The sequence below is a fragment of the Ranitomeya variabilis genome, chromosome 5, assembly GCF_051348905.1.
Source record: "Ranitomeya variabilis isolate aRanVar5 chromosome 5, aRanVar5.hap1, whole genome shotgun sequence".
Taxonomy (NCBI): domain Eukaryota; kingdom Metazoa; phylum Chordata; class Amphibia; order Anura; family Dendrobatidae; genus Ranitomeya; species Ranitomeya variabilis.
Window position 1 is genome coordinate 508,524,454 of NC_135236.1, and position 144,179 is coordinate 508,668,632.

Below are 144,179 nucleotides of genomic sequence, written 5' to 3' on the forward strand. Positions count from 1 at the left end.
AGTGACCAGCCACGGGAGGAGCCATACAGCCAACAGCCCCCCTGCCACTAGTGACCGGCCGCGGGAGGAGCCATACAGCACAACAACCCCCCTGCCACTAGTGACCGGCCACGGGAGGAGCCATACAGCACAACAACTCCCCTGCCACTAGTGACCGGCCACGGGAGGAGCCATACAGCACAACAACCCCCCTGCCACAAGTGACCGGCCACGGGAGGAGCCATACAGCCAACAGCCCCCCTGCCACTAGTGACCGGCCACGGGAGGAGCCATACAGCACAACAACCCCCCTGCCACTAGTGACCGGCCACGGGAGGAGCCATACAGCCAACAGCCCCCCTGCCACTAGTGACCGGCCACGGGAGGAGCCATACAGCCAACAGCCCCCCTGCCACTAGTGACCGGCCACGGGAGGAGCCATACAGCACAACAACCCCCCTGCCACTAGTGACCGGCTAGCGCGCTCCTCCAGCTGATAGTAACACCGTGACGTCACGCCGTGTGATCACGTGCTTACAGTCTACCAATGGAAGCTGTCTTCGACCCGCGTGCTTCCCCTGTACACAGTAACGTCTGTACTGCCACTGGCTATGCACATAGCGGACGCTGATTGGCTGTACATGGAGCAGTAGGCGGGGCTGAGTCAGGAAGTGTTTGCCTGGACTGTCTGTACCTGCTTCCGGTACCCACAGAAGCTCAGCAGCTGGACGGCCGGGGGCCGGCGCGCCCCGTGCACTGGCAGGGAGGTAACGTCAGTGGAGATGGTGGCTGCCTGTTGCTTGTATGCAGGGGAACACGCTGCTGCAGAAGCCCCCTGCTTCACTACACTTGTCACTGCTTTACGTCAGGTCTTCCTTCTCATTATTGTTTACAGTTCAAAGTTTCCCCTGCAGACTGACAAGCCGTCCTCCATGTGTGCTCAGCGCCTCACACACCGGGTGACCGCACAGGGCCACTTGTCTGCAGCTCTGTGTCACTACAAGTCCCAGCAGTGATCCTAATGCTGTGCCCTGTACACTCTCCTCTCCTGGAGATGCCGGTGCTGTGGGGATCAGTCATGTAGGGACGAGCTTTTAGAGCAGGACTGTCTTAAATTCTTAGACACACTTCCCCCAGAGGAGGTCTGGTCACTAGGCAGGTCCTGTGGTGATCCACTTGTTAGAGGGGTATTACATCTGATCACTGCCAGGACCCCTGCAGTTTACACCCCACTTGTGACCCCTAGTTGTAAAGATCACATCCTGGAAGAGATGGGTGGAATGGCCGATCCACTTTCTTCACAGTACATGACATGCGTTCATGTGTGACCTGCTCATTCCTTCAACTCCTCCTGGCTTTGGTCTTGTGACCAGGGAAGGACGGGGGACACTGTCCTCCAATAGGCCAATCAGTGATCACCTGTCTATGATGGAATACCCCTTTAAACGTCAGTGCTGCTAATAACCCCTCTTGTGAAGTGCTGATTACATCAGTGGGAGACTGCAGTCATCCAGTCATTTTCTGGCTGTGATGTTGTCTCAAGTCAACCATAGCTTAGAGTGAAGCAAAACTGCATATCTGCTATGTGCAATTGTTATTAGTTGGAGCCATATATGACATCGCTGTGTATCTGGCAATTATGACCGCTTTATTTTCCAGCAAGTGGATGGTCAGGTCGGCCTAGTGATTAAAAGTCTGCTTACCCTTTAAGGCACAAAGACAGGGTTTGTCAATAGGATCTGATAGTTAATAAATCCTCACTTCACTTTATAAAGCCATCCCTTTTTGGTCTCTGTACTGGTGTACAGAAACACTGGAAGGAAAATAAGGGCCACATTCCTACCTACAAAGCAGCCCAAAGTATTTTTTTTTGTTTTTCATCACAGAAGATATCATGTAAATTCCGTTTGGCTGAAGGATCATGCACCGCTATCTATGACACGCTCATTGTGAGTGACTTTAAAAGGATATTCACTAGATCTGACCTGTGACAGACATTAGCTGCACCCAAGTGCTTTCTGCCAGGTCCCACTGCTGTGTCCATCGGTATAGCGGAAAGAATAACCGCGTGCTGCACTATGCTTCCTATCAAACACTACATCTGCAAGTGTAATTTGATTTTTTTTTTCTTTTTTAAGCTGGAGATCTTGCAGTTTACAGTAGCCTTGTATTCATTGTACAGAGTTATAAAATTGTTTTGTTTTTGTTTTTTTCTTTAAGAAAGGTGTTTACAAATTTAAGTTTTGAAGATGGGGCCCCGCCGGAAATCAGTAAAGGGATGCAGAGCTAATGGTGATAATGAAGAGATGGACAAATCCGGTGATCCTAAGGATTACATGAATCAGCTCTCCCATGAAGTGCTTTGTCATATCTTTAAGTGAGTGTCTTTTTTTTTTCTTCCTATTACTTCCCCTGTGGATTGCTAGATATTCAATACCACTTTCTGTTGAATATGACTAAGGGTAAATTGCATAGGTGCAGATTTTCTGAGAGACCCAGGCCATTGTTAGCTAAAGCACACATAGAAAAATCGATAATCAGCAACTGAGCATCATGAGGTCACCCATTCCCAATTATTGTCCTGTGTAAACATGTAAGTGATCACAATGGAAATACGGTTCTGTTGCTTTAGGTGCCTGATGAGCAGGGCTGTGGAGTCGGTAAGCCGAACCTCCAACTCCTCAATATCCATGACTCCGACTCCACCAAAATGAACTCCGACTCAACAGCCCTGTTGATGAGCTGATTAACTTTTTTTTGCGACATTCTTCCTGGTAAAAGTGCAAAAAGAATGAAACAATTACATCAGTTATTTTTGTTTTTTTTTCATTTGTAGAATTTTAAACTGCATTTAATAAACTGCTTCCTAAACCAATGTGCCCCCAATGTAGGTGCAGAAACATCAGGTGTTGTGGCCACGCCATCTGCCTCAGGTGTCAGCCATAACCAGGCCTGTGACATCCATATGCCAAACTTCTGCCTCCTCGTTTCTACCTTCTGATTCCTTTATAAATGTCTTGTGTATGATGATATAACAATCTGACTCACACATTCACATCATGAGCTAGGCAAACCTGTAGTAAATAACTGTGTATAGAAAAGGGTCAGTCAGACTACATACGGAAAACACTTTTTTGGGTAATCAATGAACTGATTAAAAAAATCTTTTTATTATCCATCATTAAAAATAATAATAAAAAGTGTGCCACTTTGCCAAACAGGTATTTCTGAAAAGGATAACGCCCAGATAATCACAGAAGCAAATTCTGGACAGATGCTTCACACATGCCAATTGTGATTATATGGGTGGCACAGTATGTAACAACCTTCTTAACTGTCTTGGAAAGTATTAAAGAGGTTGTCCACTACTTTAGCATTACTCCTATATCAGCAGCTGTTAAATAGGGCCTTACACCAAATTTTTCATGTAGAACTGGACACACTAAAAGATGATGCAGAGAATGAAATATGTATGTTTTATTTTATTATTTTTACAATTTCACTCACCTCTCCATTGAAGAGATATTAGCAATTCAAAGTGTCATTTAAACAGTTGATTTTCTTTTTTTTAAGTCCAAGTAGAGATGTCACTGGGGGCAATCAGGAAGCCAGCAATACACTGAGGAAAGAAGAGAACATTCCCCCAATAGCATTGACAAACAGTCTGCTCTCCTCACTGCAGAGTGATGACGTGCTGGAGCACAGCAGACCTGAGTGTGATAACTGCCAGCGTTCAGCTCTCATCTACAGCAATCTCATTAGAAACCTTTCTAGTAATGCTCCTCTCAAAGATCTCCCATCCCTGCCAGTCATAAGCAGCTGAAATAGAAGACTATAGTTTATAGCCGGCTCTGTTGGAGATATAATGACAGTCTGCTCTCCTCACTGCAGAGCGATTACATGTGCTGGAGCACAGCAGACCTGGGTGTGATTGACTCATGGCGATGAAAGCTGTTAATGTGGGAAAAGGGCTGTACAGCAGAGTTTGAAGCGCTACACTTGCTTTGTCAATGTGTATTTGATCCTGCCAATAAAGCTTATTAGAATTTGAGGAGCTCTGCTAAGTGTTTGTAACTTGTCATAATTTCTGCAGTGCTGTCCCTTTCCGCACTGACTGTTGGAAATGAGAGCTGAAAACTGTTAATCACACTCGGGTCTGCTGTACTCCAGTACGTCATCACTAAGCAGTGAGGAAATCAGACTGTTTGCCAATACTATCGTAAGGACATGTTTTCCTTTACCCAGTGTGTTGCTGCCTGCATACGATTGGTCAAAGGAAACTTAAAGGATGAAGTACCTACCTTCAGTGAAATATTTTGGTTAATTTCCACTTGTACTAAAAAAAAACAAACAAAAAAAAAAACACCATTTTTTAATTTTTTTTTACTATTTAATCGTGAAATACAAAGAAGCGGAAAAAAAAAAAAATTCCTCAGCTGCAGTTTGTTTAAAGGAAGCCGATCAGCATAGATTGACTGTGTAAACCAACTACATGTGCTGTGTATGTGGCCAAAAATGTAAGTGCACACTCGCACCTACTTGTTTTCTCTCTTTCCACCCCAACCCTCTTCTTTAAATATTTGCTCTGGATTTATAAAGACAGAGAAGGGTGGAGATAGAACAGGTGGGAAGGTGCACGCAAATGTCTGGCCACGCCAAGAGTGCACCAAGCGCCTGTACTTGGTTTGAACAGTCCCTTTAAAACATAACAAACCGCACTGTACTCACCTTCCACGGGTCAGCCGATTAGTTTCTGCCACTGCTCCTGATGCCTGTCGTTGGCTGCTGCATGGATATCATGTTGACGGCTCGGCAGCCATTCATTGAGCCCCACATCTCTGAAGGGGGTCTTCTGTCTGCACGGGCAAATCCGCTAAGGCTACTTTCACACTTCCGTTTTTTGGGGTCCGTTGTGGTGCAGTAAAATGACGGAATGTAAATAGGTAAAAACGTGTGCGACGGATACAGTGTAATGACGGATCCGTCGTACAGAAATTCCGGGAATGAAATGTCCGGGGACGAGAGAGAGAGATTGATTCATTCATTCCCAGGCTTGAAAATCCTTCCGGGCATGCTCAGAAGGGAAAAACTGGATCCGTCGCTGAATTCCTGTGTGTGACGGTCAGCGACGGATCCTGCGACCATAGGCTTCCATTGTAGCCGACAACGGGCAGCGCAGGATGCGTCGCTGACCGATTTTCCGACGTGCACAAAAAACGTTACAATGAATGTTTTCTCTGCACGACGGACCGCTATTCCATGACTGATCCAGTGCACGACGGATGAAACGGATGGCTATCCGTCACAATCCATCGCTAATACAAGTCTATGGGAAAATGCAGGATCCTACATTCTCAAAAATCGACGGATTATGACGGATCTGAAAAGACGGAAGTGGGAAAGTAGCCTAAGCTCACTGGCTGTCGAGGTGATGTTAGTCAATGCCAGACTCCTAGAGCAGAGACTCAGGTAGGGTGGACTTCAGGTAGGTGAATACAGAGCAGTTTCTTATGTTTAAATAAGCTGCAGCCGAACATTATTTGAAATGGAACCACCCCTTTAAGTCAGGATCTTTTACTAAAACGCCACCAGGCATTACACAGAAGCATTGCAGTGTACTATGTGAGCACTCGTATAATAGCTGCCGTGTCTTTCAATGGAACTAAAAAAAAATATAGAAAAAAAGAAAAGAGAGGGAATTGAAAATTTAGTTTTTCCTCTTGCACAATGTGTTACTTTGCAAAAAAGAGAGAGTTTTGGAATCACTGTATTTGAAATGACTATAAGAATTAAGTTATTAAGAATTGTCATTTGTACTGTATAGTAAATGCTCTAAAAATGAAACCCCAAAATCAGTGGCTCTGTTGCTGCTTTATTCTGTTTGCTGCTTTATTCTGTTTCCTTTAAGAAAATGTAATAGTTTGTGAATAGTTGCATGCATCCTAAAAGTCTTTTTGTAAGAACTTACCCTCATATGACAAATAAGAGATTTTTTCCTAACCACACAACATTGTATTTGTCACACTTGCATTTTTTAAATTTAGAGGTAATCTTCATAACACAATTTCTGGGGTTTCTTGGTAGATATCTGCCACTGCAAGACATTATGTGCATGGAGTGCTTGTCCAGGAAGCTGAAGGAAGCGGTGACTCTGTATCTGCGTGTTGTCAAAATGGTTGACCTTTGCGCTGGACGCTGGTGGGAGTATATGCCAACCGGTGAGCAACGGTTGTGTTTATTATTTCTGTTTTATAGCCAAATAGTATTTGACTAATACTACGTATAGGGTAGCCGATTTCGGACTGAAAAATTGAGCGCCAATTGACGATATACACAGTGCCTTGCGAAGGTATTCGGCCCCCTGGAACTTTTCAACCGTTTCCCACATATCATGCTTCAAACATAAAGATACCAAATGTAAATTATTGGTGAAGAATCAACAACAAGTGGAACAAAATTGTGAAGTTGAACGAAATTTGTTATTTAAAATTTTTGTGGAAATTCAAAAACTAAAAAGTGGAGCGTGCAATATTATTTGGCCCCTTTATCTTAATACTTTGTTGCGTCACCTTTTGCTGCGATTTCAGCTGCAAGTCGCTTGGGGTATGTCTCTATCAGTTTTGTACATCGAGAGACTGAAATTCTTGCCCATTCTTCCTTGGCAAACAGCTCGAGCTCAGTGAGGTTTGATGGAGATCGTTTGTGAACAGCAGTTTTCAGCTCTTTCCACAGATTCTCGATTGGATTGAGGTCTGGACTTTGACTTGGCCATTCTAACACCTGGATACGTTTATTTGTGAACCATTCCATTGTAGATTTTGCTTTATGTTTGGGATCATTGTCTTGTTGGAAGACAAATCTCCGTCCCATTCTCAGGTCTTTTGCAGACTTCAACAGTTCTTTTTCAAGAATGGTCTTGTATTTGGCTCCATCCATCTTCCCATCAAATTTAGCCATCTTCCCTGTCCCTGCTGAAGTAAAGCAGGACCAAACCATGATGCTGCCACCACCATGTCTGACAGTGGGGATGGTGTGTTGAGGGTGATGAGCTGTGTTGCCTTTACGCCAAACATATCGTTTGGCATTGTTGCCAAAAAGTTCGATATTGGTTTCATCTGACCAGAACACCTTCTTCCACATGTTTGGTGTGTCTCCCACGTGGCTTGTTGCAAACTTTAAATGACACTTTTTATGGATATCTTTGAGAAATGGCTTTCTTCTTGCCACTCTTCCATAAAGGGCAGATTTGTGCAGTGTACCACTGATTGTTGTCCTATGGACAGACTGTCCCACCTTAGCTGTAGATCTCTGCAGTTCATCCAGAGTGATCATGGGCCTCTTGGCTGCATCTCTGATCAGTCTTCTTCTTGTTTGAGATGAAAGTTTAGAGGGATGGCCGGGTCTTGGTAGATTTGCAGTGGTATGATACTCCTTCCATTTTAATATGATTGCTTGCACAGTGCTCCTTGGGATGTTTAAAGTTTTGGAAATCATTTTGTATCCAAATCTGGCTTTAAACTTCTCCACAAAAGTATCACAGACCTTCCTGTTGTGTTCCTTGGTCTTCATGATGCTCTCTGTGCTTCAAACAGAACCCTGAGACTATCACAGAGCAGGTGCATTTATAGGGAGACTTGATTACACACAGGTGGATTATATTTATCATCATTAGGCATTTAGGACAACATTGGATCATTCAGAGATCCACAATGAACTTCTGGAGTGAGTTTTCTGCACTGAAAGTAAAGGGGCCGAATAATATTGCACGCCCCACTTTTCAGTTTTTGAATTTCCACAAAAATGTAAAATAACCAATAAATTTCGTTCAACTTCACAATAGTGTTGATTCTTCACCAAAAATTTACATTTTACATAGTTATTAAGGTTGAAGGAAGACTTCAAGTCCATCTAGTTCAACCCATAGCCTAACCTAACATGCCCTAACATGTTGATCCAGAGGAAGGCAAAAGAAACCCATGTGGCAAAGAGTAAGCTCCACATTGGGGAAAAAAATTCCTTCCCGACTCCACATACGGCAATCAGACTAGTTCCCTGGATCAACGCCCTATCAAGGAGTCTAGTGTATATACCCTGTAACATTATACTTTTCCAGAAAGGTATCCAGTCCCCTCTTAAATTTAATTAATGAATCACTCATTACAACATCATACGGCAGAGAGTTCCATAGTCTCACTGCTCTTACAGTAAAGAATCCGCTTCTGTTATTATGCTTAAACCTTCTTTCCTCCAGACGTAGAGGATACCCCCTTGTCCCTGTCTCAGGTCTATGATTAAAAAGATCATCAGAAAGGTCTTTGTACTGTCCCCTCATATATTTATACATTAAAATGAGATCACCCCTTAGTCTTCGTTTTTCCAAACTAAACAGCCCCAAGTGTAATAACCTATCTTGGTATTGCAGACCCCCCAGTCCTCTAATAACCTTGGCCACTCTTCTCTGCACCCGCTCTAGTTCAGCTATGTCTTTCTTATACACCGGAGACCAGAACTGTGCACAGTATTCTAAGTGTGGACGAACTAGTGACTTGTATAGAGGTAAAATTATGTTCTCCTCATGAGCATCTATGCATCATATCTCTTTTAATACATCCCATTATTTTATTTGCCTTTGTAGCAGCTGCCTGACACTGGCCACTGAATATGAGTTTGTCATCCACCCATACACCCAGGTCTTTTTCATTGACGGTTTTGCCCAGAGTTTTAGAATTAAGCACATAATTATAAGCACATAATTATACATCTTATTACTTCTACCCAAGTGCATGACCTTACATTTATCCCCATTAAAGCTCATTTGCCATTTATCAGCCCAAGCTTCTAGTTTACATAAATCATCCTGTAATATAAAATTGTCCTCCCCTGTATTGATTACCCTGCAGAGTTTAGTGTCCTCTGCAAATATTGAAATTCTACTCTGAATGCCCCCTACAAGGTCATTAATAAACATGTTAAAAAGAAGAGGGCCCAATACTGACCGATCTTTATGTTTGAAGCATGATATGTGGGAAAAGGTTGAAAAGTTCCAGGGGGCCGAATACTTTCACAAGGCACTGTACATCATTTGATGCTCATTGAGCAATAGTTGGGACTGAATGATCGCTAATATGATCGTTCTGTCCCCATAAAACATAATGTTATTGATAACACATCTTCGGTTTATACAAGTGATGTGCTGCCGATAACAATTTTTATTGCCAGCATTATCCTCATTTGACATAGATTGCTGGCATGTTTTACAGGGGCCTATAATCAGGAACGAGCACTCCTATGGATCTCTTAAGCCACATGTTGAGTATTTGGTCAGTTTTTTACATCAGTATTTGTAAGCCAAAACCAAAAGTGGAACAATCAGAGGAAAAGTATAATGGAAACTCGTCAGCACTCCTGGTTTTGGCTTACAAATACTGTGCTAAAAAACTCACCAAATACTTAACGTGTGCACGTTAAATAGGCTGTCTGGTTAAAACCGGATAGTTGATAACTTGTTTGGTGGGATTCTGACCACTGGGACCTTCACCGATTCTCAGAACAGAGAACCTTTATCCCCGTTAAAATGGTGACGCAGAGTATATGCTCTAAAACTGCTGTATGCATTTCCTTCAAGACTGCGCTCAGCTTTTCCACTTTTCACTTTGTGAATGAATGAATGAAGATGCATTTGGGCGTCTGACCTGACACGATATTTTGCAGTGGGGAAAAATTCCCCAATCTATCAATCTGATTGGTCCTCATCAGGGCACCTACCAATCAGAAGTCAGACATCCTCCTTTAAGTATATATAAAAAATAAACATAAAAGCTTTTGGGTGAAATATGTGCAAGTTATTAATAATAAAGTGTATTTAACTCATAAAAGGGTTTTTAGTTTTAAAATTAGTAACCCATCCATAGGTAATTAATATCAGATCGACTGATCACCAGCCTGCTCTTTTGAAGGGGCTGCATGGCCTCTTTATTTGTTACTTTGCTCTGCACATTAGCATTGCCATTCTACCATCCTGTTAGATTACTGGACTCATTATTTCCATGCATATTTAATTCTAAGGCTTCTCTTGTGTTTCCATACAGATGGTAGTGTCACTGACTGATGTTGCTTGTTTTCCGTTCCTGTAGGTTTCACTGATTCCAGTTTTCTGAAACTCCTTAAGAAGATGCCAGATATTGAACAGCTTTATGGCCTTCACCCGAGATATTTGGAGAGGCGCAGAGTTCGGGGCCACGAGGCCTTCAGCATTCCTGGTGTGCTAGAAGCTTTGCAATCATGCCCAAATCTTCTGGTGAGCCACTCTTAAGCATGTCCAAAAACCCAGTAAGAGACTTTGTCATCTGTCGATACACCTTAGATGTGTATTAATATTCAGATGGATACTCAAAGTTTTGCAAGTTGAGTCTTCGGAGTAATCTTATCATGTACCAATGCATACTATAACCCAATTTCTCTTTATTGCCGTTCTGTCACCAGGGTGTAGAGACCTCACATCTGGAACTTGTAGAAGCTATATGGACCTATATGCCTCAAGTTCACATTCTAGGCAAGTTTCGGAATCGAAATGGAGCTTTTCCCATTCCCCCAGAAAATAAACTCAAAATACCCATTGCTGCAAAAATCCAGACGTTACATTTAGTGGGTAGGTATCTGATGTACACAAAAATGCTTATCCGCTGACATGGTCTTAAATTACTAAGATGTTGCCACATTTTACACTATACAGGTGTGAATGTTCCTGAAATCCCGTGCATTCCTATGCTGCGTCATCTGTACTTAAAGTGGGTGCGTCTAACCAAACCTCAGCCTTTTAAAGACTTCTTGTGCATTAGCCTCCGAACCTTTGTGATGCGAAATTGTGCTGGTAAGGACGCAATAGTGGTGTAAGTTATGAGCTGACTGCTCTCCCTAATTGGAGAACATTTATTTAAAAGGGACCAAAAGTGACCCATATTTTACTTTATTACTGCTGCTCCCTTTACTATTCTGTTTTATCCAGTGGGTACGGAAAGTATTCAGACCCCTTTTACATTTTTCACTTTTTGTTTTAATTGCAGCCGTTTGATAAATTCAAAGAAGTTCATTTTTTTCTCATTAATGTAGACTCTTCACCCAATCTTGACTGAAACAAACAGAAATGTAGACACTTTTGCAAATGTATTAAAAAAGAAAAACGGAAATATCACATGGTCATAAGTATTCAGACCCTTTGTTCTGTATTGAGTTGAAGCACCCTTTTGAGCTAGTACAGCCATTAGTCTTCTTGTGAATGATGCAACAAGTTTTTCACACCTGGATTTGGGGATCCTCTGCCATTCTTCCTTGCAGATCCTCTCCAGTTCTGTGAGGTTGGATGGTGATTGTTGGTGGCAGCCATTTTCAGGCCTCTCCAGAGATGCTCAATTGGGTTTAGGTCACGGCTCTGGCTGGGCCAGTCAAGAATGGTCACAGAGTTGTTCTGAAGCCACTCCTTTTTATTTTAACTGTGTACTTTGGGTCATTGTCTTGTTGGAAGGTGAGCCTTCGGCCAAGGCTGAGGTCCAGAGCACTATGGAAAAGGTTTTCATCCAGGATATCTCTGTACCTGGCCGCATTCATGTTTCCTTCAATGACAACCAGTCTTCCTGTCCCTACAGCTGAAAATCACCCCCATAGCATGATGCTGCTACCACCATGTTTCACTGGTGGGATTGTATTGGGCAGGTGATGAGCAGTGCCTGGTTTTCTCCACACATACCGCATAGAATTATCACCAAAAGGGTCTATCTTCGTCTCATCAGACCAGTGAATCTTATTTCTCATAGTCTGTGAGTCCTTCATGTGTTTTGTTAGCAAACTCTGTGCAGGCTTTCATATGTCTTGCACTGAGGAGAGGCTTCCATCTGGCCACTCTGCCATAAAGGCCCGACTGGTGGAGGGCTGCAGTGATAGTTGACTTTGTGGAACTTTCTCCCATCTCCCTACTGCATCTCTGGAGCTCAGCCACAGTGATCTTGGGGTTCTTCTTTACCTCTCTCACCAAGGCTCTTCTCCCACGATTGCTCAGTTTGGCTGGAAAGACAGGTCTAGGAAGACTTCTGGTGGACCCAAACTTCTTCCATTTAATGATTATGGAGGCCACTGTGCTCTTAGGAACCTTGAGTACTGCAGAAATTCTTTTGGAACCTTGCCCAGATCTGTGCCTTCCCACAATTCTGTCTCTGAGCTCCTTGGCCAGTTCCTTTGACCTCATGATTCTCATTTGGTCTGACATGCACTGTGAGCTTTGACATCTTATATAGACAGGTGTGTGCCTTTCCAAATCAAGTCCTATCAGTTTAATTAAACACAGCTGGTCTCCAATGAAGGAGTAGAACCATCTCAAGGAGGATCACAAGGAAATGTACAGCATGGGACTTAAATATGAGTGTCTGAGCAAAGGATCTAAATACTTATGACCATGTGATATGTCAGTTTTTCTTTCAGTGTCTTCGGACTATAAAACTCCCCAAGCTTCACAAACTTGGTAGGAGGATAAACGAAAGACTACAAGGCTAAGTATATGTATGTATGAGTAGAGCTGAGCGAACATCGTCGGCTCCCTCCTTATTCAGCAAGCTGTAGCGCTTACCGAATAGCTTCATCGGGAACCCGGATAGCTGGAGCGCACCCGATATTCAGCTGTTCGGCTCCGCAGCTGTATGTGTCGCAGCTGTGTGACAGTCACAACAAAGATGCTCTCCATTCATGTGTTGTGACTGTCACACAGTCGCAACACATGCAGCTCCTGCGCCGAACAGCTGATCATCGGGAGCGCTCCAGGTATCCGGGTTCCCGATGCAGCTTTTTCGGTAAGCACTGTCGCTGGCAGAATAAGTAGAGAGCTGACGATGTTCGCTCATCTCTATATATGAGCACAACTAGGCAGCAGGGGATTCTCTGGCAGACTGCAGGTAAGCCAGTAAGAAAGCTGAACGACGTCCTTTCTCTCCTGCCCTGCACAGAGTAAACAGGTCAGTGTCTGGCAAGGAGCGCACTCTGCAGCTAAGTGTGCTTTGTGATGCTCGGGATGATTAGTACAGTAGGTATGCTTCATTTTTTTCCGCCCCCCAGATCAATGGAAAGTGATGGTGAACTACAGGCACAACACAGCGAATTGTGACCGTAGACTATAAAATGCAGGCACTTTAGTAAGGCTTTTTCATTTGAAAAGTTTGTCATATAGTCCATAAAATACTGTAATTTTTCCAGTATAGTCTAGAAAGTAAAATCTGAACTCTAAAGTCATGGGGACAAGTATAAAGAAAAAAAATGAACCTTGATACGCCCTAGACTTACAGCATGCTGCTACAATGCCCTGTCATTGTAACTGATCACTAGCTTCAATTTAAAGAGGGTTTTTTTTTTGTCAGTCTTTTGTCATATACAATTGTAGTCACTTTTATTTATTTTTCTTAATATACAGATACATCTTTTGGTATCCTTCATTTTGGCATTTTGTCATTTTGTTTTGTTAAAGGACCTACAAATTCCTTAAAATATGTGCCATTGGTCACTGGTTTGGCTTCTGCTCGCAACTTGGAGCATTTAGAGCTTGTTCGAGTTCCTTTTCTAGGTGGCCTTATACAACATGTCGTGGAGGACAGCTGGCGGTCTGGTAAGTGATACTCGGTACATACCATAGTTAATGCTCAGAATAACTGGGTATACTTGTTTTATCTGAGACTATTATGTGCAAAATTATATTTATATTCTGTTTGTCAACTGTAGCCAGTGTCAAGCGTTTAAGTGTTTTTCCCAAAATAGTTACCGTATATACTCGAGTATAAGCCGAGATTTTCAGCCCAAATTTTTGGGCTGAAAGTGCCCCTCTCGGCTTATACTCGAGTCACGGTCGGCGGGTGAGGGGGAGAGGGCGCTGAGGCATACTTGCCTGCTTCCGGGGCTCCTGGCGCTCCCCCTGCCCGTCCCACGGTCTCCGGGTGCCGCAGCTCTTCCACTGTTCAGCGGTCACGTGGGACCGCTCATTAGAGAAATGAATATGGACTCCACTCCCATAGGGGCGGAGCCGCCTATTCATTTCTCTAATCAGCGGTAACGGTGACCGCTGATAGAGGATGAGGCTGCGGCACCGAAGACCAGCTGTGCGGGGGAAGGAGCGGGACGCCGGGAGCAGGTAAGTATGTCATATTCACCTGTCCGCGTTCCACACGCCGGGCGCCGCTCCATCTTCCCGGCGTCTCTCCCCACTGACTGTGCAGGTCAGAGGGCGCGATGACGCATATAGTGTGCGCGCCGCCCTCTGCCTGATCAGTCAGTGCAGAGAGACGCCGAGACAGGACGCTGAGGAGCTGCAAGCAAGAGAGGTGAGTATGTCTTTTATTATTTTTATTGCAGCAGCAGCACAGCTTTCTATGGCACAGCTTTCTATGGCACATCTATGGGGCAATAATGAACGGTGCAGAGCACTATATGGCACAGCTATGGGGCAATTATGAACGGTGCAGAGCACTATATGGCACAGCTATGGGGCAATAATGAACGGTGCAGAGCACTATATGGCACAGCTATGGGGCAATAATGAACGGTGCAGAGCACTATATGGCACAGCTATGGGGCAATTATGAACGGTGCAGAGCACTATATGGCACAGCTATGGGGCAATTATGAACGGTGCAGAGCTCTATATGGCACAGCTATGGGGCAATTATGAACGGTGCAGAGCACTATATGGCACAGCTATGGGGCAATTATGAACGGTGCAGAGCACTATATGGCACAGCTTTCTATGGCACATCTATGGGGCAATAATGAACGGTGCAGAGCACTATATGGCACAGCTATGGGGCAATAATGAACGGTGCAGAGCACTATATGGCACAGCTTTCTATGGTACAGCTATGGGGCAATAATGAATGGTGCAGAGCACTATATGGCACAGCTATGGGGCCATAATGAACGGTATGGAGCATCTATTTTTATTTTTGAAATTCACCGGTAGCTGCTGCATTTTCCACCCTAGGCTTATACTCGAGTCAATAAGTTTTCCCAGTTTTTTGTGGCAAAATTAGGGGGGTCGGCTTATACTCGGGTCGGCTTATACTCGAGTATATACGGTAATCCTATACCCAGTGATTTCAAGGACAGGGTTCCAAAAGTCCCATAGAGATGAACCTCTGGCTGTTTCTGGCTCCTAGAGAATGAATGGAGCAAGATTGAGCTTCTACAAAGTTTGGTTCTGGAGGTGCCAGCATTTGGACCCTTAATAAATGTCACCTATCCACAGGTTAGGTAAAATGACTTACTATTTTGGGAATAACAGTAAACAGCGTTATGTTTCTTTTTTTTTTTTTCTTTTTTTATGAGTTCTGTACTTTTAGACAGTTCTATATTTATTAGCTCTATATATTGACAGATGTATAGATATAAAGTAGTAATGTCAAGGATTGTATTATCTATAGATTACTTACAAATGTCTAAATATGTAGTATTCCTTGTAGGTATTTCCTACATATATTTTGCCAGTTCTTGGCCAAGTACTAAAATTCTGCTATAGATGGTGGTATGCATATTCATTACCTTGTGTTAAGGCACTTTGAACCTTTCTCCCAGACATTTTCTTCATCATTATGTGTTGCATCATGATACAGTCTGATATAGGTGATCTCCTTTTTTGTCATATTTTCCTCAAGCAAATTAATTAAAAATGAAGGTTCTAAACAAATTTTGAGATGTTTTAAGCAATGGTAATTTCATTTCAGGTGGCTTCCGGAATTTGCACACAATAGTCTTAGGAGCATGTAAGAACGCTTTGGAAGTTGATCTTGGCTACCTCATAATTACAGCTGCTAGAAGGTAAGATACTGGAGTTAAATGGGTTATCTAAGATTAAAAGTTTTGAAAGAAAAAAAGTTTGCAATATTCTTCTTTTCACTCTTGTCCCCCACTGTCAGTCTTCAGCATTCCTGAACACTTATGTTGTCTGTCTGTGCTAAAGTGATGTTGCGTTGGACAGACCATTGCTGCTGTACTCTCCTAATGAGCTACATAAAGGCTCAAAGGAATGTACACCCTTTTTTTTTTTTTTTTTTCCATTCCCAGCTCTCATACCAGACTCGGATAGAGCAGCGAATGCGTACTAGGCTCATGATGACGTTAGGGGAGCTGGCATAATGATCTGATGAGTTTACTCCAGGTGGTGATTCTGCTCAGATGCTTAATCATCACCCAGTGTAGTTTCAATAGAGGGAGCAGCACATATACAGATCTTTAGGCTGGTTCCCATGACCTCATCGCGAGCCTACTGCACTTTCGCCGCATCATCTGAAATTACTCCGATCAATGATTTGGTGCCTGTGCAGAATCTCAAGCAGGGGAAGACAAAGAGTTAAGTCAGTCAAAGACTGACCAAGGGGCCTAGGAAGGCTAGCGCCAAAAAGACAACTAATTTTTCTGACCATAAGACGCACTTTTTTCCTCCAAATTTGGGAGGAAAGTGTGGGTGCGTCTTATGGTAGGGATGTAGCATGTGGGGAGGGGGGCAGCAGCAAGTGGGATCGCAATCGCACTGTTATCCCACTTCATGTCCCCGCTACCGGGAATCAGCGCTGGGGAAACCATGTGGTCCCGATGATTAAGTGCAGTGAATATTCATTAGCTACTCCCCGCCCACCTATCAGCTGAGCGGTGAGCCGGGAGCAGCAAATGAATACTGCACTTAAGCAGCAACACACATGGTTTCCCCAGCACTGAATTCCTGCAGCAGCTGGGGAGATCTGTGTGTCTGGAGGAGGAGGAGGCAGCAGCAGGGGCCAGGGGAGAGGAGATCGCTGCATACCTGCCTGGGCTGGACGCTGAGTGCTGTGCACAAGGAGGACCTGTGTGGTGTCAGAAGTGGGCAGGCTGGAGCATCACATGACAGCACAGAGCCCTCACTCTTCTTGACATCACAGGTCCTTCAGACTCCCCACTAGAATCTGCAGGCTTCCTCTTATAACCTGTGCTGTGGAAAGGCAACAAGAGGGAGGGCTCTGTGTGCAGTCATGGGATGCTTTTACCTCACCACAGTGTGGCTGGCTTCCACAATTAAGAGGTTAGTCTTTACAAAAACACAATAAAGCACTCTGCCACTTCTTTGGTGATCTATAACTCCCAGCATGTCATAGGATCTGCAGGACATGCTGGGAGATATAGTTCTCCCATGGGATTTTAAAGCAGCACTCCAGTGTTATTTTGCAGGGCTGGAGTGGTGCTTTCAATATAAGCCCTGTGCCCCCATTCTTATACTCACCCTCCAGCATCTTCATATAGTACTTCGCAGACACCACACTGGTCCCGCAGCTTCCAACATAATAACATACTATTATATATAATAACACCACATATAATAGTATGTTATTAAATATTTTACCACATTTTTTTGCTTCAAATATTTTTTTCCCTATTTTCCACCTCTAAAACCTGGGTGCGCCTTATAGTCCAGTGCGTCTTGTAGTCCGAAAAATACGGTACTCTTTGTAGGACCCTGCTGGCAGTTCATTAACAGAAAAATCTATGCTCTGACTGCATTAAAAAAAAAAAAACTACAGAATGAGACCACTGACTTCGCCACAAGCCTTAGGTCCATGATCAGGGCTGAGGTGCAAGGTTTCTTAAAGACCCTGTTAAAAAAGAACAAGAGAGCTCAGGAGGTCGTTACGGAATCGGATGCCTCTCCACAGTCTTTTGGAGAATACCATAATGAATTCCCGTCCTCTTCCTCCTTGGGACAGTGATATAGGTGGCCAATCTTGCTTTACGGTTGAGGATACGGATAGGTTGGTTAGGGCAGTCAGGTCAACAATGGGCCTGAAGGAGGAGAAAGCACCTAAATCTCTAGAGGATATAATGTTTGGGGGTCTAGAGGAAAGGAGGAAGCGCACCTTTTCTGTTAATTCCAGGATACGAGCGCTCATAGAGTGGAAGAAGCCGGAGAGATCTGGTAGCCTTCCCTCATCTTCTAAGAGGAGATATCCCTTTGAGGAGAGAGACTCGAAGAGTTGGGATAAGAGCCCTAAAATCGACGGGGTAGTAGCGAAATTCTGTAAAAGGTCGGCCCTGCGCAGTTAGAGACCCTTTGGATAAAAAAAGCTGATGGGTTCCTGAGGCACACCTGGGAGGCAGCCACAGGGGTCTGAAGCCGGCAATAGCTGGGATTTGTACTGCCTGCTCCCTTATGGTCTGGCTGCGGCAAATGGAGGAGCAGCTTAAGACAGGTCCCGAGAGATGAAATCTTGGCCAATATGACTCTGTTGCAGCCGAGCAGCAACCTTTCTTGCAGACACCTCAGCAGACTCTGTGAGGTTAGCGACTAGGTCGGCGAACCTATCCAATGCAGCTAGATGGGCCTTATGGCTGAAGGGGTGTCCGGGAGAACTGCTTTCAAACAATAGATTCTGCTCCATCCCTTTTGATGGCCAGTTTCTTTGGACAGAAACTAGAAGACATCTTGTAGAAGGAAGGCGACAAAAAGACTGGATTCCCTTGTTTCCAGGATGAAGCTAGGAAGTCTTCCTTTCAGAGGAGGAAGTTTAATGGGGGACGTCCTCCAGGAGAAGGGAAGAGCTTGGAGTTCAAGGATAGAAAGGGGTCCTGATGTATGTTCAGAGGACCCTCTACACCTTCTATAAAGCCCTCCCATGACGTTGGGTCAGCTGTAAGGGGAATGTTCTCCCTCTTTCTCCTTGCCTGGGTGAACATCTCCCCCAGTCACTGGATCTTGGGTATCATCAAAGACAGTCTGAAGATAAACTTTGTCCATCCATCTAGCCAGACCTTTGTATTAACACCCTGCAGGAAATCACCAGGAGAACAGCTGGCCCTGGAGGTAGAAATCTTGGGACTCTTACAGAAGCGTGTTCTGTGCGAAGTCCCTGTGGAAGAGATAGGAAGGGGATTTTATTCCCCCCCCCCCCTCTTTTTTATAAAGAAGCCAGATGGTTCTCTAAGAACTATTATCAACCTGAGGAAGCTCAACCGATGGATTGTGAATTATTCCTTCAAGATGGAGTCTGTGAACACAGCTATAAAGCTGTTATTCCAGAACTGTTTCATGGCGGTCATTGACTTAAAGGATGCCTATTATCACATCTCAATCCATTGGGACCATCAAAAATTCCTGAGGGTTGCTCTGTATGTCCAGGGACGGGTCGGGCATTACCAGTCTACAGCCCTTTCATTTGGATTGTCAATAACTCCAAGAGTATTTACTAAGGTAATATCAGAGATGATGGCCTACCTTCGTTCTCGAAACACTGTTATCCTGTACCTGGACGACTTCCTTATAGTCGAAAGGTCAGAAGATCACTGTGCAGAGCAGGTGAGGGAGGTAACTGTGGTGCTGGAAAAGCTGGGCTGGATGGTAAATATTCTCAAACCAAGGCTAAAACTGGAAAGGATACAATCCTTCCTGGGGTTGGTTTTGGGCTCTGAGCGCCAGATCTGTCTCCTACCAGAGGACAAAGTAGCCAAGATAATGGCCCTGGCACTGTCAGCGATACATCAGCCAAAAATGACACTAAGAAAAGCAATGTCCTTGCTAGGATCTCTAACATCTTGTATCCCAGCAGTAAGATGGGCCCAATTTCACCTAAGGCAGCTACAGTGGGAGGTCCTGTCTGCGCAGAGGTTATTAAAAGGGCATTTAGAGGAAAAGTTACGTGTTTTTTTTCTCCAATAAGGGATTTCCTGTCTTGGTGGGCAGTAAGAAATCATTTGTCATCAGGAGTCCAGTGGATAAGACCATTAGAGGACGTTATCACGACAGATGCTAGGAATACTGAATGGGGGGCACATCTATTGTCACACTCAATTCAGGGGACTTGGTCTCCTCTAGAGAGAGGCCAGGGTTCGAACTTGAAAGAGCTGGGTGCTGTGGAGAGAGCCTTGAGACACTTTCTCCCCTTCTTCCCGGGTCGCTATGTCCGAGTCATGTCAGACAATCACTCAGTCGTGGCTTTTATCGACCACTAGTGAGAATCAAGGTCCCATACCCTAATGATGGCAGCAGACATCCTACTCCAGCTAGCGGAGCAGCACCTAATGTCCCTTACGGCACTTCACATAAGGGGAATAGACAACACAAAGGCAGACTTTCTGAGTCGCAAGAAATTGAGACCGGGAGAATGGTCTCTAAATTCCCAAATTTTCCAGCAGATAGTGTGGGCATGGGGGCAGCCGGAGATAGATCTGTTTGCCAGCTTACACAACAGAAAAGTGAAGAACTTCTGTTTGTTAAACCCAAGGGAGAAACCATTCGCAGTGGATGCTCTTCAGATTCCTTGAATGTTCAGGATGGCCTATGCATTTCTTCCAATAGCAATGATTCCAGCACAAGGAAGATCAGGGAGGATCAAGCGGGGGAAATTCTCATTGCTCCATTCTGGCCGAAAAGACCATGGTTTTCCCTTCTAAGACTAATGTCTATGTCCGATCCATGGATTCTGCCAGAGATCCCGGGCCTTTTACCCAGGGACCAGTATGCCACTCGCAAGTGAAGTGCTTCCCTCTGGCAACATGGAATTTGAGAGGGCATTACTGAGTCAACAGGGGTTCTCACCAGGGCTAGTCTCCACCCTGTTGAAAAGTAGGAAACTGATTACGTCAAGCATCTATGGTAGAAAATGGAAAAGATTCCTGGAGTTTTTAGGGCAGCCCTTAGGGGATGAGGCTGGGTTGGGTCCATTCTAGAGTTTCTGCAGTCAGAGTTGGAACTAGGGTTAGCAACTGATACTCTCAAGTTGCAAGTGTCTGCCCTGGGTGCCTTGTATAATTGCATCCTAGTATCAAATAAATGGGTGTCTCGGTGTTTAAGATCCTGCAGTAAAACACAACTGGTTGGGGGCGTGGCTATGTAGCAGAGAGAGGAAGACGTGCCTGTGTGAGCTCCTACCATCCTGACTATATTCTGCCATTAAAACCCGTCATCCACATAAAACTAGGGCTGGCGCTGATGTCCTGGGACCCCCAGGAATCTGAGGACCCCTTCGGTTTGACACAGTGAGGTCCTGGAGCGCCGAATACTGCGGTGGACCGGGCTGGTGAGGACTTCTTGTGTGGCGGCGGCCATATTACCTGTGCGCGCCCTGGCTGGACAGAGCGCAAGTGCCGGCTCCCTTTAGTGTCGGGTTTTCCCTGCGATTTGACAGACACCGGCAGAGATCGCTGAGAGACATCGGGGCGCAGAAGCCGGAGGATCTAGGCGGGCGGCGGTGCCTGTGGGAGCCGAGGGTGCTGGATGGACGCACGTGGAGCAGCGGCCATTTTATGCACGCGCGCCCTGGGACATAGGGCGTCATCATCTCCTACTGGCACCGGACTTTCTTCATAACGGAGCCGAGAGGGGCAGGATCGCAGCGGTGAGACTCACTTTATTATATGACAGCTGAGGGGCCTGGGGTGGACGGAGAGGCGGCCATTACTGAAGCACGCTGTCTAACAGCACAGGCAGTGTCGCTCTATACATTAACAGTGCTGCAGGTGAAACATTCTTGTGCTTGAGATCTGGTGAGGGGGTGCGGTGTATGTATGCCCTGAGACATTGGGCCCTGCACCTCCTCTGTTAATCAATCACTGCACTTGTGACATTATAATAGTGGGAATTAACCCCCCCTTTCTGCTGCTCTCCCTGCCAGCAAAAGCTGAGCGCCCGTCCAACATATAAGGTCTAACCACATAAATCAACACCTGGACTACTCCCCTGCGGTCCTCCCTACCATTACTGGCTAACACATAATATATGGAACTTTGGAGCATCATCTAATACTATATAGAACTTGCTTCATTTATATTCACAGAATTGGAGCACGGTCTGCCTATAACTACTTTCAGCACTAACCTGTGAGGTCCTTTTGTGTATACCCGCCATGCAGCATCCTAGAGGAGCAACGGCTGCTGAAAAACTTAAAAAATTTGCCAAGGATGACCCTCATGAAAATGTGCGCAATCTTAGGAATAACCCCACATCCTCTCAACGCAGAGGTCGCCCCTCTGACGGCACTGGGGAAGTAGAGGAGGAAGAACTGACTCTCAAACAGGCATCGGAGCAGTTAATGCAGGCCATATCCCTCACTAGGGCATCTCTTACAGAGAAAATAGAGGATGTGCATACTGAGGTGGGCCGCCTGCGACATGACATGCAAACTATGAGGGGGCGTATATCAGAGGTTGAAACGAGGGTATCTACTATAGAAGACACTATTACTCCTATGGAAGCCAAATTAACCAAAGCCACTGGATCTGTAAATGCTTGGAGGCAAAAGGCAGATGACCTGGAAAATAGACTGCGCCGGAACAATGTCCGAATCATAGGTCTCCCGGAGCGTTCAGAGGGTCAGCAACCTGAGCAATTTCTGGAGGGCTGGCTGAAATCCACACTGGGAGATGAATTCTCCTCAACATTCTCGGTGGAAAGAGCCCATAGAGTACCAACTAGGCCTCTGCCTCCTGGAGCTCCGCCGAGACCTTTCCTGGCACGTCTTCTTAATTGCAGAGACAGAGATACTATTCTTCGCCTGGCGCGACAGAAGGGCCTCATCAAACTTGGCAATGCCACCATATCAATCTTTCCAGATTTTTCTGCAGAACTTCAAAAACAACGTGCAAGATTTGTGGATGTTAAAAAGCAACTTAGAGACAAGAACATTGTTTATTCTATGCTCTACCCGGCTCGGCTCCGTATCGTCCACAATAGTTCCTCATTATTCTTCACGGACCCAGCGGAGGCGATTGAATGGCTGCGATCTCACGGAGGATCAAATATGGAAGTCCCCTAGCCTGGGTTCCTTGGAAGTTGGCAATAAGAATTGAGCTTTCCGTATAGGTGCGGGGAAATCAACAATACCGGACACTGAATTCAGTGAGGGTATCCCCTTTTCAATCTGACTGTGGGAGGATGGAAATACTCTCCCCTACCGTTCAAGTTTTCTTGTTCCATTTGGTTTTATGGTTTTGTTTTGGTTGTTTATTAGGTAAAGCTGCCGCTGATATTAAATCTATGCCTAATATGCTACTGCTGGAATACACCCAAATAATAATGATATGTATTGATTTTTCCCTCAAGAGTAAATATGGGAACTGAACTTATATGCATGACCTGGAATATCCGAGGTATAAAGACCCCTAAAAAGAAAATTAAAGTATTTTCACAGATAAAAAGATACCATCCCCACATTGTAGCACTGGTAGAAACACATTTGACAAGAGATAAAGTTCGATGTATGCAAAAGCTGTGGGTGCAGTGGTCCTTACATGCCTTCCACACCAGTTATTCAAGAGGGGTCTCTCTACTAGTGCACAAAGAGGTCAGATGGGAGGCAAGGGAGGCGAGACGTGATCCAGAGGGTCGTTTTGTTTTTGTACATGCATTAATTAACTCGCGAGAATACGTATTGTTATGTATCTATAACCCCCCCCCTGCTAATATATCAGTTCTCCGTCTGGCCCTAGGCTTCTCTTTAAAGTACCCGGAGGCGAATGTTATCTGCATGGGAGACTTCAATTTGACTATGAATCCATCCATAGATAAACTGAGATTAGATGATGCAACGACAGGAGACATTATACCTCAACCCCCCTCTCAACTAGCATTATTTATGGACGGTAGTGGTTGGTTGGATTTGTGGAGAATAAATCATCCGGGGATCAAGGGGTATACCTGCCACTCATCCACTAGACAATCATTATCTAGGATAGATTATATATTTGGGTCAAGTGGGTTGGCACTGTGGGTAGATGGTATTGAGCATGGTAACCGAGGGATCTCGGATCATTCCCCAATTATCCTTAAACTTAAATATGGACGATCCGATTCTCACAGCGGGTCCTGGAAATTGAGCCCCTTCTGGTTAAAATTAATAGACTCAAGTGACAGGACGGTTACTCAATTAGATACCTTCATTCTGATACACTCGGAACTTCAAAATCTTGGTTTACTCTGGGACACACTGAAGGCATATTTAAGGGGATGTCTGTCCTCCACTATCTCCTATATAAAGAGGGCAACAGCGAAAGAGGATGAGGAGATGGAACAGAGATTTAAGGCTTCAGAGGCTGCCTATATAGCTAATCAATCCAGCAATAACAGAATTGAATGGCTCACCTCCCAAAGACTTTATACCCAACATATAGAGGTTAAATCGAAACGTAAATTGTTTTTCACGCGCCAATCTTATTTTGAGCTAGGAAATCAGGCTAGTACACTGCTGGCCTTTTTGGTACGTCAACACAATACCTCCAATACAATTTTACAGATTCGGGTGTCTGATGGATCTTTAGTATCCTCTTCTGATGAGATACTTCGGTGCTTCTATGACTATTATACTATGTTATATAAATCTAGTAACAACTCTAATGTTGATGAGTGCTTAGATTATTTATCAGATATTACATTCCCCTCACTAAACTCATCGCAACAAGCCCTTATGGAAGCTGAATTTACTTTAGAAGAGGTGGAGCAGGCTATGGCTGACATGGCATCTGGAAAGGCCCCAGGACCTGATGGGTTTCCCATAGAATTCTATAGGAAATACCGGGACAAGCTAGCCCCCATATTGCTAAAGGTACTCAAGGGAATATGGGAAGGGGAATCTATTCCTGAAACGTTCTACGATGCTAATGTTATAGTACTTAAGAAGGAGGGGAAGGACCCCTTAGATTGTGGATCATATAGACCAATTTCTTTGGTAAATGTAGATTATAAAATCTTCACTAAGATATTAGCCACTAGACTGAACAAGATCATACTAGATCTTATACACCCGGATCAAACCGGTTTTATGCCAGGGAAAAACACTTCTATAAATATCAGGAGGGTACAGTCAGTCATACAATATAGTTCTCTGGAAACAGATAACAAATGGGCATTGGCTTCGCTGGACGCAGCCAAGGCTTTCGATTCCCTAGAATGGCCCTTCTTGGTTGCATGTTTGCGTAAATATGGGTTCGGGAGTAAATTTTTGAGAGGGATAGCCACGCTATATGCAAAACCCAAGGCGCGCGTAGTAGTGAACGGCTTAATGTCTGCATCGTTCTCCCTACATAGAGGTACTCGGCAGGGGTGCCCTCTTTCCCCAGCTCTATTTGCCCTGGCAATAGAGGCTCTGGCAATACGAATGAGGTCTTCTGTGGACATTAAAGGGATACATATTGCTGATAGGGTCGAGGTCATCGGTTTGTATGCTGATGACATGGTGGTGTTTATGGATCAAACGGAGGTCACTCTACCAAAAGTAATAACGATGATTGATAGATTCAGTAAATTTTCTGGCCTCTATATAAATTGGGGAAAGTCTGCTTTGATGCCTCTTTCCCACACTCCAATGTCCCGCCTTGAAACCCTCTCATTGCTACCCATTGTCTCCCAGTTCAAATATCTAGGAATATATATGTCCCAAAGTAGTCACCTAGATCTACATCTCAATATATTCCCGTTACTTGACGTGGTCAAATCCAAATTCGCTACCTGGGACAAACTACCATTATCTGTAGCTGGACGCATCAATCTTATAAAGATGATATTACTCCCCAAGTTGAGTTATTGTTTCCAACATAGTGCAGTTATTATACCTAAGTCCTTCTTCGCAACCCTAAATTCCCTTACTACATCCTTCGTATGGGGAAAGGCTAGACCTAGACTTAAACTATCTACTCTACAGAGACCTAAACAAGGGGGTGGGGCGGCTCTGCCAGATTTTTACTTATATTACCTAGCGGGCCAGGCCAGAATGTTGAATACGTGGATGCCCGGGAAGATTCTTCCCAACTCTGAACATCACATTTTGTACTCAGCTAAAGTTGATTGCCCACTGGGTTTTTTGGAAATGGAGAGAACTGCGGTTCCTCATTTACTCCCTATACTCCGGCTAGCACGTTCAATATGGAGGCAACTTAAAAAATTAATAGGATTTGCTGATATAGCAACTGAAATGCCTTTGTGGAATAATGGCTATTTCCCGATATTACTGGGTCACCCATCCACCAAATTCTGGACATCATATAGTGTCCTCACAGTGGGTAATTTACACCAGCGGGGGATTTTTGTCTCCTTCGAGCAATTACAAACTATATACAATATACCGAGGTCTCAGTTTTTCCGTTACCTGCAACTAAGGTCAGCCTTCCAATCGTATATGCGGAGTGCGGGTACAGGACGTGCTATTTCAGATTTACCGTTAATAGGTATCCTTAATTCACAGGGCCCCCAGGGACTTATTTCTTCTCTATATACCTATCTATTATCCATAAATGAGAGATCCACCTTAGACTCCATTAAAGGGAAGTGGGGACGGCTCCTTCCAGATACTCTGGAGGAGGAATGGGATGAAATTTTGGAATCCCCAACTAAAGTTTCCCCATCAGTTAATAATAGGATGACACAATTATATATCATACATCAGTCCTATTTGACCCCAATTCGTCTCTTCAAAATGGGTCGTCTACACTCATCAGACTGCCTGAGATGCCATTCCAGCAACGCAGATTTCATCCACATGATATGGCAATGTCCTATTATTTCCCAATTCTGGAAAGAGGTAACGACATTACTGACTTCACTGATATCTATCCCTGTCCCACTTGAACCTTTGGTTTGTTTATTTGGAGTATGGGAAGTTGAGACTTGGGATCGTTATATAGACATTTTTCTGAGGGAGACTTTGTTTCTGGCGCGTAAGGTGCTGGCCCTACGATGGATGGGGAGCTCTGGTCCAACTCTTAGAACATGGGTTGATCTGGTGAACTCTATTGTTCCATATGAACGGGCATTGTACCAAAATAGGGGCAATCCAGCCAAATTTGAGAAGATATGGGGGAGATGGAACTCCTCCTCTCATACCGTTTAGATTAACATATCTTAATAACTATGCAAGGAAAGGGTGTCGGAATACACGGAGCAGCGGTGGCTTACAGGGCGAAACTTACTTAGAATTTTCCTCTCAGTGGCAGCGCATTAGTTTTGAAAGTTTTATTAGAAGATAAGGTAGATAAAGTTTGTATAAGACATGACCAAATGATTGACATGCACTACTTGTAACCTTTGCAATATCCCAATTGTGGTTATATGTAAAAAATTTATGTACCTTCTAGATGTTGGGAATGTAAACAATGTATGTACAATTGATATTGTTATTAATAAACGAATTTAAAAAAAAAAAAAACACAACTGGTTGTAGTCCCAAAAATTCCTCCATGGAACCTGAACCTAGTTTTAGAGGAGCTAACTAGGGACCCATTTGAGCCCTTAAGAGATCTGTGAAGTTCCGAACGCTTAGGATGGTGTTGCTAGTGGCCCTAACATCAGCCCGCAGGGTGAGCGATATTCATGACCTGTCCATATGTCCCCCCCCCCTACACACAGGTGTATTACAACAGAACTGTTCTAAGTCTGGACCCAGCATATCTCTCCAAAGTGGTTCTTAAATTCCATAGGAGCTAAGAGATTACTTTGCCTTCCTTTTGTAATGATTCTAAAAATCCAGGGGAAGAAAAATTCCATACGTTAGACCTGAGGAGGTCCATGTTAGAATATATGGCCATGACCAGTCAATGGAGAAAGGATCAGTCCTTATTCGTAGCCTTTCAGGGTAGCAGAAAGAAGTAAGGGGTGTCTAAGAGTAACATTGCCAGATGGATCAGGGAGGCCATTAGTTTGTCTTACACTACTAGTGGTGCTCCGGTTCCTGAAGGTATCAAGACTCACTCCACCAGAGCCATGGCTACCTCCTGGGCAGAAAAAGCAGAGGTGTCTGACATGTCCCGGCTTTGAGGTGGGCTCAGCGCCGGAGCCCGTATCAAGCAGGGGACCCGACCTCAGCAGTAATAATACGGCGGAGGTCGGGAAGGGGTTAAGCACTACAAACAGAATCTGTCTTCCACTGCTGAAGTAACCTTTGGTAGAAGGGTGCTGCAAGCGGTGGTTTCAATTCTCCAAAAATCTCAGGTGTGCTGTTATGGGTGACGGGAAAACACCAAGGTTACTTACTGGTAGCTGTTTTTTCTGAACCCATGACAACACCCGTGTATTCCACACACCCCCTCCTCACCTTTTGGATGTGCACTATAGTTTGGGTGTTTTTTTTTTTTTTTTAATGTGGTGTTGGTTATGTGTGTAAATTAACTGGAGGTCCTCTCTTGCTCTGTAACCCATCTGAAGTGGGGGGAGGTACCGCCTTTTTATTTCAGCAGGTTTCCTGTCCTGGCTGGGTAAATCCCTTGTCAGGTATGCTGTCATGGGATCCGGAAAAAACTGCTACCGGTAAGTAACCTTGGTGTATCTGATTAGGGTTCTGCTTCGGGGTTCCCTACCTATAAATGCATATTTATGAACACTGGTTTTCAATACAATGTGGCAAGAAATATAAGTTGGGAGTGCTAACAGTTGTTGCTTGCCTGCTTCCTTTACACTGATTTTGATGGCCTAAATCTGCTTAGAAAATGTGTAACATTACGTATAAATGAAGTCTTCTTTTTCTTTTACCCAGTGGAGCACTGACTTGCACAGCCTCATCTTTACATTGGCTACAGGTGTTAGATTTTTGTAGCTGTTACTTTTGAGTGGCCTAATGGATATTGACACCTTTGGGAATATTATAGAGGACATTTCACGAGTTTAAGCATGATTAACTGGCCACTTAATGGTTTAGTGGCTGCAGAGCTGAGTAAAATGCAGTCCTTTTATTTTTTTTAAAGGGAACCTGTCACCAGTTTGGGCCAATAAGAGATACGGCTATCACCTTTCAGGGCTGATATACAGCAATCTATAATGCTGTATATCTGCCCCAACCCCACCTGTAAGAGAAAAAAATGAACTTTTATTATACTCACCTGACTAGGGCAGAGCAAAGTACTGCAGTACAGCCTCTTTGACCTTTCCCGGCTCCTGCGCACTGCAGTACTTTGCTCTGCGCTAGTCAGGGCAGATAAGTAAGCCTGCACAGGAGCGCAGTGCTGAGGAGTCTGTGGATGACGCAGGGACTCGTCATCCACACTAAGATAGGAGGCGCAGGACCAATATTTGCGACACCACTCGGACCGGACCACCCTGCAGGTGAGTATAATACACTGTGTTCCAAATTATTATGCACAAAGAGTTTAGGAGTGATAAGGTTAGAATTTTTTTGTTTGTTATTTTAACTCATTTATGGTGGTGTGTCAGGGCTCTTTATATCACTGAAAGCAATTGCAGATACCTGTGCAAATTATTTTGGCAGGTGTGTCCAAATAAAGGCAAGACTACTTGAGAAGGCTGTTCCACATTATTAAGCAGCCTACATTTTTTGCCAAAATGGGAAAGAAAAAGGATGTGTCGGCTGCTGAGAAGCATCAAATTGTGGAGTATTTAGGTCAAGGCATGACTACAATCAACATTGCCAAGACACTTCATCGTGATCATCGCACAATCAAGAAGTATGTAGCTGATTCCCAGCACACACGTGTGCGTGCTGATAAGGAAAAATTGAGGACTCTTTCCAACAGGCAATTGCGTAAGGTTAAAATAGCAGCTGCAAAAATGCCTTGTCATAGCAGCAGACAAGTTTTTGAAGCTACTGGTGCCTCCAACGTCCCCAGAACAACAAGATGCAGGGTCCTTCAGAGGTTTGCAGCTGTGCGTAAGCCATCCTGTCGACCACCTCTATCCACTGTACACAAGCAGAAGCTGCTACAGTGGGTCAAACGATACATGAAGACTGACTTCCAAACTGTTTTGTTCACCGATGAGTGCCGTGCAACGCTCGATGGTCCAGATGGATGGAGTGGAGGATTGCTGGTTGATGGACACCCCATGAAAACACGGCTAAGGCGCCAACAAGGAGGAGATGGAGTAATGTTTTGGGCTGGAATCATGGGGAGAGATTGTCGGTCCCTTTATGATCCCTGAAGGGGTAAAGATGAACTCCATAATCTATGTGGAGTTTCTAAAACAACACTTCCTGCCATGGTTCAAAAGGAAGAACCGTGCTTTCCGCAGCAAGATCATTTTCATGCATGATAATGCACCGTCTCATGCTGCAAAAAACACATCTGCATCTCTGGCTGCTATGGGCATAAAAGAGGACAAACTTATGGTGTGGCCACCATCTTCCCCTGACCTCAACCCCATTGAGAACCTCTGGAGCATCATCAAAAGGAGTATCTATGATGGCGGGAGGCAGTTCACATCTAGGCAACAGCTCTGGGAGGGTATTCTGTCCACATGCAAAACAATTGAAGCAGAAACCATCCAAAAACTGACAAATTCAATGGACGAGAGAGTTCAGAAGCTTCTTTCGAACAAGGGGTCCTATGTGCAAATGTAACATCACCTAGAATAAAGTTTTCACTTGAAAACTGTTTGATTTCATTTTGTAATAAGCTGATAATGCTTATAACTTCACAATTGACCATTTTTTTGTTAAAAAAAAAAAGGTTGAAAACTCTGCTGTGCATAATAATTTGGAACATGCATTTTGAGTGTTTATTTTTTTTAAAAAGATACTGTTTTCATAGGCAGTTTGTTCCAAAACATTGCAATTATACTAGAATAGTAGATGACTGGAAAATAACAATGTCTGCAATTCAGATAGGTAATTTAGAGAAAATGAGGAAATATTATTTGCATAATAATTTGGGACACAGTGTAAAAGTTAATTTTCCTCTCTTACAGGTCAGGTTGGGGGCAGATATACAGAATTATAGAATGCTGTATATGAACCCTGAAAGGTGATGGTCGTAACTTAGTCATATGAAAAAGTTTGGGCACCCCTATTAATCTTAAGCTTAATGTTTTATAACAATTATTTATTTTGCAACAGCTATTTCAGTTTCATATATCTAATAACTGTTGGACACAGTAATGTTTCTGCCTTGAAATGAGGTTTATTGTACTAACAGAAAATGTGCAATCTGCATTCAAACAAAATTTGACAGGTGCATAAGTATGGGCACCCTTATCATTTTCTTGTTTTAAATACTCCTACCTACTTTTTTCTGACTTACTAAAGCACTTTTTTAGGTTTTGTAACCTCATTGAGCTTTGAACTTCATAGCTAGGTGTATGCAATCATGAGAAAAGCTACTTAAAGTGGCCACTTGCAAGTTGTTCTCCTGTTTGAATCTCCTCCAAAGAGTGGCATCATGGGCTCCTCAAAACAACTGTCAAATTATCTGAAAACAAAGATTATTCAACATAGTTGTTCAGGGGAAGGATACAAAAAGCTGTCTCAGAGGTTTAACCTGTCAATTTCCACTGTGAGGAACATAGTAAGGAAATGGAAGAACACCGGTACAGTTCTTGTTAAGGCCAGAAGTGGCAGACCAAGAAAAACATCAGAAAGGCAGAGAAGAAGAATGGTGAGATCAGTCAAGGACAATCCTCAGGCCACCTCCAGAGATCTGCAGCATCAACTTGCTGCAGATGGTGTCACTGAGCATCGGTCAACTATACAACGCACTTTGCACAAGGAGAAGCTGTATGGGAGAGTGATGCGAAAGAAGCCGTTTCTGCAAGCACGCCACAAACAGAGTTGGCTGAGGTATGCAAAAGCACATTTGGATAAGCCAATTTCTTTTTGGAAGAAGGTCCTGTGGACTCATGAAACCAAGATTGAGTTGTTTGGTAATACAAAAAGGCGTTATGCATGGCGGCAAAAAAACACAGTGCGTTGTATAGTTGACCGATGCACAGTGACACCATCTGCAGCAAGTTGATGCTGCAGCTCTCTGGAGATGGTCTGAGGATTGTCCTTGACTGATCTCACCATTTTTCTTCTCTGCCTTTCTGATGTTTTTCTCGGCCTGCCACTTCTGGCCTTAACAAGAACTGTACCTGTGTTCTTCCATTTCCTTACTATGTTCCTCACAGTGGAAATTGACAGGTTAAATCTCTGAGACAGCTTTTTGTACCCTTCCCCTGAACAGCTATGTTGAATAATGTTTGTTTTCAGATCATTTGACAGTTGTTTTGAGGAGCCCATGATGCCACTCTTCAGAGGAGATTCAAACAGGAGAACAACTTGCAAGTGGCCACTTTAAGTAGCTTTTCTCATAATTGCATACACCTAGCTATGAAGTTCAAAGTTCAATGAGGTTACAAAACCAAAAAAAGTGCTTTAGTAAGTCAGTAAAAAGTAGGTAGGAGTATTTAAAACAAGAAAATGATAAGGGTGCCCATACTTATGCACCTGTCAAATTTAGTTTGAATGCAGATTGCACATTTTCTGTTAGTACAATAAACCTCATTTCAAGGCTGAAACATTACTGTGTCCAACAGTTATTAGATATATGAAACTGAAATAGCTGTTGCAAAAAATTTTTTTTTTATAAAACATTAAGCTTAAGATTAATAGGGGTGCCCAAACTTTTTCATATGACTGTATATTGGCCAAAACTGGTGACAGGTTCCCTTAAATCTCTCCTCTCGGCTACAGATATATTGGCTTGTAAATTTTAGCTTATAATTTTATATTCTAGTTCAACTCGAGTTACCACAGATTTGTCTCTGGGGGGAGTTTACTACTTCCCCTGCACGAGATTGACCAATCATAAGCAGTTAGTATCATGCAGGGGCGAAAAGAACACACCCTCTTCATTGAGCTTTCCTATTTCACAAGGAAAAGGCACCAGTCTAATCTTGCATTGATAATGTTGTCTTATTTGTTTTTCCATCAAGATTACATGAAGTACGCATCCAACCTTCATTGACCAAAGATGGAGTCTTCTCGGCACTGAAGATGGCTGAGCTTGAGTTTCCACAGTTTGAAACTTTACATTTGGGATATGTGGATGAATTTCTGTTGCAATGTAAGTAAAAACTTGAAGGGACAACTGGTTTACATATTAGACTTGTGAGCTTCCATCTAGTCAGAAATATGACTCTGTGTGCCATGTACTGCTGTTGCTGTCTCAAACCTGCAGCTTACAGACCTTATTTTCATCCTTTATAGTCTGTTTTATATGTTGGGTTTTGCAGGTAAGATGACCAATGCCGATTTAATGAAGTATGGCTTGGCTGATGTTGCTGAGAATCCTGGAATCATTACTGATATTGGAATGAAAGCTGTAAATGAAGTCTTCTCTTGCATCAAATATTTAGTTATCTACAACTGCCCCCATCTTCATAATCCCAAAAATTGGATCACAGGTACAGAATATTAACAATGAATGTTTTCGTAACTTTTTCTATTGGACTTCCTTGCAAATATTTTGCATCACTGCTTCTATGGAGCAGAATGTAATTTTACCACTGATATTCGGCAGATTTGTGTAACCCAAAAGAGATATGCACTCTGTTGGTACAGTCAGGATAGATGCCGAGGGACCCAATGTAAAAATCGTATACTGCATGGTATACATTTATTTGCGGTGGCCCTCTGTTTAAGAAAGCACAGTTTAAGACGGAGGCGGAAGGAATTCTGTTGTGGCCTTAGTCTGGTGAATGGGGGCTATGGTCACGTTACAGTATACATAGGGAAAAGCTACTGATGTTTACTGTAGACTAATTGCATAGACAGAATTTTCTTGGATTTTCAGCTGACTTATGGGAGTACAAAATACTTCCTTAGGCTGGGTTCACACTGCGTTGCTGGCGTCCGTTAGACTGACTACGTTACACAGCGGCATAACGCGGTGTAACGTAGTCTGTTTAACGCCGCCATTGACTCCAATGTCGGACGCATCACTAGCGCCCGCCCACAATGGGCGTGCGCTAGGGATGTGCCGTCATTGAGTGACGGACCCTGAGACGCGGGCTGCAGCGTTTCCGGGTCCGTCACTGCTAGCGCAGATAGAGCTAGCAGATGCTCTATCTGCGCTAGCGTGCTGCCATACCGGCACTTACCTTTACAGCAGCCTGCTAACCCAGCCTTAGGCATATATAGCCACTTATTGTACATTGATGTCACTTCCTTGTTTATCTAGTGTGATTGTGGCTGTACTTGGTTCTGTATCTCGCGTAACCAGCAATATCAGACACAGCAAGAAATGTTGGAACTTTGTTGTGGCAGGATATAGAATAAAATGGCTTACCTCTGTATGGGCTCAACCATAAATTTAAGATTACAGAATTTTTTTTATCTTTTTTGATACTTAAATACATGTATTTTAAAAAAAAAAACAACTAATAATAATTTTTGACAACCAGATTCATTAAGAATTTTGCACTGTTTGACTTTTACAGGCTTTGTTTTTTTATTGCTTTTTTTTTAAATTCTTTTAGCTTTGTCTTACTGAGCTCCTGTCAGCTGTGATGGACCGCACCACAGTCGAGCGGAGCTCTGCTGTAGTCATAAATAAGCTGAAAGGAGCTCAAATAAGAATACATTCTGACATAATAAGCTCACGGAATTCTTATTCTCATTCTGCAGTCAGCAAGTGACACCATAATTGGAATTGAAAAATGTATTGATATCATAGTGCAATAATTATTTGAAGCCTAAAGTACATGCATTTAAAGAGAGATTCCCATCTCCAAGATCCTATCCCAATATGTAGTAGGTGTAATAACAATATTAGCAAATACCTCCAATTAGAAATGCATATCAAATGTCCATTTAAGACAGGGTGGGGGACCTCAGGCCCCAGGGCCATTTACGGCCCTCGATGACCTTTTATCAGGCCCCTAAGCAGATTCTCAGGGACCGCATTCTTGGGCAAGGAGATGTATCTTGATTGTCAGCAGCTCATTAATTTCTTCTTGCTCTGTTAGCACACACATGCAGCGTTCACTACTGAACACTGAAGGGCATGCAATGAAAGATTACGTCCTGACACCAGTGCCAGAGTCAGGATGTATTTTGTGGGCTGGGTTTGCACGGCCCCTGAAGGATGGTATAAATATCCAAATGGCCCTTGGGAGAAAATAGATTCTCCACCCCGGATATAATGCGTAACGCCAACCTCAGATTAATCATAATAATAAACAAAATCCCTTATGTGCACTACAGGGATAATGAGGCGTAGGAAAACCTTATTTTACATGTATTTCTGTTTCTTGTGTGCAGCTTTTTCATTATTTTGGACAAACCCTTTAATTCGTTTGAGACCAAACCACAGTTTCTTACTGAAGCTACCTTTACCACATCCTAGTAATAGACAATATAAAAGCTTTAAATTAGTCCCAATCTCTGGTATAAGCATCATTTTCTGTTCCCTTACAGATCACTCCCGATGGAACCGATTGGTGGACCTTAGCTTGGTGCGCTGTCATGCCATTAAGCTGGAGTCCTTCAGTCAGTTTGTTGAGTTCCTTCCCAGTTTAGAATTTATCTCATTGGACCAGATGTTTCGGGAACCCCCGAAGGTTAGTTCTTGGGAGAAATTATGCATACATTTTGCCAAGCACGTGTTGTGGGGTTTTTTTTGTTTTTTTTTATAATTTTTTTTTCATCTATACAGCAAAAGTGGAGTGATTTGAACTTTTTGTGGGGTGTTTTTTTTGTTGTTGTTAATATTCCTGCATTCACAGGAGTATCATGACGGGCATCAGGGTCTTGAGATGGTTTAGTGAATCCTGCTCTGCATTGAGCAGGTGGTTGGACACGATGACCCTTGAGGTCCCTTCCAACTCTATCATTCTATGATTCTCCAGACCCAGGCTCTAATGACAAACCATTGTATCCCCACGATCATGTGACTGACGAAGATGAGCTCCTGGAATAACAAGCCTACAGCTGTTGGAGATTTGCAGTGGGATTTAACTAGTTGACAGCGGCGGGTGAAGCTCCGATCCACCTGTTGCTGTTAAAGGCACATGACCACTTATTAAATCAGCTGTTATGTGCGGGGAGAGATGTGGGCTCAGCGTCTGAACCATCATCAAACTCAGGGTCATGACATATGATGTAAATATATGTCATATGTTGTGAAGGGGTTAAGTTTAGATGTTCCATTCTTTCCCCTTTGAGTGCAGTTTATCAGCTCTCATTTACTGGCCTGCTTAGGCAAGCCAAAAATGACTATGGGAACAGAAGGGTCGTTCATTCTGTTCTCATACAGCATGGTTCTGTCAATAGCATACTCCTTGTTAACATGATGATTTTATTCTGCTAACAAATGCTCCAACAAACCAAGTGGTTAGATGGGCTGATATTTAGACACATCTTGCCAATACTTATTCTCCGACTCTAGACTTGCCTAAATGCACATTTAGACATGTATTGAGAGACCTTTGATCTGCTACTTAAAGGTTTTTGTTTTTTTTTGCTATATTCTCGAAACCCCCACTGATTGCTAAAATGTCTGTTACTTCTGCACGTGACAGAACGGAAGGCCATAGCTTGGCCTTTGATGGCCAGGGCAACATATCAGCACAGTGGTATTATAGATGGGGCTGATGGGATGACAGAGGGAGCTCTCTCCTTCTGTCAATTTCATTATATGCAGAAGTAAACCGTCATCCTGACTGTTGAAGATTGAAACCAACTGATGTTCCCACTACATCCGCGTGACATATATATGTTTGTCATAGTACAATGAAATTACCTTCACGCAACATACTTCTTCCTCTTGGTAGAAGCAGGAGAGAAAAGGTGAAATCTAAAGTGCTTCACATATGAAAAACATTTTATTAGTATATACAATTACAGGTAGAAAATGACATAAGAAAAGTATAAAAAAGATGATCACAGCAAGCAGGGCTGGCAAAAATAAATGTAGTGAAAAGGTACCGCTTCAACACGGGAGCGGTATACATGACCAAGTGAAACGCACGTCGGGGACACAGGTTTTTTTTTTTTTTCCTACGCTGGCGTCTTGTTTGATGCCTTTTATTGGTATGTTCTTTCTGACTAGTATATCCATACTTATTTACAGAGATTTGTCCACCACATGTTGGGGACTATGATGTTTAGGATATCTTAGACTTGCTGTACTTGTACGGACTTGTGCATTGTCTTTGGTTACTATGTTAAGACTTTCTAATGTTTTTTGTGTCTTTTTCACGAGATCTTTTAGCACCAGACATTGACAGCCCTGCTTGCTGTGATCATCTTTTATATACTGTTCTTATGTCGTTTTCTACCTGTAATTGTGTATACAAATAATGTGAAGCACTTTAGACTCAAGCTTTTCTCTTCTGCTTCTAATAACTTCCTTTATGAAGTTGCTTCCTGGCTCCGTTAGGGCAAACTTGCAGTTGTCCTCACATGACCATATTGCTATGATTACTTTGCACCTATTGGATTTCAGTAAAATAATTCTTCCTCTTGGTGCAGGGGTTAAAAAGCTGGTATTAGATCTGTTGTACCGATTTTAGAGGATGCATACCCTAAGGATGCTTTCTATTTCCAGGGCTGTGCACGTGTAGGTCTTAGTGCTGGAACGGGTATCGGAGTGTCATCAGCCCTCGTGAGCAATCAGAACTCGAACAATGAGAATGAAAATAACAACCACCAGAATAACAACCTGCAACAAAATAATCAACCGCCGCAAAATATTCCACCACCACAACATGAGGAGGGACATGAGGATCCTGATGTCCGAGCAGAGAACCATGTAGAGGAACAGCATATAGCTGCTGAAGGTGGGACATACCTTTTTTTATTAAAAAACAAGATCCTGTCTGATGTAATATTCCACAATAGAATTAGCATTTTGCTAAAATGTTTTAAGTGTTTAAAGTCGGAAGTCTCCACTTAGACGTCTTCCCTATTTATGGCATATCCTCCTCTGAGACTTCTACCTATGTTGACAGCTGGGGTTCCCTATCTAGCGTCCACGATCTGTGAAGAGCTGGCTCCACTTGGGTGACTCTTTCCATTGCCTGTTTTTTTTTGTAGTTTTCTCTGATTATCTTTAAAATGATCTTGAATTATTAAGTAAATTAGGATGTTTGGTGCACCCTTGGTATGACCAAGCTCTCTGCATAGTTCTGTCATTGTTGAATGACAGCGCTCTTGTGAATACCTCCTGAAATGACAACACATCTGTGCTTGCACAGTTTGGAGGATAACAGACTCATGTCAGCTCATAAAAGAATGATATGGACAGTTTGGCTTTTTCTTGTTGACTTCTTTTTAATCCTTCAGATTTGATCTCCCGTACGTTTTTCCTACATTTTGTTAAAGGAACCCTGTCGCGAGATTCATATAGACATGTGGTTCGGGCATCGTGAATCGGACTGTCTGCGCGACTGCAGCCTTTTAGGTCTGTCTCTGAAACACTGCTGCATTTTAGCAGAAACAATGTGAAAAGTCATCTGATCTGTGAGCTATAGGGATAAAAGTCAGTTGAGGGTATGTTGCTCACCAGAAAATCCTTTGACCTGACCAGTCCTTGTAGATGAGGAACACGGCCACCCGTTGGCTGGGTGTATGATTAACCCCAAAGAGAAAAAAAAAAGAAGTAATGCTGATCCTTGAGATAACAAATATCCTTGTTTTTATTTGAAAATCATTTAAAAAAATCCCTTCAGGGTAGTCAGTAACTGGGTGACGCGTTTCGGCAAGAGCCTTAGTCGTAACTTGTTAGGAAAACCCTTAACAGGCAACATTTCACATTACAACTGCTGGGCAGCTGCGCATAGAAACGTTTATCATGTATTTCATGAAATCATGATTGTATTTTATTTTTTACTAATACAAAAAGTTGGTTATGTCGTGCTATATATCTACATACATTTTTAGCCAAGAGAAAAGATGAGGACATGCACGTCTGTATGTGGAATGCATTCACTTCCATTTTGCAGTGTTCATTCACCGTGTGCTTACGTTTTGTAGCTCTAAATGACATGGAAGATATTCCACAAGAAGAAGTTAGACCCGCTGCTCAAGACCATGAAGTGGCAGGCCCAGATTTGGCTGTTTTACCAATGGATGCAGATGAGGAACGAGCAGGTTGTTCTATTAATAATGTCCTGATTATTTTCCATTTTGCTCCATGATGTTCACCTATGTTTTATGTTGAATTCATGTAAAACATGAAGTGGTTCTATTGAAACGAACAACCACATATATTTTTAAAAAAGTTTGCATGGGATATTTAGTGCATATATGTGTATCATATCCTTTAGTTGTATTTATATTCTTTGGGAGTGACCGCATTATTAAATTCCGTGTCCCACGAACAAAGTACATTGTAATCAACAGATGTTGGTGTAATAAGAATTTCCACATTTGGATTTGCTTAACTAATCTTTTATATGTGCCTCTCCTATGTACTGTGATTTGCTGTGTCCCACCATGCAGGGCTGCTCTAGTTCATGGTCCGCACTTAACACAGATCCTAGCCAGGGAGGATAGCATAAGTCATTTATTATAAGTAAATATACAGATGACAAAGCAGAGGGGTTCACAACTGCTTCATTCTGTGATGTAACATACTTCCCTTCCTGCTTTATCACAGGAGCCAGTATTTCTGCTGAGTCTCGAGCCCTCTGAGCTCACAATAATTTAGATCAGTGATGTCAAAGCTCCTGCGGCACTGTGCTCGTGTGGCACTAACTTGATTTATTGATGAGCTCACAGGCCTAGTGATGCAGGAGAAACACCCACTCCTGTGATTTCCTCAGGGAGAGAAATGTGTTACCTCACAGAAAGCAGCAGCTGTGAGAGATGTAGTATACACCAACTATGAACTGGAGCAGCTTTTCATGGCTAACCGTACACAGCAGGGGCACATTTATAAGGATATATCTGCACAGGAATAGTTTTTATTAACACATCCAATTGTGGAAATTATTTTTATTACAAGATCTATTGATTATGTTGTACTTTACCTGCTGGGGAAACTCCTTCAGAGTTGTTTCCCTATATGAAATGTGATCGTATATGGCTATAAATTAAAGCGGGTCGCTCTGCAGCTCTTGTCCCAGTAAAGCAGTAAATGGGGCACAGAACTACACTGTCAATGAATAGGTATTCATTCTTAACATTTCTAACACTATCGATCCGATCTTTTAACCCCTTCACAACCTTTGACGTCATGGTCATATAGGGGTTCCCGACCTTTGACATATGGGTACATCATGGCAATTATGCGGGGCATAGGAACTGTGCCAGCTTGATCGCTGTTGGGAGCTCGGCTTAAGTTATCAGATTTATTGGATCCTCAGTCGCATAGCTACCCTTCCCTTATTGGATACATCATCCTAAGTGCAATATAAGGATGCATCAGGGACGGACAACTTGGAAATGGGGGCGCCAATTGCGTATTCTTAAAGAGTGCCAACCACTGTGGCCAGGGCCATTGTAGGGGGGATACAGGGGAAGTAATCATCTGACTTTACCTTTGCTTACGTCCTTGAGTAAGTGCAACTTTACATTGTATCTCATAGGCTATATTATCATTATTTATTGCACCTAGGTCAGGTCCAAATTGAATAAGGACACAAGAAAGCCCTATATCTGGGGCATTGATCTCCACCACGAGACAAGAGTGAATTGATGTATTGAATATAATCCAGTACCTCTGTGATAATCCTTACATGAATTACTACATTTTATTAGTGCACATTCACACAATTTTGTCAGGATTTTTTTTAACTAATATAAAAAAAAGTTAAGTTTTAAGAGGATTTTTATGTTAGTCACTCAGTCCAAGAGGAGAAAGAAGCGGATTTCTCTGATAACATATATTACAAATTTTCTTATTTTCATGTGTATTATTGATTTGTAAAATAAAAATTGTTAGTTGTTAATATTGTTCTCTATGATTTAATTGGATTTTTTTTTTTATTATTTATTACTGTGAATATTTTTTTTCAAAACCTAGGTATTTGTCTTGCCAAAATAGGTGCAAACCGTATTCACTGCTGCTCTTACCCATCTGTGCTTGTTCTGCAGGTCCCAGTGGTTTACAGCCTGCTGTAAAAGCTGCACCAATAACCGTGCACGATTCTGATAGTGAGGATGAGGATGACTTAGGCAATGGCTCTAATGTCAGTACCGCCTCTGTCAGCAACTTTCCTCCTGAAGAAGATAAAAGCTTTCAGTTGACAGACCCTCAGGACAGCACAAATGACGGTGGTGAGTATATAGTGTGGATATGAAACTTTACATGTTTTATTCATATGCTGGTTACTGTTTTTGACTTGGCCATTGTTCTGCCAGTAGACATCGGTAGCAAGCTACCAATCAGTTGTAGGGGTGTGGTTACAAAGATTAGCTGGACTGTCCTGCATGTGAGACCTAGTCCTCTAGTGATCCACTGCTAATGAAACACTGATTGTATTGAAACTACAGCAAGCTGCTTAGCAAGTGACACATCCCTGAGACCAGGCTTTTTGCCTCTACATTATGCTGCTCTCAGTGTAAATAGCAAAAATCTGCTGACAGATTCCCTTTAACAACCACCAATACGCCTTTTAACGGCGGTGGTTAAGGGGCCTTATTCCTCAGCGCCACTTTTTAAAGTTAAAAAAAGCGTCATTGAGAAATAGGAGTATAGCGCCGCTATTCCAACTAACACCCTGCAGTATCGGCCCCGGAAGGTTTTGCTGCTGAATGGGGGACAAGTAACCCCTTAAATACCAGTCATTTGCAACAGCCGTATTTAAGTTGTTAGAAGGGGGGGTCACAAGACCCCCCCCCCCCCCAACTAACCATCGGACTCCCTTTCAGGTCCCGATGGTTACCATGGTACCCTGAGGTCATGTGATGAATCCAGGGTACGGTAACTGGTGAGACCCAGCAATGAGTTGGGTGTCGCAGTCTGTCAGTGAGACATTGACTGTTCTCATGCACTACTGTACACAAGTACTGCAGTGTATGAGACCAGCAATAAAAAAATTATGCATGCCCCACATTGAAAAAGTGTAAAAAAATAAATAAATAAAATATGTAAAAAAAAAATGAAAAAAAACATACACAAATCACAAAAATCCACTTTGCCACTCAAAACGCAGCATTTGTGATAAAACAAAAACTAGCAAAGAAATGTACACCTAATTGGTATCGCCGCACCGGGAACGACCTGCTGTATAAAACTGGCATATTATTTATTCAGTATGGAGTACGGCGTAAAAAAATGTAATTAAAATTATTTTTTTTTAATCGTAAAGTGAATAAAAAGGGATAGTCATATGTTAAAAAAGTATAACTGAAAACACCAAATCGTCCCGCAAAAAAAACAAACCCTCATATGGCTTATTCGGCAAAGTAATAAAGTTACAGCTTTCAGGATATGACGAAGCAAGAACAAATTCATTTTGCTAACATATTATTTTTAGTCTGTAAAAATAGCAAAGCATAAACAAACAATATTAATCGTGTATCGCTGTAATTGAACCAACAAAATTGGTCTTTTCACTCTTACCGCACGGTGAACGGTGCAAAAAATAAAAATATAGAAACTACTGAATTGCTGTTTTTTTGTTAATTCTGTGTTTTGAAAATCTAAATAAAAAGCGATCAAAAAATATTATGTACCCGTAAATGGTACTAAAAAATCTGCAACTCGTCCCACAAAAAGTAAGCCCCCATACAGCTCTGTTCGTCAAAAAATATAAGTTACAGCTCTCAGAATATGGAGGCCGCAAAATCTAAAAAAATAAACCATATATCTGGTATCGCTGGAATCGCACCAACCCAAAGAATAAATCCGCCTTATGACTTATACTGCGCGGTTAACTGTGCAAAAATAAAAAAAAGAACTATTCTTATACTGCTGTCTATTTGTTCATTCTACCTCCCAAAAATCAGTGTAAGGCTCGGTTCACAATTATACTGTGCTCTCCGCTGAGCACTTGCATCCGGTTTCCGTGTAATTTTCCCAAAACCTCGATTCACACACAACCCCGGACAGAAACACTCAATTATGAGGCAGATGGAGTCACTTTAGATTGGTCTGTGTTCATGCGGTATTCCATCATTTTTAGACGTCTTTTTAATGCACAAGGGTGGACGACCACAGATCTGTGCATGCCTAAAAAGATGGATACCACCGGAGCAGACACCAAGCGGAGTAAGAAGTCTGCCCCATGAATGGAGGTTTCGTTTGAATTGCATTTTTGTGGGATTTACACGGAAACCTCATCATAACTGGTCAGGGTAGAACACAAGAATGTGATCCCATCCTTAAACTGGAAGCGATCGAAAAATATTATGTACCCCAAAATGTTACCAATAAAATCCTTAATTTATTCCCCACAAAACAAGCCACCACTCAGGTCACTGGAACTATAGATGGTTCCCACATTACTGGTAAAACAAAGTCTCTGGAAAAGCGACATGGCTCCCATCCCCTCAAATAAAATCCAGTGAATTCTGCGCTCCAAATTGCCCCCCTCCTTCTGAGCCCCACTGTGCCTAAACCATAGTAAGCGGCCACTTTGGGCTGTATTGTAGTGGGGAGAGAGCACTTAACAATTTACAGTGTGTGTGTGTGTCACCAAAAGCACAAGCTGGGTACGATGTATGGGGGAGCTACAATATACGGGGACACAATGTACGGGTACTAGACTGGAAGATTTGCAATTCTCCAGAAAAAAAGCCTGGCGTGGATGTTACAAAATAGTCACTGCAGTCGTAGATGAATTAATTGACAGGTGCAGTTTCTACAATGGGGTCACTTTTGGAGTTTTTCTTCTGTTCTGGTAACTTTGGAGCTCATCAAATGTCACCCATAAACTAATCTAGCAAAATCTGTGCTCCAAAAGCCAAATAGTGCTCCTTCTTTCTCAGCCCAGACGTGGCCAAACAGTAATTTGTGACAACATATGGGGCAACACGGCGTTCGGGAGAGATTGTGCAAAAATATGTCTGGTCTAGTTTCACCTATTAACCCTTGGGTACCTGACAAATTTGAAGCAAATACAAAAATTTACATTTTTACCACTAAAATGTCATATTTCACATCTCAATGTTATAACATTATGTGAGGCACCTACAGGTTCAAAACACTCACTACACCCCTATATGAATTCCCTGAGGGGACAAGTTTCCAAATTGAGGTCGGTTGTGTGGGGTTTCTGCTGTTTTCGCATGTCAGGGGCGACATGGAATTCATAATCTATCCCAGGCAAATGGCACCCTTTCCTTTCCTAGCCCTACCAGGTGTCCAAGAGGAAGTTTTTGCCCACATATGGGGTATAGTCAAATTTAGCTAAAAATTATGGGGTCCGTTTTCTCCTATTATATGTTGTGAAAATTACAAATTTGGGGCTAAAACAGCATTTTTGTGAAAAAAATGATAATTATCATTATGACGACCTAATATCAAAATCTCTGTAGTACCTGTAGGTTTAAAATGCTCACTATACCCCTAGATAAAATACTTGAGGGGTGTGGTTTCCAAAATGGATTAACTTGTGTTTTTTCTTCTTCACTGTTTAATGACATCAGGGGCTCTCCAAACGAGTCATGGCGTCCACAGACCATTCCATTAAAGTCTGTGTTCCAAAAGGTCACTCCTTCCTTTCTGAGCCCTGCCGTGTGGCCAAACAGTAGTTTTCCTCCACATATGAGGTATCTGCAGGAGAAATTGCACAACAAATTTTGGGGTTCATCTTCTCCTGTTACCCTTGTAAAAATAAAAAATTGGGGCTAAAATACATTTTTATGGGTAATTTTTTTTTTTCACAGCTCTACGTTATAAACTTTTCTGAAGCACCGGGGGGGGGTTCAGGGTGCTCACGACATATCTAGATACATTACTTGAGGGTTCTAGTTTCCAAAATGTGGTCACTTGTGAGGGATTTCCAATGTTTAGGCACATCAGGGGCTCTACAAACGCGACATGGCGTCCATTCTCGATCCCAGCCATTTTTGCTTTGAAAAAGTCATTACGTGTTCCTTCCCTTCCAAGCTCTGCTGTGCGCCCAAAGAGCGGATTTCCCCCACATATGGGGTATCTGCATACTCTGGAGAAATTGCAGAACAAATATTGAGGTCCATTTTCTCCTGTTACCCTTGTGAAAATAATAAGTTTGAGGCTAAAGTAAAGTTTTTGTGAAGGAAGTTGAATGTTAATTTTTTCCTTCCACATTGGTTTAGTTCCCGTGAAGCACCTGAAGGGTTAATGAACTTCCTGAATGTGGTTTTGAGTACTGTAGAGGGGTATGGTTTTTAGAATGGTGTCACTTTTGGGTATTTAAGGTTTTGTAAAATTTGTTGAAAAGATTTTGAAATGGCTGATCAACTTTTAACCCGTCTAACTTTCTTTCAAACAAAAATGTTTAAAAAATGGTATAAAGTAGACATGTGGGAAATGTTATTTCGTAACTATTTTGTGTGAATTAACTCTGATTTAAGGGCATACGAATTTAAAGTTTGAAAATTACGAAATTTTTGCCAAATTTCCGATATTTTCACAGATTATCACAAGTCTTATCGAACAAATTTTACAACTATCATGAAATACAATATGTCACGAAAAACAATCTCCGAACCCGTGGGATCTGTTGAAGCGTTCCAGAGCTATTACCACATAAAGTGACACTGGTCAGATTTTCAAAATTGTACCTGGTCATTAAGGTCAAAATTGGCTCGGTCACTAAGGGGTTAAGGGTATGTGTACACAGCACATCTTTATTGTGAAAAATGCAGCATTTTACGGTCACGCTGTTCAAAGACCACCCGATTAGCCCTATTAACAGTGACCATAAATCACATATTTATACATTTTTTAACACGATTTCTTTTCATTCCTTCCAGTTGTAAGTGGGAAAGGTAAAACGCCATTGCGGAAAAAGTGCAGTGTTGCATTCAAGAGTCCGCCACAGCAGACTGCACCAAGTGAAGAAAGATGCTGTGAAAAGGGATGCCAAGTGACAAGCGAGCAGATAAAAGCTGACATGAAGGCCACCAGTGACCCCTCCGACAGGACCAAAGTAAAAACTTGCTCGTGCGAAGTGAATGCAGCAGGTGGGGTCATAAATGCCAGTGACCCTGAACCCCAGAATATGGATACTGCTCAATCTTTGAATGAGAGTCCTCAGTCTGCCGAGGAGGTAGATGCATGTACGTGTGGTAGTAGAGAAGAGGATTTTGAGGTCAATGCTGCTCAGGGACAAGAGATGGGTCCATTATGTCCTCATTGCTCCAAAAATGTGGCCCAGGAACAAAAATGGCAAAGGAGTAACAGTGAGAGTGATGACAGACCGCAGCCTTCAACTAGTCGCTCGTCTCCAGGAGAAGGCTCCGAATCAACACTCAGGACTCCACACAATGGGGCAAACAGGACTAATTCAGGTATTGTGATGGATCCAAATGCGTCTCCTGAAAACAACAGGACACAGCATAGGTGCTGTTACACACACGGGCCACTTACAAGAGCAAGGACAAGGCTGTCTCAGGTGTCTCTGATTTCCGATGGGGGTGAGTTTCCTTTGTATTCCATTATTTGCTACAATACTTGTATTAGTCTGCGTCTCGTTGTGACTACTAAAGGAGTAGGCCATTTCATGGTTTTATCGCAATGTCATGCACAGAATCAACGCCAAAATGCAGAAAACCCGTAAAGCGGAAACGCACGGCAGATAAATCTACAAGCACGAGTGATCCAGTTATTGAAGATGACCACGTTCAGGTAGGCTTTGCAGAATGTATAGAAACTGAAACTGAATCTGAATTTGTTTTATACACTAAATTTTATTAAAATGCAAAGCTTACCCAAGACACAGGACAAAAACCCTCTCGTGGAATATACAAATAGTGGTGTCAGGCTCTTCTAAGTAACAACATTACCTAGTGATTAATATCAGGGCTACGTATTACAGACAGGTACATTTAAGCAGTATGTCTGACATATTTTTTGGTTAACTTACTGGAAAGTGCTTGCATTAGTCAGGAGAAAACTTGCAGACACAAAGTCCATGTGTGTTTCTGCAGCAGTGGAGTGTGTGGGTGCACATGTAGCCGAACTGTATATGCAAATGCACACAGAGCTGAGTGTGCGTATACTGAGCAGGAAGCAGAGTTGTATACTCTGCATGAGTGTACATAATGTGCGTGCTGTAAAGCTGTATGTTTAGAATGCACATGTTTCAAAGAAGCACCAACAATAGTTCTATTACCTCCTGATCTACCCTAGTGTATTACAATTATTGAAATTGACCCCTCCACTTCTTTACATCACCTGGGAAGTTTTCATTAAAAGGAAATATGTTTTTCTTATCTACTATATAATTGTCTAAGGCCTCTTTCACACTTCAGTTGTTTGGCGTCAGTCTAAAACCGCCAGTTTCCTCAAATAACGGATCCGTCATTTTTTTTTGGCGGATCCGTTATTTTCCCATAGACTTGCATTGGCGACGGATTGTGACGGATGGTCGTCCGTTCCATCCGTTAATGCGACGGATCCGTCGAAATTTGGCGGACGTCATCTAGGCATAGACGGACATTGAAACGTTTTTTGTCAACGCCGAAATGACGGTTCGCGGCGGATCCCTCGCGTCCGTCATTCCATAGAATGGCCGCCTATGGGCGACGGATCCGTCGTTACCGTCATTTCGGCGGATCCGTCGCCCCAATCCGCTTTTTCAATTGCGCATGCTCCAAAAAGTAGATACTTTTCCCAGATAACCCCCAAGTAACGGATCCGTCAAAAAAACGGATCCGTTGGAACCGTTTTCTCAACAATTGTAACGGATCCGTCGATCCGTCACTATGTCGGAAGTGACTGACGCCAAACAACTGAAGTGTGAAAGAAGCCTAAGGGGTACCTCCGTCTGTCTTTCTGTCTGTCCCGGAAATCCAGCTTCGCTGATTGGTCGCGGCAGCCAGGACAGGCAGCTGGCGAGACCAGTCAGCGACGGGCACAGTCCGGCCAAGAATTAGTCCCTCCCTACTCCCATCCAGTCAGTACCCGGCGCCTGCTCCATACTCCCCTCTACTCAGCACTCGCACAGGGTTAATGACAGCGTTAACAGACCGCGTTATGCCGCGGGTAACGCACTCCGTTAACGCTGCTATTAACCCTGTGTGACCAACTTTTTACTATTGACGCTGCCTATGCAGCATCAATAGTAAAAATATCTAATGTTAAAAATAATAATTAAAAAAAAAAAAAAACCTGCTATTCTCACCTTCCGCGTCCGCCGAGGCGCACGCGGCTGCCGCCAGCTTCCGTTCCCAGAGATGCATTGCGAAATTACTCAGAAGACTTAGCGGTCTTCGAAGAGAAAATTTACAGCACATACTACAGTCATGGCCAAAAGTTTTGAGAATGACACCAAAATTATATTTTCACATGATCTGCTGCCCTCTGGTTTTTATTAGTGTTTCTCTGATGTTTATATCACATACAGAAATATAATTGCAATCATATTATGAGTACCAATAGGTTATATTGACAGTTAGAATGAGTTAATGCAGCAAGTCAATATTTGCAGTGTTGACACTTCTTCTTCACGACCTCTGCAATTCTCCCTGGCATGCTCTCAATCAACTTCTGGACCAAATCCTGACTGATAGCAGTCCATTCTTGCATAATCAATGCCTGCATTTTGCCAGAATTTGTTGTTTTTTGTTTGTCCACCTGTCTCTTGATGATTGACCACAAGTTCTCAATGGGATTAAGATCTGGGGAGTTTCCAGGCCATGGACCCAAAATCTCTATGTTTTGTTCCATGAGCCATTTCGTTATCACCTTTGCTTTATGGCAAGGTGCTCCATCATGCTGGAAAAGGCATTGTTGGGCGCCAAACTGCTCTTGGACGGTTGGGAGAAGTTGCTCTTTGAGGACATTCTGGTACCATTCTTTATTCATGGCTGTGTTTTTAGGCAAGACTGTGAGTGAGCCGATTCCCTTGGCTGAGAAGCAACCCCACATATGAATGGTTTCAGGATGCTTTACAGTTGGCATGAGACAAGACTGGTGGTAGCACTCACCTCTTCTCGGAATAAGCTGTTTTCCAGATGTCCCAAACAATCGAAAAGGGGATTCATCAGAGAAAATGACTTTGCCCCAGTCCTCAGCAGTCCACTCCCTGTACCTTTTGCAGAATATCAGTCGGTCCCTGATGTTTTTTCTGGAGAGAAGTGGCTTCTTTGCTGCCCTCCTTGAAACCAGGCCTTGCTCAAAGAGTCTCCGCCTCACAGTGCGTGCAGAAGCACTCACACCAGCCTGCTGCCATTCCTGAGCAAGCTCGGCACTGCTGGTAGTCCGATCCCACAGCTGAAACAGTTTTAAGATACGGTCCTGGCGCTTGCTGGTCTTTCTTGGGCGCCCTGGAGCCTTTTTGACAACAATGGAAGCTCTCTCCTTGAAGTTCTTGATGATGCGATAGATTGTTGACTGAGGTGCAATCTTTGTAGCTGCGATACTCTTCCCTGTTAGGCCATTTTTGTGCAGTGCAATGATGGCTGCATGTGTTTCTTTAGAGATAACCATGGTTAACTGAAGAGAAACAATGATACCAAGCACCAGCCTCCTTTTAAAGTGTCCAGTGATGTAATTCTTACTTAATCATGACTGATCGCCAGCCCTGTCCTCATCAACACCCACACCTGTGTTAATGGATCAATCACTAAAACGATGTTAGCTGCTCCTTTTAAGGCAGGACTGCAATGATGTTGATATGTGTTTTGGGGGTTAAAGTTCATTTTCTGGGCAAATATTGACTTTGCAAGTACAGTAATTGCTGTTAAGCTGATCACTCTGACATTCAGGAGTATATGCAAATTGCCATTAGAAAAAATGAAGCAGTAGACTTTGGAAAAATTAATATTTGTCTCATTCTCAAACTATTTGTCCATGACTGTACATTGAACTACTCTACCCAATTTATTATATATTTAAAGGGAACCTGTCACCCTCAAAATCGAAGGTGAGCTAAACACATCGGTATCAGGGGCTTATTCTGTAATGCTGTAGATAAGCCCCCGATGTATCCTGAAAGATGAGAAAAAGAGGTTATATTATACTCAGGTGGTCCGCTCCGATGGGCGTCGCGGTCCAGGGCCGCCTCCCATCTTCATAGGATGACGTCCTCTTCTTGTCTTCACGCTGCGGCTCTGGCGCAGGCGTACTTTGTCTGCCTGGTGAGGGCAGAGTAAAGTACTGCACTGCAGTACTTTGCTCTGCCCTCAACAAGGCAGACAAAGTACGCCTGCACCGGAGCCTGAAGACAAGAAGAGGACGTCATCGTAAGAAGATGGGAGGCTCCGGACCGCAACGGGACCGCCCCTGGGTGAGTATAATCTAACCTATTTTTCTCATTTTTCAAGATACATCGGGGGCTTATCTATAGCATTACAGAATGCTGTAGATAAGCCCCTGATGCCGGTGGGCTTAGCCCACCTTCGATTTTGGGGGTGACGGGTTCCCTTTAACGAGTCGGGCAATTTTATATCGAATCTGACACCAGCAAAATGGACTCCGATTCCACAACCCTGATAACCAGGTCATTAAATGACTACTGATTAGCATTATTGCATTGTAGTGCTGGGGTCCTGGGTTCAAATCCCGCCAAGGACAACATTTCCAAGGAGTTTGTATGTTTTCCCCTTGTCTGCGTGAATTTCCTTCAACACTCATAAGACATACTGATATGGAGATTATATAGTGATTCCCAATTTGGACAGTGAAGATGACATCTGTAAAGTGCTGTGGAATTATTGGCGCTATATAAGTGAGTAAAATACAGTAGGGAAAATAAGTATTTGATACACTAGATTTTACAAGTTTTCCCACCTAAAAAGAATGACGAGATCTGTAATTCTTATTGCAAAGACATTTCAAATGTTAAAGATCGAATCTTAAAAAGGAAAAAAAAATCATCCACAAAATCACATCGAATGAGCTTTACATAATTAATTTGCATTTTATTGCATGAAATAAGTATTTGATACAAAAGAAAAACAGAACTTAATATTTGGTAGAGAAGCCTTTATTTGCAACTACAGAGGTCAGATGTTTCCTGTAGTTCTAGACCAAGTTTGCACACACTGGGCAGAGATTTTGACCCACTCCTCTGTACAGATCTTCTCCAGATCTTTCAGGTATAGGGGCTGTCGCTGGGCAACATTGATTTTCGGCTCCCTCCAAAGATTTTCTATTGGGTTCAGGTCTGGATACTGGCTAGGCCTCTCCAGGACCTTGAAATGCTCCTTATGGAGCAACTCCTTAGTTGCCCTGGCTGTGTGTTTCAGGTCATTGTCATGGTAGAAGACCCAGCCATGACCCATCTACGATACTTTTACTGAGGTAAAGAGGTTGTTGGCCAAAATCTCATGATACATGACCCCATCCATCCTCCCTCAATACAGTGCAGACATCCTGTCCTCTTTGCAGAAAAGCACCCAAAAGTTTGATGTTTCCCCCACTATGCTTCACAGTTGGGATTGTACTCATAATTCTTCTTGCTCCAAACAAGACGAGTAGAGTTAACAAAAAGTTCTATTTTGGTCTCCTCTGACCACATGATTTTCTGCTAGGCCTCCTTTGGAACATCCAGATGGTCATTGGTGAACTTGAAACAGGTCTGGACGTGTGCAGGCATGAGCAGGGGGACCTTGCCCTGCAGGATTTTAAATCTCGACGGCGTAATATGTTACTAACCGGTAATGTAAAGCGCTGCGGAATATGTTAGCGCTATATAAAAATAAAGATTATTATTATAATGTTTCAGAATATGGTCGTAGCTCACATCAGGTCATTGACCAAGTCCTCCCGTGTAGTTCTGGGTGATTCTTGACTTTTCTCAGAATCATCCTTACCCCACAAGGCAAGATCTTGCATGGAGCCCCAGAATTAGGAAGATTGACAGTCATCTTGTGTTTCTTCCATTTTCTAATAATTGTGCCAATAGTTGCCTTCTCACCAAGCTGCTTGCCTATTGTCCTGTAGCCAATCCTAACCTTGTGCAGGTCTACAATTTTGTCCCCGGTGTCCTTAGACAGCTCTTTGGTCTTGGCCATGGTGTAGAGGTTAGTGTCTTGGCCGTGGTGTAGAGGTTAGTGTGATTGAGTGTGTGGACAAGTGTCTTTTATATAGGTAACAAGTTCAAACAGATGCAATTAATACAGATAATGAATGCAGAGTAGGACGGCTTCTAAAAGAAAAACTAACAGGCCTATGAGAGCCAGAATTCTTGCTGGTTGGTAGGTGATCAAATTCTTATTTCATGCAATAAAATGCAATTTAATAATTTAAAAATCATACAATGTGTTTTCTTGTTTTTCTTTTTAGATTCTATCCCTCACAGCTGAAGTGTACCTATAATAAAAATTACAGACCTCTCCATTCTCTGTAGGTGGGAAAACTGTCAAAATCAGCAGTTGACGAAATAATTATTTCTCTTTCCCCCATGACGGCACCACGGAGAGAGGGATCCGCCCTCAGGGACAGGAAACCTACAGGTGAAAAAGGCGGTACCTCTCTACCACATCAGTTCGGTTTCCTGTCCCTGACGGGGAACCTGCAGCATACCTGAAAAAGTCGTCGTGGGATGCCGGGGGTCCATCGGGCCGATATAGGCAGCGGGGGGCCCTGCCTCGGACCTGGTGGTTTTTCTCCCCTCCGAAGGTCATGATTCCGGGGTTGGCGGGCTCCGTGCGTAGGCAGGGGGAGAGGCAGTGAAGCATGGTCCAGTCTGCCTCTCCCTTTCTATGTCCGGTAATAGGGGACAGCGGTCTCCTGGCGCTATGCTGCCGGACCACCTATGGTCAGGAGGAGATTGTGGCGGCTGCTCCAAACACGGAAGCGCCACGACTTACGGGGCATCAGCAGCTGCCCGGCGCTTCCGACGCTCCCTCCTGTGGGTCGGATGCCAGGAAAGTGAGGCGCGTGCGCGCCCCCTGGGCCGCAAAGCACCTCTGGGTAATCCAGAGTGCGCAGGCGCGAGGAAGTGTTTCTGGGGCAGCGCGCTGCATTACTGGGAAACTGATGCTGTGGCAGCGTGCTGCATTACTGGGAAACTGATGCTGTGGCGTACCGCCCACATGGAGGATTAAAGGAAGGGCATTTGCGGGATCCGGTGCTCAATATTCACCATGAGTGAGCAAGAGCAACCAGCTGAGCAGGCCCTGCAGTCCCCTCCAAAGAAGCACCACCAACAGCAGCGCCAACGACCACAGCAGCAAAGGGATGCCTCCTCCCAGCGTCACAGTTCAGGATCCCAGCGCAGCAGAGGCTCCGGTGGATCCGAAAGGCCAGCAGCGGTTCAAGTAGTGGAGACAACTCCTACGCCAGAACCGGTATTCCCCTTACAGCAGGAGGGTAAGTGATCTCCATGAAAGTACACCTTCTAAATGGGGTTTATTGTGTCTTCTTAGGGAAAGAAGTGTACCGCAAAAGTTAGGCACAGAGTATTTGCGATCTGTTCCGTGGAGATGCCCACTACATGGGTGAAAAAGCTCTGCACCACGTGCATAGTGTACACCATATGTGAAGAGTCCCCAAGATTTGCATCCGACTTAAAGGAGCTAATCAAAACTCAGGCGGAAGACGCGCTCAAAGGGGTTAACAGCTCAAACAGAAACCGTAAATCCAGGCATAGATCCCCAGAATTAAGTTCCAGTGAGGAAGATAGCAACCATTCCAGTTCAAGCAGTTCACTCTTTTCACCGTCATCCTCGGAGGGGGGCCGCAGTTGCTTCTCTATTGAAGAAACAGATGCCTTAGTAAAAGCATAACAGGAGCCCCGGGAGTGTATCCTGCTCCACAGCACAGCGTCCGTGGCATCGGTGATCTTCAGCGCCTCCCTCCTGCGAGTACCTCGCTTCCCTACAGCGCTTCATATTTCGCCATATGTTTTAAGGCGCCCTGCGCTCCCATTCCGTGGCTAGTGTCTAACCTAGTGTGTGGCTTGTACACACCATCTATGGTCTCCAGCATTCACATCTGTATCTGATGAAGGTCTTGTTTGTATAGCCCGAAAACGTTTATATGTGTTGAGCCGGATGCACCGAATAAAAAATATTTTTTCTACATTTTGCAACGAACATCTCCTGAGTGCCAAGTATTTCTTGTTATACTTTACGGGTTGGATTCCTAACTTGTGCACCTCCAAGAAGCCTTGAGTGCCGTGGTCACTTTTTTCCATTTTTGCCTTAGTAAAAGCAGTTAGGGCAACAATGGGGCTGGTAGAGCCTCGGGCCAAAAAAACGGCACAAGACTTGATGCTTGGTGGCCTAGACCAAAAAAAAACGGAGAGCATTTCCATTAAATGAGAAAATACAATCTGTAATAAAAAAGGAGTGGAAAAGGCCAGATAAAAAAGTCCTCTTAACCCCAAAGAGAAAATACCCCTACGATGATCCTGTCTGTTCTTTCCGGGGAAAAGCGCCAAAACTAGCCGTTGCTATTGCAAAGGCGTCTAAAAAATTTGCCTTGCCTTTTGAAGACATGGGAACCCTGAAGGACCCTATGGACAAAAAGGCAGACTTATTCTTAAAAGGCTGCTACATGCACTGCCAGAGCATTAATGGTGTGGCTAGAGCACAGTTAAAACATAAATCTCCCAGAGAATCAGTTTTTGACTCGATCTCAATAATGAAAGGAGCAGCTGCGTTCTTAGCGGACGCCTCTATAGACTCAGTTAGACTAGCAGCAAGATCTGCTTCTTTTTCAAATGCGGCAAGAAGGGCTTTATGGCTCAAGAGTTGGCCGGGAGACTTACAAACAAAATCCAAGCTATGCTCCATTCCCTGTGAAGGGGCATTCTTATTTGGGCCAACCCTAGACGACATTCTTGAAAAGGCAGGGGATAAGAAAAAGGCCTTCCCAGGGTTTCCCAACCAGTCCTATAGACTGCTCTTTCGGGGCAGATTTATGCGCAGGAAGCCCCCTAAAAATCAAGAAGAGGGGTGGGAAGACCAAAGATATAAGTGAAAAGGCTTAATGTTCAATAAACCTGAAAACAAAAAACAACCCCAATGAGGGTGTACCCCAGGTGGGAGGGAGGTTAACCCACTTTCTTCCAGCCTGGGAAAAAATTTCGGGGAGTGTATGGGTATTAAACATAATAAGAACAGGGCTGAAGCTAAATTTCCACACCGTCCCATCCCATCACTTTGTCATAACCCCGCAAAGGAAAATAGAGGCCGAACAGCTAGCCCTCCAGAAAGAAGTACAGACTCTTGACGAAGAACGTCCTGCAGGAAGTCCCACAAGAGGAGAGAGGCAGGGGGTTTTACTCCCCTCTATTTCTCCTGACAAAACCGGATGGAACTTACAGGACAATTATAAACTTGAAAAAACTAAACAAATTCTTGGTGACGGAAAGTTTTAAAATGGAAACAATAAAAACGTGTGAGAACACTTTATCCGTTTTGTTTCATGACTGTTAGCGATTTTAAAGGATGCATATTACCATGTACCAATCCATTTAGGTCACCAGAGATTCCTCAGGGTGGCGGTAATGATGCAAGGGGAGTTAAAACATTACCAATTCAAAGCCCTCCCCTTTGGTCTAGCCATAGCCCCGAGGGTTTTTATGAAACTGATGGCGGAGGTCATGGCTCACATGAGAGCAAGATATACTAATAGTGCCATATCTGGACGACATCCTGGTAATTGGCAAGTCCTCTCTCCATTGCAGTCAACAGTTGGACAAAGTGATGACATTCCTGACAAATCTAGGTTGGATGTTGAACCTAGCAAAGTCCAGAATTGCCCCCACCCAAGTACAACAGTACTTATGTATAATGATAGCATTCTTGTCTGATTGAGTCTATCTCCCCGAGGGGAAAATTTCGAACATGACACAGTTAGTAGCACAACTGAGGGGATCCCCGGTCATCACCTTGCGCAAAGCAATGTCCATACTAGGATCAATGACGGCCTGTATTCCAGTGGGCCCAAAGTCATACCAGGGACCTACAATGGGAGAAACTAGAAGCAGAGTCTCACTTAAAAGGGAATTTAGAAAAGCATTTAAAAATCTCCTCAAAAACAATACTACGTTCCCTATCTTGGTGGGTGGATCCGGGCAACCTAGCGAGGGGCGTCCCTTTGGTATATCCAATATCTCTAACTCTGACCACAGACGCAGGTCCCTGGGGCTGGGGGGCTCATTTAGACGGATTGCTCAGGGTCCTTGGTCGGAAGAGCAAAAACTCGTCTCCTCAAATATGAAAGAACTCCTGGCGGTGGAGTGTGCTATCAACCACTTTTTAGACTCCCTCCAATCCCATCACATAAGAGTGCTCTCAGACAACAAAGTAGCGGTAGCATATTTGAATCACCAAGGGGGCACCAGGTCTCGGGCATTGATGGGAGTAGCAAGATCCATCCTGCTATCAGCAGAGTCCAACCTTGCCTCTTTATCGGCCCTTCATATCAGGGGCACGGAGAATCGAGCCGCATATTTTCTAAGCCGAGCACAGTTGAGACAAGGGGAGTGGGAATTGAACCAGGGAGTTTTCAACCATATTGTACAACTTTGGGGCCCTCCGGGGATAGACTAATTCACAAACAGTCTAAACCTGAAAACTCGCGCTTTCTGTTCAATCGATCCATGGGGGAGCCCAGTGACCCTAGATGTCTTTTTTCAATTCCCTGGGATTTTCATCTGGCCTATGCCCCCAATAGCGTTCATTCCCTTAGTGTTGAGGAAAATTCGGGAGGACAGGGCAAGGGTAATTATGATAGCACCCTTTTTGCCGAAAAGAGCATGGTTTCTGTGGCTACGAATAATGTCCATAACAGACCCTTGGGTTCTTCCAGACATCCTGAACCTTATGTCTCAGGACCCGGTGAATCATCCACAAGTAAAAAACTTACATATGACGGCATGGAATTTGAAAGGGAACTTTTGATTAAGAAGGGATTCTCTGCAAACCTAGTTTCTACTCTTCTTTCAAGTAGGAAACCTGTGACTACTAGGGCATACGGGAAGATTTGGAGGAGATTTTTGTCAGTCTCGGGTGCCAGTTTATCCGGGGAGATTTCAATAAAAGAAGTGCTAGAATTCCTTCAGAAAGGGTTGGAAAAGGGGTTAGCAACAAGCACACTTAAAGTTCAAGTAGCAGCTTTAGGAGCCCTTTACAACTGCCACTTAGCGGGGAATCACTGGGTAATGAGGTTTATTAAAGCCTCAAGTAGATCTAGATCCTTTTTCCATGGCACTACACCTCCCTGGGATCTAAACTTGGTACTCTCTGCATTGACCAAAGCACCCTTCAAGCCATTGTCACAAGCCTCTCTAAAAATCATATCCCTCAAAACCTTTCTGCTCGTAGCACTAACATCAGCTTGCAGAATTAGTGATATACTGTCTTTATCGGCATACCCGCCTTTAACACAGATACTAGATGACAGAGTGGTCCTTTGGACCGACCCATCCTACCTTCCTAAAGTGGCATCACGTTTCCAAAGATCACAGGAAATCTCTTTATCCTCTTTCTGTCCCAACCCCAGGAATAGAAAGGAAGAACTCCTACACACACTAGATGTTAAAAGGTGCTTAACCCAATACCTGTCAGCCCCGAAGGAGTGTAGGAAGGATAGGTCTGTTTGTGTGCTTTCAGGGTCCAAAGAAGGGACAAAAAGCATCAAAAGCCACTCTGGCGAGATGGATAAGCGATGCTATCCTCCTTTCGTATTCCTCATGTAATGAAGCCAATCCAGAGGGGGTTAGAGCTCATTCGACCAGATCGGTGGCAACCTTGTGGTCTGAGACAGCTGGAGCCTCAATTGAACAGATATGTAGAGCAGCCACTTGGTGGTCTCCCTCTACGTTCTTTAATCATTACCGGCTAGACCTAACCTTTTCTTCAGACCTCACCTTTGGCAGAAGCGTTCTGGTGGCAGTGGTCCCCCCCTAATGTACATTCTATGAAATTTTCTTTGGTGCCGTCATGGGGGAAAGAGAAAATCATAGTTACTTACCGATAACGGTATTTCTCTGATCCCATGACGGCACCTGTACATTCCCTCCCTTCACGTGTGGGTGTGCACACTAGATTTAACTATTAATATTTAGTCACGCGGTGCCTCTTATAAACTTAAAATTAAAATATTTTTGTTAGTTTAACCGTTTAAATTACAGCTGAAGTTCTGTTAAGGCTCTGTAAACGAACTGATGTGGGAGAGAGGTACCGCCTTTTTCACCTGTAGGTTTCCTGTCCCTGAGGGCGGATCCCTCTCTCCGTGGTGGCGTCATGGGATCAGAGAAATACCGTTATCGGTAAGTAACTACGATTTTTCCCCACTGTAAGTAAATTCATGTCTGAAGGGGGCTTCTGCATAGAAAATAACTTTTCAGAACGTAGAGTAAAATTGGACTGCAGAGAACTGGGTAAAATTATTTTTTCTGAATCCCTCTTCAGACTGCTTGGGACATTTTGAAGAATAGTTGTCTAGAGAAGAAAAGGTGAGCGCTACCATGAGTGGTGTGTCATGCCAACAGTAAAGAATCCTGAAACAATTCATGTGTGGGATTGCTAATCATCCAAGGAAGTTGGCTCACTCACAATTTTGCATAAGTACACTGCCTTGAATAAAGAATGATCTCTAATAATTCTCTAAAAGCAACTTCTACCAATGATTCAGTCGCAATTAGGTGGTGAACAATGCTTTTTCCAGCATGATGGAGCACAATTTAACAAGGGAAAAGTAATTAAGTTGCTCTGTGAAAAAATCATTGAAATTTTGGGCCCGGGGGCCAGGATACTCCCCAGATTGTAATTCCAATGAGAACCTGTAGTCGTCAAAAAGTGGGTTGATAAACAAAAATACAGGAATTGTGATTAAACTCAAAGCACTGAGTAGACAGGAACGGGCTTTCATCAGTCAGGGTTTGGCCCAAAATGTAATATTCAGCAAGTCAGGGCGAATTGCAGAAGTCTGGACTAATAAGGGTCAGTAAATATTAAGTCTTCATATAAACTTTGTTTTGTTTTGTTTTTTTTTAATAAAAGTGTAACAGCTTATAAATGCATATAATAGTACCGTATTTTTAGGACCATAAGATGCACTGGACCATAAGACGCACCTAGGTTTTAGAGGAGGGAATTGGGGGGAAAAAAATTGAAGCAAAAATGGTCAATTCTGTACTGTAATATCCCCACACGTGGCCCCTCATCCCTATCCTGGTATGCATGGCTCCTTCATCCCTATCCTGGTATGCATGGCTCCTTCATCCCTATCCTGGTATGCATGGCCCCCTCATTCCTATCCTGGTGTGCATGGCCCCATCCTTATCCTGGTATGATTGGCACCATCCCGGTCCTGGTTTGATTGGTTCCAACCTTATTCTGGTATAATTTTCCCCATCCCGTTCCTGGTATGATTGGCCCAATCCTTTTTCTGGTATAATTGGCCCCATCCCATTCAGAATATTCATTTCTCTTAAGTATCGGCACACGTGACCGCCGGCAACAGCAGGAAGTCGCTGGCTGACACTGCGCGCTACTAGAGAAGAATGGATACTCACCGCTCTCTGCGATGAACAGTCCCGGTGAGTATTCTGGCAGCTGTGTTCTACTTGTGAGCAGCGCATGACGTCCCTGCCATGTGCTACTTACAAGCATTAAGCAGCTGCTGGCTCCAGAGCAGGAGAGCAGGACGCTGCGAGGGAGCGCTGTGTAGGTGAGTGTAATGTTTTGTTTTTGTTTTTTGTTTTTTTTTTATCTTTCCTGATGGGGCCATGCATACCAGGAATGGCATGAGGCCAATTATAAAAGAAAAAGGATGGGATCAATCATACCAGGAACAGGATGGGGCCATTTATACCAGGATGCCAGTAAAATGAATATGCATTGCCCTCCACACCCATGGATGTGGAATGCAGTGCATATTCATTTCTCTTTAGCAGCGGGCACAGGAGTTAGGGTACTGTCACACATTGGCACTTTGATCGCTACGACGGTACGATCCGTGACGTTCCAGCGATATCCATACGATATCGCAGTGTCTGACACGCAGCAGCGATCAGGGATCCTGCTGAGAATCGTACGTCGTAGCAGATCGTTTGGAACTTTCTTTCGTCGCTGGATCTCCCGCTGTCATCGCTGGATCGTTGTGTGTGACAGCGATCCAGCGATGCGTTCGCTTGTAACCAGGGTAAACATCGGGTAACTAAGCGCAGGGCCGCGCTTAGTAACCCGATGTTTACCGTGGTTACCAGCGTAAAAGTAAAAAAAAACAAACAGTACATACTCACATTCCGGTGTCTGTTCCCCGGCGTTCTGCTTCTCTGCACTGTGAGCGCCGGCCGGCCGGAAAGCGAGTCCGGCTGGCAGACACAGTGTGTCTGTGGCAGACAAAGTGTGTCCGGCTGGCAGACACAGTGCAGAGAAGCAGAACGCCGGGGGACAGACACCGGAATGTGAGTATGTACTGTTTGGTTTTTTTTACGTTTACGCAGGTAACCACGGTAAACATCGGGTTACTAAGCGCGGCCCTGCGCTTAGTAACCCGATGTTTACCCTGGTTACCCGGGGACTTCGGCATCGTTGGTCGCTGGAGAGCTGACTGTGTGACAGCTCCCCAGCGACCACACAACCACTTACCAACGATCACGGCCAGGTCGTATCGCTGGTCGTGATCGTTGGTAAATCGTTTAGTGTGACAGTACCCTTAGCCGGAGCCGACGGCTCCAGCCTCCTGTGACCTGATGCTCCTCCGAAACCACTCCCCCACCTCCCCACCACAGCCAGAGCCCATACATTTAGACTATAAGACGCACCACCCATTTTCCTCCACATTTTCGAGGGGAAAAGTGCTTGTTATAGTCTGAAAAATACGGTATTTCAGTGACCTTATAAACATCTGATTAGATCTAAAGGATCTAACACTGAAGAGCAAACTTTGTAAAAACCCAACTGTGTTAGTCTCCAAATTTTTGGCCGCAACTACATTTCATAGTGTGTAATATGTTCTGTTTATGATTTTTTTTTTTCTAGGTTTTGAACCTTAAATCTAAAAATCTTGTGGGTATTACCTTAACTAACTGCGGCATCACAGATTTGGTCCTTAAGGATTGCCCTAAAATGATGTTTATCCATGGTAAGTCTTTCTTATTACTGTTGGGTTGTTTCATTGTACAGTATACATGCTTTCAAAACACCTCATGGGAACAACAGACATCACAGTAATAATATCATTAGATCGAATATCCGTAAACTGTGATATTATAATTGTATGGACATTAATGGAAAACAGTCGCAATAGTCATTAGCAACGAAGAGAAACAACGAAAAAAATTCCAATTATAATTTAAATGGACAGAAATACATTTTATTAAATAACCAGGTACAGATGACAAGAGGAAAAGTAAACAGCCAGGGATATGTCTGCGAGCGTCCTCCCCATATCACAGACATATCCCTGGCTGTTTACGGGTAATGATATCCGCTATATGGCTGCATTTTTGATACACATTTTATGAGCTAGGTTATTAATGTACTAGGCTATATGGCAAATGTGCAATATTTGTGATTACACCTTATAAGACTATATATGAGCCTTATGCCTATGCTGCTAATATTGATTATGTCTTGTGAGCATCCTATATTTGGCATGTGTTAGTGGGTGTAACCCCTTCTTTTCCTCTTGTCATCTGTACCTGGTTATTTAATACAAATTTATTTCTGTCTATTTAAATTAGAATTGGAATTTTTGTTATCGTTGTTTCTTTTCGTTGCTAGTGTACATGCTTTGCATGATAACCAGTGTAATAATGTAAAAAAAAATTTTGCACCCACAGTAGATGAAAGGCTGACACTTTGTTGATCAGTTAAAATAAGTTGCATAAAAAGCCATAGTGTCATAATCTCTACTTATGTGCTCTGACTTACAATTTTTTAACAATAGCTGGACTTTCATCTATTAATGCTTCATAAAATATCTCTTCTGTCTCTATCTTCATGGAAAAATCTGCTGATGTTTTGAACTGATCACTTTCACAGTGGCTTGCGAAAGTATTCACCCACTTGGCTTTTTAACTATATGGTTACATTACAATCTGTGTTTAAATATTTTTGTAATCCGTTTTGTGTATGATGCATCAGCACTAAATACGGTAATCTAAGTTTGTGAATTGCGAAAAATATAGGCATACATTACATTTATGGGCTCAAATAAATAAAATTGGCATGTGCATATGCCTTTTGCTATGAAGCCCCCTCAAAATTTCTTGTGACATGCTTAGTGAAATGAAGTCCACTTGTGCAGCACGGTGGTTCAGTGGTTAGCACTGCAGCCTTGCAGCGCTGGAGTCCTGGGTTCAAATCCCACCAAGAACAACATCTGCAAGGAGTTTGCATGTTCTCCCTGTGTTTGCGTGGGTTTCCTCCCGGCACTCCGGTTTCATTCCACATTCCAAAGGCATACGACATACTGATGGGGCTCACAATCTAAATTCCCTATCGGGCACAGCGATGATGATGTGTGCAAACTGTAAAGCGCTGCGGAGTGGTTAGCGCTATATAAAAATAAATAATTATTATTATGCAATCTAAGTATCACATGGTCTGTCAGTATATACAGACCTTTTCTGAAAGGCCACAAATGCTGCAACACCATTAAGCAAGAGGCACCACTAACCATGAAGACCAAGGGGAGCACCATCATATGGTCCGAACATAGTACCACGACAAACCTGCCTATAGAGGGCTGCCTCTCCAAAGCTCTCAGCCCCGGGCTAGGAGGGCATTAATCAGAGAGGCAACACCGAGACCAAAGGTAATCCTGAAGGGGCTGCAGAGTTCCCAAGCAGAGACTGGAGTATCTACATAGGACCACAATAAGCTGTATACTCCATAAAGGTGGCCTTTATGGGACAGTGGGGACAGTAAAGCTTTTACTTACACATACAAACTGTAAGGCTTGTTTTGAGTTTTCCAAAAGACATGGAGGGCACTCCCCAAATGTATGGAGGAAGCTGCTGTACTCAGATGAAACCAAAATTGAATTTTTTGGCCACCAAGTTAAACACTGTCTGGCACCAAACCAAAACAGCTTGTCACCCCAAGAACACCATTCCACAGTGAAACACGGTGGAGGCAGCATCATGCTGGGGGGATGTTGTTCGGCAGCAGGGACAGTGAAAATGATCCAAGTCAAGGGGAAGATGGATGGTACAAAATACAGGGATATTCTTGAGCAAATCCTGTTTGTCTGTCAGTGATTTGAGACTGACAGAGGTTCACCTTCCAACAAGAAAATAACCCAAAGCATACCGCTAAAGGAACACTCGAGTGGCTTAAGGGGAATTGTGTAAAGCCAAGGTCTTAATTCAATTGAGAATCTGTGGTCAGACATGAAGATTGCTGTTCACCAGGGTGGATAAAAATCAATGTTTTTTTAAAAAAATCAAAAAAATCGGATTTTTTTGATTTAAATCGGATTTTTTTGATTTAAATCTGATTTTTTTCAATAAACTGCTTTCTGAGGAAAATATTTTACCATCCAAAGGTTCTTCCATCATGAGATAAAGCTGAGTTGTTTAACTCAGTAGAATAAAGGCTGTATATGTGTAACATTCACAATGCCATGCTCTTCCAGAGGTTTCTGTAGGATGCTGACTATCCAACAAGTTTGGGCATGTCAACTGAATGGAAAAAGAAACTAAACCAAAAGTGAAACCAAGCTAGAAGTGTGGAATTAAAGGGGCAGTATGAACAAAATGTGGAGGCTATTAATAGTTTATACAATTAAGACATGCTGCTTTTAAACACCTACCTATTGCCATATAGTAAAACAAAAAAGATTTTTACTTACTTTGGGGTCCCCCCCTCACCCTGGCGTTAGATCGTTGCCCCTAGTTTCGTCCGTGTAACTATGGGCGCACATGCGCACTGCTCTCACTTCTCATTTTAATCGTGATTTATATTAAAAAAAACCTTTTGATTTAAATCAGTGATTTAAATCATGATTAAAATCATGATTAAAATCATGATTTAAATCGATCCGATTTAAATAGAAATAAATCTTTTGATTTAAATCGTGATTTAAATCATGATTTAAATCGGCGTGATTTAAATCAATCCACCCTGCTGTTCACCAGATGAAACCATCTAACTTGAAGGAGCTGGAGCAGTTTTGTCTTGAGGAATGAGCAAAACTCCCAGTGGCCAGATGTGGAAACCTCATAGAGAGGTATACAAAGCAACTTGCAGCTGTAATTGCTGCAAAGGGAGGCTCTAGAAAGTACTGAGTTTAGGAGGGTGAATAGTTATGCACACTGAAGTTTTCAGTTATTTTGTCCTATTTGTTGTTTGCTCCCCAATAAAAATATAACCAAATATTCACAGTAGATTCAAACCTTCAAAAAATCGGTGAAATTCTAGGTTGTGAGGTTGCAAAACATGAAAAATTTTAAGGAAGGTGAATAAATTCGCAAGGCATTGTATGTCACACATGAATAGTTAATCCTGTTTTACATCGGCCCTACTCTTTCTTGTCTGTAACCTGAAAGATAAGAAAAACAAGTTAGATTATACTCACACGGGGGGCGGTCCGGTCCGATGGGTGTCGCGGGTCCGGCGCCTCCCATCTTCATGCGATGATGTCCTCTTCTATGCTTCTTATCGCGGCTCCGGCGCAGGCATACTTTGTCTGCCCTGTTGAGGGCAGCATAAAGTACTGCAGTGCGCTGGCACTGGGCCTCTCTGAGCTTTCACAGCACCTGCGCACTGCAGTACTTTGCTCTGCCCTCAGCAGGGAAAATCAGTACGCCTGCGCAGGAGTCGCAGCATGAAGCAAGGAAGATGGGAGGCGCTGGACCCGGACCGCGACGCCCATCGGACCTGAACTGCACTATACCGCCCCTGGGTGAGCATAATCTAACTTGTTTTTCTTATCTTTCAGGTTACATCGGGGGCTTATCTCCAGCATTACAGAATGCTGTAGATAAGCCCCTAGTGGCGGTGGCCACAGCTTATATCTGAAAGATGAGGTGACAGATTCCCTTTAATATTAGTTACCTCCTGGATGTAATGATGTGCAGATGTAATAAGATCGTAAGCATGGACATACATTTAGTAATGCATTAGTTCCCAGTTACTGACAAGATGTATGGCTTCTGTTTTGAAAAGTTACCTTTTTTTTTTTTCCCCAGCAACACGATGTCGTGTTTTGAAGCACTTAAAGGTAGAAAATGCCCCAATAGTCAATCGCTTTGATTATGCTCAATGTAAAAAGCTTAATATGGAGCAAGTACTTGACCAGATACTTAGGATGCCCCCTGAAAGAAATCGTATTATCTACCTGCGTCCAATGCAACAAGTAAGTTTATCTGTGAAAGAAAGATGGAAGCAAAATACAAATTGTAAAAATCAGTAAATGTCTTATTAACCCCTTTCTCACCTCGGACGTGATAGTACGTCAGATAGTACGTCAGTAGGTCAGAACCCTCGCTTTCATTCGGGCTCTGGCGGTGAGCCCGGATCCAAGCCGAGACATTTCAGCTGTTTTGTACAGCTGACATGTGCCCGCAATAGCGGCGTGTGGAATCGCGATCCACCCGCCGCTCTTAACTAGTTAAATGCCGCTTTCAAACACTGACAGCAGCATTTAACTAGCGCTTCGGGCCGGAAATGAGCGCATCGCTGACCCCTGTCACGTGATCGGGGGTCAGCAATGCGTCGGCATGGCAACCAGAGGTCTATTAAAGACTTCTATGGTTGTTGATGCTGGATTGCTGTGAGCGCCACCCTGTGGTCGCCGCTCATACCAATGTAGCAATTCTACTACATAGGAGCGATCTGAGCATCGCTCCTATGTAGCAGAGCCATGGAGGCATGCCAAAAGAAAAAAAAATTGTTTAAAAAAAAAAAAATACACACACACACACACACACACACACACACACACACACACACACACACACACACACACACACACACACACACACACACACACACAAGTTTTAAAATGAAACAAAAGAAAAATCAAATCTGCACATATTTGGTATCGCCGCTTTCAGAATCACCCAATCTATCAATTAAAAAGGATTATCCTGATCGCTAAACGGCATAGCGAGAAAATAATTAGTAACGCCATAATTACCTCTTTTTTGGTCGCCATGACAGTGCATTAAAATGCAATAACGGGCGATCAAAAGAACTTATCTGTACCAAAATGGTATCATTAAAACATCAGCTCGGCACGCAAAAAATAAGCCCTCACCTGACCCCAGATCACGAAAAATGGAGACACTACAGGTATTGGAAAATGGCGCAATTTATTTTTTTTAGCAAAGTTTGGATTTTTTTTTTCACTTAGATAAAATATAACCTAGACATGTTTGGTGTCTATGAACTCGTAATGACTTGGAGAATCATAATAGCAGGTCAGTTTTAGCATTTAGTGAACCTAGCAAAAAAGCCAAACAAAAAACAAGTGTGGGATTGCACTTTTTTTGCAATTTCACCGCACTTGGAATTTTTTTCCCGTTTTCTAGTACATGACATGCAAAAAAAACCAATGATGTCGTTCGAAAGTACAACTAGTCCCGCAAAAAATAAGCCATCATATGGCCATATTGATGGAAAAATAAAAAATTTATGGCTCTGGGAAGAAGGGGAGCAAAAAACGAACACAGAAAAACGGAAAATCCCAAGGTCATGAAGGGGTTAAAAAAAATTATATTACTCTTTGAGCTTTGGTAACTGGATGTTTGGAGAACATTCGCTTTTTGCTTCAGTCCTGAAATAGTTTAATCTGATAAGTATGTGCCAGGCGTTGTAATATGGTCAGGAATAAAGCCCTATTAAGACATTCTTCATGGGACCAATGTTGGTGCATTTTATGTACAGACTAGATATCATTAAAGCTTTGCCAGATTGTATGATCTTACATACTAAGGTCTTACAATCTCCAGACTTTGTAGGTTTTGCTGTTCAAAGTGGAAATCTTCATCATGAACAAAAAGGTTGGTGGGTACTTTGATGTTAGCAAATCTTTTGTAAAAGGTGTGACCTGTTAGTTTTTTTGGGTGGTAAATACATGACCTAAAATGCTGTTCTGATAGTAAAACTATTATTACATACACTATATAGATTGATGTGCTAATCTAAGGCTTCAGCTGTAGTGATGAGTGCAATTGCTCGTTGCTCCGGTATGCACCGAGTATCACCGGTGCTCAAGTAACATGTTCGAGTTCCCACGTCCCCATGTTTCACGGGCAATCACGGACAATCCCCGCATGTTTTGTGGCTGTCTAACAGCCGACTAAACATGTGGCCGTGGGGACTCAAATATGTCACTCGAGCACCCTGGCAAACTTGAGTAACGAGCACTTGTGCTCATCATCACCATTCAGCTGTTGTGAAACTGCTATTTTCATCATGTCCTGACAACCTGTTGAAGTCTGACAGCAGCTGGAGAGCCGCAGTTTGGAAACTGATTCTATGGCATGTACTTGTTTTAACTTTAACCTTTCTGAATTTTTACAATTAGACAACTAGTGTTACAGGTTACTGCTTGTCTGAAAGTCCTCATTAATGAAAAGAATTGATTGGATTTCTTTGTTTTAATTTTCTTTTACAGGTAGATACATTGACCTTAGAAAGAAAAATATTCTGTGGCCCATACCCTTATCACATCTGTATCATACATGAATTTAGCAATCCTCCTAATGTTAGAAATAAAGTACGTGTCCGAAGCTGGATGGACACTATAGCAAACGTCAATCAGTGAGTATACTATTTTTGTGATTTTTTGTTTTCTATTTCCTCATATTGTTACGGAAAATAATTTGACTTTTGATGTTTAACCCCTTAACAACCGCCGAAACACCTTTTAACGTATGCCTGTGCAGGCGTACATCTCGGCCTGTTGAGGGCAGAGCAAAGTACTGCAGTGCGCAGTTGCTGGAAACGATCAAAGAGCCTCTGTGCTTGGTGAAGGCCCGGAGCCCTCGCTTTTGCTGCAATGCGGTGGCCTCCGAAAATGGCTGCTGGAAGTGATGTGTGTGCAGATTGAGATCTCGGCAGTGCACCACCAAACCTGTCGCACTAGCCTGGGATGGGAGTCAGATCATTGCCCTGCAGCGCCGGACCACCGAACACCCCCTCTTCCCAGCCCAGGGACGGCAGAATCGCCCAACTCCCGCTGCCACCAAACTCCTGGTAAATGCATTCGGACTATAAGACGCACTCCCATTTTCCCAAAATATTTTTTGGGAAAATAGTGCATCTTACAGTGTGAAAAATACGGTAACTTGTACTGTTCATTTTCTCCAGTTATACTTGTTGAAAAGTAATAAGTTGGGACTAAACAAAATTTTAGTGGAAGTTTAAAAATGCTCACTACACCCCTAGATGAATTTCTCAAGAGGTATATTTTCTACTGTTTAGGCACATCAGGGCTTCTGCAAATGCAACATGACGCCCGCAGACCATTCCATCAAAGTCTGCATTCCAAAACGGCGCTCCTTCCCTTCCGAGCTCTGCCATGTGCCCAAACAGTGGTTTACCCCCACATATGGGGTAACAGAGTACTCAGGACAAATTGCACAACAACTTTTATGGTCCAATTTCTCCTGGTACCCTCTGCAAACGCAACATGACGCCTGCAGACCATTCCATCAAAGTCTGCATTTTAAAACGTCACTACTTCCCTTCCGAGCCCCGATGTGTGCCCAACCAGTGGTCCCCCCCACATAAGGGGTATCGGCGTACTCAGGACAAATTGCACAACAACTTTGGTGGTCTGATTTCTCCTGTTACCCTTGTGAAAATAAAAATTTGGGGGCGAAAAGATCATTTTTGTGGAAAAAATAAGATGTTTTATTTTCACGGCTCTACGTTATAAACTTCTGTGAAGCACTTGGGGGTTCATAGTGCTCCACACACATCTAGATAAGCTCCTTAAGGGGTCTAGTTTCCAAAATGATGTCACTTGTGGGGGGTTTCAATGTTTAGGCACATCAGGGGCTCTCCAAACGCGACATGGCGTCCGATCTCAATTCCAGCCAATTCTGCATTGAAAAAGTCAAACGGCGCTCCTTCCCTTCCAAGCTCTGCCATGTGCCCAAACAGTGGTTTACCCCCACATATGGGCTATCCTCATACTCAGGAGAAATAGCACAACAACTTTTGTGGTTCATTTTCTCTTTTTACACTTGTGAAAAAAAAAAAATTGGTTCTGAAGTAAAATGTTTGTATGTTTGTGTGAAGCACGGAAACGGTTAATAAACTTCTTGAATGTGGTTTTGAGCACCTTGAGGGGTGCACTTTTTAGAATGGTGTCACTTTTAGGTATTTTCTGTCATGTACATCCCTCAAAGTGACTTTTAATGTGAGGTGGTCCCTAAAAAAAATGATTTTGTAAATCTTGTTGTAAAAATGAGAAATTGCTGGTCAACTTTTAACCCTTATAACTTCCTAACAAAAAAAAATTGTTTCCAAAATTGTGCTGATGTAAAGTAGACATGTGGGAAATGTTATTTATTAACTATTTTGTATGACCTATCTCTGATTTAAGGGCATAAAAATTCGAAGTTTGAAAATTGCAAAATTTTAAAACTTTTTGCCATATTTCCGTTTTTTTTCTCACAAATAAACGCAAGTAGTATCGAAGAAATTTTACCACTAACATGAAGTACAATATGTCTTGAAAAAACAGTCTCAGAATCAGCGGTATCCGTTAAAGCGTTCCAGAGTTATAACCTCATAAAATGACAGTGGTCAGAATTGTAAAAATTGGCTCGGTCATTAAGCTGCAAATTGGCTCCGTCACTAAGGGGTTAATGAACCCCTCCGATAACTGTTTGCCAGCAACCACTAAAAGAAGTAGGGTTGACTCTAGACTCTTAGATTCAGTTTAATATGTATTTTATCTATTTAACACACAAACTTTGAAATCTATTAATGCTAAAATTTCTATTTCTCAATATTCCTTTTGTTTTCTTGAAATTAAGCTACAAAGCCTTTTTTTCCCACTAATGCATCCTAGACGTTTTCTCTCTTTTGATATTTCCTCTTCAGAGAGCTCATTAAATACGAATTCTTTCCTGAGGCCACGCGCACAGAAGAAGATGTAAAGAAATATACAAAATATCCCTGGGGTAGAGACATTTACACTCTGGAAGGTAATTAACATTTTCATCCTTCAAAGAATTAGTCATTGAAACCAACTATTTACTGAGCTGCGGTCAGTCAAATTTTAAGTGTTTATTCTGCCAAAAGGAATTCTAAAAGTGGACCACTTGTGTGAGACAGATACGTTCTTGACCTTCGTAACTGCGATACTGACATTCCCAGCTCCCTACACCTCAAGCAAACAGAGGATTTTGGGGAGAAGAAAGAAAAAAGTATGGCGGCCATTCGGATGTCCTTCCAAGATGCATCCAATACTTGACCCTATCTCGAACATTAGGACACCCCTCTATAATGTGGATGTGCCCAAATAGTTCTTGTGGATATGTATATGAATATGGATCACAGAATCTTGATCTTGACTAATTCTGGTAATGATTTTCCAGGTGTTGTAGACAGTGCGCCATACTCCATGATCACAGACTTTCCTTGGTTGCGCTCACTAAGAACTGCAGAACCAAACAGCTATGCAAGATATGACTTTGAGGATGATGAAAAAAGTAAGTTGAGGGAAAAATATCCATGACTGTTTACATGAAATTATTCACATACAAAAACAAGTAACATTGTACATTACATTGTGTTATTACATGATCTGTCTTGTATCATTTGTACCATGAACTGTAGACTTGGAAGCTCCAATCCTGCCTATTTGCGTACGAGAAAATCGACTCAATCATTCTGATCAGAGTTTGTTTAGAGTGTGATACGGGTGTTATCTGATTTTTTTTTTTTTTTTTTTCCCCTCATACGTGGAGAATTAATTTTATTTTTATTTTTTCTATATCCTCCATTCTTAGTCTGTGAAAATCTGACTCAGTTGGAATCAAAGTGCAGTCTGTTTTTTTTTTTTTTCTGCGAACCCTTTGACTTGCATTGACTATTTTTGAGCCAACTGTCGAGTCAAAATTGGACATGTGTACGATATTTTCCGCTGACCACTCAGTCCGAGGAAACAAATCTGACCTGTGAATCGCCCCATAGGCTGTCATAGGTGCTAGTGCTATTTGTGAAAATCACGGACAACACTCATATGCAACAGGCGTCTGAATGAGGCATAATACAACAGTTTCATATCTGATCAATCTGAGCATTCTGCGCATTCTGATGTATGAAAGAAATTCAGCTAAAAAAAATCTGTAAGGGTGTATCTGACAACATGGACCTACAGAATTGAGTGCAGTACTCTGTTGAATACGGGCCATAACGCTGGACCACTAGAAAATTAATGAAATTAGTATTGACACCCTAAAGGGTGGATGTCTCCTACCCCGAGACCCTTAATGATTACATAAAGGAAGGGGGAGTAGAAGTACTCAGCTGACTGCTGTTGCCCTTCGAATGTATTAATCATTGCTGGTCTGATCCTTGGAGATCCTGGATTAGCAGTGTTCAGACTTGTAGACTTTTTCTGGGTCTGTGCTTTGTTTTGCTCACACTCCCATAATCGGCTGAGTGCTTTTGCCCCTTTTTTACTTCGGCGATATTTTTGGATCTTGAGACCTGAAGACCCATTGCAAAAAAGTTCTGACATGTCATGGGATGCCTATATTTTTTTTTTCTTAAAAATTCTGTTTCTCTTTAACATTACTCTGTTAGTTAAGCACGTTGTGTTTTGTTTCTTTCATCAGCTACAATATACGCACCAAGGAGGAAAGGACAGCTTTCTGCGGACATTTGTATGGAAACCATTGGCGAGGAAATTTCTGAGCTGCGACAGATGAGAAAGGGGGTTTTCCAGCGAGTTGTTGCCATATTCATCCATTACTGCGATGTTAATGGAGAACCTGTGGAAGATGACTATATTTAGACAGAACCAGTTGCCATCATTACATCAGTTTTACTTTCTCCAACCGCGTAGGCTGGAGATCTGGCAGATATAAGGTCAATCTAATGGTAATTAATAACATTTTCCGTTGGAGCCTTTTGCAGCGAGCTACTCTTATACATGATGGTGGGACAGTCTCTGCACTAAAGACCAGCATTAAAAAAAAAAATGTAAACCAGGGCAGCTCAACTCATTTTTCTGTACCTTTTTCCACCTTCAGCAAGTCTTCCTGTGAGCTCGAATGCAAAGTTAGTGCTCTCTGTATAGGACTGTAGTGTAGTCACGTCAAAGTTTCTCTTAATTCAAGTATCCATTAAGGGCATCTGTTCAGCGTCTTGAGGCCTTTAACCATCAGGCTACTTAATTTCCATAAAGTCGTGAAACAAAGTTATAATATGTGATGTCTTTATGGTGGTAGCCCTCCAGTCTCATAAAAAACAGCTATACTTTTTAGTACTGGTTGGAATACTAGATATTTCCAGGAGATGACTTAACCCAGTGGTGCAGTGATACATCTACAGTAATGCAGGTTACAAGCATGTCTGCCGTGGTGGCCTGGCCAAATGGGAGACCGTTTTAGGAGATAATGTGAGTGAGTGATGCTAAGGCCTTAATATATAAGAAAGGTATAAAAAGAGTAAATGGTCTCTAGAAAGAAATAAACAAATGATCATTTCATTTCAGTCTTCTGCTACATTCTCGATACCATAAGACTTTAGGTTACAGGTTTGCAGCACTGGCAATTCTGTGTGCTGCAAAGCGTTATTTTGCTCTTTGCAGTGCAAATACTTCGGCTATTATTATTTGTTTTTGCGATTCTAAATCATTCTGATTCTTTGCACTGAGTTGAAGCTGCCATATTCTACAAGGTAAATGAAGCTTCAAAGGAGCAGCTTCTAGTTATTGTAAAAGTTTGTATTTTTTTGTATTTTTTTTTTTTTTTTCAAATTGCACAGACCAGATTGTAAAATGTGTTACAATGCTTTGTCTGGATTTTTAACCATCAACACACTTTCAGATATGGTTAAAACAATGTAAAGTAAAATGTAAATGAAACAACATGTGTCAGTGAGTATTCTGGTCTAAAAGTGCTACAGTGAAATGGAGTACCTAACTTATTATTCATGGGAATAAGACTTTAACATTATCACTTATCTGGAGGATCGGAGATAACTTGCTAATCTGTAATGGGCTAAATAATGCCGAGACACACACTGAAACACCGGAAACAATGGAATGAAACTGAAAGGGAGAAGATACAGATTAGAAAAAAAAAATTGACAGTGAGGGTGATCAATGAGTGGAACAGTCTGCCACGAGAGGTGGTGAGTTCTCCTTCAATGGAAGTCTTCAAACAGAGGCTGGACAGACATGTCTGAGATCGTTTAGTGAATCCAGCATTGATCAAGGGGGTTGGACACAATAACCCTAACATTCTATGATTCCAAAAAGGGTCTTTTTACTTTCTCTCGGAATGGAGTTGTGGCCGAATATTCATAACTCTCCTTAGGCTGCTTTCACACATCAGTGTTTTGCTTTCAGGCTAAATCCGGCTAATTTGTCAAAAAACGGAACCGACGTAAATTGTGAAAAACTGATGCGCCGGATCCGGTTTTTTGTTGGATCCGGCCTTCTTTAATGCGCAAGTATGTTTGACTTTGATTCTGAGAGAGAGAGAATTGTGATTACAGACATGAGTCTCATGTCTACTATGTCAGACCAGATTTGCCATAGACAGAATTGATTAAAGTAGATTGCGTTTGCAAGCATGTAATACACACATAACTAGGTGCTGACCCAGAAAAGAACAGTATTTGGGCTCCCTTCCAGCCCCTATTTTTACAAGTTTTTAGGTCTGTGTGTGTGGCCAGTTCTAAGTCCTGACCCTACCATTGGAATACTGCAATAAAAAATGGCATCTTTTCTTCAACAATCTAGTTTGGAGAAGAAACTACATCCCAGAATTAAAAATCATGTACCATAATAAAGATCATCTCAACCACAAAATCATGATTTGGATAAAATAAATTATATTGTGAAGTGTAAAAATATGCTGCTTATCAATGTGTAATATAAATAAACATGTGGCATCACATACAGAAATAAATCGAGAAAGGGATACAAGTAGACAAAAGATCCAGTACAATCTAAATCCAGATCCTTACAAAGTAATTTGGCAGAAAAAAAATTACAACAAAGAAGTAAAATATCACTTGAGGAAGCTAAAGAGAAACGTTCGTTAGCCATTCTATGTGGTGTTCTGGTATTTTATATATATATATATATATATATATATATATATATATATATATATATATATATATATATATATATATATATATATATATATATATATATATATATATATATATATATATATATATATATATTATATGTACTATATATATTATACAGTTGTGGCCAAAAGTATTAACACCCCTGCAGTTCTGTCAGATTATACTCAGTTTCTTCCTGAAAATGATTGCAAACACAAATTCTTTGGTATTATTATCTTCATTTAATTTGTCTTAAATGAAAAAAGCACAAAAAGAATTGTCCTAAAGCCAAATTGGATATAATTCCACACATAAAAAAGGGGGTGGACAAAAGTATTGGCACTGTTCGAAAAATCACGTGATGCTTCTCTAATTTGTGTAATTAACAGCACCTGTAACTTACCTGTGGCACCTAACAGGTGTTTGCAATAACTAAATCACACTTGCAGCCAGTTGACATGGATTAAAGTTGACTCAACCTCTGTCCTGTGTCCTTGTGTGTACCACATTGAGCATGGAGAATGTTTAAAGCCCATGGCACTGTGACTAACCACCCTAGATGTGGACGGAAAAGAAAAATTGACGAGATTTCAACGCAAGATTGTACGGATGTTGGATAAAGAACTTCGACTAACATCCAAACAAGTTCAAGCTGCCCTGCAGTCTGAGGGTACAACAGTGTCAACCCTTACTATCCATCGGCGTCTGAATGAAAAGGGACTGTATGGTAGGAGACCCAGGAAGACCCCACTTCTTACCCCGAGACCTAAAAAAGCCAGGCTGGAGTTTGCCAAAACTTGCCTGAAAAAACCTAAAACGTTTTGGAAGAATGTTCTCTGGTCAGATGAGACAAAAGTAGAGCTTTTTGGGCAAAGGCATCAACATAGAGTTTACAGGAGAAAAAAAGAGGCATTCAAAGAAAAGAACACGGTCCCTACAGTCAAACATGGCGGAGGTTCCCTGATGTTTTGGGGTTGCTTTGCTGCCTCTGGCACTGGACTGCTTGACCGTGTGCATGGCATTATGAAGTCTGAAGACTACCAACAAATTTTGCAGCATAATGTAGGGTCCAAGGGGAGAAAGCTGGGTCTCCCTCAGAGGTCATGGGTCTTCCAGCAGGACAATGACCCAAAACACACTTCAAAAAGCACTAGAAAATGGTTTGATGGTTTGAGAGATAGCACTGGAGACTTCTAAGGTGGCCAGCAATGAGTCCAGACCTGAATCCTATAGAACACCTGTGGAGAGATCTAAAAATGGCAGTTTGCTCCAGGTCCCTGATATTTGAAGGGTGCCTTCTCCAGTTTGCCAAAGAAGAATGGTCTAAAATTCCAGCAGAGCATTAAGAAACTCATTGATTTTTACCGGAAGCGGTTGATCGCAGTTGTTTTGGCTAAAGGTTGTGCAACCAAGTAATTAGGCTGAGGGTGTCAATACTTTTGTCTGGCCCATTTTTGGAGTTTTGTGTGAAATGATCAATGTTTTGCTTCATTCTCTTTTGTGTTTTTTCATTTAAGACAAATTAAATGAAGATAATACCAAAGAATTTGTGTTAGCAATCATTTTCAGGAAGAAACAGAGTATTATCTGACAGAATTGCAGGGGTGTCAATACTTTTGGCCACAACTGTATGTGTGTATGTATGTATGTATGTATATACACTCACTGGCCACTTTATTAGGTACACCTGTCCAACTTCTTGTTAACACTTAATTTCTAATCAGCCAATCACATGGCGGCAACTCAGTGCATTTAGGCATGTAGACATGGTCAAGACAATCTCCTGCAGTTCAAACCGAGCATCAGTATGGGAAAGAAAGGTGATTTGAGTGCCTTTGAACGTGGCATGGTTGTTGGTGCCAGAAGGGCTGGTCTGAGTATTTCAGAAACTGCTGATCTACTGGGATTTTCACGCACAACCATCTCTAGGGTTTACAGAGAATGGTCCGAAAAAGAAAAAAAATCCAGTGAGCGGCAGTTCTGTGGGCGGAAATGCCTTGTTGATGCCAGAGGTCAGAGGAGAATGGGCAGACTGGTTCGAGCTGATAGAAAGGCAACAGTGACTCAAATCGCCACCCGTTACAACCAAGGTAGGCCTAAGAGCATCTCTGAACGCACAGTGCGTCGAACTTTGAGGCAGATGGGCTACAGCAGCAGAAGACCACACCGGGTACCACTCCTTTCAGCTAAGAACAGGAAACTGAGGCTACAATTTGCACAAGCTCATCGAAATTGGACAGTAGAAGATTGGAAAAACGTTGCTTGGTCTGATGAGTCTCGATTTCTGCTGCGACATTTGGATGGTAGGGTCAGAATTTGGCGTAAACAACATGAAAGCATGGATCCATCCTGCCTTGTATGGAGCATCTTTGGGATGTGCAGCCGACAAATCTGCGGCAACTGTGTGATGCCATCATGTCAATATGGACCAAAATCTCTGAGGAATGCTTCCAGCACCTTGTTGAATCTATGCCACGAAGAATTGAGGCAGTTCTGAAGGCAAAAGGGGGTCCAACCCGTTACTAGCATGGTGTACCTAATAAAGTGGCCGGTGAGTGTATATATCTATATATATAATTGTCTAAGGGTTTTTCCATCTTTCTGTCTGTCTGTCTTTCTGTCTGTCTTTCTGTCTGTCTGTCTGTCCTGGAAATCCCGCCTCTCTGATTGGTCGAGGCCGCCAGGCTCAGTCCGCCAGGCACAGTCTGCCGCGAATTCTGGAATCATCATTGTCCATATACTACGGGGACATGCATATTCTAGAATACCCGATGCGTTTGAATCGGGCCACAGTCTAGTGTATATATATATATATATATATATATATATATATATATATATATATATATATATATATATATATATATATATATATTTCTCCTTCGCCACATCGGGGGGCACGGAACCATGGGTGTTATGCTGCTGTCGCTAGGAGGCTGACACTAAGTTGAGACAAAAAAGTTAGCTCCTCCCCTGCAGTATACACCCTCATGCTGGCTTCCAGAGACCCAGTTCAAGCTTAGTGTCTGTAGGAGGCACACCGGGTCTGCTATTCAGACCAGAATTTCTCTTATTTTTTGATTTTTTACTATTTAACTTTTTTACCCGGATGAAGGGACGATGGAACCTTTCAAGGCGCCGATCTCCCCGAACCAACAACAGGCGAGCACGGAGAGTGTCGCCTCTCCGTATCTTCTCCTGCGACATGGGATGCCACTGCCTGGGCTGATTCTAGGGGCGATGGGCCCCTTGAAGGGCACCGATCTCTCCTCCCTTAACAGACGAGCACATGGAGTGTCACCTCCACGTATCCTCTTCTGCAGCGAGGCCTATTGCCGGACATTTTGCCCTGCCCACCAGGTTATACCCTCGGATGCTCAGAGGCACTCTCATCGTGGCGTCCGTGTAGCCCCACTGCATCACCACTGAAAAAAGCTGATGGAAGGATGCTTACGGTTCCTCTCCACCCCCCTTTTAAGGGGATGGTGGATGGAGGCTCCCCCAAGTCCTAACTACCCTGGGCACAGCTCTGTCCTGCGGCATCTGCCATCCCCTTCATATCAGGGAAAGTGCCACCCGGGAGGGGTCGTTTTCCGGCTGTCATAAGAGAGCTCCGTAGCGGCAGGGACTCCACAGGGCATCTTTCCCAGTGGTCAGCAGGTGCGCGCCGGCCGAAGCCATGAATTTAGTCCCCGGCTTGGGCCTAGTGCGGGCCGCATCCCGATAGGCCCCGCCCACTGCTCGCATAACTCTTGCAGCTCCGCCCTCAGACCTGGCGCTTCTCGCTCCTTAGGAGACTACCTCCCTGCTCTCGGCAGCCTTTCCCCACTGCACAGCAGCTCCGGCCGCCTTCTGCATGTGTCTTTACTGGATGCCGGTCTTCCCCTACTCAGCTCCATCATCAGATTGCGGGACACAGGATCTGGGTAAGAAGACTGCACTAGGTGCTTCCCTGCAGCTTTACCCCACATCCTGTGATGCCCAGGAGCCCTCTGCTCCTACTGACTCCAGTGTATCTAGCCCCCCTGAGTGGGCCGCGTCACTGTCACAATCCATGGCTTCGTTGGCCAAAGCGATAGAAACCCTTCATGACCCCTGTGGGGAGCGGGGCACTCGTCTACCTGTGTTAAGAGACCTCTCCCTTACAGGGGAATCATCGGCCAGCAGGGGCCGCTCTCACCTGAAGGAGGTACAGACATCCAAAAAAACGGATCCGCACTACCTCTCCTGAGCATTTATGCCATTCAGCCTCTAGTAGCTCCACTTCTCGCTCACCCTCTCCAGGGGCTTGCAGCGAACAGGACTCTGAATATGAGTCTGAGGCATCCTTGGACCCTGATTCTCCGAGTTTCAATGAACTGTGGACTCCCTCTTTGAAGCCGTCAATCACGCGCTAAAGGTTGATGATGACCCTAATTCGGCTCCGGATCATGCGGTATCTTTTTTAAAAGAACCAAGCGATCCCATAGGGTGTTCGCCTCATCTGGATTTTTTAGATATAGTCCGGCGACACAGGGAGCGACCGGATAAGCGCTTTACGGGAAAAAAGGCCCTGGAAACAAAGTATCCTTTTTCCGCAGATCTTGTCAAAGATTGGACGGAACCTCCACTAGTAGATCCTTCGGTATCGCGTTTGGCTACCAAAGCACTTCTATCCATACCTGATGGGGCTTCGATTAAAAATCCCACAGAGCGCCAAATAGATTCCCTTGCTCGCTCAGTATATGAAGCCTCAGGTTCCTCTCTATCCCCTTCCTTTGCTGCGGCATGGGTCGCAAAAGCAATGGTTTTCTGGGCAGATGCCCTTGCAAAATCCATTCAGGACCAGACTCTTCCGTCTGAGGCGGCGGATCTCGCCAAACAAATTGCTATGGCTGTAGACTGTGTTTTTTACTTAGATTGGGGTACATCATGTCGCAGTCAAGGGCTAAAAAGGCTACAAAGGTACCTAACACCTTTTTCACTGCACGTACCACCTGCCAGGCTCCTCTCCCTCGGCCTCAAAGCTCCCCGCTGCTCAGCTTCACCGCGCCATCGAATCTCTCCGCCGAAATGGGGTCATTGTTCCGGTTCCAGAACACGAAAGATTGAGGTTTTTACTCAAACCTCTTCGTCGTTCCAAAAAAGGATGGGACGGTGCACCCTATTTTGGATCTAAAGCTCCTAAACAAGTATGTAAAGGTCCGGCACTTCAGGATGGAATCCCTCCGGTCAGTCATCTCAATGGAGAGAGGAGAGTTTCTAGCATCAATAGACATCAAAGATGCTTATCTCCATATCCCAGTCTTCCCGCCACATCAAAGGTTCCTGCATTTTGCCATCCAGGAGGACCATTTTCAATTCACAGCCTTACCCTTCGGCCTTGCCACCGCGCCCAGGGTATTCACAAAGGTCATGGCGGCGGTCATGGCCATTCTTCACTCCCGAGGAGTGGTCGTGTTGCCATACTTAGACAACCTCCTGATCAAAGGTCCGTCCTATCATGCCTGCGACGCATGCGTCCACATTACCTTGGATACTCTTTCACGCCTGGGCTGGCTGATCAACTTGGACAAGTCCTCCCCGTTCCAGCCCAACGGATCTCCTTCCTAGGCATGATCCTGGACACGTCCAAGTGGCTGGTTCTGCTTCCTAGGTCCAAGGCCCAAGTACTCAAACAGGGAACCCGGAAGCTTTGTCGTCCCTTTCCTCATTACATTTGGTTTGCCATGAGGATCCTGGGGAAAATGGTGGCCATAATGGAAGTGGTTCCCTTCGCCCAACTGCATCTCCGCCCCTTACAACAGGCTCTGCTGGACAATTGGGACAGGAGTACGTTATCCCACAATCGGTCATGTGCTCTGTCCCCGCGGATCAGGCAAGCGCTCAAATGGTGGACTTTGGAATCATCTCTCAGCCAGGTTAGGTCTTTTCTTCCAATACACTGGCTGGTGGTGACTACCGACGCCGGTCTACTTGGTTGGGGAGCGGTATGTCACAACCACACTGCCCAGGGGCGTTGGACAATTCGGGAGTCGAGACTTCCAATAAACATCTTAGAGATTCGAGCAATCAGATTTGTCCTGAGACATTTCCACTTCCTCCTCGTGGGTCACCCAATTCCAATTCAATCAGATAACGTCACAGCTGTGGCGTACATAAACCATCAGGAGGGTACCCGCAGCAGGGCGGCGATGCGGGAGGTCTCCCACATTCTCCGTTGGGCCGAGAACAACCGCTCTACCATTTCTGCAGTGCACATTCCAGGCGTCGAGAACTGGGTGGCGGATTTTCTCAGCCGTCAGGGTCTCGCCTCGGGGAAGTGGGAACTCCATCCGGAGGTCTTCCAGCAGCTTTGCCTTCGCTGGGGGCCTCCGGACATGGATCTGATGGCATCCAGACTGAACGCAAAAGTTCCCAATTTCATAGCACGTTCTTGGGATCCCCAGGCCATCGGGGTGGACGCACTGATATCCCCATGGCATCGGTTCCACTTCCCGTACGTGTTTCCTCCGCTTCCCTTACTACCAAATGTTATCTGAAAAATCAAGATGGAGAGGGTTCCTTTGATCCTAGTCACCCCTGATTGGCACATCGCGTGTGCTACGCGGAGCTTGTTCAACTTGTATCTGACGTTCCCTGGCGGCTACTAGATCGCCCAGATCTGCTTTGCCAAGGGCCAATCTACCACCAGAGCTCAGGGGCCCTACGTTTAAAGGCTTGGCTGTTGAAACCTGGATCCTAACTCAAGCTGGTTTCTCCCAGCAAGTCATTGCCACCATGAATAGTGCTCGCAAGACATCTTCCACTCGCATCTATCACCGCACTTGGAAAGCCGCCTTCTCATGGTGCAGGCTCCGTGGACATCATCCTCTCATTTTTTCAATTCCCTCCATTCTGGAATTTCTCCAGTCCGGCTTGGATTCCCGTCTGGCGCTCAGTTCCCTCAAGGGTCAGATCTTGGCATTATCCGTGTTGTTCCAACGTAAGATTGCTGCTAACTTGCAAGTCAGGACTTTTGTTCAGGGGTCTCCCACGTAGTACCCCCCTATAGAATGCCGTTAGAGACATGAGATCTCAATTTGGTCCTGAGTGTTCTTCAGGAGTCCCCTTTTGAACCTCTGCAAGATGTCTCGCTGATTGTTCTCTCCTGGAAGGTCGCCTTCCTTGTGGCAGTAACCTCTATCAGGCGAGTCTCAGAGTTGGCCGCCCTGTCCTGCCGGGCGCACTTTCTTTCCTTCCACCAGGGCAAAGTGGTGCTACGTCCATCTCCATCTTTTCTTGCCAAGGTGGTTTCATCCTTCCACCTTAATGAAGATATCGTTCTTCCCTCCTTCTGCCCACAGCCAAGACATAGGAATGAAAAGGCCCTTCACACCTTGGACGTGGTAAGGGCTCTCATGAGGTACATTTCTAGGACTGCCCCCTTCCGCAAATCGGACTCCCTCTTTGTGCTCCCTGAGGGTCACAGAAAGGGTTTAGCTGCTTCTAAAGCCACGATAGCCAGATAGATCCGATCAGCTATTCAAGAATCTTATCGGGTCAGGGGCAGACCTATCCCGGTGGGGATTAGGGCACACTCAACTCGGTCGGTGGGTGCTTCCTGGGCTATTCGGCACCAGGCGTCGGCAGAGCAGGTTTGCAAGGCCGCAACATGGTCCAGCCTGCATACTTTCACGAAGCTCTACAATGTCCACACTCAATCTTCTGCGGATGCGGCCCTTGGCAGACGTATTCTGCAAGTGGCCGTTGCGCATTTATAGTCAGTTGGTACACGGAGTTATTTGGTTATGTTGTTCCCAACCCAGGGACTGCTTTGGGATGTCCCATGGTTCTGTGTCCCCCAATGTGGTGAAAGAGAAATAAGGATTTTTGTGTACTCACCATAAAATCCTTTTCTCCGAGCCACTCATTGGGGGACACAGCACCCACCCTGTTGGCCTTATGGCTCGTTGCTTTTTTGGCTTACTCTGACATGTTATACTCTAATATTATGTTAATAAATCTCCCACTGCTTTTACACTGAACTGGGTCTCTGGAAGCCAGCATGAGGGTGTATACTGCAGGGGAGGAGCTAACTGTTTTGTCTCAACTTAGTGTCAGCCTCCTAGCGACAGCAGCATAACACCCATGGTTCTGTGTCCCCCAATGAGTGGCTCGGAGAAAATGATTTTACGGTGAGTACACAAAAATCCCTATTTTCTCACTATTTTGTAAAGATCAGGATACCATTTACTAAACTGCAAATATCTGCAGATAAGTAAATATTCTCGATACAGTAAGCTGCAGATATCTGCCTGCATGTCCTAGATACATCATCTGTAGTTCATTAAATGTTCTCGATACAGGCAGATATCTGTAGTTTAGTAAATATTCTAGACAAATAGATATTTGCTTGAATCTAAAACTTTTGATAGAGGCAGATGTGCCTGTATTTGGAATATTTGCTAAACTTCAGATTTGTAATTCCATAAAAACAAGAGCATATGCCACAGACACTTGTAGGAAGGGATTTACAGTTTTGGGGAAATTAATTGACCGTTCCCTAAATGTAGTGCGCAGGAATATGATGAGCTAAAGATGGAATAAGGAAAAGAGCATTGCCTCTCAATTCATTTGATGCATCCCTGCCTGTCTGTGCTCTAGAGAAGTGTCATTCTCAGGAGTAAATAATAGGAAATGTTTTAGGCCACTGGAGGATTCACCCTTCTGTTACTTTTGGAAATTGAGAATTACAAAAATTCACGATTACCGTGCTGAAAATTGCATAGTTTTCCATTAGAAAAGTGAAGTATAGACCTTGGTAAAGTTCGATATTGTATTATGCGCATTGGAACATTTTATGTAAGTTTTCATTTATACAAATAATACCGACACCTGATAATTAGAAGTAAAATGAAAATGGCAACAAGACATAATGGGTAAATAACTTCATCTGACAAACATGGCACTATGGGTGTAGGGTGTTTTTAAAAGCAATGATAAAAATAAAACAACTTATCTATTCAGGTGTCTGTTTTTTTTGCACAATGCTACAGTAAACTTGCCAGAAATCTTGCAGGCAGAGAAAAACCTCTAAGCCAGAGAAACCAAGGAAAGACCTGCCCACAGGCTGCCCCGAAGCACAAACATGTTCCTCATCATGGAGATGGAGAGAGACAGACTGCTTGTGCTTTGGGTGGCCTGTAGCATGTGTCCTTGGTTTCTCTGGCTTAGAGCAGGAAGGGAAGACTCTGCCTACAGTCCTGCCCCAGAGCCCGGGCATATCATTAGCTGAAAACTTCTAACACTGATTACACAAGAACCAAAAAAACTGATTTGTACACCCCAGGTATTTTAATCAGTGCAACAGCACCAACCTGACAATCAATGTAGTTTACGTAGGAAAATCTTGCTGACAGGTTTGGTTTAGATCATATTTAGTTCAATACACCCTTGAACGTGTACTTCTTAAGCAAGTCTAAGCCTTATTTCACACTAGCGTTAACTGCATTACGTCGCAAATCCGTTTTTTGGCCGAAAAAACGGATGCGTCAAAAAAGTGAAAAACGGTGACAAACGTATGCCACGCATCCAGCATTTCGACGGATCCGTCGCAAATCCGCTAAACGTTTCCGTCGAAAATACTGGATGCGTTGCATACGTTGTATCCGTTTTACCATCCGTTGTATCCGTTTTTCCGACGGATCCGTTTTTAAAAGGGGAGGCTCCCAAAATTTGATTGGCTACTGGAAAATTTGAAAAACTATATAGTACTGTATTTACAGCCCATCTTTGTGGGTTTTAGTTTTGTGGCAGCGATGGAAGGTGTTCTTGGGAGGATTGCTAGTTTGGTTACCGACGTTATCTTTGAGACAAATCGCCTGGATATCATAGTGCGGGAGAAGGAGGCGGCAGCGGAAAGGCGTAGGATGCTTCTGCAGCAACGGAGACGAAGACGAATGTGGATTCATCCGATTAATCAACTACGGATGACCCGGGGTGTCCAGTCCACTCTGTACCTGGAGTTGCGGCACAATCCACACAAATTCCACAACTACGTGCGGATGAGGATTGAACATTTTGATTTTTTGCTTGCAAAACTGGAGGATGTCATCCGAAGACAGGATACAAGGATGAGGCTTGCCATCACACCGGCGGAGCGGCTGATGGTGACCCTGCGGTAAGCCTCTTTTTTTTATTTCATTGCTGATATTGAATGTTATATTACATGCTGCAGAAAATACTGCGCTGGCATATTGCGCACTATTTTCTGCAGCATGTAGTTTTGGTTTTCTTGGCGGACATTCAACTGCTTTATTTAAATGTCATTGCTGATATTGAATGTTAACAGACTGCAGAAAATACTGTGCTGAAATATTGCGTTGCATTTTCTGCAGTTTTTTTTTTTTTTGGTTTTTTTGGGTTTGATGACATGCAACTGCTTTTTTCCTGTCATTGGTCATTTTGAATGTTATATTACATGCTGCAGACAATACTGCGCTGACATATTGCGCACTATTTTCTGCAGCATGTAGTTTGTGTTTTCTTGGCGGACATTCAACTGCTTTATTTAAATGTCATTGCTCATATTGAATGTTAGATAACAGACTGCAGAAAATACTGCGCTGAAATATTGCGTTGCATTTTCTGCAGTTTTTTTTTTTTTGGGTTTTTTGGGTTTGATGACATGCAACTGCTTTTTTCCTGTCATTGGTCATTTTGAATGTTATATTACATGCTGCAGACAATACTGCGCTGACATATTGCGCACTATTTTCTGCAGCATGTAATTTGGGTTTTCTTGGCGGACATTCCACTGTTTTTTTACACCGGATTCATGCTGGTTTTATTGGGTCTCCTGTCATTTTAAAAAAAATTAACAGTGCCATATTATAAAAAATTGCACAGACAAACAATTTTTAACATTTTTTTTTTTTTTTTTTTTTATAAAGTTTCCTAGCTACGGGTGAATCTATGACTTCGCTCCATTATCAGTTCAGGCTGGGCATTTCAACTATCTCTGGAATAGTGAAGGACACATGTCGGGCTGTTTGGACCACTTTGCAACCAGAGTATATCCCCCAACCATCCACGGAAATCTGGTTGCGAAGTGCTGAAGAGTTTCAGCAAATTTGCAATTTCCCTAATTGTGTGGGTGCAGTTGACGGGAAACACATAAGGATTGCGAAACCGGCAGGAACAGGATCGGAGTATTATAATTATAAGAAGTATTTCTCCATCGTCCTTATGGCTATTGCAGACGCCAACTGCAGGTTCCTTGCCGTGGACATTGGAGCGTATGGACGGTCCAATGATTCGCAAGTGTTTAAAAACTCTCCGATGGGTCGTTGCCTTTATGGAGAGAGCTACGATTTCCCGCCAGCCAGACCACTGCCAGGAACAAATGACCCAGCCCTGGAATATGTCTTTGTAGGTGATGAAGCCTTTCAACTGTCGCTGCACCTACTGAAACCGTACAGTAGCCGGAACTTAAACCATACCAAGCGGGTCTTTAATTACCGGCTTACTAGAGCACGAAGAGTAGTGGAGTGTTCCTTTGGCATATTGACGGCGAAGTGGCGAGTTCTGCTGACGGCTATCAAGCTGAAAACAACAACTATAGACGAGGTAGTTAAAGCCTGTGTGGTGCTCCACAACTTTGTCCTGTCAAAGGAGCCCGTTTCTTTGGATGATGAAGAGTTGGAGACCACCTTGTGGGACTACCGCAGCAGCTCGGTTCGCTCTACAAGTTCAGTTACAAGGATGAGGGACCAGTTTGCCGATTATTTTGTCTCACCTGTCGGGCGGATCCCGTGGCAAGACATGATTGTGTAACCTGTTTCCCATGTGTAACCTGTTTCCCATGTGTTTTGGTTATGTAAAAAAAGTGTTTCTGCCCCCCCCCCCAAAAAAAAGGCCCAAAAGCGTGGTTTTCTTGCTAGTAAAACCATTATGTTATACCCTTTACATGTCTGGTGTTTGTTTTTATTAAACCTTTTTTTATTATATTACCTTAATAAATCCACACACACACAAAGAGTAGAATTGTAATCAGAAATTTATTTTAACTCTTTTTTTTTTTTTTTTTTTTTGTTTTGCCAAAAAAATATATATATATTTTCCAACATTTTTATAGAAAAATTAGAACATTTTTTAGAATCTTATTTACACACTTTACAAATTTTCAAAGTGTTGGGTGGAGATATGAGAGGAGGATGTGCCGGAAGGTTGGACCACGTCGATAGGTGGGGAAACCCTACTTGTTTGGGGTGCAGTGGAAGTGGGGGTTAAACCAAGAGGCTGACCAGAGGGGGGTGGTGTTGGGGTAGGTGGAAGAGAAAAGTTCAGTAAGGAAAACATTGGGGAAGTAATTTGGTCTAGGGGCCGGGATTGTTGTGGGGACTGGGTCGGGTATTGTGACTGGGTAGGGTAGTGGGAGTGGCGTGGGGTTTGGTAATGGTGCTGGTGTGGGGATTGGAGCTGGGTTTGGTAATGCTGCTGGTGTGGGTATTGGGGCTGGGTTTGGTAATGGGGGGTATGGTGTGGAATTGGAGTGGAGGTGTGGTGAGGTGTGTGGGTCGATTCATTAATGGCCTGCAGTGCAGCATTATGGCAGGTATTCATTACCCGCATCTGTTGCTCAAAAGAAAGCTTCTCCATGCTCATGAGCATGGATTGGAAAAAAAGGTTGGCCGGATCGGGACTTACAGCTGAATGCAGCCTATCCAAGCGACTGCTGGTTTCCTGGCTTGTTTCACTGATGCGTGATTGCACCATGTTGAAACCAGCAGTCACTTGCTCTCCCAAAATTTTGAAAGAGCCTTGGAAGGATGCATTCAGGTGTAAGAACTCAGGAGCATAGCTCCTTTCCTGACCCCTCTGGCGCTGCCGCCACGAACCTAATGGTGGTGTCGAGGTGGCAGGATCAGAGGGGTGGAGTAAAGGGAACGCTAACTGTTCAGCATCAGATGCGAGCAATGAAGCCTGCAATAATGCTCCACTGCTTGGGGCGGATGAAGTGGAGGGGACAGAGGGGTCAGAGGAGAGGACAGAGGGGTCAGAGGAGGGGACAGAGGTGTGGGGCCTACCGACGTGGCCCTCAGTGGCGGACTCAGGAGGGATCGCTTCAGAGGGCGCAGAGGAAGATGCAGGCGCCCGGTGGCTGGAGAAGGTGCTGTGAAAGAAAAAACAAAAGAAATTAATACATTGGAATGAAAAAGCCCTGACTGAAAGCAAACTAAGTAGACAGGTTAACATGGTTATAATTGGGCTGTAGAATACTTACACTCTGCTCAGCATTGTTCGCCTCAGGAAGGAGAGGGCCTGGCCATATTTATATCTGCTCCTCTTCCTTCCTGCAGAGCCACTCGGGGCCTTCATCTCATCATTGAATTCCCTCTTAAAGCGATCCCTCAGTGACCGCCACCGCTTCCTAACCTTTCCAACTGTGAAGACAAGAATCAAAAGAAAAAACAAAAAATTGGTAAATGCAATACATTACAGTCAGCTCAAAACATCACTGGAAAGTGAATACTTACCTAGTTTGCTCTGCTGCTGAGGATGAAGGCTCTCCCGCCTTGGAAACAGGGTGCGACACACTTCGTCCCAGAGCCGACGGGTGACACCGGTATCTGCATGCCTGCGGTCAGCCATGTTCCACAGCGGCTCCCGCTCACGAACCTCCTCGATGAGACAGTCTACATCAATGTCATCATCATCATCATCCTCCTCTTCTGCGGGAGCACGCTGTGAAGCCTGTGTCAAAAAAAAAAAAAAGGAAAACAAACAAATTAGTACACTGAAATACTAAAGTACCAATAGAATCCCCCTCCCCCCAAAAAAAAAAAACTCACTGATGGCCGACCGTGGCGACGAGTCCGCCGACTCTGGGACTGTCTGGGAGAGCCTTCAGCGGCAGCAGCAGGAGCAGCAGCAGCAGCCTGAAATGAAGGAAACAAATTCTCAGTTAAGGTAGGCAGGTGTTTAGTAATCTGTTTTGTGTATGGTGCAGTGTGATGTGCGAAGCAACTGTTTCACCACTACTTACACTTGGTTCCTCCTCCACTTGCATCTCTCCACCCGTCTCGCCCCCTTCTGACAGCTCCTCATCTGATTCAGCTTCCTGTTGAAACATAATGTATGCATGTAGTTATCCATAAAAATTTAATTTAAAGAAATTTAAAAAAAAAAAAAAATTTTGTGTTAACTTACCGATACACGCTGTTGCTGTGGAGGAGGGCTGTCAGAAGAGGACATCGTTTTGTGGTCCTGGTGGGCAGCGGCTGTGTCCTGGTGGGCAGTGGCTGTGTCCTGGTGGGCAGTGGCTGTGTCCTGGTGGGCAGCGGCTGTGTCCTGGTGGGCAGCGGCTGTGTCCTGGTGGTTCTGTAAGTTAAAGACACACTTGCAATCTGCTCGACACATTGAAGTAGCAGATTGGGGTCTTCAAAACTTACTTCTAGCTCTTTAGCTGTGGTCCTGGTGGGCAGCGGCTGTGTCCTGGTGGGCAGTGGCTGTGTCCTGGTGGGCAGCGGCTGTGTCCTGGTGGGCAGCGGCTGTGTCCTGGTGGTTCTGTAAGTTAAAGACACACTTGCAATCTGCTCGACACATTGAAGTAGCAGATTGGGGTCTTCAAAACTTACTTCTAGCTCTTTAGCTGTGGTCCTGGTGGGCAGCGGCTGTGTCCTGGTGGGCAGTGGCTGTGTCCTGGTGGGCAGCGGCTGTGTCCTGGTGGGCAGCGGCTGTGTCCTGGTGGTTCTGTAAGTTAAAGACACACTTGCAATCTGCTCGACACATTGAAGTAGCAGATTGGGGTCTTCAAAACTTACTTCTAGCTCTTTAGCTGTGGTCCTGGTGGGCAGCGGCTGTGTCCTGGTGGGCAGTGGCTGTGTCCTGGTGGGCAGCGGCTGTGTCCTGGTGGGCAGCGGCTGTGTCCTGGTGGTTCTGTAAGTTAAAGACACACTTGCAATCTGCTCGACACATTGAAGTAGCAGATTGGGGTCTTCAAAACTTACTTCTAGCTCTTTAGCTGTGGTCCTGGTGGGCAGCGGCTGTGTCCTGGTGGGCAGTGGCTGTGTCCTGGTGGGCAGCGGCTGTGTCCTGGTGGGCAGCGGCTGTGTCCTGGTGGTTCTGTAAGTTAAAGACACACTTGCAATCTGCTCGACACATTGAAGTAGCAGATTGGGGTCTTCAAAACTTACTTCTAGCTCTTTAGCTGTGGTCCTGGTGGGCAGCGGCTGTGTCCTGGTGGGCAGTGGCTGTGTCCTGGTGGGCAGCGGCTGTGTCCTGGTGGGCAGCGGCTGTGTCCTGGTGGGCAGTGGCTGTGTCCTGGTGGGCAGCGGCTGTGTCCTGGTTTATCTGTTATATGTATAATGGATCTATAGTTAGACCACCCCCTGAACTAGGTAATGTTCAATGATAAACACCCTACTAAAATGATGTCAGAAATGTTCATACAGGTGAACACCAAAACCCCCCCAAAAAGTTGCACGTTATACCATTCATTTCCATGTCCCAAAAAACAAAATTTTTTAATGTTAACACCATGAAAAAATATATTTGACACATTTTATTTAAAATAAATAACCTCTCCCCCCCCAAAAAAAAAAAAAAAATACTTTACAGGTTAACCTTTATTAAAAAAAATGAGCCCTCAACCAACCCTGTATTGCATGTGTAACCATTGGTACATACACCAGTTTTAAATTTACCTTTATGAAATAATACTACGGACATTTTTTTAATAAACATTTTATTATAATTTTTTTTTTGCACTTTTTTTTTTAAAAATCACAAGGAGCTGACATGCTCTTTATTTTAAATACAAGTACTTCAACTGCAAATGGTTATAACTGTAATAAAAAAAAATTCAACACTTTTATTAAATAGAAAAACCCCACACTCACACATTCAAACCACAAGCTGCACACCGCTAGACTTTTTTAAAAAACACATCAGATTTAAAAAAAAAAAAAAAAAAATTAAACCACATGCTGCACAGACCACTATACAGTCAATACATCAGAAAAAGGCAAATAACCAATTATACAGCATGGACAAATGCACATGCCATCAACAAGACGTACCCAAAAAACATGCATGGTATGTGTCCACATTCAGGATCGCATCAGAATTTGGGCAGGATTTCCCATCAGTATTTGTAAGCCAAAACCAGGAGTGTAAAAATTAGGTAAAGTATAATACGAAAACAGGCACACTTTTGCTTTTATCACCCACTCCTGGTTTTGGCGTACAAATACTGATGGAAAATCCTGACCACATCCTGATGCAATCCTGCACATGGACACATACCCTCCCACATGAACAGGCATAAAATTGGCAAAGGCATAATATGGTGCAGGCACATGGTACAAAAGCACACAGCCGTCCAAAAATGCACACATACACATGCACGCACATAGCTTTATGCAAATACACATATGTACAACAAAGGCAGAAAGGTGAAACCAATCAGAAGACGCATACACACACACACACATACAAAAGGCTGACAATCCTTTGGCTGAAGCAGCAGGTCTTCACAGTGGCTGGCATCATGGTGGATCTGGACTCTAGCATGGCACTGGCTGGTGCAGGACGATGGCAGGCCTCAGGTTCTCTTCAGGTTTTAAGCTCTTGCTGTAGTCAGTAGTACCTCATACACACAGAAATGCACAGGCACACAGATGCACACTAAAATTGCAATACTCACACTGGCTATGGTGGCTGGAGTCTTGTAGCAGGATGTCTGGAGTCTTGTGGCAGGATGGCTGGAGTCTTGTGGCAGGATGGCTGGAGTCTTGTGGCAGGCTGGCTGCAGTCTTGTGACAGGCTGGCTGGGGTCTTGTGCTTGGCTGGGGTCTTGTGGCAGGCTGGCTCTTGCTGGCAGGCTTCTTTGCTTCTCTGTGTCTTGCTGGCATATGTGGGGTTCAAGGCCCAGGCCAGGTTTATATAGATTTGGGGGTGTCTGGCCAATTGGCAACAAAATACTTCTTCTGAGCATGCTCAGTGTAAAAAAAACGTATTGCAGCGCTGCATTGCGTCGTACGACGTGTCCCGACGCATCCGTCGCTCATAGGCTTCCATTGCAGCCAACGACGTATGCCGCAGGATGCGTCGCGACACGTTTTTTAGGCGGAGACAAAAAACGTTACAATCTACGTTTTTTTGAGACGACGTGTCGCCAAATTTCGACGCATCCGTCGTAAAACGTACACGACGTATGCCAATCCGTCGCCATACGTCGCCAATACAAGTCTATGGGAAAAAAACGCATCCAGCAAAAAGTTTTGCTGGATGCGTTTTTTCTGAAAAAAGACGTTTTGAAACGTAATGCAGTTAACGCTAGTGTGAAAGTAGCCTTAGGCAAATTTGGAATTCTGCAGTATGAGAATCCTAGGATAACGACTATTGCAGAAATGTAAAGCAGGCAATACCGAGTACCTTGTCTCTGTGTATACTTTATACAGTAGTTATTAGTGTTGAGCATTCCGATACTGCAAATATCGGGCATCACCGATATTTGCTGTATCGGAATTCCGATACCGAGTTCCGATATTTTTTGCGATACCGGAATTGGAAATTCCCATAGTGCAATAATGCACTATAATGGGGTGTGGGCGGTGCATGGGTGGAGACTGTGTGTCTCTGCAGGCAGGGTCTGTGCGTGCCTGCCGGGGGTCTGTGCTGGCTGTCAGGGATCTGTGCCGGCTGTCAGGGATCTGTGGCCTCTCGGGGGTCGGGGCGGCCTGCTGGGGGGTCGGTGCGGCCTGCTGGGGGGGGTCTGTGCGGGCCTCTCGGGGGTCCGTATGGGCCTCTCTGGGCTCTGTGTGAGCTGCCCAGGGGGTTTGTGTCTGTGCAGGCATTATCCGATGGGACTACAAGTCCCATCAGACGATGCCTGCTACGATGACAGTGATTGACGCATTAGCCAATGATGGGACAGTAGTAGTCCCATCATCCGGCTAATGTGTTGAATGTAAAAAAAAAATACTACATACATGCTACATACATGCATACTACATATAACATACATACTACATGCTATATACATGCATACTACATACATACTTTTTTACATGCTACATACATGCCACATACATACCACATACGTGCTACATACGTGCTACATACGTGCTACATACGTGCTACATACATGCTACATACTAAATGCTACATACTACATGCTACATGCTACATACTACATGCTACATACTACATGCTACATACTACATGCTACATACTACATGCTACATGCTACATGCTACATGCTACATACTACATACTACATGCTACATACATACATTACATACTACATACATTACATACATACTACATACATACCACATACATACTACATACATACTACATACAATACATTCATACATTACATACAATACATACATATAGACATACAGTACATTAAACAGATTACATATTCACCATCACTTGTCACTTTGTTCCCCAAAGCCAGTGTCATCTGTAAAAAAGATTAAAATAACAAACAACCAATATACTCCCTGTCCGCAGAAATCCACAAGTGTCCCACGACAATCTACCGTGGAGAACGGCAGCATTAGCTGATGCGACCGCTCTCCAGGGGCTCCAGGAACACAATGATGGGAGGAAGGTATCCTTCCACACTGTATTCCTCCGCTGCTGTACAAAAAAATAGTCCCTAGTCTCACTTTATGCCATTGCTGTGTGAGAAATTTTCCCACGCAGCAATTGCCATAAAGTGAGACTCAGAGGTTACTATAGTTCAGTGATGCACTGCAGGAGCCATTGTCTCCTGTCAGTGTGTCACTGAAGGTCCTATAGAGCAGTGACATCACCCGATGTCACTGTTCTATAGAGGAGATCGTTGTGGGACACTTGTTAATAATTGGACTACGGCGGACAGGTAGTATGCGGTTTATTATTTTACGTTTTTTGCAGGTTCTGAAGTATGGTGAAATGAAGAATATTAAAATACTTTTTTTCCATTTCATTTCCATTCAAATCATGCACGTTTTCTGTTTATTTATTTCTTTCCAAAAACTGCACCAAAAACTGCATAAAAACTGCACCAAAAACTGCATAAAAACTGCACCAAAAACTGCACAAAAAACTGCATAAAAAACCACATCAAATACCGCACCAAAAACCTGCACCAAAAACTGCATCAAAAACATCAGAAACTGCACCAAAAACCTGCATCAAAACTGCATCAAAAACCGCATCAAAAGCCACACCAAAAACCTGCATCAAAAACCTTCACCAAAAACTGCATCAAAACCTGCATCAAAAACTGGTGCAGTTTTTTTATGCAGTTTTTGGTGCAGGTTTTTAGTGCGGTTTTTGATGCAGTTTTTGGTGCAGGTTTTGATGCAGTTTTTGATGCAGTTTTGATGCAGTTTTTGATGCAGTTTTTTGGTGCGGTTTTTGATGCAGTTTTATGCAGTTTTTGGTGTAGTTATGATGCAGTTTTTGATGCAGTTTAGATGCAGTTTTTGGTGCGGTCTTGCGCGGTTTTCATGCAGTTTTTGGAAATAAACGGAAAATGTGCATGATTTGAATGGAAACATGCATGAAAAAACAGATTCGGAGGCTGAGTTCATCATTTCACATCTCAGTTTCATACGTTTTTTGCCGGATCCGTCGATGTGCGTTTTTTCACCGGACAGAAAAAATGCTCCTCTGTATGTATTTTCCGTCCAGCGGAAACAGCTTTTTTTGATGGATCCTGCAAAAAACGGATGAAACGTGTGGCCATCAGGCGCAATCTGGCACTAATGCAACTCTATGAGAAAAAAATGTATCCGGACGAAAAAAACAGATCCGGTGGAAAAACCGGATCCGGCGGAATAAAAAAAGGATCCGGCAGAATAAAAAAAAGGATTCGGCGGAAAAAAAGGATCCTGCAAATGTGCTCGCAGGATGCATTTTTTTACCCATAGACTTGTACTAGCGACGTATCGCGACGGATGGCCACACGTCGCGTCCGTCGTGCAACGGATCTGTCGTGTTTTGGCGGACCATCGGCACAAAAAAGCGTTAAAGTGGATGTTTTTTTGTCCGTCGCGTCCGCCATTTTCTACCGCGCATGCACAGATGAAACTCCGCCCCCTCCTCCCCGGACTTCAGAATGGGCAGCGGATGCGTTGAAAAACTGCATCCGCTGCCCACATCGTGTACAAATTTCACAACGTGCGTCAGTACGTCGGCCCGACACATAGCGACGGACCCGTACCGACGCAAGTATGAAAGAGGCCTTGATGAGCGCTGAATTTAAAAAAAAAAAAAAAAAAAAACGGCGTGGGCTCCCACGCAATTTTCTGCGCCAGAGGGGGAAAGCCGACGGCCAGGGGCCAATATTTGTAGCCTGCTAAGAATATCAGCTCGCAGCTGTCTGCGTAGCCTTTACTGGCTATTAAAATAGGGGGACCCCCCCAAAAAAATGACATGGGGTCCCCCTGTATTTTATAGCCAGAAAGGCTATGCAGACAGCTGCAGGCTGATATTCATAGCCTAGAGAGGGGCTCATGGATATTGCCCCCCCCCCCACCGGCTACAAATACCAGTCCGCAGCCGCCCCGGAACTGGCGCATCTGTAAGATGTGCCAATTCCGTCACTTAGCCCCTCTCTTCCCACTCCCGTGTAGCGGTGGGATATGGGGTAATAAGGGGTTAATGTCACCTTGCTATCATAAGGTGACATTAAGTCGGGTTAATAACGGAGAGGCGTCAATAAGACACCTATCCATTATTAATCCAATACTTTTTGGAAGTGCATTTGGACAGCAAGGTGGCTTGTTGTTGAAGGGAAATAGAGAAAAAAAAAATCTATAAATCTTCAGCATAGTGAGTGTGAGCGAGCTGAGTGTGACCTGAGCGTAAGTGTGGACGGCGGTAAGTGTGACTTGTGATTTAGTGACTTTGGAAACAGGGAGTTTCCAAGGGAGGAATTACTGTCTGTTTTTAATTAATACTTGTATTTATTTTTTATTTAACATTTCTGTGTGGTGCAATCCCCATTAGGAAATGTGCTCCACTATTGTTAATGCCATCCAGTGCACATCTTGCCACATGTATGCAGTCCTTGATCAGCCGGTCGAGGGTGCATACTGCTGTGCGAGATGTGAGCACGTTGTGCATTTGGAATCCCAGATTCTGGATCTAAATGTGCAGCTGGCAACACTGAGATCCATAGACAATATGGAGAGGAGTCTTCTGCTCACAGAGCAGACGCTCAATGGGATAGATGAGGAGGGGGATGGTAGGATGGAGCTGCAGGACAGTGAAGTAGGTAGCTGGGTGACATTCAGAAAGCGGGGTAGAGGGAAGAGTGCCAGGGAGGCTAGTCCTGATCTGGCTCACCCCAATAAGTTTGCTAAGTTGACAGATGAGGGGGGTACCAGTACAGGGGTAGCACTGCTGCAGCCAGGCATGTCCTCTGAAAGCCGGAGGAGTGACTGCTCCAGTAAGGAGGGAAATAGGAGAGCAGGGCAGGCCAGACAGGTGCTGGTAGTGGGGGACTCAATTATTAGGGGAACAGATAGGGCAATCTGTCACAAAGACAGGGATCGTCGAACGGTGTGCTGCCTACCTGGCGCTCGAGTCCGACACATCGCTGATTGGGTGGACAGATTAGTGGGAGGGGCTGGTGAGCACCCAGCGGTCATTGTGCACATTGGCACAAATGACAAAGTTAGAGGTAGGTGGAAGGTCCTTAAAGATGATTTCAGGGAATTAGGCTGCAAGCTAAAAGCAAGGACCTGGTATTTTCCGAAATACTGCCTGTACCACGTGCCACGCCAGAGAGGCAACGGGAGATTAGGGAGGTTAATAAGTGGCTCAAGAATTGGTGTAGGAAGGAGGGGTTTGGGTTACTGCAGAACTGGGCCGACTTCTCAGTTGGCTACAGGCTCTACGCTAGGGACGGGCTGCACCTCAATGGGGAAGGGGCAGCTGTGCTGGGGGAGAAAATGGCTAGAAGGTTGGAGGAGTGTTTAAACTAGGGATTGGGGGGGAGGGTATTCATTTTATAGGAGGGAAAGATAGTGCAGATAGAGACCTGGGCACAAATAAGGAAGTTGGGGGTGGCGGTGGCATGGGGGGTGGGGTTAGAACAGTTAGTAATTTAAGAAAGAATAGAGGTACAGAGAGGAACATCAAGTGCATGTATACTAATGCCAGAAGCCTCGCCAACAAAATGGACGAATTAGAACTAATGTTGTTGGAACATAATTATGACATGGTGGGGATATCTGAAACATGGCTGGATGAGAGCCATGACTGGGCTGTTAACTTGCAGGGCTATAGCCTTTTCAGAAATGACCGTACAGATAAGCGAGGGGGTGGGGTGTGTCTGTATGTAAAATCGACCTTAAAACCCATCCTGCGTGATAATATAAGTGAATCTAATGAAAATGTAGAGTCCCTGTGGGTGGAGATAAGGGGAGGGGGAAAAAATAATAAATTACTGATAGGGGTTTGTTATAAATCTCCAAAAATAATGGAAGCGATGGAGAATATCCTCGTAAAGCAAATAGATGAAGCTGCGACTCAAGGAGAAGTCATTATTATGGGGGACTTCAACTACCCTGAAATAGATTGGGGGACAGAAACCTGCAGTTCCAGTAATGGTAATCGGTTTTTGACAACTATGAGAGACAATTACCTTTCACAATTGGTTCGGGACCCAACAGGAAGGGGGGCACTGCTAGACCTAATATTAACCAACAGGCCAGACCGCACAGCAAATATAAGGGTTGGGGGTCACTTGGGGAATAGTGATCACAAAATAATAAGTTTTCATGTCTCATTTAATAAGATGTGTAGTAGAGGGGTGACAAGGACACTAAACTTCAGGAGGGCAAATTTCCAACGGATGAGAGAGGATCTTGGTGCAATTAACTGGGACGATATCCTGAGACCTAAAAGTACACAAAGAAAATGGGAGAAGTTTATTAGCATCCTGAATAGGACCTGTGCACAGTATATACCGTATGGGAATAAACATACTAGAAATAGGAGGAAACCAATATGGCTAAATAGAGCTGTAAGGGGCGCAATAAGTGACAAAAAGAAAGCATTTAGAGAATTAAAGGAAGTAGGTAGTGAGGAGGCATTAAATAAATACAAAAAATTAAATAAATTCTGTAAAAAGCAAATCAAGGCAGCAAAGATTGAGACAGAGAGACTCATTGCCAGAGAGAGCAAAAATAACCCCAAAATATTCTTTAACTACATAAATAGTAAGAAACTAAAAAATGATAGTGTTGGCCCCCTTAAAAATAGTCTGGGTGAAATGGTGGATGAGGATGAGGAAAAAGCCAATATGCTAAATGACTTTTTTTCATCAGTATTTACAAAAGAAAATCCCATGGCAGCCAATATGACTAGTGATAAAAATTGCCAATTAAATGTTACCTGCTTAACCCAGCAGGAAGTACGGCGGCATCTAAAAATCACAAAAATTGACAAATCTCCGGGCCCGGATGGGATACACCCCCGCGTACTGCAGGAATTAAGTACAGTCATTGATAGACCATTATTTTTAATCTTTAAAGAGTCCATAATAACAGGGTCTGTACCACAGGACTGGCGTATAGCAAATGTGCCAATATTCAAAAAGGGGACAAAAACTGAACTCGGAAATTATAGGCCAGTAAGCTTAACCTCTACTGTGGGTAAAATCCTGGAGGGCATTCTAAGGGATGCTATACTGGAGTATCTGAAGAGGAATAACCTCATGACCCAGTATCAGCACGGGTTTACTAGGGACCGTTCATGTCAGACTAATTTGATCAGCTTCTATGAGGAGGTAAGTTCCGGACTGGACCAAGGGAACCCAGTAGATGTAGTGTATATGGACTTTTCAAAAGCTTTTGATACGGTGCCACACAAAAGGTTGATACATAAAATGAGAATAATGGGGATAGGGGAAAATATGTGCAAGTGGGTTGAGAGCTGGCTCAGGGATAGGAAACAAAGGGTGGTTATTAATGGAGCACACTCGGACTGGGTCGCGGTTAGCAGTGGGGTACCACAGGGGTCAGTATTGGGCCCTCTTCTTTTTAACATATTTATTAATGACCTTGTAGGGGGCATTCAGAGTAGAATTTCAATATTTGCAGATGACACTAAACTCTGCAGGGTAATCAATACAGGGGAGGACAATTTTATATTACAGGATGATTTATGTAAACTAGAAGCTTGGGCTGATAAATGGCAAATGAGCTTTAATGGGGATAAATGTAAGGTCATGCACTTGGGTAGAAGTAATAAGATGTATAACTATGTGCTTAATTCTAAAACTCTGGGCAAAACCGTCAATGAAAAAGACCTGGGTGTATGGGTGGATGACAAACTCATATTCAGTGGCCAGTGTCAGGCAGCTGCTACAAAGGCAAATAAAATAATGGGATGTATTAAAAGAGGCATAGATGCTCGTGAGGAGAACATAATTTTACCTCTATACAAGTCACTAGTGTGACCACACTTAGAATACTGTGCACAGTTCTGGTCTCCGGTGTATAAGAAAGACATAGCTGAACTGGAGCGGGTGCAGAGAAGAGCGACCAAGGTTATTAGAGGACTGGGGGGTCTGCAATACCAAGATAGGTTATTACACTTGGGGCTATTTAGTTTGGAAAAACGAAGGCTAAGGGGTGATCTTATGTTAATGTATAAATATATGACGGGACAGTACAAAGACCTTTCTGATGATCTTTTTAATCATAGACCAGTGACAGGGACAAGGGGGCATCCTCTACGTCTGGAGGAAAGAAGGTTTAAGCATAATAACAGACGCAGATTCTTTACTGTAAGAGCAGTGAGACTATGGAACTCTCTGCCGTATGATGTGGTAATGAGTGATTCATTACTTAAATTTAAGAGGGGACTGGATAACTTTCTGGAAAAGTATAATGTTACAGGGTATATACACTAGATTCCTTGATAAGGCGTTGATCCAGGGAACTAGTCTGATTGCCGTATGTGGGGTCGGGAAGGAATTTTTTTCCCCATGGTGGAGCTTACTCTTACCACATGGGTTTTTTTTGCCTTCCCCTGGATCAACATGTTAGGGCATGTTAGGCTATGGGTTGAACTAGATGGACTTAAAGTCTTCCTTCAACCTTAATAACTATGTAACTATGTAATACTAGTAAAGGGTTAATAAAACACACACACATTAGGAAAAAAGTATTTTAATATTCTTCATTTCACCATACTTACCATACTTCAGCGTCTGCAAAAAACGTAAAATAATAAACTGCATACTACCTGTCCGCCGTAGTCCAATTAATAACAAGTGTCCCACGACGATCTCCCCTATAGAACAGTGACATCGGGTCATGTCACTGCTCTATAGGACCTTCAGTGACACACTGACAGGAGACAATGGCTCCTGCAGTGCATCACTGAACTATAGTAACCTCTGAGTCTCACTTTATGGCAATTGCTGCATGGGAAAATTTCCCACACAGCAATGGCATAAAGTGAGACTAGGGACTGACTATTTTTTTTTTACAGCGGCAGAGGAGTACAGTGTGGAAGGATACCTTCCTCCCGTCATTGTGTTCCTGGAGCCCCTGGAGAGCGGTCGCATCAGCTGATGCTGCCGTTCTCCACGGGAGATCGTCGTGGGACACTCGTGGATTTCTGCGGACAGGGAGTATATTGGTTGTTTGTTATTTTAATCTTTTTTACAGATGACACTGGCTTCGGGGATCAAAATGACAAGTAATGGTGAGTATGTAATCTATGTTTAATGTACTGTATGTCTGTATGTATGTATTGTATGAATATTGTATGAATGTATTGTATGTAGTATGTATGTAGCATATTGTATGTATGTATGTATGTAGTGTGTATGTAGTATGTATGTAGTATGTATGTAGTGTGTATGTAGTATGTATGTAGTATATATGTGGTATGTATGTATGTAGTATGTATAGTATTCTTATTTTTTTTTTACATTTAACACATTAGCCGGATGATGGGACTACTACTGTCCCATCATTGGCTAATGTGTCAATCACTGTCACTGTAGCAGGCATCGTCCGATGGGACTTGTAGTCCCATCGGACGATGCCTGCACACACGCACAGAGCCCCGGCAGCCCGCACAGAGCCCCGGCAGTCCGCACAGAGCCCCAGTGGGCCCGCACAGACCCCTGGCAACCCGCACATAGCCCCGGCAGTCCGCACAGAGCCCCAGTGGGCCCGCACAGACCCCTGGCAACCCGCACATAGCCCCGGCAGGCAGCACAGAGCCCCGGCAGGCAGCACAGAGCCCCGGCAGGCAGCACAGAGCCTCAGCAGACCCGCACAGAGCCCCAGCAGCCCGCACATAGCCCCGGCAGGCCCGCACAGAGCCCCGGCAGCCCGCACATAGCCCCGAGACGCCCGTACAGATCCCCGGCAGGCCCACACTGACCCCGCCCGCACACACAGACACGCACAGTGTCCGCCCACGCACCGCCCACACTCTTCCCCCCCCCTCCGGAACAGGATGTAGGAGCACAGAAAGGGCTTATTTACGTTCCTATATTTGTGTCCCATTGACTTGCATTGGTATCGGGTTTCGGTATCGGCGATATCCGATATTTTTTGGATATAGGACGATCCAATCCGATACCGATACTTCTGGATATCGGAAGGTATCGCTCAACACTAGTAGTGATCAAAAACATAAGATAATTTTTATACTAGTTTTTATTTCCATGCATAGGGAGCATTGCACACTGTTTTTTAACCCCTTCATGACCTTGGGATTTTCCGTTTTTACGTGTTCGTTTTTCGCCCCCCTCCTTCCCAGAACGGTAACTTTTTTATTTTTCCATCAATTTGGCCATGTGAGGGCTTATTTTTTGCGGGACGAGTTGTACTTTAGAACGACATCATTGGTATTACCATGTCGTGTACTAGCAAACGGGAAAAAAATTCCAAGTGCGGTGAAATTGCAAAAAAGTGCAATCCCACACATGTTTTTTGCTTGGCTTTTTTGCTAGGTTCACTAAATGCTAAAACTGACCTGCCATTATGATTCTCCAGGTCATTATGAGTTCATGGACACCTAACATGACTAGGTTATTTTTTATCTAAGTGTTGGAAAAAAATTCAAAACTTTGCTAAAAAAAAAAAAAAAATTGCGCCATTTTCCGATACTCGTAGTGTCTCCATTTTTCACAATCTGGGGTTGGTTGAGGGCTTATTTTTTGCGTGCCGAGCTTGCGTTTTTAATGATAGCATTTTGGTGCAGATACATTCTTTTGATCGCCCGTTATTGCATTTTAATGCAATGTCGCGGCAACCAAAAAAATTTAATTCTGGTGTTTTTAATTTTTTTCTCGCTACGCCGTTTAGCGATCAGGTTAATGTTTTTTTTAATTGATAGATCGGGCGGTTCTGAATGCGGTGATACCAAATATGTGTAGGTTTGATTTTTTTTTATTGATTTATTTTGATTGGGGCGAAAGGGGGGTGATTTAAACTTTTTTTTTTTTTTATTTATTTCACATTATTTTTTACTTTTTTTTTTTTTACTTTTGCCATGCTTCAATAGCCTCCATGGGAGGCTACAATCAGGCACAGCACGATCGCCTCTGCTACATAGCAGCGATCTGCTGTTCGCTGCTATGTAGCAGAAATGCAGGTGTGCTGTGAGCGCCGACCACAGGGTGGCGCTCACAGCTGCCAGGGATCAGTAACCTTAGAGGTCTCAAGGACCTCTATGGTTACTATTCAGAAGCATCGCCGACCTCCGATCATGTGACGGGGGTCGGCGATGCGATCATTTCCGGCCACCCGGCCGGAAGCGGTAGTTAAATTCCGCTGTCTGCGTTTGACAGTTAAAAGGCCTATTACGGGCACATGTCAGCTCTTCAAAACAGCTGACATGTCCTGGCTTTGATGCGGGCTCACTGCCGGAGCCCGCATCAAAGAGGGGCTTCTGACCTCAGACGTACTATCCCATCCGAGGTCAGAAAAGGGTTAATTCAAAACATGATGAAAAGTGTATATAATTTTTAACTACTTTACAGAAAATAGCAAAAATGAACATTGGGCTGTTCTAAAAAAAAAATAGCAGTGCCTGAATTTGTCTTTACAAACTCTCAATATGTATTTTTTTGTGGATTTATCATTCCTGTCAATCACTAACCCAATATTTAGTTGTATACCCACAGTTTTTTGGAACTGCTTCACATCTATGTTGCATAGTCAACCAACTTCTGGAACCTGTCAACTGCTATTCCAGTCTAGAATGCTTTTACGACATCCCACAATTTCTTGACATTTGTTGGCTTTGCCTTAGAAACGACATTTTTGATGTCACCCTAAAAGCGTCTTGTCGGATTAAGGTCCGGGGATTGGGCTGGCCACTCCATAACCTCAATTTTGTTGGACTGGAACCAATATTTTGCTTGTCTACTGGTGTGTTTAGGGTTGTTGTCTTTTTGAAACACCCATTTCAAGGGCATATCCTCTTCAGCATAAGGCAACATGACCTCTTCAAGTACTTTAAAATGTACAAAGTGGTCCATTATCACTGGTATGCAGTAAATAGGGTCGGCACCATAGTAAGAGAAACCTGCCCATATCATGATGATTGCACCACCATGCTTCACTGTACTGTGGCTTGAAGGCAGAATTTGGGAGTCGTCTGACGAACTGTCTTTGGCCCTTGGACCCAAAAACAACAAATTTACTTTCAACAGTCCATAAAATGTTTCTTCATTTCTCTTTAAGCCAGTTGATGTGTTCTTTGGCAAATTGTGTCACGGGGTTACCGCAGCAGTGTGGAGCCAGAATACTGCAGCGTCTGATTGCTCCTACTCTGGCGCTGAGATTAAGTACTACTTCATTTTAAATGTTATTTCTTCTGGCAGAGCAGAGGTTAATCGGCCATATTGGAAATCCCTGTGTTCACAGCTGTTCTCAGTTAGCCACTCCTTTTCCCTTTATAGTCTGTGCTCTGATACTAATCCTGGTCAGCTTTATTGCTGCATAGCTAATGGAGGGAGGGGAGTTTGTATGAGAAGAGTTGTAGGAGTTATTAGTGACTTTTTTGGTTTGTATGTGTGGTAATTCCTTATTCTTCTTCTGTTTTGGTTTATTCCCCTACCTTCACACCCCAGTGCATCCATCTGTTATATGCCAGTGAACATTTTGTATGCATGGAGTTTTCTGTTAACCCTTTTTTGTGTAGCCTTGTTTGTCGGGTTGGTGTACTACAGTGCACAGTAGCGCCCCCTCTTCCCTGGGTGGGGGAAGAGAACGGACAGAGGGCTAACTAAGGAGATAAGGCAAGGGTGGAGGCCCCAGCATTTTCGCCATCTGAAGAATCCCGGGGAGTAGGGCGCCCCCTAGTGTTAGGGACAGGGAATTTGTCATGACAAATTGTATCCACTTCAGTACATTTTATTTTATTTATTTTTTTAAATGGGATTTTGTGGGGAATTCTTGCTAAGAGACAAGTTTCACATGTGTCTTCTAACTGTCACAGGTAACTTGAGACTGTCTTTGCTCTTTCTGGAGCTGATCATTGGCTGAGCCTTTGCCATTCTGGCTATTGTTCCATCCATTCGAATGGTAGTCTTTAGTGATGAGCGAGTATACTCATTGCTCGGGTTTCCCAGAGCACGCTCGGGTGATCTCCAAGTATTTGTTAGTGCTCGGTGATTTAGTTTATCAACGCAGCTGCATGATTTACAGCTGCTGGACAGCTTGAATACATGTGGGGGTTGCCTGTTTGTTAGGGAATCCCCACATGTATTCAGTCTGGCTAGCAGCTGTAAATCATGCAGCTGTGTCAACAAAAACTAAATCTCCGAGCTCTAACAAATACCTGAAGATCACCCGAGCATGCTCTGGGAAACCTGAGCAACGAGTATACTCGCTCATCACTAGTAGTCTTCTGTTTTCTTCCACGTCTCTCTGGTTTGGCTTCCCAGTTTAAAGCATTGGAGATCATTTTAGCTGGACAGCCTATCATTGACTGCACTTCTTTAGAAGTTTTACCCTCTCCAATCAACTTTTTAATCAAAGTACGCTGTTCTTCTGAAAGCTGTCTCGAACGACCCATGTTTCTCAGGCTTTCAAGGAGATACAACATGTCCTGGCTTCACCCTTAAATAACGGCTAACTGATTCACACCTGTTTGTTCACAGAATGATAGACCTGACTAATTGAACTCCACACTGCTATTATTTTGAACACACCCCATTTCAATTAATTATTATAATACAGACTCAAAAACATGCAGATCATGAATGCTGAGTTTGTTGGTTTTCTTAGAATCTACTGCACCAACTGGTAAATTGTTTGACGTGGTAATATCATTTATTGCAAAAACAGTGATTAAGTTGGTTAGTCATATTGGACTGGTATTATTTTGAACACTACTGTATAGCATCATGGCAGCAGTGAGTATCTACTACATGCCTAGTGTGGTCTCCAGCATACATTACCATTCATTGCTTGTTACTGTGCCTCAAAAGCTGCTAAAATGCAAATTCCCCAATTATACAGCATTTACATACAGCTCTGGCAAAAAATAAGAGACCACCACATCAAAACCCTGTCATGGGCAGCCCAATCTCCAGGCCTGAACCCCCTTTGAAAACCTCTGGAATGTAATCAAGAGGATGATGGAGAGTCACAAGCCATCAAACAAAGAAGCATAAATTTTTGCGCCAGAAGCAGTGTGAAAGACTGGTGGAAAGCATGCCAAGAAGCATGAAACTGTGATTAAAAATCATGGTTATTCCACAAAATATTGATTTCTGAACTCTTCCCGATTTAAAACATTGGTATTGTTGTTTCTAAATGATTATGAACTTGTTTTCTTTGCATTATTTGAGGTCTGAAAGCACTGGTTTTTTTTTTAATTTTGACCATTTCTCCTTTTCAGAAAAAAATAAACTGTATTGCTTGGAAATTCGGAGACATGTTGTCAGAAGTTTGTAGAATAAATGGACAATTTACATTTTACTCAAAAATATACCTATGAAGAGAAAAATCAGAAAAACTGAACATTGTGCAGTGGTCTCTTATTTTTTGCCAGAGCTGTATGTGTCACGATCCAGGTACAGTCTACGATGCACGGACTGTCAGTGGGTCTCCTAGTCTGAACATGACAGCCTTATATGCGACTATCCATGTAACGTGGTCTATACTCAGACAGTGACATGGGGATGAATTAAAAGTTGTGAAACTTTCCCAGAAGAGCTGTAATAAATGCCTCATTTGGCTGCAAACAGCGCTGCCGTAATACTAGAGGTATCTTTTTATATTGGGATGATAGTGCAAGCTTTCTACCTTACTGTCCCTGTGTAACCAATACATTTCTTCCTCAGATGTTTGGACTGAATACACAATAGTATTCTATTCTGTTTGTGTTTTTGAAACTTTTTTTTTATGTGTTTTAGTGCAGCATTTATTCATTTTTAATGTGCATTTTTCCCCAAGCTTGCTGTTTAATGTGAACAAGAATGGAAGGATTGAGAAAATCTGACTGCCCCTTAAAGAAGTATGCTCAATGTGCCTTTGCTGTTAAGGTTCTGTCCACATGTGTGTTTACCTCTAATATACGGAATAGCCGCAAATTGATACAGTAATTGTTTCATGCACCCATCTGAGCACTAGATGGAGCTACTGTCCCGTTGGCGATCTGCTAGGTAGAATGTCATATTTTCCTGGCATCAGCTCATGACCTTTTTATAATACAGTGTAAAATAATTTGGGTAATTGTAATTGATGAGTTCTATCAACACGAACAACTCAGATGTGCAGGCAAGTTTTCTGGAAGTGCACAAGATTGGAATGAATGTTCTGGTATCTGGTTCGGTAGGTAAGGCAGGATTGTGTGGAGGGAAATCTATGAAATTGCTATATAATGTATAGAATCCATATCCTGGCAAGTTCTTTTTTGCACATACTGTTTGCTCTGCCAGTGTAGACTGCAGAATAACTCTACTGGATGTTCAGGAGAGCTAGATGTGGTTAGCGGTGTGCTACCAGGGTCATGTCATTTTTCATTTTAGTTTCACACATGCTTTCCAGTAACAGAAAGTGTGCTGTTTTCCTCTCCAGCATTAATCTAAGGGTGCAACTACAGTGTCAGATGTAAGTAACGCATGGTCTGTCTGCTGGCCCATGTGGGTGTCCTTCAAAACCATGTTGTCTTCTACAGCACTGTGTATAATAGAAATGAGAGAACCAGGAGTATATTGGTTTAAAAAGAATAATATATTAATAAATATGCAATAAATCTAAACTACAAACAATACAAATCAAAAAGTAAAGTGCACAAGGATGATATTGGAGGATCACCGGTGCCATTCACCCGCCAACAGTAAATGGCAATCAATTGTTGAATAAGGTTGTCCCCTTGAGAAAGCATTAAAATAAGCGAAACGTACGTTGGGTTTTTTTTCTCTATCCAGTGCAGTGCTGCCCACCCCTCCCTCGTCTATTGGTAAGCGCTACTTATATATCCATTTCATGAGACTATTTTATCGCTGCACTGTCAGCATTTACCTTATTCAACAAGTGCTTTCCATTTACTGTTGGCGGGCGTACGGCATCGGTGATCCTCCAATATCATCCTTGTGCACTTTACTTTTTACTTTGTATTGCTTGTAGTTTAGATTTATTGCATATTTATTAATAAATTATTCTTTTTAAACCAATATACTCCTGTTTCTCTCATTTCTACTGTCTTTATGGAGTTGGTTTCCTCCCTGGTGTGGGGTTTGCCCTGCAAAACTTAGTGCTTTTTTTCTAAAAAAAAAAAATATATATATCATGATGTCTGGTTTTGTTTTCAGAACTGTGTATAATGTATCATTTTGTTCTGCTCTAGGAAAAGTATGTTAGAAGTCGTGGTATTGTAAGAACTTGATCTGTTAAGTGTGCTGTATAGTGATGTGCGAACGTGCTTGTATAAGGTGTTATCCGAGCATGCTTGTGTGCTAACTGGGGCTCTCCAGTGTGCTCGAAAAATATGGTTGAGTCCCCGCGCCTGCATGTCTCACCACTAGGGTTGAGCGAAACGGGTCGATCATTTTCAAAAGTCGCCGACTTTTGGCTAAGTCGGCGTCTCATGAAACCCGATCCGACCCCTGTGCTTGTCGGCCATGCGGTACGCGACTTTCGCGCCAAAGTCGCGTTTCAATGACGCGAAAAGCGCCATTTCTCAGCCAATGAAGGTGAACGCAGAGTGTGGGCAGCGTGATGACATAGATCCTGGTCCCCACCATCTTAGAGAAGGGCATTGCAGTGATTGGCTTGCTGTCTGCGGCGTCACAGGGGCTATAAAGGGGCGTTCCCGCCGACCGCCATCTTACTGCTGCTGATCTGAGCTTAGGGACAGGTTGCTGCCGCTTCGTCAGAAGCAGGGAGAGCGTTAGGCAGGGTCCACTAACCACCAAACCGCTTGTGCTGCAGCGATTTCCACTGTCCAACACCACCTTCGGTGTGCAGGGACTGTGGAAGCTTTTTTTTTTTTTTTCCCCTCAGCGCTGTAGCTCATTGGGCTGCCCTAGAAGGCTCCGTGATAGCTGTATTGCTGTGTGTACGCCACTGTGGAAACCAACTGCTTTTTTCAAAGCACATATCCTCTTGTTCCTTTCTGCACAGCTATCTTTTTTGTTTGTCCACACTTTTTATTTAATTTGTGCATCAGTCCACTCCTATTGCTGCCTGCCATACCTGGCTTAGATTACTGCAGGGAGATAGTAATTGTAGGACAGTCCCTGTTTTTTTTTTGTTTTTTTTGTGGGAGATTAAGATTGGCATTTCTGCTACAGTGCCATCCCTGTGTGTGCCATCTCTCACTGAGTGGGCCATAGAAAGCCTATTTATTTTTTCCGTGATTTGTGTTCTAAATTCTACCTCAACACAAAAACACTACATCAATCAGTGGGAGAAAAATATTGGCCTCAGTCAGGGCTTGTGTGCCACTGCTGTGTGTGCTATCTCTCATTCAGTGGGCTATAGAAAGCCTATTTTTTTTATTTTTTTTTTAATATTATTTGGTTTCTAAAGTCTCCCTGAAAAAAAAAAAAACCTAAAAAAACAGTGGGAGAGTAATATTGCCCTTTCAGCTTGTGTGTCAGTCTTGACTCCTGGGTGTGCCACCTCTCTCTCTCATTCAGTGGGCCATAGAAAGGCTATTTTTTTTTTGTTTTTTTTTATATTATTTGGTTTCTAAAGTCTCCCTGAAAAAAAAAAAAAAAACATAAAAAAACAGTGGGAGAGTAATATTGCCCTTTCAGCTTGTGTGCCAGTCTTGACTCCTGGGTGTGCCACCTCTCTCCCTCTCATTCAGTGGGCCATAGAAAGCCTATTTATTTTTTTTTTTAAATATTATTGGGTTTCTAAAGTCTCCCTTAAAAAACAAAAAATACATAAAAAAACAGTGGGAGAGTAATATTGCCCTTTCAGCTTGTGTGCCAGGCTTGACTCCTGGGTGTGCCACCTCTCTCCCTCTCATTCAGTGGGCCATAGAAAGCCTATTTATTTTTTTTTTAAAATATTATTGGGTTTCTAAAGTCTCCCTTAAAAAACAAAAAATACATAAAAAAACAGTGGGAGAGTAATATTGCCCTTTCAGCTTGTGTGCCAGTCTTGACTCCTGGGTGTGCCACCTCTCTCTCATTCAGTGGGCCATAGAAAGCATTTTTTTTTTTTCCTTGATTTGTGTTCTAAAATCTACCTCAACACAAAAACACTACATCAATCAGTGGGAGAAAAATATTGGCCTCAGTCAGGGCTTGTGTGCCACTGCTGTGTGTGCTATTTCTCATTCAGTGGGCTATAGAAAGCCTATTTATTTATTTATTTTTTTTCTTATTATTTGGTTTCTAAAGTCTCCCTGAAAAAAAAAAAAAAAACATAAAAAAACAGTGGGAGAGTAATATTGCCCTTTCAGCTTGTGTGCCAGTCTTGACTCCTGGGTGTGCCACCTCTCTCCCTCTCATTCAGTGGGCCATAGAAAGCCTATTTATTTATTTATTTTTTTTCTTATTATTTGGTTTCTAAAGTCTCCCTGAAAAAAAAATTAAAAATAAATAAAAAAACAGTGGGAGAGTAATATTGCCCTTTCAGCTTGTGTGCCAGTCTTGACTCCTGGGTGTGCCACCTCTCTCTCTCATTCAGTGGGCTATAGAAAGCCTATTTTTTTTTTTTTTTTTTTTTAATATTATTTGGTTTCTAAAGTCTCCCTGAAATAAAAAAAAAACTTAAAAAAACAGTGGGAGAGTAATATTGCCCTTTCAGCTTGTGCGCCAGTCTTGACTCCTGGGTGTGCCACCTCTCTCTCTCTAATTGTGGGCCATAGAAAGCCTTTTTTTTTTTTTTTTTTTTTTAATATTATTTGGTTTCTAAAGTCTCCCTGAGAAAAAAAAATAAATAAATTAGGTGGGAGATTAATATTGACATTAGTGCTTGAGTGACAGTCCTGCGTGTGTGTCATCTCTGTGATTTTGTGCCACAGAAAACAGAGTGTGTAACATTGTGCCTGATTTTCCTTGTGGTCTCACCAACCTGTTAAGGGATATTGAAATCATACTGAAGTTATAGCTCACCGTGTAAGTTGTTTGACAGCAACAAATAAAGTTACTTTGGTTAAGATTTTAAAACAATGAGGAAGTCTGGTGCAAGAGGTCGTCGTGGGCGTTCATTGTCAGCTGGTAATGATGGTAGTGGTAGTGGAGCATCAGGTGGTCGTGGGGATAAAAATATTCCACCTAAGTCTGGAGCTGTGGAGCCAGTTTCGTCGTCAGGCTACACAAGGCCTCGAACGCTCTCTTTTCTGGGAGTAGGAAAACCGCTTTTAAAGGCGGAGCAGCAACAGCAAGTTTTGGCTTACATTGCAGACTCAGCCTCTAGCTCTTTTGCCTCCTCTTCCGAAACTGGTAAATGTAAAAGCAGCGCGTCGCTTGTGGATGTTCACGGTCAGGGACAAGTCGCTTCCTTGTCCTCCTCAGCAAAAACTACAACAAGAGAGAAGGATGCAGCAGGCGACACAACGGGTCACTCCATGGAGCTCTTTACACATACCGTCCCTGGCTTAGAAAGTGAAACATTTAACAGGCCATGCCCATTACAAGTATATTCTGACATGGAGTGCACTGATGCACAGCCACAGCCAGAGTACTATGCTGCTCCTTTGACTCAGACCACCACATTGCCCTCTCAGGGTACAGATCCACAATCAGACCCTGATGAGACTGTTGCCCCGCCACGAACGCTATACCACCGACCGACACAGACGAAGTTGCACACGAGCTCGAAGAGGAGGTAATAGATGACCCAGTTATTGACCCCGATTGGCAGCCATTGGGGGAACAGGGTGCAGGCGGCAGTAGTTCAGAAGCGGAGGTGGAGGAGGGGCCGCAGCAGGCATCAACATCGCAACAGGTTCCATCTGCCGGGCCCGTATCTGGCCCAAAACGCGTGTCAAAGCCAAAACCTGTTGGAGCACAGCGTTGCCATCTGGTTAAAGCTCAGTCTGCAATCCCTGAAAAGGGATCCGAGTCTAGGAAGAGTGCAGTCTGGCATTTTTTTAAACAACATCCAACTGATCAGCGCAAAGTCATCTGTCAAAAATGTTCAACTAGCTTAAGCAGAGGTCAGAATCTGAAAAGTCTAAATACTAGTTGCATGCATAGACACTTAACCACCATGCATTTTCAAGCCTGGACTAACTACCAAACGTCCCTCAAGGTTGTAGCACCCTCGGCCAATGAAGCTAGTCAGCAACGCAACATCCCTTCCGTCACTGTAAGGCCACCATTTTCCGCACCACCGGCAGTATCTGTGCAGGTTTCTTTGCCAGCCAAAAGCAGTCAGGGTCAGGGAATCACCAGTTTTGTAGGAGGAAATATTGCATCTAGGGCACCGGCGGAAACAATACCATCTCCAACCGTCTCTCAGTCTGCCATGTACACCGGCACACCCGAAAGTTCCACGATCTCCAGCTCTCCAGTCCAGCTCACCCTACATGAGACTCTGGTTAGAAAAAGGAAGTACTTATCCTCGCATCCGCGTACACAGTGTTTTAACGCCCACATAGCTAGACTAATCTCGTTAGAGATGATGCCCTACCGGTTAGTTGAAAGCGAAGCTTTCAAAGCCCTGATGGAGTACGCTGAACCACGATACGAGCTACCCAGTCGACACTTTTTTTCCAGAAAAGCCATCCCAGCCCTGCACCAGCATGTTAAACAGCGCATCGTCCATGCACTCAGGCAATCTGTGAGTACAAAGGTGCACCTGACTACAGATGCATGGACCAGTAGGCATGGCCAGGGACGTTATGTGTCCATCACGGCACACTGGGTGAATGTGGTGGATGCAGGGTCCACAGGCGACATCAATTTAGGGACAGTTGTGCCTAGCCCACGGTCTAGGAAACAGTTGGCTGTAGGCGTTCGCACCCCCTCCTCCTCCTCCTCGTCCTCCTGCAGAAGCTACAGCTCTTCCACAGAACGCAGTCTGCCAACCACTCCATCGGCAGATGACACTGTTGCACACCAGTTGTCCCATTATGGGCCAGCTACTGCCAAGCGTCAGCAGGCTGTATTGGCTATGAAGTGCTTGGGCGACAACAGACACACCGCGGAAGTTCTGTCCGAGTTCTTGCAACAAGAAACGCAGTCGTGGCTGGGCACAGTAGATCTTGAGGCAGGCAAGGTAGTGAGTGATAACGGAAGGAATTTCATGGCTGCCATCTCCCTTTCCCAACTGAAACACATTCCTTGCCTGGCTCACACCTTAAACCTGGTGGTGCAGTGCTTATTGATAACTTATCCTGGGTTCTCCGACCTGCTCCTCAAAGTGCGTGCACTTTGCTCACATATCCGACGTTCGCCTGTACACGCCAGCCGTATGCAGACCTATCAGCGGTCTTTGAACCTTCCCCAGCATCGCCTAATCATAGACGTTGCAACAAGGTGGAACTCAACACTGCACATGCTTCAGAGACTGTGCGAACAGAGGCGTGCTGTTATTTATTTGTGGGAGGATACACGGGCAGGCAGTAGGATGGCAGACATGGAGTTGTCAGGTGTGCAGTGGTCTAAGATACAAGACATGTGTCAAGTCCTTCAGTGTTTTGAGGAATGCACACGGCTGGTTAGTGCAGACAACGCCGTAATAAGCATGAGCATCCCCCTAATGCGTCTGCTGATGCAAAGTTTGACGCACATAAAGGAGCAGGCGTCTGCACCAGAGGAAGAGGAAAGCCTTGATGACAGTCAGCCATTGTCTGGTCAGGGCAGTGTACAGGACGAGGTAGCGGGCGAAGAGGAGGTGGAGGACGAGGAGGATGATGGGGATGAGTATATTTTTAATGCCGAACCTTTCCCGGGGGCACAGGAAATTGGTTGCGTGTCACGGCCGGGTTCTGGTTTTTTGAGGGACACAAGTGACGTAGATTTGCCTGCAACTGCCCCTCAACCAATCACAACCGGAGATTTGACAACTGGAACTTTGGCCCACATGGCGGATTATGCCTTACGTATCCTAAAAAGGGACACACGCATTACGAAAATGATGAACGATGACGATTACTGGTTGGCCTGCCTCCTTGATCCACGCTATAAAGGCAAATTGCAAAATATTATGCCACATGAGAACTTGGAACTAATATTAGCAACCAAACAATCAACTCTTGTTGACCGTTTGCTTCAGGCATTCCCAGCACACAGCGCACGTGATCGTTCTCACACGAGCACCAGGGGGCAGCAGACTAGGAGTGTTAGGGGTGCACACATCAGAAGTGGCGTTGGACAGAGGGGTTTTCTGACCAGGTTGTGGAGTGATTTTGCTATGACCGCAGACAGGACAGGTACTGCTGCATCAATTGAAAGTGACAGGAGACAACATTTGTCCAGTATGGTTACTAACTATTTTTCATCCCTTATCGATGTTCTCCCTCAACCGTCATTCCCATTTGATTACTGGGCCTCCAAATTAGACACCTGGCCAGAATTGGCAGAATATGCATTGCAGGAGCTTGCTTGCCCGGCAGCAAGTGTCCTATCAGAAAGAGTATTCAGTGCTGCAGGTTCAATATTAACCGAAAAAAGGACTCGTCTGGCTACCCAAAATGTTGACGATCTAACATTCATTAAAATGAACCACAACTGGATTTCGAAATCTTTTGCCCCACCTTGCCCGGCCGACACCTAGCTTTCCTATGAAAGGCTCTTGCCTGTGAATTACTTTTCTAATGTCTAATTTGCTGCAGCTGATTGTACAGCATACGACATGTTTACACCTCCCTAAATGGCCAAACTCCCCACACGGGGCCGTGGTATCGCGACTTGGCGCAAGCACCCGTGAGACTGCTGTTTGTCTGAAGAGGTGGGTGTGCTCGCTTTTGGTTGACGGCATTGCTACTGGGTCCCTCATAGTACAATGTAGTGTCTCTGGCGGTGGTGGTGCGCACCCAACGTCAGACACACCGTTGTAACATGAGGGGCCCTGGGGCGGTCCCGCCGGCCTCTAGAGAGTTCCCCCCTACCCCAGCTCAAAATGTGCTCTACCACATGCAAAATTATGTCGCACAGCTCCACCAATCTTTAGTCTATTCGCTGACATCATTCAATGTCTGGCACTGACAATACAAATTTGTAGACATCTATGATGCAACTTAAAGTAGTCTGTGTCTGTGTCCTATATTGGCACCATTAAATAGTTACTGCCAAATTACTATGTCAGAAACTCAGCAGATGAGCCCACCCCTGTACCTAAGTATGCCACCTTTTTTTTTGTTTTGGTTGTTTTGCGAGACATTAACATCTATTTATATTTTGGGAGTACTGGGACAGACACTCCTTGCACTACTCCTCCACTCACCACCAAGCTGCCCGTGTATCCATGTAACCACTGTAAAACTGCCATGAGCCTATTGTTTGTTATTTTAGGCCTTTGAAGCCTGTCTGCGGTCCCTCCTTCCACTAGTCCTCCACTGACCAGACCACTGCTGCCCGTGTACCCCTGGAACCAATTATAAAGTGCCTACAGCCAGCCCATTTTTTTATGTTAGGCCTTTGAAGCCTGTCTGCGGTCCCTCCTTCCACTAGTCCTCCACTGGCCAGACCACTGCTGCCCGTGTACCCCTGGAACCAATTATAAAGTGCCTACAGCCAGCCCATTTTTTTATGTTAGGCCTTTGAAGCCTGTCTGCGGTCCCTCCTTCCACTAGTCCTCCACTGGCCAGACCACTGCTGCCCGTGTACCCCTGGAACCAATTATAAAGTGCCTACAGCCAGCCCATTTTTTTATGTTAGGCCTTTGAAGCCTGTCTGCGGTCCCTCCTTCCACTAGTCCTCCACTGACCAGACCACTGCTGCCCGTGTACCCCTGGAACCAATTATAAAGTGCCTACAGCCAGCCCATTTTTTTATGTTAGGCCTTTGAAGCCTGTCTGCGGTCCCTCCTTCCACTAGTCCTCCACTGACCAGACCACTGCTGCCCGTGTACCCCTGGAACCAATTATAAAGTGCCTACAGCCAGCCCATTTTTTTATGTTAGGCCTTTGAAGCCTGTCTGCGGTCCCTCCTTCCACTAGTCCTCCACTGACCAGACCACTGCTGCCCGTGTACCCCTGGAACCAATTATAAAGTGCCTACAGCCAGCCCATTTTTTTATGTTAGGCCTTTGAAGCCTTTCTGCGGTCCCTCCTTCCACTAGTCCTCCACTGACCAGACCACTGCTGCCCGTGTACCCCTGGAACCAATTATAAAGTGCCTACAGCCAGCCCATTTTTTTATGTTAGGCCTTTGAAGCCTGTCTGCGGTCCCTCCTTCCACTAGTCCTCCACTGACCAGACCACTGCTGCCCGTGTACCCCTGGAACCAATTATAAAGTGCCTACAGCCAGCCCATTTTTTTATGTTAGGCCTTTGAAGCCTGTCTGCGGTCCCTCCTTCCACTAGTCCTCCACTGACCAGACCACTGCTGCCCGTGTACCCCTGGAACCAATTATAAAGTGCCTACAGCCAGCCCATTTTTTTATGTTAGGCCTTTGAAGCCTGTCTGCGGTCCCTCCTTCCACTAGTCCTCCACTGGCCAGACCACTGCTGCCCGTGTACCCCTGGAACCAATTATAAAGTGCCTACAGCCAGCCCATTTTTTTATGTTAGGCCTTTGAAGCCTGTCTGCGGTCCCTCCTTCCACTAGTCCTCCACTGGCCAGACCACTGCTGCCCGTGTACCCCTGGAACCAATTATAAAGTGCCTACAGCCAGCCCATTTTTTTATGTTAGGCCTTTGAAGCCTGTCTGCGGTCCCTCCTTCCACTAGTCCTCCACTGGCCAGACCACTGCTGCCCGTGTACCCCTGGAACCAATTATAAAGTGCCTACAGCCAGCCCATTTTTTTATGTTAGGCCTTTGAAGCCTGTCTGCGGTCCCTCCTTCCACTAGTCCTCCACTGGCCAGACCACTGCTGCCCGTGTACCCCTGGAACCAATTATAAAGTGCCTACAGCCAGCCCATTTTTTTATGTTAGGCCTTTGAAGCCTGTCTGCGGTCCCTCCTTCCACTAGTCCTCCACTGACCAGACCACTGCTGCCCGTGTACCCCTGGAACCAATTATAAAGTGCCTACAGCCAGCCCATTTTTTTATGTTAGGCCTTTGAAGCCTGTCTGCGGTCCCTCCTTCCACTAGTCCTCCACTGACCAGACCACTGCTGCCCGTGTACCCCTGGAACCAATTATAAAGTGCCTACAGCCAGCCCATTTTTTTATGTTAGGCCTTTGAAGCCTGTCTGCGGTCCCTCCTTCCACTAGTCCTCCACTGGCCAGACCACTGCTGCCCGTGTACCCCTGGAACCAATTATAAAGTGCCTACAGCCAGCCCATTTTCTTATGTTAGGCCTTTGAAGCCTGTCTGCGGTCCCTACTTTAAATACTCCTCCACTGACCACCAAGCTGCCTGCCCGTCTATCCATGTAACCGCTGTAAAACTGCAATGAGCCTATTGTTTGGTATTTTAGGCCTTTGATAGCCTGTCTGCGGCCCCTACTTGCAATACTCCTCCACTGACCACAATGCTGCCTGGAGTGCCTGCCTGTGTATCCATGTAACCGATGTAAAACTGCCATGACTGCCTACTGTTTGTTATTTTAGGCCTTTGATAGCCTGTCTGCGGCCCCTACTTGCAATACTCCTCCACTGACCACAATGCTGCCTGGAGTGCCTGCCTGTGTATCCATGTAACCGATGTAAAACTGCCATGACTGCCTACTGTTTGTTATTTTAGGCCTTTGATAGCCTGTCTGCGGCCCCTACTTGCAATACTCCTCCACTGACCACAATGCTGCCTGGAGTGCCTGCCTGTGTATCCATGTAACCGATGTAAAACTGCCATGACTGCCTACTGTTTGTTATTTTAGGCCTTTGATAGCCTGTCTGCGGCCCCTACTTGCAATACTCCTCCACTGACCACAATGCTGCCTGGAGTGCCTGCCTGTGTATCCATGTAACCGATGTAAAACTGCCATGACTGCCTACTGTTTGTTATTTTAGGCCTTTGATAGCCTGTCTGCAGCCCCTACTTGCAATACTCCTCCACTGACCACACCAATGCTGCCCGTGTACCCCTGGAACCTATTTAAAAGTTCATAGAGCCTAGTTATATATTTTATTTACTATTAATAAGGCCATGATGGACTACGCTGTACCACGCTACAAGCTAACCAGTCGACATTTCTTTTGCGAGAAAAGCCATCCCAACCCTCCACCAGCATGTAGAAGACCGCATTGTCCATGCACTCTGGCAATCTGTGAGTACAAAGGTGCACCTGACAACAGACGCATGGACCTGTAGGCATGGCCACGGAAGATTACGTGTCCATTACGGCGCAATGGGTTAATGTGGTGGATGCATGGTCCACAGGGGACAGCCTACTAAGTCTGTCTGCAGTCCCTAATTCAAATTGTCCTCCACTGTCTAAATCGGAGCTTCCACCTTCTGGCTTTCGGCCTATAGTATCAGAAATTAAACTGCATTTGGCCTTCAACTTTGGTTAGGGCCTACTAACGGCTTCTGCCCCTCCCTGGTGTTGCCCTCAACTAAATAAAGCTGAGCTTCAACCTTCTGCTCCAAATTACCATTTTAAAAAATGCAATAGGCTTTTCCGGCCTACTAAAGGTGTCTGTCTGTGTGCCCCTGCCTGGTGTTGCCCTCAACTAAATAAAGCTGAGCTTCAACCTTCTGCTCCAAATTACCATTTTAAAAAATGCAATAGGCTTTTCCGGCCTACTAAAGGTGTCTGTCTGTGTGCCCCTGCCTGGTGTTGTCCTCAACTAAATAAAGCTGAGCTTCAACCTTCTGCTCCAAATTACCATTTTAAAAAATGCAATAGGCTTTTCCGGCCTACTAAAGGTGTCTGTCTGTGTGCCCCTGCCTGGTGTTGCCCTCAACTAAATAAAGCTGAGCTTCAACCTTCTGCTCCAAATTACCATTTTAAAAAATGCAATAGGCTTTTCCGGCCTACTAAAGGTGTCTGTCTGTGTGCCCCTGCCTGGTGTTGTCCTCAACTAAATAAAGCTGAGCTTCAACCTTCTGCTCCAAATTACCATTTTAAAAAATGCAATAGGCTTTTCCAGCCTACTAAAGGTGTCTGTCTGTGTGCCCCTGCCTGGTGTTGTCCTCAACTAAATAAAGCTGAGCTTCAACCTTCCGGCTCTCATTAAGTGGTTTTAAAAAAAAAAAATGGTGGTTAGGGCCTACTAACGGCTTCTGCCCCTGCCTGGTGTTGCCCTCAACTAAATAAAGCTGAGCTTCAACCTTCTGCTCCAAATTACCATTTTAAAAAATGCAATAGGCTTTTCCGGCCTACTAAAGGTGTCTGTCTGTGTGCCCCTGCCTGGTGTTGCCCTCAACTAAATAAAGCTGAGCTTCAACCTTCTGCTCCAAATTACCATTTTAAAAAATGCAATAGGCTTTTCCGGCCTACTAAAGGTGTCTGTCTGTGTGCCCCTGCCTGGTGTTGTCCTCAACTAAATAAAGCTGAGCTTCAACCTTCTGCTCCAAATTACCAATTTAAAAAATGCAATAGGCTTTTCCGGCCTACTAAAGGTGTCTGTCTGTGTGCCCCTGCCTGGTGTTGTCCTCAACTAAATAAAGCTGAGCTTCAACCTTCTGCTCCAAATTACCATTTTAAAAAATGCAATAGGCTTTTCCGGCCTACTAAAGGTGTCTGTCTGTGTGCCCCTGCCTGGTGTTGTCCTCAACTAAATAAAGCTGAGCTTCAACCTTCCGGCTCCAAATTACCATTTTAAAAAATGCAATAGGCTTTTCCGGCCTACTAAAGGTGTCTGTCTGTGTGCCCCTGCCTGGTGTTGTCCTCAACTAAATAAAGCTGAGCTTCAACCTTCCGGCTCCAAATTACCATTTTAAAAAATGCAATAGGCTTTTCGGGCCTACTAAAGGTGTCTGTCTGTGTGCCCCTGCCTGGTGTTGTCCTTAACTAAGTAAAGCTGAGCTTCAACCTTCCGGCTCTCATTAAGTGGTTTAAAAAAAAAAAATGGTGGTTAGGGCCTACTAACGGCTTCTGCCCCTCCCTGGTGTTGCCCTCAACTAAATAAAGCTGAGCTTCAACCTTCTGCTCCAAATTACCATTTTAAAAAATGCAATAGGCTTTTCCGGCCTACTAAAGGTGTCTGTCTGTGTGCCCCTGCCTGGTGTTGTCCTCAACTAAATAAAGCTGAGCTTCAACCTTCCGGCTCTCATTAAGTGGTTTTAAAAAAAAAAAATGGTGGTTAGGGCCTACTAACGGCTTCTGCCCCTGCCTGGTGTTGCCCTCAACTAAATAAAGCTGAGCTTCAACCTTCTGCTCCAAATTACCATTTTAAAAAATGCAATAGGCTTTTCCGGCCTACTAAAGGTGTCTGTCTGTGTGCCCCTGCCTGGTGTTGCCCTCAACTAAATAAAGCTGAGCTTCAACCTTCTGCTCCAAATTACCATTTTAAAAAATGCAATAGGCTTTTCCGGCCTACTAAAGGTGTCTGTCTGTGTGCCCCTGCCTGGTGTTGTCCTCAACTAAATAAAGCTGAGCTTCAACCTTCTGCTCCAAATTACCATTTTAAAAAATGCAATAGGCTTTTCCGGCCTACTAAAGGTGTCTGTCTGTGTGCCCCTGCCTGGTGTTGTCCTCAACTAAATAAAGCTGAGCTTCAACCTTCCGGCTCTCATTAAGTGGTTTTAAAAAAAAAAAATGGTGGTTAGGGCCTACTAACGGCTTCTGCCCCTCCCTGGTGTTGCCCTCAACTAAATAAAGCTGAGCTTCAACCTTCTGCTCCAAATTACCATTTTAAAAAATGCAATAGGCTTTTCCGGCCTACTAAAGGTGTCTGTCTGTGTGCCCCTGCCTGGTGTTGCCCTCAACTAAATAAAGCTGAGCTTCAACCTTCTGCTCCAAATTACCATTTTAAAAAATGCAATAGGCTTTTCCGGCCTACTAAAGGTGTCTGCCCCTCCCTGGTGTTGTCCTCAACTGAACAAAGCTGAGCTTCCACATTCTGGCTTTCGCCCTATACTATCAGATATTGAACTGCATTTGGCCTACTAGTGTGGTTAGGCCCTTGAAACAGTGTCTGCTGCTCTTGGGTTTGCTACTCCACTGAACAAAGCAATGCCGCCTGTTTAGTCCTGTTACCAATTTTGAACTGCATGTAGCCTACTTTATTCTTTGGCCCTATATCTGTTTCCTCCTCATCCTGCCCATTGCCCAGCCACTGCTAAATGAGTCTGCTGGTACATTGACCTAGACCACTACATTCCCCTTGTACTCTACACAGCCAGAATCTGACCCTGCTGAAAGTAAGGTTCCCCTTCCCGCATGTTATACCACCTTACACAGGGACAAAGAGGAAGGTGCAGATGAAAGTGCAGGTTCCTTCATCAGGTGGGGGGGCATACTCGTTGGCGACGTCACTGGCACAGGGCCCCTCAGAGTACGCAAAAGTGTCGCTGCTGGTGGGAGGCGCCCCCGCCATGCAAACACACCGCCGTACTTTGAGGGGCCCTGTGCCAGTGGCAATGCGAACGAGTGGGCCCCCCCCTGCTTGCTCAGGATCACAGCACTTGCAACGTTTAAATACTTACCTTTCCCTGCAACACCGCCGTGACGTAGTCCGCATTTCCTGGGCCCACGAAAAACTTGAGCCAGCCCTACTCCCCCCACAACTTTCCCCCAATTCCCTATGCCCAACTATTATTATACAGTTAATTAAGATTGGCAAGCTTCAGAAACAAGAATGGATGTTTTTGGCATTAAAATGGGCACTGTAGGTGTTTTCCTGGCCTCCACTCACTGCCGACTATGCTTCCCCATTGACTTGCATTGGGTTTCGTGTTTCGGTCGATCCCCGACTTTTAGCGATAATCGGCCGACTGCACTCGACTCGACTCTGGACAAAATCGGGTTTCCCAAAACCCTACTCGATCTTAAAAAAATGAAAGTCGCTCAACCCTACTCACCACTATTAGACATCCGCAACACATGGAGCAATTGCCGCTAGTACTATACTCTGTTCACATGTAGTAGATATGCTGCATATTTTCAATCCAGATTTAACATCATAACAGTCGCACTAAAATATGAATTTTTCTGAAAATTACAGTGTGTTTTATGTATCTTCAGCTGTCCACCCCTTGGGTACGTTTTCTATGCGATATAATCCATGCCTCAGTAATTTGTCAGTGTATCATAACATTAGGTGGTAAATTAGGTCTATTAATTCCACTTGTATGTCATAACGAATTGAATTTCCCTTCAATGTTAATGGAAAGCAACATCTATTGGACCATGTGACCTGGAAGATGTCAATCAAGAGAAACCGAATCCCAGGTAATAGGAAGAGGATGCTTTTACATTTCTTGGTAAAAACTCATTATTGGAAGTGAGACTGGCGCTAACATGTTAAAATTATAATCAAGGGTTTGAAAAATACAATTTCGAGATGTACAGAACAAAGAGGTCCAGATATGTGCTCTCATTACAAACATAGCTCCAGAAATTTGAGAAAAGACTGCTTAGGATGTAAAAAACTTTGTTAAACGGTTTAAGTTTTACATTTCCTTGCACACAGATGTTTCCTAGGTAAGAATATATATAACATAAAACAAGTCGGCCACTCTTTCTCCCACCTGCTCTCTCTCTCTCAGCTTCTCCTCACTGCTGGAGACATATCCCCCATCCCTGGACCACCACATCTCATACCTCCCATTACTACTCCCTCCTATCGCTCCCTATCTAACATGAACTACCGCAATCTTTCCAACATAAAACCCGTGCCCCTGACGCCAACCCCCCTGCTCCCTCTCTCTGGAGCACTCTGAAACGCAAGCTCAATCTGCAATAAGCTTCATGTGATTCACGACCTTTTTCTCTCCCGCAATCTTGCCTTCCTTGGCCTCACAGAAACATGGCTAACACCCTGTGACACCGCCTCCCCTGCTGCTCTGTGTTACGGAGGCCTCCACTTCACCCACACTCCTCGACCCGGCAACAAACTTGGTGGAGGAGTGGGTCTTCTCCTTTCTTCAAACTGCACCTTTATCCCAATCCCGCCTCTTCCCTCCCTTATTCTCCCCTCTTTTGAAGTCCATTCTGTCTGCATCTACTCTCCCTCCAACCTCCAAGTGGCAGTCATATACCGACCTCCAAGCCCAGCCACTGCCTTTATTGACCAATTCTCCACCTGGCTTCTTCACTTTCTCTCTGCTGACATTCCCACCATCATCATGGGTGACTTCAACATTCCCATTGATAACCTTCAGTCAACAGCCTCCAAACTTCTGTCCCTTACCTCATCCTTTGGACTTACTCAATGGTCCTCCGCAGCCACCCACACAGATGGGCATACACCAGACCTGGTATTCACCCGTCTCTGCTCTCTATCTAACTTCACCACCTCCCCTCTCCCTCTATCCGACCACCATCTGCTCACCTTTTCATCCCTGTCCTCCTCACCAGTCATCCATGTCCAACAACATGCGCACCCCTGCAGAAACCTTGCACACCTAGACGCCCACACACTCTCTGACTCCATGCTACCACTGGCATCCATATCCTCACTCCACGACACAGACACTGCCACTGCTTTCTACAATGCCACTCTCGCATCAGCTATTGACACGGTTGCCCCTCTCGTCCATGGCAGAGCGCGATGTATCAATAGACAACCTTGGCACAATAACACCACTAAAAAGCTCCGGCAAGTGTCCAGGGTTGCGGAGCGGCGTTGGAAGAAAACACACTCGCAAGACGATTTCACTGCATTCAAACAGGCAACACTCACCTTTAAATCTGCTCTCACCTCTGCTAAGCAGGCCTACTTCACAACCCTTGTATCTTCCCTGTCCTACAACCCCAAACAGTTATTCAAAACCTTTAACTCCCTCCTCCGCCCCCCACTGCCCCCTCCAACCTCCCTCATCTCTGCCGAGGACTTTGCCACACACTTTAAAAATAAGATCGACCAGACAAGGCAAGTCTTCATTGTTCAACCACCACAACCCCTTTGTATACCAGACCAATGCCCAAACCCCATAACATCCCTATCCAACATCACTGAAGGGGGGCTTAATTGTCTCCTCTCCAAATCGCACCCCACCACCTGTGCCCTCGACCCCATCCCATCCCACCTCCTCCCCTACCTCACCACCACACTTATCCCATCCCTAACCCACCTGTTCAACCTATCACTAACTTTTGGCACCTTCCCTTCTGCGTTCAAACATGCCACAATCACGCCTATCCTTAAAAAGCCAACCCTCGATCCAACTGCTATGTCCAGCTATCGCCCAATATCGCTGCTCCCATTCGCTTCCAAACTCCTGGAGCAGCACGTCCACGCTGAACTTTCCTCCCACCTCTCATCTAACTTGTTGTTCGACAATCTACAATCTGGTTTCCGCCCCCATCACTCAACTGAGACTGCCCTGACCAAAATCACTAACGACCTACTTACCGCCAAAGCTACTGGACAATACTCTGTACTCCTCCTTCTAGACCTGTCCTCTGCTTTTGACACAGTTGACCACTGCCTCCTACTACAGATCCTCTCCTCCTTTGGCATCAAAGACCTCGCCCTATCCTGGATCGCCTCGTACCTTTCCAACCGCACATTCAGTGTCTCCCACTCCCACACTACCTCCTCATCCCACCCTCTCTCTGTTGGAGTCCCGAAGGCTCTGTTCTAGGACCCCTACTCTTCTCAATCTATACACTTGGCTTGGGACAACTCATAAAGTCCCATGGATTCCAGTACCACCTCTATGCTGATGACGCTCAGATCTACCTCTCTGGCCCAGACGTCACCGCTCTGCTGTCCAGAATTCCAGAGTGCTTATCAGCTATATCCTCCTTCTTCTCTCGCTTCCTCAAACTCAATGTGGACAAATCTGAACTCCTCATCTTTCCTCCATCCCACAGATTTTCCTTACCTGACCTATCTATCACAATCAATGACATCATGCTTTCCCCCGTACCGGAAGTCCGCTGCCTCGGAGTAACCTTCGACTCTGCCCTGTCCTTCAAACCGCACATCCAAGCTCTTTCCACTTCCTGTTGCCTCCAGCTCAAAAATATCTCCAGAATCCGTCCTTTCCTCAACCTTCAATCTACTAAAATGCTTGTGCATGCCCTCATTATCTCCCGCCTTGACTACTGCAACATCCTTTTCAGCGGCCTCCCTGCTAACACCCTTGCACCTCTCCAGTCCATCCTTAACTCTGCTGCCCGACTAATCCATCTCTCTCCTCGCTACTCCTCCGCTTCCCCCCTCTGCAAATCTCTTCACTGGCTCCCATTCCCTCAGCGTATCCAGTTCAAATTACTAATACTGACTTACAAAGCCATCCATAACCTGTCTCCTCCATATATCTCTGAACTAATCTCCATATATCTTCCCTCACGTAATCTCCGGTCCTCCCAAGACCTCCTTCTCTCCTCCACACTTATTCGCTCCTCATCCAATCGCCTCCAAGACTTCTCCCGAATATCCCCCATCCTCTGGAATTCTCTGCCCCAACACGTCCGGTTATCCACCACATTCGGATCCTTCAGACGGAACCTGAAAACTCATCTCTTCAGGAAAGCCTACAGCCTGCACTGACCCCGCTGCCTCCTCATCACCACCGAAGCTACCGCCTCACCAACACCGGAGCTCCTGCAACCCCCAACCTATTGTCTCCTTCCCCATAATCCTTCAGAATGTAAGCCCGCAAGGGCAGGGTCCTCGCCCCTCTGTATCAGTCTGTCATTGTAAGTTTGTTTACTGTAAGTGATATCTGTAACTTGTATGAAACCCCTTCTCATGTACAGCACCATGGAATCAATTGTGCTTTATAAATAAATAATAATAATAATATATATATTATAATTTATTTTTTCTTCCTCACAAATGGTGTAGTATGTATTTCTCGTGTATAATCTCTGCCCGGTTCACTGGATGATCTGCTATATGGGGCTTGGCTTGTGTTTCTAGAGTAGAAACTGAATTTTTTTTTTTTTTACCCTGCAATCCCCCTTAAACCTAAGGACGGTTTTACACATCTGTGAAACACTGGACCGTTCTCACTTCAGAAGACTTGGCTTGGAGACTTGACAGTTTTTAAAAAAAAATGTAAAAAATGTACCCATAAATAAGTATTTTTATGAAAAAATAAACAAAGAACACATTTTCCCTGTCCGGAACATCCCGACCTATTTAACAATCCCACTGTTTAACCCTTTCAGTGAACAATACAAATCCTAAACTGGATTAGATTAATGGTGTGAAACGTTCACACTACTAATCTAATCCAATTTTGGATTCATTGTCTGAGCTCAGTTTATCTATTTAAATCTCCATTTAATATCCCATGCCTTTTTTTGTGTGCATGTATTTGTTTCTTCAGATACTTTGATATACCATGCCTGAGGAAGAGACCAAAGATGTCTTGAAAGTTTGCTTTGTAACCTCATTTATTTTATTTTTGTTAACCTTGTGGTTATGATATCCTTTAATCGTGGTTCTTACATTGAGAGAATTTTTTTTTTCCAACTGGCTAACACTGTACCAAACCCTAAACTTCTGCGAGAAACGTGGTGTCAACATGCTCACTGTACCTCTGGATGAATTAATTGAGAGGTGTAGTTTGTAAAATTACATCACTTATAGGGGGTTTCTGTTCTGGCACATCAGGGCCTCTGCCAATGTGATATGGCACATTCAAACCATTCCAGCAAAATATTAACTCCATGGCGCTTTTCCATCTGAGCTTTGCACTGTGCCTCAAAAGTAGTTTTCGACCACAAATGGGGTATCTATGTGCTCAGTAGTAGGGAAGGGCAAATCCCTGGATGTTTGATTCCGGCCAAACATTTAAAAAGGTTCGGTTTGAGTTCCAGAACCCGAGACCTAGACCCCATTCAGATGAATGAGGGGTACAAACATCCATTGTTTGCCTCTGCTTGGCTGTAAGATTTCTCATACAGTGTGACCTTTTGAACAGGAGTGCACTAATGTGACTGCCCTTCAAATCATCAGAATCTTCATGGGACAGTATGGATTAGCTGCACTTCGAACAAGTGAGGGATATGGTTGTTTTAAATTTTTCTTTTTTTATTGGGGACATTGGCATTGGTGAATTAGGCGTAAGGTGAGTGTATTGTTTATTATTTTCTTTATTTTTACAGGTGACAGTGGCTTCAATGGAATGGGCATAAGGTGAGTGTAAATTTGTTTGTTGTTTTTAAATTTGTAAAATGGTGTGGATTTTTATATCAAATAAAGGACTTTATTCTGCCGTTTATTTGCAATAGAACTTTAAGATACCTATCCGTTACTAACCCCTAGGCTTGATGTCACCTGACAATATAAAGGTGACATCAACCTCTCAAAGATTACCCCACTTGCCACCGCCACAGGGCAAGTGGGAAGAGCCGTGCAAGAATTGTAGTTACTTACCGATAACGGTATTTCTCTGATCCCATGATGGCACCACGGAGAGAGGGGTCCGCCCCCAGGGACAGGAAACCTACAGGTGAAAAAGGGCGTACCTCTCTCCCACATCAGTTGGTTTACAGAGCCTTATACAGAACTTCAGCTGCAACTCAACGTTTGTACAAATTAAACTTAAGTAAATTTAATTAACAGGGGCACCGTGACTAAAGCTAATTATTAATACATTATAATGTGCACACCTGTGTGTGAAAAGGGAGGGAATATACGGGTGCCATCATGGCATCAGAGAAATACCGTTATCGGTAAGTAACTACAATTTTCTCTATCCCCATGATGGCACCACAGAGAGATTTGCATAGATTGTAACTCTTAGGGAGGGACCACTGCCTCTAGAACCCTTCGCCCAAAGGTGAGATCAGAGGAGGTCAGGTCTAAATGGTAATGTTTGAAAAATGTAGACTGGTAAGACCAAGTGGCCGCTCTACATATCTGTTGTATTGAAGCGCCAGCTCTCTCCGCCCAGGATGATGCCACTGCTCTGGTTGAATGAGCCTTTATATTCTCCAGGATGGCCGTCCCGCCAGAAGAGTAGGATAGGGTGATGCCATCTCTTATCCACCTCGCTAACGTGGCTTTCGATGCTTTTTGTCCCTTCCGTGGGCCCTGGAAGCAGACAAACAGAGCCCTATCCTTCCTGCACTCCCTAGTGGCTGAAAGATATTGGGCTAGGCATCTTTTTACATCTAGGGTATGCAGTGTTTTTTCCCCCTCATTTTTGGGGTTGGGACAAAATGAGGGCAGAGAGATCTCTTGTGTCCTATGAAATTGTGACGCGATTTTAGGGAGGTAAGCCGGGTCAGTTTTAAGAATGACTCTATCGTCGAGAATTTGAGTAAAGGGTGGACATGCAGATAATGCTTGTATATCGCTGACGCGGCGGTCCGAGGTTAGGGCTACTAGGAGTGCGGTTTTTAGAGACAAGATCTTTAAAGGGACATCCGCCAGGGGCTCAAAGGGAGGTTTGGTTAGAGCATTTAAAACAAGGTTTAGATCCCATGGGGGAGCATTATGAAGAGGGATAGGCCTGGACCTACCCGAGGCTTTAATGAATCTCATGATCCAGCGATTTTTGGCTAGATCATGATTATACAAAGCTCCCAAGGCCGCTACCTGAACCTTTAGAGTACTTGTAGCTAGGCCTTTTTCCAGCCCCTTCTGTAGGAACTCAAGAATCTTTCCTATTGGGATTTCCCTGGATGGATCTGCGCCCGATACTGACATGAACTTTTTCCACACTTTCCCATATATGTTAGTGGTTACGAGTTTTCTACTCTGTAATAAAGTAGACACTAGGCTGGGTGAGAAACCTTTATCACTTAGTAGCTTCCTTTCAAAAGCCAGGCTGTCATGTGTAGGCTCTTTACACTGGGGTGGAAGACTGGACCCTGGGATAAAAGATTCGGAGTGTCTGGTAGAACCCAAGGGCTTGCTATGGACATTTTTCTTAGCCAAGAAAACCATATTCTGCGGGGCCAGAATGGAGCTATTACTATCACTGTTGCTCCCTCCTCCCGAATTTTCCTCAGTACTAAGGGGATAAGGGATATCGGAGGGAACGCGTAAGCGAGGCGATAGTTCCTGGGAATTGTAGAGCTACTGGGCCCCCCCGGGGATCGATTGAGCAGAATGTTTTTACCTTCTGGTTTCGACTGTTCGCAAATAGTGTTGAGCGATACCTTCCGGTATCGGAAAGTATCGGTATCGGAAAGTATCGGCCGATACCGTCAAAGTATCGGATCTAATCCGATACCCGATCCCAATGCAAGTCAATGGGACGAAAATATCGGAATTAAAATAAACCCTTTCTTAACTTGTAGGTTCATTCTACATGAAGGAAAACAACTAAGAATAATGTAGGATGTATTGGGGGACATTGAAGGCACAGAGGTTTAGCCCAATCTAATAGAATAGCAGGATTTTGTTTTGTTTTTTATGACGTTCGGCGTTAGAAAGATTTTGACTATGTTAATTTTTTTTTTATTTTGTCAGATATTGATGTTTCACTACTTCCACGCCCTTCACCTTCTTTTTTACTTCTCCCACACTTTCTTCTTCATTATCCTCATCATCAGCTTCTTTGACATCAACTTCTTCACCTTATTCATCTTCTTCTTCATCTTCTACCTATTATTTTTTTTGTTACATTGTTCATATTCTTTTTATTTTACTATTATCTTCTTCATATTCAACTTCTTCATCATATTCTTATTTGTGACAGGCATTCCCGTAGTTGTTATCTATAAAAGTTTGAAGATTACACCTTCCGTTCTGCCTGTCACAAAACAGTTACATTTGTCCGCGTTCAGTTTGGCCTGCAGCATCAGGCTTTATCCAGGGGCACCACGAGGAGGAACGGACTCACCCCCATACACTGCATAGTCTTCTTCTGCTTATAATTTAGATAATATCTTTTGTTCTGATATTTAGTCTTATGCTTAATGTTCTTCTGCTCTTTGTTCTGCAGCCTCTTGTTCTTCTGCTTCTCGGTCTTCCAGGTCGTCGTCGTCTCCAGGGACGTCGTCTCCGGGGTCGTCGTCATCGGGGTGGTCTTCAGGGTCATCGTCATCTCAGTGGTTGTCGTCTCTGGTGTCGTCGTCATCTTAGGGGTGGTCTTCTGGGTCGTCGTCTTTAGGGTCTTGAACTTGGAAATGTAGCAGAAGGTACAAGTAGGCTGAGAAAATGCCGAGAAACAGCTGATGGAACTGGAACTCGGATGGCTACCCGAAGGTCCAAGAGCCAATGGAACATCCGAGGACCAGCTGACGTTACTGGAACCCGGTTACTAAGCAGGAGGTACCCGTGCCTGAAAGCACTACCAAGGACCACCTGACGTTGGTGGAACTCGGATACCCAGAGGGAGGCACCTAAGCCAAAGGCTCTGCCCGGAACCAGCTGACGGTACTGGAACCCGGATGGGTAGCCGAAGGTCCAAGAGCCAATGGAACTACCGAGGACCAGCTGACGTTACTGGAACCCATTTACTAAGCAGGAGGTACCTGTGCTGAAAGCACTACCAAGGACCACCTGACGTTGGTGGAACTCAGATACCCAGAGGGAGGCACCTAAGCCAAAGGCTCTGCCCGGAACCAGCTGACGGTACTGGAACCAGGATGGGGAGCAGAAGGTACAAGAGCAAAAGACACTGCCGAGAACCAGCTGACGGTACTGGAACCCGGATGGGTAGCCGAAGGTCCAAGAGCCAATGGAACTACCGAGGACCAGCTGACGTTACTGGAACCCGGTTACTAAGCAGGAGGTACCCGTGCCTGAAAGCACTACCAAGGACCACCTGACGTTGGTGGAACTCGGATACCCAGAGGGAGGCACCTAAGCCAAAGGCTCGGCCCGGAACCAGCTGACGGTGCTGGAACCAGGATGGGGACATATTCAAGCTTGTCTTCCTAGAGCACCAACTAGCGGTGTTGGAGCAAAGGGTCAGCAGGGGGAGCAGAGTGTAGGCCGAAGCCTGCACTGGAGGCATTTGTAGGTCTGTTGTGTCTGCGTGGCTGTTGCAGGACACGATGCCGGCTACACAGCAGGGGAACCGCTGGCGGTGCTGAACCCCACTGACACATTGGCTGGTGTTTTTCTCTGTGCAGCTAGCAGTACCGGGCCCCAACTGGCGGTGTTAGAGCCCAGGGTCAGCAGGAGGAGAGGGAGCAGAGTGTAGGCCGAAGCCTGCACTGGCGGCAGCTTTGTGTCTGCGTGGCTGTTGCAGGACACGATGCCGGCTACACAGCAGGGGAACAGCTGGCGGTGCTGAACCCCACTGACAGAGTGGCGTGTGTTTTGCTCTGTGCAGCCAGCACTTCCGGACAGCAACTAGTGGTGTTGGAGCCCGGGCTCTGCAGGTGGAGCAGAGTGTAGGCCGAAGCCTAATTGAACCGATTTTAAAGGTAACCTTTAACCCCCCCTCAGGGGTTACAAACTACAAGAGCCACAGCTTGGGCAGCAGTAATGCTGCACAAGTCAAAGGCTGCTCTTTTAATTTTGTTCCTTGCACAAGCTGAATGAAACACGTACAACATTTTGGCCCTTATAGAGTCAATCTATCTTGGAGGAGGGAGTTCCCTTTGTAATGAGACGCAGCACAGCTGGCAAAAATACCAACTTGGTGCTTGGCACGGCCTCTTGAGCATCGCATTTTGCTGTACAGGAGTCTGCGTTGTTGCGTTATCACTTGGCCATGCGCTGCCCGTCTTCTGACATCATTTCATGTCGGCTGGTGCGGTTCGCGATGCCCATGAATCCCAGCCCCACAGTGTCTTTACAGTGTTTCACACTGCGGGGCTGGGATTCATGGCCTGGCGCAGTACATATGTTCGCCTCTCGCTCGTGTCCTTACACCTGCTACAGACTGTGCGGCGTCAGCTGATCCCTTATCGCATGCCACGGCCATGAAGCCACACAGTCTGAAGAAGGCGGAAGGAGCTGAGTGACAGCCTGGCGAAGATATGCACTGCTCATGCCCGTCAATCACACCCTCGCAGTCAAAATAAATAAGACACCGAGGGGCGTTGTGTCGGGCAGGGCGGCCGCAGAGGCGCAGCCAGCCAAACAATGATGTCAGAAGAAGGGCTGTGCTACCAAGGAGGTTGTTGCGTGTTATTACAAAGGAAAGTCACACCTCAGGGACGTTTTAATGGTCTCAGGGGACACATTGTAGACGTGTTCCGTTCCACGTGTGCAAGGAGAATAAGTTCATGAGCCACCTTGCACACATGCAGCATTACTGCTGTACAAGGTGGCTGTAAAACATACAAACACCTGGGGGAGGGGGGACAGGTTCCCTTCAATTTCAGTTCTTGTGTCTGCGTGGCTGTTGCAGGACACGTTGCCGGCTACACAGCAGGGGAACCGCTGGCGGTGCTGAACCCCACTGACACATTGGCTGGTGTTTTTCTCTGTGCAGCTAGCAGTACCGGGCCCCAACTGGCAGTGTTAGAGCCCAGGGTCAGAAGGAGGAGAGGGAGCAGAGTGTAGGCCGAAGCCTGCACTGGCGGCAGCTTTGTGTCTGCATGGCTGTTGCAGGACACGATGCCGGCTACACAGCAGAGGAACAGCTGGCGGTGCTGAACCCCACTGACAGAGTGGCGTGTGTTTTGCTCTGTGCAGCAAGCACTTCCGGACAGCAACTAGTGGTGTTGGAGCCCGGGCTCTGCAGGTGGAGCAGAGTGTAGGCCGAAGCCTAATTGAACCGATTTTAAAGGTAACCTTTAACCCCCCCTCAGGGGTTACAAACTACAAGAGCCACAGCTTGGGCAGCAGTAATGCTGCACAAGTCAAAGGTTGCTCTTTTAATTTTGTTCCTTGCACAAGCTGAATGAAACACGTACAACATTTTGGCCCTTATAGAGTCAATCTATCTTGGAGGAGGGAGTTCCCTTTGTAATGAGACGCAGCACAGCTGGCAAAAATACCAACTTGGTGCTTGGCACGGCCTCTTGAGCATCGCATTTTGCTGTACAGGAGTCTGCGTTGTTGCGTTATCCCTTGGCCATGCGCTGCCCGTCTTCTGACATCATTTCATGTCGGCTGGTGCAGTTCGCGATGCCCATGAATCCCAGCCCCACAGTGTCTTTACAGTGTTTCACACTGCGGGGCTGGGATTCATGGCCTGGCGCAGTACATATGTTCGCCTCTCGCTCGTGTCCTTACACCTGCTACAGACTGTGCGGCATCAGCTGATCCCTTATCGCATGCCACAGCCATGAAGCCACACAGTCTGAAGAAGGCGGAAGGAGCTGAGTGACAGCCTGGCGAAGATATGCACTGCTCATGCCCGTCAATCACACCCTCGCAGTCAAAATAAATAAGACACCGAGGGGCTTTGTGTCGGGCAGGGCGGCCGCAGAGGCGCAGCCAGCCAAACAATGATGTCAGAAGAAGGGCTGTGCTACCCAGGGGGTTGTTGCGTGTCATTACAAAGGAAAGTCACACCTCAGGGACGTTTTAATGGTCTCAGGGGACACATTGTAGACGTGTTCCGTTCCACGTGTGCAAGGAGAATAAGTTTATGAGCCACCTTGCACACATGCAGCATTACTGCTGTACAAGGTGGCTGTAAAACATACAAACACCTGGGGGAGGGGGGACAGGTTCCCTTCAATTTCAGTTCTTGTGTCTGCGTGGCTGTTGCAGGACACATTGCCGGCTACACAGCAGGGGAACCGCTGGCGGTGCTGAACCCCACTGACACATTGGCTGGTGTTTTTCTCTGTGCAGCTAGCAGTACCGGGCCCCAACTGGCGGTGTTAGAGCCCAGGGTCAGCAGGAGGAGAGGGAGCAGAGTGTAGGCCGAAGCCTGCACTGGCGGCAGCTTTGTGTCTGCGTGGCTGTTGCAGGACACGATGCCGGCTACACAGCAGGGGAACAGCTGGCGGTGCTGAACCCCACTGACAGAGTGGCGTGTGTTTTGCTCTGTGCAGCCAGCACTTCCGGACAGCAACTAGCGGTGTTGGAGCCCGGGCTCTGCAGGTGGAGCAGAGTGTAGGCCGAAGCCTAATTGAACCGATTTTAAAGGTAACCTTTAACCCCCCCTCAGGGGTTACAAACTACAAGAGCCACAGCTTGGGCAGCAGTAATGCTGCACAAGTCAAAGGTTGCTCTTTTAATTTTGTTCCTTGCACAAGCTGAATGAAACACGTACAACATTTTGGCCCTTATAGAGTCAATCTATCTTGGAGGAGGGAGTTCCCTTTGTAATGAGACGCAGCACAGCTGGCAAAAATACCAACTTGGTGCTTGGCACGGCCTCTTGAGCATCGCATTTTGCTGTACAGGAGTCTGCGTTGTTGCGTTATCCCTTGGCCATGCGCTGCCCGTCTTCTGACATCATTTCATGTCGGCTGGTGCAGTTCGCGATGCCCATGAATCCCAGCCCCACAGTGTCTTTACAGTGTTTCACACTGCGGGGCTGGGATTCATGGCCTGGCGCAGTACATATGTTCGCCTCTCGCTCGTGTCCTTACACCTGCTACAGACTGTGCGGCGTCAGCTGATCCCTTATCGCATGCCACGGCCATGAAGCCACACAGTCTGAAGAAGGCGGAAGGAGCTGAGTGACAGCCTGGCGAAGATATGCACTGCTCATGCCCGTCAATCACACCCTCGCAGTCAAAATAAATAAGACACCGAGGGGCGTTGTGTCGGGCAGGGCGGCCGCAGAGGCGCAGCCAGCCAAACAATGATGTCAGAAGAAGGGCTGTGCTACCAAGGAGGTTGTTGCGTGTCATTACAAAGGAAAGTCACACCTCAGGGACGTTTTAATGGTCTCAGGGGACACATTGTAGACGTGTTCCGTTCCACGTGTGCAAGGAGAATAAGTTTATGAGCCACCTTGCACACATGCAGCATTACTGCTGTACAAGGTGGCTGTAAAACATACAAACACCTGGGGGAGGGGGGACAGGTTCCCTTCAATTTCAGTTCTTGTGTCTGCGTGGCTGTTGCAGGACACGTTGCCGGCTACACAGCAGGGGAACCGCTGGCGGTGCTGAACCCCACTGACACATTGGCTGGTGTTTTTCTCTGTGCAGCTAGCAGTACCGGGCCCCAACTGGCGGTGTTAGAGCCCAGGGTCAGAAGGAGGAGAGGGAGCAGAGTGTAGGCCGAAGCCTGCACTGGCGGCAGCTTTGTGTCTGCGTGGCTGTTGCAGGACACGATGCCGGCTACACAGCAGGGGAACAGCTGGCGGTGCTGAACCCCACTGACAGAGTGGCGTGTGTTTTGCTCTGTGCAGCCAGCACTTCTGGACAGCAACTAGCGGTGTTGGAGCCCGGGCTCTGCAGGTGGAGCAGAGTGTAGGCCGAAGCCTAATTGAACCGATTTTAAAGGTAACCTTTAACCCCCCCTCAGGGGTTACAAACTACAAGAGCCACAGCTTGGGCAGCAGTAATGCTGCACAAGTCAAAGGTTGCTCTTTTAATTTTGTTCCTTGCACAAGCTGAATGAAACACGTACAACATTTTGGCCCTTATAGAGTCAATCTGTCTTGGAGGCGGGAGTTCCCTTTGTAATGAGATGCAGCACAGCTGGCAAAAATACCAACTTGGTGCTTGGTGTGGCCTCCTGAGCATCGCATTTTGCTGTACAGGAGTCTGCGCTGTCGTGTTATCCCTTGGCCTTGCGCTGTTAGCGCTGCCCATCTTCTGACATCATTTAATGTTGGCCGGTGCGGTTCGCGATGACCATGAATCCCAGCCCCGCAGTGTCTTTACATTGTTAATACACTGCAGGGCTGGGATTCATGGCCTGGCGCAGTACATATGTTCGCCTCTCACACTCGGGTCCTTACACCTGCTTCAGACTGTGCGGCGTCAGCTGATCCCTTGTCGTATGCCATGGCCATGAAGCTGCACAGTCTGAAGAAGGCCGAAGGAGATGAGGGACAGGCGAACATATGCACTGCTCATGCCCATCAATCACACCCTCGCAGTCAAAATAAATAAGACACCGAGGGGCGTTTTGTGGGCCAGGGCGGCCGCAGAGGTGCAGCCAGCCAAACAATGATGCCAGAAGAGGGGCAGCGCTACCAAGGGTGTTGCAGCGTGTCATTACAAAGAAAAGTCACACCTCAGGGACGGTTTAATGGTCACAGAGGACACATTTTAGACGTGTTCAGTTCCACGTGTGCAAGGGGAATAAGTTTCTGAGCCACCTTGCACACATGCAGCATTACTGCTGTACAAGGTGGCTGTGAAACATACAAACGCCTGGGGGAGGGGGGACAAGTTCCCTTCAATTTCAGTTCTTGTGTCTGCGTGGCTGTTGCAGGACACGATGCCGGCTACACAGCAGGGGAACAGCTGGCGTTGCTGAACCCCACTGACACATTGGCGAGTTGTTTGGCTCTGTGCAGCCAGCACTTCTGGGCCCCAACTGGCGGTGTTAGAGCCCAGGGTCAGCAGGAGGAGTAGAGGGAGCGGAGTGTAGGCCGAAGCCTGCACTGGCGGCAGCTTTAGGTCTGTTGTGTCTGCGTGGCTGGTGCAGGACACATTGCCGGCTACACAGCAGGGGTACAGCTGGCGTTGCTGAACCCCACTGACACATTGGCTGGTGTTTTTCTCTGTGTAGCCAGCACATCTGGGCACCAACTGGCGGTGTTAGAGCCCAGGGTCAGCAGGAGGAGCATAGCGTAGGCCGAAGCCTGCACTAGAGCAAGTTGAAAGGGAACCCTTAAACCCCCCCCCCCCAGGGGTTTGTAGCTGAAAGAGCCATATTGTACAGCACTAATGCTGGAAAAGGTAAACTTAGCTCTTTTAATTATGTTCCTTGCAAACGCTGAACTTGACACTTATGAAATGTGTCCCCTCACACCGTTAAACCGTTCGGTCGGAGGGACTTTCCTTTGTCATGTGACACAGCACAGCTGTCATTCTTACCCCCTTGGCGCCATGCGCCGCCGCCTCCTCAGCGTTGTTTGAATCTGTCCCGGAGCCTGCGCTGTTATGTTAGCCCTTGTCCATGCACACATTTTGCGCTGCCCATCTTCTGACATCATTTGGTGTCAGGCTGGCTGCGCCTGTGCGGCTGCGCTGGCCAAGATCCCGCCTCGCTGTGTCATCTAATGTAAAAACTCTGCGGACCTGTGATCCATGGGCATGCGCAGTGCATATCCTTGCCTCTCACTCCCCTCCTTCCAGCTTCTTCAGACTGTGCGACGTCATGGCCGTGGCATGCTATTAGGGATCAGCTGACGGCGCACAGTCTGAAGAAGGCTGAGGGAGGTGAGAGAGAGGCGGAGGTTAAGATATGCACTGCGCATGTCCATGGATCACAGGCCCGCAGTGGGATTAAATCAGAAGACACTACGAGGTGGGATCTCGTCCAGCGCGGCCGCACAGGCGCAGCCAGCCTGACACCAAATGATGTCAGAAGATGGGCAGCGCAAAATGTGTGCATGGACAAGGGCTAACATAACAGCGCAGGCTCCGGGACAGATTCAAACAACGCTGAGGAGGCGGCGCACGGCGCCAAGGGGGTAAGAATGACAGCTGTGCTGCGTCACATGACAAAGGAAAGTCCCTCCGACCGGACGGTTTAACGGTGTGAGGGGACACATTTCATAAGTGTCAAGTTCAGCGTGTGCAAGGTGCACCACAAACAGAGCCAATTTTTCCTTTTGCATCATTATTACTGCTGCACAAGGTGGCTCTTTCAGTAACAAATGCCTTGGGGGGGGGGACAGGTTCCCTTAAATTTAAGTTGTTGTGCCTGCGTGGCGGTCGCATGACACGTTGCCGTATACACAGTAGGGGAGCAGCAGGCATTACTGAACCCCACTAACACATTGGCGAGTTGTTTGGCTCTGTGCGGACAGCACTTCTGGACAACAACTAGCGGTGTTGTAGCCCAGGGACAGCAGGAGGAGGAGGTGGAGGAGATAGGAGGGATTGCCACACACACAGCTGGGGAACAGCTGACGTTACTGAACCCCAATAACAGAGGAGCGACTGTTGACTGTGCGTACAGCACTACCAGGCAACAACTAGCAGTGTTGTAGCCCAGGGACAGCAGGAAGAGGAGGTGGAGGAGATAGGAGGGATTGCCACACACACAGCTGGGGAACAGCTGACGTTACTGAACCCCAATAACAGAGGAGCGACTGTTGACTGTGCGTACAGCACTACCAGGCAACAACTAGCGGTGTTGGAGCCCAGGGACAGCAGGAGGAGGAGGTGGAGGAGATAGGAGGGATTGCCACACACACAGCTGGGGAACAGCTGACGTTACTGAACCCCAATAACAAAGGAGCGACTGTTGACTGTGCGTATAGCACTACCAGGCAACAACTAGCGGTGTTGTAGCCCAGGGACAGCAGGAGGAGGAGGTGGAGGAGATAGGAGGGATTGCCACACACACAGCAGGGGAACAGCTGACGTTACTGAACCCCAATAACAAAGGAGCGCCTGTTGACTGTGCGTACAGCACTACCAGGCAACAACTAGCGGTGTTGGAGCCCAGGGACAGCAGGAGGAGCAGAGGAACACAGTGTAGGCCGAAGCCTGATTGGAGAAAGTCGAAAGGGAACCTTTAACCCCCCCAATGTGTTTGTAGCTGAAAGAGCCAGCTTGTGCAGCACAAAGGATGCAAAAGGAAAAGGTGGCTCTTTTCCTTATGCTCCTTGCAAACACAGAACTAAACACTTATAAAATGTGTCCCCTGATACCGTGAGACCGTCCCGGAGGTGGGACTTTCCTTCGTAATATGACGCAGCACAGCTGTCATTCCTACCCCCTTGGCGCCGTGCCCCGGCTCCTCAGCGTTGTTTGATTCCGTCCCGGAGCCTGCGCTGTTATGTTATCCCTTGGCCAGGCACACTTAGCGCTGCCCATCTTCTGACATCTTTTGGTGTCAGGCTGGCTGCGCCTGTGCGGCCGCGCTGGCCGAGAGCCCACCTCGCAGTGTCCTCTAATGTAATCCCACCGCGGGCCTGGGATCCGTGGCCATGCGCAGTGCATATCCTCGCCTCTCACTCCCCTCCCTACGGTTTCTTCAGATTGTGCGGCGTCACGGCCGTGGCATGCTATTAGGGATCAGCTGACGGCGCACAGTCTGAAGAAGGCGTAGGGAGATGAGTGAGAGGCGGAGGGTCAGATATGCACTGCGCATGTCCATGGATCTCAGGCCCCCAGTGGGATTAAATCAGAAGACACTGCGAGGCGGGCTCTCGGCCAGCGCGGCCGCACAGGCGCAGTCAGCCTGACACCAAATGATGTCAGAAGAGGGGCAGCGCTAAGTGTGCCTGGCCAAGGGATAACATAACAGCGCAGGCTCCGGGACGGAATCAAACAACGCTGAGGAGCCGGGGCACGGCGCCAAGGGGGTAGGAATGACAGCTGTGCTGCGTCATATTACGAAGGAAAGTCCCACCTCTGGGACGGTTTTACGGTATCAGTGGACACATTTTATAAGTGTTAAGTTCTGCGTGTGCAAGGAGCTAAACAAAAATAGCTACCTTTTCCTTGTGCAGCATTACTGCTGCACAAGGTGGCTCTTTCAGTAACAAACGCCTTGGGGGGGGGGACAGGTTCCCTTACATTTCAGTTGTTGTGTCAGCGTGGCGGTCGCAGGACACATTGCCGGCTACACAGCTGGGGATCAGCTGACGTTACTGAAACCCAATAACACTGGGTCGTATGTTTTGACTGTGCAGACGGCACTTCTGAGCCTCAACTGGCGGTGTTGGAGCCCAGGAATTAAAGTTCAGGTGGTAGAAAGATGAACACAACAGGAGACCTGGATACTGTAGACAGTCACCTAATTATTTAATCAGGAAGAGGAGTGGCAAATTCCTGCGAGATCCAGGCCTTGTTCATTTTCAGGAAAGTAAGCCGGTCAACGTTATCGGAGGATAGTCGCATGCAACGGTCAGTTAGTACACCACCTGCAGTACTAAAGACGCGTTCCGATAATACACTAGCCGCAGGGCAAGCCAGCACCTCCAATGCATACTGGCTTAGCTCTGGCCATGTATCCAGCTTTGAGACCCAAAACTTGAAAGGGGAAGAGCCGTCTGGGAGTACAGCAAGAGGGCAAGACATGTAGTCTGTCACCATCTGACGGAACCGTTGCCTCCTGCTGACTGGAGCCGTCTGTGATGGTGTAAACTTTTGTGGCGGGCACAAAAAACTGTGCCACAGTTGGGCCATACTGGTCGTGCCTTGGGCAGAGGCACTGCTTCTGCTCCCTCTTTGTGCAGAGCCTCCTCCACTGCCTGGACGCACTGAGCTGCTTTGTAATGCACTAGCAGCACTTCTCTCACTTGGAATGGAGAAGATGATGGAATTCACCAGTGTGTCTTGGTACTCCCGCATTTTTCGCTCCCGGTTCAACGGTGCGATGAGGCTTTCTACGTTGTCCCGGTAGCGAGGATCGAGGAGGGTGAACACCCAATAATCAGACATGTTGAGAATGTGGGCGATGCGGCGGTCGTTTCTCAGGCACTGCAGCATGTAATCCACCATGTGCTGAAGACTGCCAACTGGCCAAGAAATGCTGTTCCCTGCTGGAGGCGTGATCTCTGCCCGCTCGTCATCACCCCACCCTCGCTGTACACACTGAGTACTGGACAATTGTGTAACTCCCTCCTCTGGACGGATATCTTCCTCCTCCATTGACTCCTCCTCATCCTCCTCACAAAGTGTCCCCTGCCTACGCGTTTGTGAGGAACCACATGGCGCTGACTGTCCAGAAGATGATGGAAATGGTGAATCCTCATCCTCCACCTCTTCCACAACATCATCCCTTAGCGCTTGCAGTGATTTTTCAAGCAGGCAGATAAGGGGGACAGTCATGCTGACTAGTGCATCATCTGCACTCGCCATCTGCGTGGAATAATCGAAGGGAAGCAAAACCTGGCAGACGTCCTTCATAGTGGCCCACTCTGTGGTTGTGAAGTCTGAACGGCGCGGAGTGCGACTTCTTTGCGCCTGATGCAGCTGGTACTCCATTACAGCTTGCTGCTGCTCACACAACCGCTCCAACATATGTAACGCGGAATTCGACCTTGTAGGTAGGTCACATATGATGCGATGTTCCGGCAGGCGGTGTCGGTGCTGCAGAGCCGCAATGCGCGATTTTGCCGTGCTGGAACGCCGCAAGTGAGCACACTCTAGGCGGACCTTGTGCAGCAGTGCATCAAGATCCGGATAGTCCCTCAAAAAACTCTGCACGACCAAATTGAGCACATGTGCCAGACATGGGATGTGAGTGAGGTTGCCGAGGCCCAGAGCTGCCACCAGATTTCGGCCATTATCACACACTACCATGCCTGGCTGGAGATTCGCTGGCACAAAAAACACATCGCTCTCCTGCTTGATGGCATTCCAGAGCTCCTGCGCTGTGTGGCTTCGATTCCCCAAAGATATTAATTTCAAGATGGCCTGTTGATGTTTGGCCATGGCTGTGCTCATGTCGGTCGTAACAGGTAAACGTTCATCACGGGTCCATGTGGAGGTGGACTGTGACGGCTCCTGCAGCGATGATTCTGAGGAACTGGTGTAAGAGGAGGAGTCAATGCGTACAGAATGGATTCCTGCAATCCTTGGAGTGGGCAGGACACGTCCTGCGCCACTCGCACGATCTGTACCCGGCTTAACGACATTAACCCAATGGGCATTGAGGGAAAGGTATCGCCCCTGTCCATGTTGACTGGTCCACGCATCGGTGGTGAGGTGGACCTTGCTACTGACGGCGTTCATTAGCGCGTGTTTTATGTGTCCCTCCACATGCTTGTGCAGGGCAGGGACAGCTTGCCTGCTGAAGTAAAAGCGGCTGGGCACATTGTACTGTGGGACTGCCAATGACATCAAGTCACGGAAGCTGTCAGTCTCCACCAGCCTGAATGACAGCATTTCCAGTGACAGAAGTTTGGCAATGCCTGCAGTCAGAGCCTGTGCTCGTGGGTGGTTTGACAAGAAAGGCCGCCTTTTCTCCCATGCCTGTACTACCGATGGCTGTAGACTGGGCTGGGAGTGTGTGGATGACTGGGAAAGTGGTGCTGCGGGTGGAATTACAGTGGGTCTCTGGACAACAGGGCCAGAGGTTCTTCCACGGCGATCCTGGGAGGAAGCCGAACCAGCCGCGTGTGAGCAGGAGGAAGAGGCAACACGAGCTGAAGAGGTGGTAGCTGCCGCTGTTGGTTGGCCAAGCTCTTCAGTGTGTTTTTCTAACTCCACCGCGTGCCTGTTGCGCACATGTTTCCACATGTTGGAGGTATTGAGGTTGCTGACATCTGACCTCTTTTGACTTTGTGATGACACACCTTGCATTTGATATAGCAAATGTCATCTGCAACTGTGTCAAAAAAGGGCCAGACACTGCAAGTCTTGGGAGCGCCCTTTTTGGCTTTTGGAACAGACATGCTCCTAACGGGTGCCAAAGTGGAGGCTACAGGCTGCGCAGTCTTCCCCCTCCCTCTACCTCTTTGGCCCGTTCTAGGAATCTCTTCCTCGGAGCTGCTCCCACCACCTTCCTGTCCCTCACGCCACGATGGGTCAAGGACCTCATCATCTACACTACCCTCTGCCACCAACTGCTCCTCCTGGGTAGTCTATGCAGCAGAGCACGCACCAGAAAGTGGCACCTGAGTGTCATCATCAGCGGATGCGGCCTGCGATGTGGTGACCGGAGGCACTGGCCCACCCGCCTCTTCAGACTCAGAGAGAAAAAGCTGTTGGGCATCACTGCACCCTGCCTCTTCTTCCATTTCTCCAATGCTGCTTGGCTGGCCCCCTGTTTCCAAGCCAAGAGATTCAGAGAACAGAAGTAGAGACGGCTCCTGTCCTGGGCTCTCTGTCTGCCTTGCCAATTTGGCAGGTGGTGAAGAGACAGATGGCTGCTCTCCAGTGCTCTGTGTCTGTGAGGATGTGGCACTAATTGAAGTCGATGCGTTAGCTGCCATCCATCCGACAATGGCTTCAATTTGGTCTTCACGCAGCAGCGGTGTACGGTGCTCTGCGACAAAGCTGCGCATGAAAGACTGTTCCCTGGTGAAACTGGGTGCTGAGGAGTCACCAGTGCCTGCAGCAGGCACAGAATCCCCACGTCCTCTCCCTGCTCCGCGCCCATGCCCACGTGCCTTACTCCCTGCCTTCTTCATCTTGGTTGACTGATAAAGATAAGCAGAAAAGTACTAACGGCTTTGTGTGCTTATTCCTGAACAGCTCCGAGTCCTAACAGGTATAGGAAACACTAATTTTCTAAAGTGTGGACTAGACTTTAATAAGTGCTAATGTGGCCTACAGAAATGTAAAGTGGTGTGTTTGGTGAACTTTATTATTTATTTATTTTTTGGGGGCTGAACTGACAACAGAGAGAGCTGCAGTCACACGGAGACCGTGCAGACAGCCGTAAACGGCACTGCAAGGCCCAAAAAACCTCCTCTACTTTATCCTATGTAGTGTTTTTCCACAAGTTAGCTGGATACGGGTGGAAAGACACTAATAGGAATTTATTGAAAAAATGTGCAGCAGCCTGCACTACTTAAAACAAAAGGAAAATTGATTTTACGGTATGACGCAGTGAAGAACCCTGAGCTGGATACAACCAGGCTATGGCTGCTCACAGACTACAGGGCGAGCTGCAGTCACACGGAGACCGTGCAGACAGCCATAAACGGCGCTGCAAGGCCCAAAAAACCTCCTCTACTTTATCCTATGTAGTGTTTTTCCACAAGTTAGCTGGATACGGGTGGAAAGACACTAATAGGAATTTTTTGAAAAAATGTGCAGCAGCCTGCACTACTTAAAACAAAAGGAAAATTGATTTTACGGTATGACGCAGTGAACAACCCTGAGCTGGATACAACCAGGCTATGGCTGCTCACAGACTACAGGGCGAGCTGCAGTCACACGGAGACTGTGCAGACAGCCGTTAACGGCGCTGCAAGGCCCAAAAAACCTCCTCTACTTTATCCTATGTAGTGTTTTTCCACAAGTTAGCTGGATACGGGTGGAAAGACACTAATAGGAATTTTTTGAAAAAATGTGCAGCAGCCTGCACTACTTAAAACAAAAGGAAAATTGGTTTTACGGTATGACGCAGTGAACAACCCTGAGCTGGATACAACCAGGCTATGGCTGCTCACAGACTACAGGGCGAGCTGCAGTCACACGGAGACCATGCAGACAGCCGTAAACGGCGCTGCAAGGCCCAAAAAAACCTCCTCTACTTTATCCTATGTAGTGTTTTTCCACAAGTTAGCTGGATACGGGTGGAAAGACACTAATAGGAATTTTTTGAAAAAATGTGCAGCAGCCTGCACTACTTAAAACAAAAGGAAAATTGATTTTACGGTATGACGCAGTGAACAACCCTGAGCTGGATACAACCAGGCTATGGCTGCTCACAGACTACAGGGCGAGCTGCAGTCACACGGAGACCGTGCAGACAGCCGTAAACGGCGCTGCAAGGCCCAAAAAACCTCCTCTACTTTATCCTATGTAGTGTTTTTCCACAAGTTAGCTGGATACGGGTGGAAAGTCACTAATAGGAATTATTAGAAAAAATGAGCAGCAGACTACACTACTTGGAAAAAAAAAAAAAAGAACAGTATGAGGCAATGAACCACCCTCCCTGAACTGAATACAACCAGCTATGGATGGCCTATGGCTGCACACAGTCTAGAGAGTGGGCTGCACTCACACACACACACACACACACACACAGACCTTGCAGATCGCTGTGAAAACAGCGCTGCAAGGCAAAAGCAAGGTGATTAGTAGGTGAACACAGCGGTTGCTAAATTAGCCTTGGAAAAGCACAAAGAAGCAAATCGCTATCTCTAAACTGGCCCTCAGTCAGCAAACAGCGTCCTATCACTAACTGAATTCACAGCAGAGTGAGCGAAAAATGGCGCCAGCGACTCTTAAACTGCATCATGACATCATTTCAGCAGCCAATCACAGCCTTGCCAGTAGTTTCATGACCTCCATGCTGAACAGGATGTGTCCACACTTGGAATCATTCTCATTGGCTGATTTCGTGCAAATTTGTGCAGTTTGAATCCTGGGAACTTCCGATTCCGGTATCCGATACGCGGCAAGTATCGGAACTCGGTATCGGAATTCCGATACCGCTAAGTATCGGCCGATACCCGATACTTGCGGTATCGGAATGCTCAACACTATTCGCAAATAAATCTATTTCTGGCTGTCCCCAACGTTTTATGATCTGGTTGAACACTGTTTGTTTTAGCTCCCACTCCCCCTGTTTTAAGCATGTCCTGCTCAAGAAGTCTGCCGTTTGGTTTTCTGAGCCTTTTATGTAGAGAGCTGTTAAGGATTTCAGATTGTGTTCTGCTAAGTGGAGGATGGATTGGGTCACCTCCATCAGTGCTCGAGATCTGGTGCCTCCTTGGTGGTTTAGATACGCTACCACTACCTGGTTGTCTGAAAAGACTTTTACGTGATGGGAGTGAAGGAGATTTAGAAAGTGCATTAGGGCCAACTTTACCGCTAATAGTTCTTTCATGTTTGAAGAGACTAGCTCTTGACTTTTGCTCCAATTCCCTTGTGCAACTTGATCGTCTATGTGTGCGCCCCACCCCCAGGGGCTTGCATCCGTCGTCAGAATTTTCTCCGTCGGTAGTGCCCAAGGAACCCCTTTGGTTAAATTGACCGGGTTTGCCCACCACCCTAGGGAGTGTATCGTGCTTGATGAGATGTTTAACTGCCCGTCTAAATTTCCGCGCAGAGATAGGCTTGAATCTAAAGTCTCCCATTGTAGGTCCCGGGTATGACACTGTGCCCAC

The 144,179-nt window shown here is 45.0% G+C and overlaps 2 protein-coding genes across 3 annotated transcripts; one reads left to right on the forward strand and one right to left on the reverse strand.

The window, feature by feature from the left end:
- Positions 1–559: 559 nt before the first annotated feature.
- On the forward strand, positions 560–72,720 carry FBXO38 (F-box protein 38). Of its 2 annotated transcripts, none has more exons than XM_077265732.1 (22): positions 560–746; positions 2,200–2,356; positions 6,064–6,197; positions 10,113–10,276; positions 10,462–10,627; positions 10,712–10,849; positions 13,484–13,621; positions 15,726–15,819; positions 32,645–32,775; positions 32,945–33,115; positions 35,130–35,272; positions 37,261–37,492; positions 38,688–38,804; positions 40,752–40,934; positions 45,561–46,223; positions 46,337–46,434; positions 60,699–60,801; positions 64,856–65,022; positions 67,288–67,433; positions 69,729–69,832; positions 70,226–70,339; positions 71,471–72,720. In XM_077265732.1, exons 2-22 carry the CDS (start codon positions 2,229–2,231, stop codon positions 71,647–71,649), a joined length of 3,513 nt encoding a protein of 1,170 aa, XP_077121847.1. In that variant the 5' UTR covers positions 560–746; positions 2,200–2,228; the 3' UTR covers positions 71,650–72,720. The 2 variants fall into 2 exon arrangements, with proteins under 2 accessions (XP_077121847.1, XP_077121848.1); XM_077265733.1 differs by having other exon boundaries at positions 633–746; positions 2,204–2,356.
- An 11,306-nt stretch (positions 72,721–84,026) lies between these two features.
- On the reverse strand, positions 84,027–89,314 carry LOC143776389 (uncharacterized). The gene is made up of 6 exons (XM_077265735.1): positions 88,116–89,314; positions 87,952–88,026; positions 87,758–87,844; positions 87,443–87,659; positions 87,190–87,349; positions 84,027–87,078 (listed from the first exon to the last, which is right to left on the reverse strand). The coding sequence occupies exons 1-6, from the start codon at positions 88,323–88,325 to the stop codon at positions 86,079–86,081; spliced, it is 1,749 nt and encodes a 582-aa protein (XP_077121850.1). The 5' UTR covers positions 88,326–89,314; the 3' UTR covers positions 84,027–86,078.
- Between the last annotated feature and the right edge of the window lie 54,865 nt (positions 89,315–144,179).

Bases quoted from the DNA above. Each gene is read 5' to 3' on its own strand.
- FBXO38 (XM_077265732.1), top strand. From the start codon at position 2,229: ATGGGGCCCCGCCGGAAATCAGTAAAGGGATGCAGAGCTAATGGTGAT. The intron at 32,776-32,944 runs GTAAGTAAAAAC...TGGGTTTTGCAG, and splicing joins GGATGAATTTCTGTTGCAAT to GTAAGATGACCAATGCCGAT. The intron at 60,802-64,855 runs GTAAGTCTTTCT...TTTTTTCCCCAG, and splicing joins TAAAATGATGTTTATCCATG to CAACACGATGTCGTGTTTTG.
- LOC143776389 (XM_077265735.1), bottom strand. From the start codon at position 88,325: ATGTGTCGAGCAGATTGCAAGTGTGTCTTTAACTTACAGAACCACCAG. The intron at 87,660-87,757 runs GTGAGTTTTTTT...TTTTTGACACAG, and splicing joins GTCGCCACGGTCGGCCATCA to GCTTCACAGCGTGCTCCCGC. The intron at 87,079-87,189 runs GTAAGTATTCTA...TTTCTTTCACAG, and splicing joins CGAACAATGCTGAGCAGAGT to CACCTTCTCCAGCCACCGGG.